The 144,179-nt window shown below is 42.0% G+C and overlaps 3 protein-coding genes and 1 pseudogene across 13 annotated transcripts in view; 2 read left to right on the top strand and 2 right to left on the bottom strand.

The window, feature by feature from the left end:
* The first annotated feature begins 6,412 nt into the window (after positions 1 to 6,412).
* On the top strand, positions 6,413 to 6,504 carry LOC114235562 (U6 spliceosomal RNA; annotated as a pseudogene).
* A 29,670-nt stretch (positions 6,505 to 36,174) lies between these two features.
* Positions 36,175 to 110,902, bottom strand: GAPVD1 (GTPase activating protein and VPS9 domains 1). 7 transcript variants are annotated; one of them, XM_007194676.2, is made up of 27 exons: positions 110,750 to 110,886; positions 84,090 to 84,116; positions 83,599 to 83,816; positions 81,960 to 82,803; positions 80,339 to 80,425; positions 77,871 to 78,005; positions 77,535 to 77,724; positions 73,725 to 73,885; positions 71,357 to 71,486; positions 70,133 to 70,258; positions 67,994 to 68,167; positions 65,987 to 66,127; positions 64,800 to 64,934; positions 64,217 to 64,336; positions 60,469 to 60,546; positions 59,969 to 60,339; positions 56,768 to 56,855; positions 55,699 to 55,779; positions 52,180 to 52,302; positions 50,815 to 50,944; positions 48,601 to 48,710; positions 47,748 to 47,907; positions 46,534 to 46,721; positions 45,825 to 46,038; positions 43,739 to 43,811; positions 41,945 to 42,142; positions 36,175 to 40,197 (listed from the first exon to the last, which is right to left on the bottom strand). In XM_007194676.2, exons 3-27 carry the CDS (start codon positions 83,781 to 83,783, stop codon positions 40,057 to 40,059), a joined length of 4,383 nt encoding a protein of 1,460 aa, XP_007194738.2. In that variant the 5' UTR covers positions 83,784 to 83,816; positions 84,090 to 84,116; positions 110,750 to 110,886; the 3' UTR covers positions 36,175 to 40,056. The 7 variants fall into 7 exon arrangements, with proteins under 7 accessions (XP_007194738.2, XP_057404053.1, XP_057404054.1 ...); XM_057548070.1 differs by lacking the exon at positions 84,090 to 84,116 and having other exon boundaries at positions 110,750 to 110,902; XM_057548071.1 differs by lacking the exon at positions 84,090 to 84,116 and having other exon boundaries at positions 50,815 to 50,941; positions 110,750 to 110,902.
* Positions 110,903 to 121,304: 10,402 nt separating this feature from the next.
* On the top strand, positions 121,305 to 126,047 carry HSPA5 (heat shock protein family A (Hsp70) member 5). Its single transcript, XM_007194678.2, has 9 exons — positions 121,305 to 121,401; positions 121,484 to 121,706; positions 121,800 to 122,031; positions 122,479 to 122,616; positions 122,925 to 123,037; positions 123,135 to 123,525; positions 123,657 to 123,894; positions 124,198 to 124,365; positions 125,131 to 126,047. Exons 2-9 carry the CDS (start codon positions 121,582 to 121,584, stop codon positions 125,691 to 125,693), a joined length of 1,968 nt encoding a protein of 655 aa, XP_007194740.1. The 5' UTR covers positions 121,305 to 121,401; positions 121,484 to 121,581; the 3' UTR covers positions 125,694 to 126,047.
* A 1,160-nt stretch (positions 126,048 to 127,207) lies between these two features.
* RABEPK (Rab9 effector protein with kelch motifs) overlaps positions 127,208 to 144,179 on the bottom strand; it is a 24,770-nt gene continuing 7,798 nt past the window's right edge. For 4 of the 5 annotated variants that reach the window (XM_007194681.3, XM_007194680.3, XM_007194682.3 and 1 more), the window contains exons 3-8: positions 142,467 to 142,624; positions 137,545 to 137,697; positions 133,206 to 133,367; positions 130,203 to 130,352; positions 127,804 to 127,953; positions 127,208 to 127,519 (exon numbers count right to left, since the gene is read on the bottom strand). In XM_007194681.3, coding sequence (XP_007194743.2) covers positions 127,227 to 127,519; positions 127,804 to 127,953; positions 130,203 to 130,352; positions 133,206 to 133,367; positions 137,545 to 137,697; positions 142,467 to 142,624 — 1,066 coding nt within the window. In that variant the 3' untranslated portion in view covers positions 127,208 to 127,226. The remainder of the gene's footprint in view (positions 127,520 to 127,803; positions 127,954 to 130,202; positions 130,353 to 133,205; positions 133,368 to 137,544; positions 137,698 to 142,466; positions 142,625 to 144,179) is intronic. The other variant, XM_007194683.3, reaches the window with a different exon arrangement.

The following is a 144,179-nucleotide window of genomic DNA, read 5'->3' as shown; positions in this document are numbered from 1 at the left end:
AAAAGGGGAATCTGTGTCGGATGCACAAAAGGGGTCAGACCTGAAAGAAGGAGCTGCCAGGTGCCAGAGCTAGAAGGTCTCCAGGGAGTCAGGAGCAGCCTCCCAACTGCCCCAGACTGGAGGCCATTCAGTAAGGGCTGCAGGGTCCCTGTGCCAGCACCCAGCAGCACTTCCCTCTGCAGCTCCGTGGCAGGGAGGGTGCCCACCCCTCACCCCAGCACCTGGCCTGGGGCATCTGGGAGGCCCTGGACTCTGGGCCTATACTCCCCTAGGCCACAAGGGACCCACTCAGTCCACAGATTGCTGGCAATAATAACAAAACAGTAACAAAATAATAACCGTAGATGGTGCCCATCCTCCAGGCCTCTGAATTAGCTGAAGGATCCCTGGCAATACCCCTGAGGTAGGGACCGAGATTATCCCACTTTACAGGTAAAAAAAACTGAGGCCAGAGAGGAGAAGTCACTTGTCCAGGGTAATTCCACTAACAGGGGGGGCACAGCTTGCCCGGTCCCTACGTCAGTGCCTGCCTGGGAGGGGCTGTTTCCCATGATCTCTCAAGAGCATTTTTCCTTTAGTAGTTACACATTTCATTTCATACGTGTCAGGAAAAAATAGAACCAACCCGTCAAGCTGAAACCGTTCACGGATATTAAAAATGAACATATTTTTTGAAGCAAGAAAAATCCTGAGTCAGTGAGGACAGGTGGAACTGGTCCTGGAACTGGAGGGACAGAGGTGGGTCAGCGCTGAGACACAACGTCCACGTCCCTCTTCTGCATCTGCACACCTGGCTGAGGCCCCAGAGCGAGGAGACACAGACGCGAGACCTGAACAGGCTTATCGGGGGTGACTCCATGCCAGGCTACAGGCAGGCACTATGACCACCAGGCAGTCACAAAACCATTGCTGCCTGAGGTGTGTTCATGCCAGCTCTGCGGGGAACCGACCTTTAAACTTGACTTCTCTCTCGTGATGGAGGAAGAACTGGGCTCAGAGAGGTTCATGCCCAGGGGCTCTGGCTACTAAGTGGAGGCCTGGGATTCCAGGACCCGCCCCTGTGCTCTCCCAGGGCTGAGAGAGGCTGGACTTGCCTGAGGGAGTTTCCCAGACCTGCAGGGCCACCCCAGACCCTCTGTATCAGTCCTGCACTTACCCAGGATTTGTTTCTTGTTGTTTGTCTTTAATAACTTTTCTTTCTAACTACAGAGGTGACTATACAAAGCAGTCTGGTACGATATAGTAATAAGAGTTCAAAGAGCTTCTGAGTGTCGTGACAAAGCTGTGTGACTTTGGGGCGCGTTACTTAGCGTCTCTGAGCAGCACCTTCCTCATTTGCGAAGTGGGGATCCTAATATCTCCCTCAGAGGGGCATTTCGAGAGTAAAATTAGATAATATATGTGACTCAGTCAGCATTAGACTGGGAAAACAGTATTTCAACAGGAGGAATTTGATCCAGGGAATTAACTACACAGGTGACATAAGAGCTGAGAAGCCAAACGGGATGAGGCAGAGACCCAGAGATTATTGAAGCAGGTAGCCACTTGCCCCCCTGTGTGGGGAGCACAGTAGGAGGAGATGGGATTCACAGGGGCCACACGGTGGAAGCTGGAACCAAGGAGGGCCCATGGGGGGCGAAGAGGGGAGCTGCAGAGGAAGCATGGTCCCTACCAGAGGCTGCCCAGGGCACAGCGACAGGGAGGAGAAATACCCTGGCTTCTCCCTTCTCCTGCTCTCCTGTCTCCCCCAGTGCCTCCCATTGGCCATTTGAGGGGCCTGGGCAGAGCGGGAGTAACCAGGCATGGATCTGAGGGCGTTTGCACAGGCCTGGGAACGCACAGCACCAGGTGCCCAGCCCAGTCAGTAAATGGCCGTGATTTCTATTCCTTTCCTTCATATTATTAAAATAATACATGCTTACTATATGAGGACTGTTTTGGTTGTAACAGAAACCCATTCAAGCCAGATTGACAAAAAAGGAGTTTAACAGAACACTACAGTGGAGTCTCCTGAAATCCAAGGACAGGACCAATGGGCCTGGGAAGGTTGCTGGGTCTCCCCCAGGGCTCTCCGGCTCTCTCCTGCTTCTCTCCTGCTTCTCTCCTGCTTCTCTCCGTGAGGGCTGCTCTGTACTCGTCGTGGCACACAGGCTCCTCAGCCCACCCGGCAGAAGACCGCTCCCGACGGCTCCCAGATTCAGACTGAATCGGGATTCCTTCGTCCCTTTTCCAAATTCCTGGGGAAGGCATTCTGATTGGCCCAGCTTGAGTACCAGGGCCTGTCCTGATCCAATCAGCTATGGCCAAGGGGGTGGAGTCACACGGCTGCCAGGCCCCTCGCCCCACGTGGGTGGGGAGCGCAGAGCCTCCCCCAAACCTGTGTAGAAATTACAGAGAGTCTTAAAATGCACTTTATTGTTTTCTCTTCAGATTCTTCTATTTCCGTTGTCCCTACTGTTAAGTTTAACATGAATAATGCCGGAGCCCTACCCCGGTATTTCCTGCGGATGAATTCCTGGGGGTGGCTCAGCTAATACTGAGAGGGCCCTTTGCTGCCTGCCCTAGCATAAATGCTCAGTAGCTGGTGGGATGTTCTTAAATGATTGTTCTTTACGAGGGAAGCCTGAATTGAGGGTTTCAGAAGCAAAAGACAACTGGGCCCCACTGCGGGCCATCCCCTCTGTGGTTTTATTTTGCTTTTTTGCATATTTGTTTAATTAATTATTATTCGATTACCTGATTAATTATTATTCCAGACTCCAGTAATCCATAATGCAAAATCATACAGACAAATGCTGGGCTTAATTAAATGGACCTTTTACCTCAATTGGGAGAAAAAGAGGAAAGTTCAAAGAATTGCACAATGAACACTTGTATACCCTCCATCTAGGTTCAACACCGATTCATATTTTGCCCATTTATCTCTTTGTCTCTCTCTCTGGGTCTCTCTCTATCTCTGTCTCTTTGTCTCTCACTCTCTCTTTTTCTCTCGCTCTCTCTCTATATATACATATATAAAATATATATACATATATTATATATAATACATATTAACATATTAAAATATGTAACATTTATATATAAATATATATACATATATAATATTTTTTCCTGGGCCATTTGGAAGTGAATGGCAGATATCATGACCCTTCACCCACAAACTTCTTTTCGTCTCCTAAGAATAAGGACATTCTTCTACATAACTACAATGCCATTATTATCCTAAGAAAATTAACAATGATTCCATAGTTCCATTAAACATTTCAGAGGAACGAATTCAAATTTCAGGGAGACTAATTGCCGTTGATAAGCAATTTCAAGGAATAAATAATATATATAAAAGTACCCAGCACAGTGCCAGGCACACAGTAGGAACCTAGTAAATGTCAGCTTTTCGCCCATCACCACCACCAATTTCCATCACCATCACTTTTAAAACCACTAAGTAACTGCAACCGGCATGGCTCGATGTGATGCCACAACAGAGCTGCACGGTCAGACCACCAGTGCCCCAGACGGGGCTCCCCCAACTCTTCCCCGCAGCCACAAGAAGGCAAGAGGAAAATTGCTGGAAACAAAAGACAGAGTCACAGGGCACTGAACTTGGCCTCACCAGCCTCCGAGTAACGGCGCCAGGGAGGGGATCGGTGCCAGCCAATGCCGCTCAGCCACTATGTGGCAGGCAGAGCTGGGCTCCTGGCCGGGGTCCCTCCATTTACCAGGGCAAGAGCGGGTTTTTTTTTTTAAATTGTTTTCAAAACAGATTTCATGTGGTCCCAAAATGAGACCATGATTGTAAATTAAAGTGTAATTAGCCTTTACGCTTTTATATTCATTAACTCTTCTCTGTTAATGATGCTAGGCTGGAGCAGAAACCCTGCATTACGCAACCACGTCCAGGAAATAAAACAGTGATTTAGATAATGGCCACAACGTATTGCTACTTACACATAATTAAACAAATGCTCCATTTAAACTTGGAAACATGACTGAATGTTGATTAACCCTCGCCCAGCAATTCTGCTCGGAACTGGGAAAGGGAAGGCACCGTGAGCTCATCTGTAACAAAGTGTCTGGACCAGTCCCGTCTGCCTGCCACGTTGCCAGCCATGCCCACCAGCCACACCTGTGCAGGGCGGGTACAGGTCTCGTGCCAGGAAGTGTGGTCACGGATGGCGGTGACCAGGAAAGTTATCCTGGGACCACTTAAGAAACCACCACACTAAATGAAACCAGCCAGCCACAAAAAGATAAATACTGTATGATTCCACTTATATGAGGTACCTAGAGAAGTCAGATTCACAGAAACAGAAAGGAGAATGGTGGCCACCAGGGGCCAGGGTACAGCGTTTCAGCTTGGGATGGTGAAAGAGTTCTGGATGGTGGTGATGGTTGTACCACAATGTGCATATACTTGATGCCACTTTAAAATGGTTAAATAGTAAATTTCATGTATATTTTACCACAATTTTTAAAGTTTATTTAAAGCATTAAAAAAAGGAAAAAGTCACCACACCCCAGCTCCACTGCCAGTGAGTACAAAAAGTGTGAAGTTCACCTGCTCGGAGATCAGCTCACTCGGTCCAGCACTGGATCTGATGAGACCTGACTCAAGGTTTTATGGAAATTTTTTATACTTTAAAAAATTATAATGAAGAATTGCTCAACATGTAAATAATTCAGACAGATGTTGAATAAAAAGTAAAGTTTCTGGTTCTCAAACTCATTCCCGAAGAGGCATCCAATAATTTTCCATTTGTCATTTTTCTACATGTATCTTTTCCAAATTATGTGTTGCCTTGCTGGGTCTCCCAGAAGCAGACCCTGAGACAGGTGGGTGCAGGTGGGTGATGTGGGAGGTGGTCCCAGGAGAAACAAGAAGGGGAGTGGGGAATAAGACAAGGAAAGGGAAGACTAAAAAGTGCATCACTCTATCAGTTATTTATTGCTGAATAACAAGCTACTCCAAAATCTCGTCTCTTCAAACAACAATCATTATTTGATTATTGATTCCTGTGGGTCAGGAAAGAAGACAGCAGGGATGAATTGTCTCTGCTCCACAATGTCTGGGGCCTCGGCTGGAAAACTCAAAGCCTGGGGCTGGAGTCATCCAAAAGTTCCTTGCTCATACATCTGACAGTTGATGCTGGCTGTCCTTTGGGGGCCTAGCTGGGGTTGTCAGCTGAAATCCCCACGCACAGCCTCTTCAGGTGGCCTAGGTTCCAAGAGCAACCATCGCATTCATGAGAAAGAGAAAGAGAGAGAGAGAGAGAGGGAATGCCAGGCAGAAACCATGTTGCCCATTAGGACCAACCTCAGGAGTCAGGCAGTATCACCTCCACCACCTGTTATGAAGGTCTGCCCAGGTTCAAGGATGGGGGAATGTCAGTGACCCACTGTAACAAGAGCACGTGGGGAAATGCAATCTGCCACAGTCAGGCAAGTTACGCCTGCGGGCAATTGGAACTCGATTCCAGAAGGGACCTCTGGGAGGTAGCCTGCCACCTGAATATTTATGGAGCACTCACTATGGGTCAAGGGCTGTGCTGAATGCACACATATTATGCCATTTACTGTGCAGCAGCTACTATTATTACCCCCATAATAAAGATAAGGAAACTGAGGCTTAGAGAGTACTGGGGCAGAGACGGCCCATCCATCCACCAAAACCTGCCTTTCCTGCTTCCCATACACACAGCTAGAGCACATCTCCCAGCCTTCTTGTGGGTAGGTGTGGCCATATGACTAATTTGTCTGCAATGGAGTGTGAGCCAAAGTAAGAGGTGCCCGTCCAGGCCAGGGCCATAAAGCCTCCCTCACGCGCCTGTGTGCTCCTTCTCCCTTCTGGCCGGAGTTAACACACAGCCTGGGGAAAAATACCCGTTGAAGATGTCAGACTCTTCCTCAGTCTGGGTCCCTGAATCACCTCATGGAAGAGAGGTCCCCTCCATCATTTATTTCATCCCCCCAACCTGGGACTGTTACTTTAGCAGCTAACAAACTTCTGTTGTGTTTGTCCATAACACTTTTGGGTCTGTTTGTCACCACAGCTCAAACTACTCTAATACAAGTGCATAGTATTAGATTGAATCCTCTGAAATTGCCATCACTACTTTGTAAATCAATAATGGCCAAATGTCAGCAATTTCAGATGATTCAACCTCATACACACAACTCACTCTTTTCAACCCCGCATGGTGTTCCATCTGGGGATGTCCAGAATTTATTTAACCACTCCCCTTTTGATGAACATCTGTGTTGTTTCCAATTTTTTGTCCTTACAAATAATGCTCCAAGAAACATTCTTAAATATTTATCATTATGGATATTATGAAGGTGTCCATCAGATAGGTTCCACAAAGTGGGATTGCTGAGTGGGTGCTGCACATTTAAAAATTTTCTATGTGCATGCTTGCTTTGGCAGCACATATACGAAAACTGGAACAATTCAGAGAAGATTAGTACAAGGATGACACGCACATTCGAGAAGAGTTCCATATTTTTATACTGTAATAAACCATGATGGAAAAGAATATGAAAAAAATATATATATGTATGTGTATGTATATATATATATATGTGTATATATATATATATATATATATATATATATATATATATAGAAAAGTGAATCACTTTGCTGTATACCAGAAACTAACACAACATTGTAAATCAACTATATTTCAATAAAAAATACATCTTAAAAAAATGTGATATGTGCTGCTCAAATTACTCTCAAACATTTTCTAACAATTGTATATATATGGGGGGTGGGTGGTAAACAAATGCTAATACAGGACTTATTACATGCCAGGCCCTGTTCTATGTTCTTTACAAATATTAATTTATTTAATCCTCACCACAACCCTGTGAGGTAGCTACTATTATTATCCCAATTTTACAGATGGGGAAACTGAGGCCAAGAGAGGTAGCTTGCCCAAGGTCATGCGGCTGGTACGCGGTGGAGCTAGAATTTGAGCCCAGACACCCTGGCTCCGGAGTCCCTCTTCAGAAGCGCCAGGTCCTGCTGCATGTGAGAGTGACGCCTGCCCCAGAGAGGCCCCTCAGACTGAAATGCGCCAGCCAGGCCAGCCGGGAGGCCTGCTCTCTTCCCGCTCAGGAAAAGTGAACAAATAACAGCAGGTCACTGCCCCTGTGAGCAATGGGCCTGCCCTGGAGTAGGCACGGCACGTACTTATTAAAAGACAATTAAGGACTTCCCTGGTGGTCCAGTGGGTAAGTCTGCATGCTCCCAATGCAGGGGGCCCGGGTTCAATCCCTGGTTGGGGAACTAGATCCCACATGCATGCCACAACTAAGACCCAGTGCAGCCTAAATAAATAATAAATAAATAAATATTAAAAAAAAAAAAAAAGACAAACATGAGTAACTCGCAGGAGTCTTCTCCCTGATTTCCTTTATTCTTACTCAGACTCCTGGATTTGTTTATTGGTCCCTGGAATCAGACCAAGCTGAGCATAGCCAGTAGCCATGTGCCCTTCTCTGAGCCTTTGTTCTTTTGTCTAAAAAGAGGGGATAATAACAGAACTTACCTCAAAGTTTGCAAGAATGACATGAGAACAAACTAAGTGAAAACACCACAATTTCAGCCATTTACTCAAGAATTTCTAGAGCCCCATCTGTGTGCCCTTCACAGCTGTGGGTCCCCCAGCTCCAGAGCCCAGCCAGGCTACAGGGTGGCCCCAGGAGGCCAGCTCAGGCTGCTGAGCAGGGTTCCGGGGTGAACAGAGATGACAGGGATGACCGGGGAGGACTCTAATCCAACAAACCTGATGAGTGGTAAGTTGGGAAGTTTAAGGGAATCCCTGGCCCAGGGCGGGGACAGGAGAGGCTGGTCTGGGAGGCAGCATTAAAGGGGTGAGGAGTGTCCTGGGCAGAGGAGGCAGCCCGTGGGAAGGCCCGGAGGTGAGAGAGGAGGACCTTGGAGTCATCTTAAGGAGGCTGGACCACATCCCAAGGGCAATGGGGAGCCATGGAGGGATTTAGAGGTATCCCTCTGGCCACCTTGTAGAGAATGGACCCGAGAGGCTGAGCCTGGAGACAGGAGTGAACTCAGGAACTAGGTTTCTGTTTGTGCCTCCTGTTTACACCATGAATACTAATCTTAATGTGAACAATACCATCCTCCATTTTTTTTTATTGTTTTATTTTTTATTTTTTTGGCCGTGCCATGCATGTGGGATGTCAGGTCCCTGACCAGGGATCGAACCTGTGTCCCCTGCAGTGGAAGCTTGGAGTCTTAACCACTGGACCGCCAGGGAATTCCCAAGACCATCCTCCTTAATAGTAGGAATTACCCTGGAAATCAAAACCTAGAAATCAGCCTGAAGTGAGGGCAAAACTAAAACCTCACTCTTTCAGGTGTGTGCCCTGGGCTTGTGCCTGCACAAGCCTTTTCCTCCATCTGGAAGGCACCCGCCCCACCTAACTCCACCTGTTTCAGTCCTCCCCCCATGGCACTCCTGCAGGAAGTCCTCCATGATTCACTGGCTGACAGTGGCCTCGTTTCCTCTGAGCTCCCCGCCAAGTCTCTTACTGGGTTCATCCAAGGGTGCTGGACACATTCACCCACACGTGTCGTGGTCACTCACGGGTCAGCTCATCTCTGCCTGCCTCCTCCACCCTCAGCCTCTCCCCAGGGCTCTGCGGAGAATAAGGACTCAGTACTGGGGGCAGCATCTAACCTCTTCTCTGTCTGACTTTTCTCCCTGTGTTCCTAGCACCCAGCGGCCATCATTCATTCATTCATTCATTCACTTATCCATTTGCCAAACACAGAGCGCCGCTCTGTTCCAAGCTTGTGCCAGGGGCTGGTCACACAGTGGTGAGTCAGGAGACTCAGCCCAGCATCTCGGAGCTCACAGTCTGCTGAGGGAGGCGGAACAGCCATCAGGCAGGCGTGGGAGGTGCTAGTACAGGAGAAGCCCAGCCTGGGAGGAGGAGGGGAGGGGAGATTCAGGTAGGGAGACGTGCGCATGCTGCCAAAGTACGTTTCCCAGTATCCTATATGGCTCCTGTATGCGAGGGTGGAAAGCGAGGGTGAAGCAGTGACCTTTACTCTCTGAAGGTCACCGTAGTCAGATGTGGACACAGGCAGACCCAGAGTGGCCGGTGGAGCCAGTTCGTCCTCACTCTCCTCACCTCTGCGTCCGGTTCTATGTCCTGCCTGCTGGCCCCCTGACCAACGGCAGCCCCCAGCCCACCTCCAGAGGCTCGGCCGAGAGTCCCCCAGAGGCCATAACTCCCATAGGCCCTGGACAAGCCTGGCTTTTCAGATTGCCAGGTGGAGGCTCTTTCTCTGGCCCTCCAGTTCCCCCTCTGGACCTTCGCCTCCCCAGCTCTGTCATGTCAAACCTAATCCCCATGACAAATCCATATCCCATAACACTCACAGGGCTCTGCCTCCTGACCCAGGGCTGCCTGATACAGTCATTGGCACTGGTGATGCTTCCAGGGGAATCTGGCATCGCTGTTCCAATCTAAGTAGATTTAGAGGCATTTTTAAGGACCCTGCTGCTGGGGTAAAGGGGACGTTGGTGGTCCATGGCATGCAGTTGTGAAGCAGTCACTTAAATGATCACCTTTCAACCCCTGGAGTCAAGGCCTATAGAAGGCTCTGGGTGACCAAGCAGCTGCTGGCAGAGAATGTGACTGGAAATAAAGAGCATCAGGGCTGTGGGGCTGCTCGGTAGCTTCTAAGTGCACCGGAAAACTTAGAAACAAAAGATGAGCTCAGGGTCTTGAATTCCCAAAGTCTGAGTGATGAGCTAGAGGTTATCCCTGTGCCTGGAGAAACCCTAGTGGCCGAGGAATAATGATCTTCCTCAAGACCATCTCCCGCCTCTCGTTGTTTCTAGATCTATAACCCAACTCAAGACAGGCAAGTTTCAGGATATTAGGTACAAGGTGTGACCCATGAGGAGGCATTGTGCACACCAAAGAATTTCAAGATGTCTCCAGCTTATATGAGCAGGGAAGCATGTATGAGAATAGACACAAAGGGTGGTGTGTCATAATGGAAGGAGTATAACGTGTTGAAGTGGGTGGATGCACTAAGCAGAGACCCTGGATTCCTTGTGTTAGCTCAGGCAACTGCGAATGGCTGTATATGGTTGCCCAGCTGGTTCATTGAAAGCTGGTCCCAAGGTAGCCTACACTGAGTGAAGCTGAGATGCCAGGATTCCTTTAGTAGAATGTAGAAGAAAGTATCCAAAAGATTCAAGGGAGTGCTCAAATGCTGAGTGGACTTTTTTTTTTTTTTTTGGCTGCGCCTCGCGGCTTGCGGGATCTCAGTTCCCAGACCAGGGATCGAACCAGGGCCCTCGGCAGTGAGAGTGCGGAGTCCTAACCGCTGGACCGCCTAACTTCGTCAGGCGGTGATTTTTTTTAAAATATTTATTTATTTATTTTATGTATTTATTTTTATTTTTGGCTGCGTCAGGTTTTCGTTGCAGCACGCAGGGCTCTTCATTGCAGCGCGTGGGCTTCTCTCTAGTTGTGGCGCGTGGGTTTTCTTCCCTAGTTGTGGCGTGTGGGCTCTGTAGTTGTGGTGTGTGGGCTCTGTAGTTTGTGGCACTCGGGCTCACTAGTTGCGGCACGTTGTCTTAGTTGCCCCGCGACATGTGGGATCTTAGTTCCCTTGCCAGGGATTGAACCCACGTCCCCTGCATTGGAAGGCGGATTCTTTACCACTGGACCACCAGGGAAGTCCCATCAGGTGGTGATTCTAATCGCGGCTATTGTTCTGATGTCGTTTCTTGGCTGGAGCTCATCAGTACATCTGGTACCTCTTCTCTTATCAGCAGCAGTTTACATCCAGTGGGCAGGGCCAGTAATATAGCTTCACCAGCCAACTTCAGGGTTACATCAGCTCTCCAGCCCTCCTGCATAGTCTAGACCACAGGAACCTGGACTCCCTTTCTCTTCCACAGGCCGTCACAATAGTCCCCTGAGCCCGCTGTGTGGCACCACTCCCCAGGGAGACCAGAGCGTCCCTGGTCGCAGACGGATTACAGAGCACACTTCCATCACAGAAGGAGCAGCACTTTGCTCTCCTTGGCATAGATGCTTCTTCTGAGTATGGATTTGCTTTCCCAGCCCCAAATGCTCTGCCAATACCACCATCCCTGGACTTACAGAATGCCTTATCCACCAACATGGTATTCCACAAAACATTGCTGCAACCAGGGCACACATTTTGCAGCAAATTAAGTCTGGCAATTGGTCCATGGAATTCCCTGGTTCACTGTGGAATTCCCTATCAATCTAAAGCAGCTGGCTTTTTTGGAGGGGGGGGGTGGGTGTATGTATAAAATATTTATTTGGAAGGAAAAAAATGGCAGCATTTAGTGTACATTTAGTGTATTAGCATTTTAAAAAAACTGCAAAGATGAACATTGATACATGTGACTTTTTCTAAATACACTTTTAATAGTGTATTATTGTTAGTTTTTAAAATAAAATTACCAGCAATTTTTCCAAAGTATTATTTTATAGTTACTGAATTTCAAATTGGCTCTTCTTTGTAGATGATGTTTGATTTTGTGTTTTTAAACAAAGTTTTCATTTATTGAGGGGTTTGACTGCTCAATATCATAGCATACTGTAGTATTTTTACAGATTCAGGATTGTTTCTGGGGAAAAATCCTGACTGAAATTCAGTGGAAACACATCTATGGTCTTGAAATAAATATACAAAATATTGGGACCTTCCGTTCAAATGAGGCAGGGATAGAGCCAGTGATAGCTGAGCCATATTGGAGCCCCAAGTGAAAGGTAAAGTTTGTGCCCTTGCATCCATGAAATGTAAAGTATGTGCCCTTGTATTCATGTTTTATTATTTTTAAAATAAATTTTATTTTTAAAAATAGTTTTAGAATTACAGGAAAATTAAAAAGATAGTCCAGGGCTTCCCTGGTGGCGCAGTGGTTGAGAATCTGCCTGCTAATGCAGGGGACACGGGTTCGAGCCCTGGTCTGGGAAGATCCCACATGCCGCGGAGCAGCTGGGCCCGTGAGCCACAATTGCTGAGCCTGCGCGTCTGGAGCCTGTGCCCCGCGACGGGAGGGGCCGCGATAGAGAAAGGCCCGCGCACCGCGATGAAGAGCGGTCCCCGCACCGCGATGAAGAGTGGCCCCCGCTTGCCGCAACTGGAGAAAGCCCTCACACGAACCGAAGACCCAACACAGCCAAAAATAAATAAATAAATAAATAAATAAGAAAATCCTTTAAAAAAAAAAAAAAAGATAGTCCAGAGAGTTCCCATGTACCTCCTTACCCAGTTTCCCCTGTTATGCATATATTAGTATGGTACATTTGTTACAATTAATAAACCTATCTTGGTACATTATTACTAACTAAAGTTCATAACTTATTCAGATCACCTTAGTTTTTTTTTTTTTTTTTGAGCAGAGAGAGATTTATTGCAGGGCCATGCAAGGAGATGGGTGGCTCATGCTCTAAAAGTCTCCGAGCTTGCCAAAGGGTTTCTTTGGCAAAGCATTTTTAATTTTTTCTTTTTTCTTTTTGAATTTTATTTTATTTATTTTTTATACGCCAGGTTCTTATTAGTTACCCATTTTACGCATATTAGTGTATATATGTCAATCCCAATCTCCCAATTCATCCCACCCCCACTTTCCCTCCTTGGTGTCCATACATTTGTTCTCTACATCTGTGTCTCTATTTCTGCCCTGCAAACCAGTTCATCTGTACCATTTTTCTAGGTTCCACATATATGCATTAATGTATGATATTTGTTTTTCTCTTTCTGACTTACTTCACTCTGTATGACAGTCTCTAAATCCATCCACGTCTCTACAAATGACCCAATTTTGTTCCTTTTTATGGCTGAGTAATATTCCATTGTATATATGTACCACAACTTCTTTATCCATTTGTCTGTCGATGGGCATTTAGGTTGCTTCCATGACCTGGCTATTGTAAACAGTGCTGCAATGAACGTTGCGGTACATGACTCTTTTTGAATTACGGTTTTCTTAGGGTATATGCCCAGTAATGGGATTGCTCAGTCATATGGTAATTCTATTTTTAGTTTTCTAAGGAACCTCCAAACTGTTCATCATAGTGGCTGTATCAATTTACATTCCCACAAACAGTGCAAGAGGGTTCCCTTTTCTCCACACCCTCTCCAGCATTTGTTGTTTGTAGATTTTCTGATGATGCCCATTCTAACTGGTGCGAGGTGATACCTCATTGTAGTTTTGATTTGCATTTCTCTAATAATTAGTGATGTTGAGCAGCTTTTCATGTGCTTCTTGGCCATCTGTATGTCTTCTTTGGAGAAATGTCTATTTAGGTCTTCAGCCCATTTTTTGATTGGGTTGTTTGTTTTTTTACTATTGAGCTGCATGAGCTGTTTATATATTATGGAGATTAATCCTTTGTCCGTTGCTTCATTTGCAAATATTTTCTCCCATTCTGAGGGTTGTCTTTTCGTCTTGTTTGTAGTTTCCTTTGCTTTGCAAAAGCTTTTAAGTTTCATTAGGTCCCATTTGTTTATTTTTGTTTTTATTTCCATTACTCTAGGAGGTGGATCAAAAAAGATCTTGCTGTGATTTATGTCAAAGAGTGTTCTTCCTATGTTTTCCTCTAAGAGTTTTATAGTGTCTGGTCTTACATTTAGATCTCTAATCCATTTTGAGTTTATTTTTGTGTGTGGTGTTAAGGAGTGTTCTAATTTCATTCTTTTACATGTAGCTGTCCAGTTTTCCCAGCACCACTTATTGAAGAGACTGTCTTTTCTCCACTGTATATCCTTGCCTCCTTTGTCATAGATTAGTTGACCATAGGTGCGTGGGTTTATCTCTGGGCTTTCTATCCTCTTGCATTGATCTATATTTCTGTTTTTGTGCTGGTACCATATTGTCTTGATTACTGTAGATTTGTAGTATAGTCTGAAGTCAGGGAGTCTGATTCCTCCAGCTCTGTTTTTTTTCCCCTCAAGACTGCTTTGGCTATTCCGGTCTGTCTCCATAAAAATTTTAAGATTTTTTGTTCTAGTTCTGTAAAAAATGTCACTGGTAATTTGATAGGAATTGTATTGAATCTGTAGACTGCTTTGGGTAGTATAGTCATTTTCACAACATTGATTCTTCCAATCGAAGAACATGTTATATCTCTCCATCTGTTTGTGTCATCTTTGATTTCTTTCATCAATGTCTTGTAGTTTTCTGAGTACAGGTCTTTTACCTCCTTAGGTAGGTTTATTCCTAGGTATTTTATTCTTTTTGTTGCAATGGTGAATGGGATTGTTTCCTTAATTTCTCTTTCTGATTTTTCATTGTTAGTGTATAGGAATGCAAGAGATTTCTGTGCATTAATTTTGTATCTTGCAACTTTACCAAATTCATTGATTAGCTCTAGTAGTTTTCTGGTGGCATCTTTAGGATTCTCTATGTATAGTATCATGTCATCTGCAGACAGTGACAGTTTTATTTTTTCTTTTCCGCTTTGGATTCCTTTTATTTCTTTTTCTTCTCTGATTGCCGTGGCTAGGACTTCCAAAACTATGTTGAATAATAGTGGCGAGAGTGGACATCCTTGTCTTGTTCCTGATCTTAGAGGAAATGCTTTCAGTTTTTCACCATTGAGAATGATGTTGGCTGTGTGTTTGTTGTATATGGCCTTTATTATGTTGCAGTAGGTTCCCTCTATGCCCACTTTCTGGAGAGATTTTATCATAAATGGTGTTGAATTTTGTCAAAAGCTTTTTCTGCATCTATTGAGATGATCATATGGTTTTTATTCTTCAATTTGTTAATATGGTGTATCACGTTGATTGATTTGCGTATACTGAAGAATCCTTGCATCCCTGGGATAAATCCCACTTGATCATGGTGTATGATCCTTTTAATGTGTTGTTGGATTCTGTTTGCTAGTATTTTGTTGAGGATTTTTGCATCTTTATTTGTCAGTGATATTGGTCTGTAATTTTCTTTTTTTGTAGTATCTTTGTCTGGTTTTGGTAACAGGGTGATGGTGGCCTCATAGAATGAGTTTGGGAGTGTTCCTTCCTCTGCAATTTTTTGGAAGAGTTTGAGAAGGATGGGTGTTAGCTCTTCTCTAAATGTTTGATAGAATTCACCTGTGAAGCCATCTGGGCCTGGACTTTTTTTTGTTGGAAGATTTTTAATCACAGTTTCAATTTCAGTGCTTGTGATTGGTCTGTTCATATTTTCTATTTCTTCCTGGTTCAGTCTTGGAAGGTTATACCTTTCTAAGAATTTGTCCATTTCTTCCAGGTTGTCCATGTTATTGGCATAGAGTTGCTTGTAGTAGTCTCTTAGGATGCTTTGTATTTCTGCGGTGTCTGTTGTAACTTCTGCTTTTTCATTTCTAATTTTATTGATTTGAGTCCTCTGCCTCTTTTTCTTGATGAGTCTGGCTAAAGGTTTGTCAATTTTGTTTATCTTCTCAAAGAACCAGCTTTTAGTTTTATTGATCTTTGCTATTGTTTTCTTAGTTTCTATTTCATTTATTTCTGCTCTGATCTTTATGATTTCTTTCCTTCTACTAACTTTGGGTTTTGTTTGTTCTTCTTTCTCTAGTTCCTTTAGGTGTAAGGTTAGATTGTTTATTTGAGATTTTTCTTGTTTCTTGAGGTAGGGTTGTATTGCTATAAAATTCCCTCTTAGAACTGCTTTTGCTGAATCCCATAGCTTTTGGATCGTCGTGTTTTCATTGTCATTTGTCTCTAGGTATTTTTTTATTTCCTCTTTGATTTCTTCAGTGATCTTTTGGTTATTTAGTAACATATTGTTTAACCTCCATGTGTTTGTGTTTTTTACATTTTTTCCATGTAACTGATTTCTAATCTCATAGCATTGTGGTCAGAAAAGATGCTTGATATGATTTCAATATTCTTAAATTTACCGAAGCTTGATTTGTGACCCAAGATGTGATCTATCCTGAAGAATGTTCCGTGTTCACTTGAGAAGAACGTGTAATCTGCTGTTTTTGGATGGAATGTCCTATAAATATCAATTAAATCTATCTGGTCTATTGTGTCATTGAAAGCTTCTGTTTCCTTATTTATTTTCATTTTGGATGATCTGTCCATTGGTGTAAGTGAGGTGTTAAAGTCCCCCACTATTATTGTGTTACTGTCAATTTCCTCTTTTATAGCTGTTAGCAGTTGCCTTATGTATTGAGGTGCTCCTATGTTGAGTGCATACATATTTATAATTGTTTTATCTTCTTCTTGGATTGATCCCTTGATCATTAGGTAGTGTCCTTCCTTGTCTCTTGTAACATTCTTTATTTTAAAATCTATTTTATCTGATATGAGTATTGCTACTCCAGCTTTCTTTTGATTTCCATTTGCATGGAATATCTTTTTCCATCCCCTCACTTTCAGTCTGTATGTGTCCCTAGGTCTGAAGTGGGTCTCTTGTAGACAGCATATATATGGGTCTTGTTTTTGTATCCATTCAGTGAGCCTGTGTTTTTTGGTTGGAGCATTTAATCCGTTCACGTTTAAGGTAATTATTGATATGTATGTTCCTAAGACCATTTTCTTAATTGTTTTGGGTTTGTTTTGGTAGGTCCTTTTCTTCTCTTGTGTTTCCCACTTAGAGAAGTTCCTTTAGCATTTGTTGTAGAGCTGGTTTGGTGGTGCTGAATTCTCTTAGCTTTTGCTTGTCTGTAAAGCCTTTTATTTCTCCGTCGAATCTGAATGAGATCCTTGCCGGGTAGAGTAATCTTGGTTGTAGGTTCTTCCCTTTCATCACTTTAAATATATCATGCCACTCCCTTCTGGCTTGTAGAGTTTCTGCTGAGAAATCAGCTGTTAACCTTATGGGAATTGCCTTGTATGTTATTTGTCGTTTTTCCCTTTCTGCTTTCAATAATTTTTCTTTGTCCTTAATTTTTGTCAGTTTGATTACTATGTGTCTCGGCGTGTTTCTCCTTGGGTTTATCCTGCCTGGGACTCTCTGCACTTCCTGGACTTGAGTGGCTATTTCCTTTCCCATGTTAGGGAAGTTTTTGACTATAATCTCTTCAAATATTTTCTCCGGTCCTTTCTCACTCTCTTCTCCTTCTGGGACCCCTATAATGCGAATGTTGTTGCGTTTAATGTTGTCCCAGAGGTCTCTTAGGCTGTCTTCATTTCTTTTCATTCTTTTCTCTTTATTGTGTTCCACGGCAGTGAATTCCACCATTGTGTCTTCCAGGTCACTTATCCGTTCTTCAGCCTCAGTTATTCTGCTATTGATACCTTCTAGTGTATTCTTCATTTCAGTTATTGTATTGTTCATCTCTGTTTGTTTGTTCTTTAATTCTAGGTGTTTGTTCTTTAATTCTTCTAGGTCTCTGTTAAACATTTCTTGCATCTTCTCGATCTTTGCCTCCATTCTTTTTCCGAGGTCCTGGATCATCTTCACTATCATTATTCTGAATTCCTTTTCTGGAAGGTTGCCTATCTCCACTTCATTTAGTTGTTTTTCTGGGGTTTTATCTTGTTCCTTCATTTGGTACATAGCCCTCTGCCTTTTCATCTTGTCTATCTTTCTGTGGATGTGGTTTTTGTTCCACAGGCTGCAGGATTGTAGTTCTTCTTGTTTCTGCTGTCTGCCCTCTGGTGGATGAAGCTATCTAAGAGGCTTGTGCAAGTTTCCTGATGGAAGGGACTGGTGGGTAGAACTGGGTGTTGCTCTGGTGGGCAGAGCTCAGTAAAACTTTAATCCACTTGTCTGCTGATGGGTGGGGCTGGGTTACCTCCCTGTTGGCTGTTTGGCTTGAGGCGACCCAACACTGGAGCCTACCCGGTTCTTTGGTGGGGCTAATGGCGGGCTCTGGGAGGGCTTACGCCAAGGAGTACTTCCCAGAACTTCTGCTGCCAGTGTCCTTGTCCTCGCGGTGAGACACAGCCACCCCTCACCTCTGCAGGAGACCCTCCAACACTAGCAGGTAGGTCTGGTTCAGTCTCCTATGGGGTCACTGCTCCTTCCCCTGGGTCCCGATGCACACACTACTTTGTGTGTGCCCTCCAAGAGTGGAGTCTCTGTTTCCCCCAGTCCTGTCGAAGTCCTGCAGTCAAATCCTGCTAGATTTCAAAGTCTGATTCTCTAGGAATTCCTTCTCCTGTTGCCAGACCCCCACGTTGGGAAGCCTGACATGGTGCTCAGAACCTTCACTCCAGTGAGTGGACTTCTGTGGTATAAGTGTTCTCCAGTTTGTGAGTCACCCACCCAGCAGTTATGGGATTTGATTTTATTGTGATTGCGCCCCTCCTACTGTCTCACTGCAGCTTCCCCTTTGTCTTTGGATGCGGGGTATCTTTTTTGGTGAGTCCCAGTGTCTTCCTGTTGATGATTGTTCAGCAGTTAGTTGTGATTCTGGTGCTCTCGCAAGAGGGAGTGAGCGCACGTCCTTCTACTCTGCCATCTTGAACCAATCTCGCAGCTGGCTTTATAGAAGGGTGGGATGGCCTTTTGGAGACCCCCTTATGGCAGCAGAGAGGGGCAACACCTCGCAGGACTGGGGCAGTATTCTCCAGGGTGCAGACTGTGATCTGCGTCAACATTCAGCATGTGGGGTTGTTTCTCCCACAGCCGGGACTCACGAGTCCAGGAGTCACAGTTGGATAGAAATGGGAGTAGCTCTTCTCACAGTTATCCCTAGTGGCCCACTAGCAAAATATTTGTTTCCCATCCCTGCAATTCTGAATTCCCAAGGGAGAGACATTCCCACCAGGGGACACAACAATACTTCCACTAAATCAGTTGTTCCTCTGGGGAACTAAGATCCCACAGGCCATGCAGTGTGCCTCATAAATGTATATGTGTGTGTATGTATATCTGGAATGGAAATTACAACAACTTAATATAGGCCGGAACGTTGACAGAGACCTTCAGGAGGGAAGGTCTGGCTCCCCCAGCAGGCATGCAACCACAACCAGCTGGGTGCCGAATGCAGGCAGAGAGAATACAGAATGGTGATGGAAGAGGAATTAATACCAGCTCTAGCCATGTGGTCTGTTGCAGAAACAAGGACTGCAGTAGTCACTAAGATTACTTCCTTGTTTACCTATGAGTATACCTATGTATATGATCAATTCTTTTCCTTTTCCTTTTTCTCCCTCTCCCATCCCTCTATTATATAACACGGAATGCACTAATAGCAGTTAAACTTGCATCACTGCTCTAGTTCTAGTGTATCAAAGGGCAAGTGTGACACATCTGGGAGAGGAGAAAACATCCCCTGAGATGGATGGAGGGACCCTTGTGTGCCCTGTGTATCCCGTGGCTGCAGAGCCACAGAGGCGGGAGCTACCTACTGGCAACACCTCGTAGACCCTGCCCCCGCCCCACCAAGCACCCCCTTCACAGTCAGCGGCTGGATGGCTAGATGGGCCTTGAGCCCCAGGTTGGCTGGTTGGTGATCCCCCAATCAGGTTCCCCTGATCCCCCAATTTCTCCTCTGGATTGTCACTATCCCAGGTCCTTCCACGACCACGTCAGGCCTAACCCTAAACAAAGCCCTTATCCCGCAGGACCCAGTGGCTCTGGATGGACTGTGGCCGGTGCAAGGGACACCTGTGCAAAGGCTTGGAGGCGACAGTGTGCAGGGGAGGCGTTCCATCTGTGTCCTGGAGTGGAGGCGGGCAGGAGGGAGCAGCTCTGGGAGAGGCCGTGGAGAGGAGGGTCTTGGTCCCCCCGGGCCTCCAGGCCCACGCCAGTCAGCACTTGCTGCAGGAGGGAACACGTGAGACACGGCCCAACACCTGTGAGGTCTGCCTGGCACCCACAGTGGGCACAGAGGCCGCCCCCTGCCCGGGTCCCGGGCCTGCCGTTGCCTCTCTGTGCGGCCTTGGGCCAGGCCCTGCCCATCTTTGCATCTGTTTTCCCACTGTACACAAGCAGGGAAGACTCATCTACAGGAGATTTTCCAGCTTCCAAACTTGCTGAGTCTCCTATGAACAGTAGCGGGTTTGGGAGACGAGAGACCCTTACAGGAAGACAACAACAAAACAGGTGTTCCCACCCAACCATGCCTGACTCAAGTCTTGTGGGCAGACACCTGGCCCTGGGCAGCCCCACAGTGGGCCGCAGGCCCTGGGCCATGTCTGAGGCCTGGAAGGTGGCTGGTGGGCAGCAGACCCAGGCTGAGCAGAAGGGGGGACCCTTCCCCTCCAAACTTCCGGGCACGTGGCCCAGTGACATCGGGGCCCGGCTCCCCAGCCCTTCCCAGTGAAGGCAGTGTGGCTTAGCGGCTCTATTTCCTAGGGCTGCCGTATCAGCCGTGATCCTTGTAACCAAGTATCACACAGTGGGTGACTTAAAACCGAAATGTACTGTCTCACAGTTCTGAGGGCCAAAAACCTGAGATCAAGGTGTCAGGAGGGTTGGTTCCCTTTGAGGGTTGTGAGGGAGAATCCGTTCCCAGCTTATGGTGGTTTGGGGACAATCTTTGTGTCCCTTGGCTTGTAGGAGCGTCACCCCAATCTCTGTCTCCATCTTCACATGCCTTTTTCCTTGTATGCTCTCTGCATCCAAATTTCTCCTTTTTATTGGACACAAGTCCCCACCACTCAGACTGGATTAGGGCCCACACTAATGACTTCCTTATTTGAAGACAAGCTCTTTATAGAGGGAATCAGGTTTTTTACCTTTACAGAGGCAATCAAGTATTTTAACTTGGGATGAGGTGCCGTCACATTGTGACTCTGGGGGGAGGCGTCCATGAGTGTTGGGGTTTGCGTGATGGGTGGTGTGAGCCAGACTCCTTATTGATGAGTCAGGGACGAGGGGTCTCCGGCACCGGGGCACCCAGGTGTTTCCCATCCCTGGACTCCCCTGTTCTGGCCCCTTAGATCATCCGAGGTCCCACAAGACCAGGCTTCCTCTGGGAAGAGTGGTCACAATTGCAGAGCCTCAGGCCTGATTCTGCCCTTCTCTGAGCCACCCCTCGTGCTCAACTCATCCCAGCCCAGCCTCTCCCCACCCCTCCACCAGGACCCACACTTACTTCTCCCACATACACACAGAATAAGTGTTTTAACTTGACTACCACTGTAAAGGCCTTGCCTCCCAAAAGGTCACATTCTGAGGTCCTGGGAGTCAGGATTTCAACATTTGAATTTTGTAGGGGATAGAATTCAACCTATAACAATGACTGAGGGACCGATTTGCTAACCTGGCCCTGCTCTGCTCCGAATCTTCCCTGGATGGTTCCCCTGTTAAATTCACAGCAGGCTGGGTTCAGTTCCTTCAGGAGGCAGAGGCCCAGGCTGCCCTGCCTGGATGGAGTCTGGTGGACAGCCATGGGCACCCCCAGGGGAGCCTGACAGACCAGCACAGCAGCTTCTGGGCAAAGCGGACTCCTCTCCACCCAGCTCTGCCCTTGCCAGGGGCCTGGCCCTGTGGGTACCTCACATATCCCCTCATTTGACCCTCACAACCACCCGCAAGGTAAGGATAAACTATTCCCATTTTACAGGTGAGAAAACTGAGACTCAGAGGAGGCAATTCACCTGCGCATGGTGTCCCAGCTGATAAGTGTCAGGGCCAGGATTCAAAGCCTGGCAACGTGGCCCCTGAGCCTGAACTCTCACACTCAGCTGCACAAAGGGACTACAGGGCCCAGTCTACGTCCTGCGGGGCTGAGAGCACAGAGTGGCGGGCAAGGCGGAGGGAAGAGAAGCCCCAGTGACTGCAGCCCCAGTCACCAGCCCCAGGCAGGGCTCAGCTCCCAGCTGCACCTGGCAAGGAGTTGGGCCAAGGCCGGAAGTGCCTCCCCAGCTCTGATGGGCTGGTCCTCTCCTCCAAGCCTCAGTTTTTTTGGGGTTTTTTTTAATAAATAAATTTATTTATTTATTTATTTAGGCTGCGTTGGGTCCTCATTGCTGCGCATGGGCTTTCTCTTGTTGCGTTGAGCAGGGGCTACTCTTCGTTGCGGTGCGTGGGCTTCCCATTGAGGTGGCTTCTCTTGTTGCGGAGCACGGGCTCCCGGCGCGTGAGCTTCAGTAGTTGTGGCTCACAGGCTCTAGAGCGCAGGCTCAGTAGTTGTGGCACACGGGCTTAGTTGCTCTGTGGCATGTGGGATCTTCCTAGACCAGGGCTCGAACCCGTGTCCCCTGCATTGGCAGGCGGATTCTTAACCACTGCGCCACCAGGGAAGTCCCAAGCCTCAGGTTTGCTACTGTACAGTAGAGATAGCAATTCCTAATGGCTCAGGCTGCTGGGAGCCTCCAGTGAGATCCACAAGGACAGCCTTGTGTCCCATGAGGGCACCTGCTCTGTGTTGTCTCCTTCTGGGCCCACGGGAGACTGGCATGCTGAAGGCACTGAAAAAAGCACAACACCAGACTTGTGGTTTCCGTAAAGCTGAATAATAAGCAAAACTCACAGCCTCCAACGAGAGATGGGATTCCATGGTACAGACACCATACAAGTTGAGAGGAAGGATTTAGCTAAAAATTTGGGCAACTTGCTAAAGGCGAAGTGTGAGCTAGTGTGAGGTATAGAATCCCCAGGAGCTGCAGACGCGGGAATTCCCACCCACTCGCAGGCTCTTCCCCAAGGATCTCACCCGGTGCACATAAGAAAGACTGAGGGCAGGGCAAGAGGCCCTAGAAGGTCCTAGAAGGCAGTCACTGTAGGAAAGGCATGAAGCCCCACCCACTATCTCCTTTTTCACTCTCTCCCCTAGAGAGCAGAGCCTTAAGCATCAGAGAGCAGGGCAGGAAAAGCCCTCAGGGTACAGGTGAAGACCCATTGCAGCTGGGGTATTCAAACAAAAACCTTCAAACTCTGGGTGAGGGGTAGAAATACATCCTGGGCTGACAACCTTAGATTGCACCTGCCACTGTGGGAGGGGCAGGATCACTGAGACCCAGCTCCTGCCTAACACTGAGGCAGAACCAAACAACGGAGAGTGCCCCTCCCCCAGCCAGGCTGAGGAGCTGCAGCTGGAGGAGGGGCAAGACCACGCAGGGCTGCAGAGCGAAGTGCAGAGGGAAGACCGAAAGCTGAGGGTGGAACAGACACTGAGAAAAACCCTCTGGCAAATCAAGCCCAACCTTAAAAACACAAAAACGCTGGAGGAATATAAAGCGACTCAATGTAAAAAATGGACAGGGACTTCCCTGGTGGCACAGTGGTTAAGACTCTGCGTTCCCAATGCAGGGGGCCGGGGTTCTATCCCTGGTCAGGGAACTAGATCCCACATGCATGCTGCAACTAAGAGTTAGCATGCTGCAACTAAGAGTTTGCATGCCACAACTAAGGAGCCCATGTGCTGCAACTAAGGAGTCCACCTGTCACAACTAAGACTGGTGCAGCCAAATAAATAAATAAACAAATTTTTTTTTCAAATGGGCAAAAGGTTTGAATAGACATTTTATCAAAGAAGATATGAGTATGGCAAATAAGCACATGCAATGCTTAGTGGAGCCAGGTAATGCTCAGGACTGTGAAGCACTGAGGGTAACCATAACAACACGATCCAAACTCAGCTCAGCTCCTGGATAGGTGGACTCAAATCCCCAGAGGAAAGGCCTAGCAAAAGAAGTGTGTTCATTTCCAGGTTTAAATACCATTTACCAGATCAACAGTGATAGTGGAAAGTAGGAGACAATGGAATAAACCTCAAAATTATCTGGGGACATGACTTCCCACCTAGAATACCATACCCAGCCAAATTGTCAATCACACATGTGCATGGAATAAAGCCATTTTCAGACCTGCAAGATTTCTATTAGATCACATGGAAAACAGACTTCAGAGGAGTTGGAAAGTTGGGGAAGAATTAACAATTGGGACATTAAAAAAACTAATCAAATGAAAACATGAGGATCCAAAGAGCTACCCATGGAAGGAAATGTGATCAAAATTTCCTACATGGCTCAGATGTGAACAACACTTACGTAGATGCTGAGTACTGATTTAACAAATATTGTTATATACCTACATTGTGAGCATGGAGAAAAGAAAGTTGAAGGCAGGTTAATAAGAGAACCAAATTTTCATGTTCCATTACAGGAAGTGAGTAGATAATGTCTAAAGTTGATGAGCTGTGAAATAGCGGTATAAACATATTATTGACAAATATGAATTATGTGCCTATAAATTGTTTAAAGTAAGTGCCTCTGGGGAAAGGGACTCAGGAAGGAGGTAGGGACAGGTCAAGGGACAGCTGGCTTTTGTTAGGAGCTGTTAGTACTATTTGACTTTTGTAAACTATGTACTTATGTAATTTGGTGGGGGGGGGATTGAAATAATTAAAATACAATGAAGAAGATGATAAGGCTGAACTGGTTGGTCTCAGGAAGGCTTTCCAGTTCCACCAATCTGTGGTTCTACAACTGCCATGGAAAATGGGATAACGAGGGCCATCAGATCTGGGCCAGACCTTGACCTCGACATCTGAGAACCCATTCAAAAATTCTGCCAATTGTACTAGTATTTGCCTAATATTAACATTTTAATTACATGGATATATTTCAGAAGGTGTTATGGGTTGAATTGTGTCCCCTAAAAAGATACCTTGAAGTCTTAACCCTCAGTACCTGTGAATGTGGCCTTATCTGGAAATAGAGCCTTTGCAGATGTAATCAAGTTAAGATGAGGTCATTAGTGTGGAACCTAATCCAATATGACTGGTGTCGTTATAAGAAAAGGAGAGAGACACACGGAGAGAAGGAGGCCATGTGACAACAGAGGCACAGACAGGATAGATACAGCTACAAGCCAAGGATTGCCTGCCACCACCAGAAGCTTAGAGGCCAGGAAGGATTCGACCCAGAGTCTCAGAGGGAGCACAGCCCCGCTGACACCTTGATTTCAGACTTGTATCTTCCAGAACTGTGAGAGAATACATTCCTGTTGTTTTAAGCCACGCAGTTTGTGGTACTTAGTTATGGCAGCCCTAGGAAACTAACGTAGAAGGAAACCGGAATACTAGCACGGGTTTGCCATTAAACCTAAGATCACTGTAGAAAGACTGCATTTTTATTGCGATGTTTATAACGTCTGGCACCACCGAGCTCGTCCCTGTCCAGCAGTCACACCGCTGCTCCTGTCTGTGGAAGCGGCTCAGCTTCCTGCCTTCCAGGCCGGGCCTGGCCTCAGGACACCTGAGGAACTGGGCTCTCAGACACACTGTTTCTCCAGCCGCGGACATTGTGCCACTGGCATCCACCATCCTTCTGGAGGGGCTTGGATGCGCTCTTTCTGCCTCAAGGTAGGGCTCCCACAGGGCTGAGAGCCTGCTCTCCAAGCAGAAAGGCAGGATAAAGTCCAAGAGAGAGGCTCTTCTGTGGCCCAAGTACCCCGGCTCTGGGGATTTCCTGGTGACCATGCAAAGCTCAACGCACTCTGAGCGGGACAGCCGTGGAGGAATGGTTCCAGGACCATTCTCAGGGGACCTCCCTCCTCAAGAGACAGAGGGAGCTGATGTGAAGCAGACGAGCACACTTGGGGGCCAGGAGATGCCCTGGGGTGAGCACCCCTCACATGGGGTCCTAGGTAGGCTCTCCCTTGAAGAGGCCTCTTCTCCCCCCTGTCTCTGTCCCTCCCTCCTCCTCCCCCAGTGTCTTCTGGCCTTGTGCTTCTGACTCTGTCAAATGAGCTCATCTGTCTGGAAGGCAGACTCACGGAAAGCTCCAGAGTAAGGGATGGTCTGGAAGGGGGGTCCAGGCCAGTAGGAAAATGGAACATGAGGTCAAGAGGCTGGGCTCTTTTGAACTTGGAGTATGGGCCTGTGTGTGTGTGTGTGTGTGTGTGTGTGTGTGTATCCTACATGCACACACGTGAGTGGTTATGTGTGTGTGAGTGCATGCACGTGTGTCTAAGCACATGTCTGTATGTGCACATGTGTCCGTGTGCATCCATGTGCATGTGTGTGAGTGTGTATTGGACTGGAGCAGAGGAGCTCTGTAAATCCAACGAGGTCCACCCCAGATGGCTTTTCCACCGCCAAACTTTTGGCCCAGGAAATTCATTTAAACACTATCCTACCTCCTTTCTTTCCCTCAATCACTATAGATCACGATGATCCCAGCCTCCGGTCCTCCATTTGGGAAGTCTTTTTCTGCCTGGTGCTCACCAGCTCGTGACCAACTTCCAGGTAGAGTAAAGGATTAAATGGAAGGCACAATAAGATGTGAAACAATTAGAATTTCTGCCTCATTATCATGGTAATCTTATCAGTCGGATAATGAGGTATTAATGGAGATTTAATGTGCATCTCATAACAGAATCCCTTGGAGAAAACACACAGGGAAATTGCTGTAAATCCACTTAATGATGGAGAAGTCCCAAAACACCATATTCCAAAGGATGAAAAATGCAGGATGCAAATGAGAAAGAATCAAGGTCAATAACACTGCGGGGACAGGCCTAATGGCAGATTTGGAGATATATGTAATAAAAATTGCATGTTGCTTTTAAACCTCACCCTCTGTTGTTTTCAAATGTGCATTCCTCGTAATGAAACACAGAAGTGCAGCCAGAATGATTTGTATGTTTTAGAAACCATAGGGGGGATGGAAACATGTCTTGCAACCCATCAGTACCCCCCGCGGGGAGCCATGGGGAAACAGGGTGCTTCACGGAGAGGCCGCAAGAGAAGGGGAGCAGAGGAAGAGCCCCTTGCTTGGCAGAGGGGGAAGCAGCCTATCTGAGTTCAAGGTCATTTGGGAAACACCAGCGGAGGGAGCTGCATTTACTTCCACTCCTTCATTCAATCAACATTTGTCGGGCGCCTGCTGCGTGGTTGACCACAGGCAACTCAGAAAGATGAACGACATGACAGATACAGTCTGAAAATAAAAGCTCTAATTCAGAGGGCACCTACTATGTGCCAGGCATTACTGAAATGCCATACATGGACGACCTTGTGTAATTCCAACAGCAACACTGGGATGTAGGAACTTATTAAGAGCCCCACTTTTCAGATGAGAAACTGAAGCTCAGAAAATTAGTAAGTTGTCTCAAGTTGCATCATGGCCTGAACTTCACCGCTACTCTCTTAGGTTGAACCATATGAAAATGCTAATATTTGACTTTTTGGGCTCCACTAAAAGGGTACTTTCATATGGTTCAGGCTAATATCTTACTTCCTGGCTAGGGATAATTTCTAGATGTGGAAGCCTCTAACGGAGGCAGGAGGGAGGGACAGAAACGTGACCTGAGCTGAGGGTCACGGAATCCAAGAAGCTGCTGGCTCCGCAGCCTCGCAGAGGACCAGTGTGCTTCTGCCTCAGCTCCTGAAGTCCTATCTCCCACATCAGCCCTGGGGGCTCAGTCCACGGACACTGAGTAAATGGAAAGGAAGCCCTGAAACCCTCATCCTGTAAATTAAAAGCAGTCTGTGGATTAGAAAACGCTAAGCAAATGTTGGCTGTTTGGTTCTTATAATTTATTGATGATAGTAAATAACTCTTGGGCCTCCCAGACGTTTGCAAGGATCGAAGGTAAAGTTAGCTCAAGTTTTTGTTTATTTTAGGGAACTTGGAAAAGGAGAGTTTCATGGGGGCTCTGAGAGCAGAGTGACTGACTGTCCCTGTTTTAGTTTAAAAACCCCACATCCCGGGAAAGCCCACAGCCCTGGGCAAACTGAGATGGTCCACAGCATTATCCCAGAGGGACACCTGGATGCCCAGGGTCATGGACAGGAGACATCAGGCCAGTCCCATCCAGCGCTGAACAAACAGTCCCTGGGTGCTGGGCTCTGTGCTGGGTCCCCAGGGTAGCAGCAGACAGATTTTCCTTGTCAAGGGCTGTCTGGGTGACCCTGGGGCCTCCTTCTTAATGACAGCCCAGGAGTGTAGGGAGCAGAGGAGGAGGGCAGGGAAGGAACCCTCACCATCCAGCTACTGGCTGGGGCCTGGAAGAGCCACTGAACACCCATCCCGACAGCCAGAAGATCACGAACCCACTTTACAGATGAGGAAACTGAGTCATGGGCTCATGCTGGGACTTGCCCGGAGTCACAAGCAGCTGGTGAGCGTCTGAAGAGCTGAGGAATGATGACAAGGCCCCACTTGAGGGTGGAAATGGCCCCCAGAGAAGAGGTCCTTCCGAACCAGGTCCGTCTGAAAAAGGCAGATATTAGGCAGCATTTCTGGAGTCTTGCAGCTGTGTTCCATTTAATCACAGACTGCAAATTGAATGAAGTAAAGACAGTGTTGCCTCTTTGAATTTCCCCCAGGCCCTGTTTAATGAATAAATAAGCATGATTTGTAATTAGCTGATCCATTGTGCGAGTGCTTCTAGAGCACCTGAAGTGAGTTAAACATGCCCCCTGCAATCTGGTCGACAATATTAATACACCAGGCAAACCTTTCTTCCTGGTCCAAGGTGCGTGTGACCGAATGATCACACATTGCTCTGCAGTGGACAAATTGAGAAAAATTGGGATTTTTCAGCACGGAAAGATGAAGACACAGTGTCCTCATCAGCCCTGCCTCCCACTGTGGAATTTGGAAGCTACAAGTTCAGTTTGTTTTCATCAGCAAATGCTAGATAACCCACAAAATCATCTCCCCGCTTCACCCCCATCCAGACTTTCAAAACCCCAAAGCTGCTCTCAGGAAAGGCTTCTGGTCGTGACGACCACCTTGTTGAGGGGTCCACGCTGGGGCCAGGGTCCTCACCAATGTGGGCTGCCTTTCTTTGTGCAAGGTGTCATCTGTTTGCAGGTGCGGCCTGACACCCGCCCGCAGCCGCTATTTGAGTCCACAAATTCCTGCCAAGCTAACAGGCGTCCTGTATCATCTATCCTGTAATTGGGGCTGCTTATCATGAGTTTTGCCGGCTTTCTGTGCTAACCACGTGGCTGGTGCTGAAATTCCAAATCCTAACATTTCCCTGCGCGGAGCTGGTGGGAGGGCCCTTCGGCACAGGTAGCCGTCTTGATTGCCTGCACATTTTCCAGCAAAGGGGTTTCCATTCATCTTCATCATGGGCTCAATCTGTGCGCAGAGAGGAGGCGGCTGCCCCGGTGGGTCCTCTCCACCCAGTCACCTGGAGGCTCTCTCTCATCTGTTCCTCTGCGTTCACAGGCACATTCATATTCCGCCTGCCCTGCTGCTTTCTCCAGGGCCGCGAGGGATCTCCGGCAACAAAGCCCTCTCCCTCTGGGCCCTGCATGGGAGTCCAGGTGCCAGCCTATTACAACAAAGGAGGAAGAGAAGGTCGCCCCTTCCTCTGAATGAAGTGAATCAGGAGGTAGAGACTATCCTTGCCTTGGCCTTGAACACTAGGAAGTGGACCTGGGCCATGTAGGGGTGGGTGGGGAAGTGGGCCTTCCCTGCTCCCGAGATTCTAATTCTGTCCAACCTGCTGGTGCCCACTGGGTGCCAGGCTCCGTGCTGGGTACCGGGATGCCACAGGCGTCCAGCCCTGCCCTCGAGGGGCTCACACACACACGGGGAAGTGCACACCAGGATCAGGATAATAATGCACCATCAGGGGCACCATCCTCTACAGTTTGCAAAGCTCCGTCCACTCCCGCTTTATATGATTCCCCCCATAGTCCTATGAGAATGCTATTTTGCAAAGAAGCATAGTAGCTAAAAATAAGGACTCGGGAATCCTCTAGACCTGGATCAGATTTTGACTCTGCCATTTATTTTCTGTGTGGCTTTGGATGAGCCACTTCACCTCTCTGAGCCTCAGATTCCTCATCTGTAACATGGGGCTCATAATGTTACCCAGCTCACAGGTGAGGGTTCTGTGAGGAGACATGTGTAAATCACACAGCTCTGTGCCTGGCACCTGAAAACGGTCCCCAAACTCAAGGCATTCCTGTGACCAATAATACGTTCCCCCTCAGCAGCACCTCCCTGGAGAGTGGGGTGCAAGGACCCCCGCAGTTCTCAGCCCTGTGTCCGGCGAGGTGCTGGACGCTGACAGAGCTGGGCTCAAGTCCTGCCTTGGTTACTCATTGACTCGGGGCTGCTGTCTCATCTGTAAAATGGGAATAATAACCTTGTCATTAGGTTGCTAAAATAATGGTTATTATTTGCCCCAACAAGGGGTGGGCCAAGACAAACCTGGTATATTTGTGTGTCTAGAGCGGGGGACACAGGTGAGTCTTGGGGTCCACCTAGAGCTGTCCTAGTAAAGAGTTCAGTGAAAGGCCCGATTAAGGGGGACTGGTTCGGGCTTCTGGGTCCAGGAGTCTGACGCCTCCTCCAGAGAGGCCTGAGAGTGGCCTTCACGCCACGGCCTTTGCCACCAATGGTTTGTACCTGTCCTTGTCCACAAGATGTCACCCAAGCAACAGCAAAGCAGGGGCTTCGAAACTGGCCTGTCCAGACGTCAACTCAGGACACAGCAAGGTCCAGCCACAGCCCTCTCTCACCACCCCCGGAACCTCTGGGCTGCCCCTGGGGAAGAACCCATGCTCCCCTGGGTTCAAATCCCAGGATTTCCTACTGAACATGGTACTGTTGCCCCCAGAGGACACCAGTTTGTAGACCCCACCTAAAGTAATAAATAAATAGGGATAACAATTAATCCTACTCCTTCACAGAGTAGGATTAACCCCTGCCTGCGGAACAAAGAGGATGGGGAGGCAGTGCAAACAGATAACCACACGCGGCCTGATTCAGGGCTGCTGCCGCCGGGCTCCGCAGGGCACCTGGGATCCTCCATCCCCGCCCTGTGCTTCATAAGGGGTGGGGAGCAGACACCTGACAGGCGACAGTGTGGCACATGCTCGGTCCCCACCTGGCACCGGGATCTGGACTGCTAAGAGGGGTAGGAAGGGCATGACCCCAGCCCCGGCTCCCCGGGGGCAGCCTGCGGCCCCGAGCGCAACACGGGACGCAGGAGGAGCCGTCGAGGCCCCGCCAAGGGTCCTGCAGTCGCCAGACCTGCGGGCCGGCTGGAGCTGGACAACCCGGGCATCCTGGGCGGCCAGCCTGACCCCCCCAAGCTCCCGCCGCCAGGGACTTGGCGCCGCTGTGCCCGCACTTCGCTGGGTGCGGCGCTCCTTATCCAGCTCGGGTCTGGGGAGGGACCACCTCGGTGACCCGGCCTCTCCCACCGGGGATGCGTGGTCCCAGCAGGGCGGCGGCCCGCGGGAGGGGGCCCGGGCTGGACACACGCGCGAGCGGCGGGGAGGGGCTGCCGCGAGCCTGCACCCACCTCCAACTCCCCGGTGGAGATGGAGGGCTTGGGACGCGGTGTCTTCTTCCCCGAGGACACGAAGAACTCCCGGCCCCGGACCACATGAAGGTAGGGGAGGGAGAGCCCCTGTCCCGGCAGGGGCCGAATTGGGGAGGAAAAGAGAGTGGAATCCCGGATCCAAGGGCTACTGTCTGGCTTCTCACACACCCCGTCTGCAGACATTTGGGGACACCTGCCATTTGGGGTTGGACGTCCCCAAAGAGAGCACAGGCTCCAGAGAGAGCACTACGTGGTAGAGAAGTGTAGAGGGATGAGCCTCCTTGGAGAGAACGGGGAGGATGGCGGCGTCTGGGGAGTCTTCCTCCCCAGGGAGCCATTGGAGGCTGGAGGAGAAGGTGGTTAGGGAGAGTGTTGAAAGCAGAGGAGTCAGCAAAGGCAGAGACTCAGAGGCAGGCGTCGACCGGGAAAAAAAAAAAAAATGCACAACGCGAGAGTTGTGAGTTAAGTTTTATTGGGGGCAAAATGAGGACCATAGCCCAGGAGACAGCATTTCAGATAGCTCTGAGAAACTGCTCCAAAGATGTAGGGGGGAAGGTCAGTATATATGTGATTTTGGTGAAGGGGGAGTACATGTACTCAAGCAGAAGGTTTCCGCTAGTCTCATGAAGGTTACTACTAGTCACGAGGAGCAGACGTCACCAGGAAGGATTTTAGTGCTTTTCTAGATATGAGGAGATACAAGAATTGGGCTCATAAAATCATCTCCTGAAAATATCTATCTGAAGACCTGTTCTGCCAGTTTTTTCCCAGAGCACAGAGTGCCTCATTCCTGACCTCCACCCTGAACTCCTTTCAGGAGGTGTTGAAGGTCAGCAGCTGCAGCGGCTCATAATTTGATCCTTGTAGAGGTAGACGGCAAGTGCCAATTTGTAGGTGATGCAGGCAAAGCATGATTTACTTTGGGGTAAAGATGAGAGGTTTGAGGGGTAAGAGTGGAGCTGGAGGGGAAGAAGGGACAGAGGCATAAAGATGAAAATCCAGATTGGAAACAAAATAGGAAGGAAAAGCTTTTGGGCAGAAGAGGAATCTGATCAGACTTGACAAACTCCAGGAGAAAGGGGTAAGGGGTGGGGGAAGGGAGGCATGGAAACCAGTCAGGGGGTCATTGTGATAATGGAGGTGAGAAAAAGCTGTGGTAGTGAGCACGTTGGAGATGCTTCCTCAGTGGACTCTCCAGGGGGGGTGTGAGCGATCCAGGGATTGGGGGCAGTGAGGAACCAGAGAAGCGGGATGGGGTAGGGCACTTAAGGATTGAAATATCCAAATCCAGAAGGGTACTGACAACTAAAAAGTCACTCGCCATCTGGTTCTATAAGGATTAGGTCACTAGCCACTGCAGTCGCTGACCTTCAGCACAGCCCTGAAAGGATTTCAGGGTGGAGATCAGGAATGAGGCACTCTGTGCTCTGGGAAAACTGCCAGAACAGGCCTTCAGGTAGTTTCCGGAGAAAAGTTTATGAACCCAACTTCTTGCATCTTCTCATACCTAGAAAAGCACTAAAATCATTGATGGAGACGTTCGCTTCTCCTGACTAGCAGCAACCTTCTACCCAGATGTGTGCTTGATTGCACGTACCCCTTCCACCAAAATCATATATATACTGACCTTGCCCTTACTCTTCAGAGCAGTTCCTCAGAGCTATTTGAGAGCTGTCTCCTTAGTAAGTCCCCAAACAAAACTGGACTCACAGCTCTCATGCTGTTTTTTTTCAGTCAACAGTATAAAGGGAAGTTTCAGAAACTGTGTCACTGTTTTTATTATTCATGATCACAGCAGCATAGACGTAAGCGCACAAGGGAACCTTTTAGTTAACAACAGGTGGAGTGGTTTCTGTGCTCACAGGTGGTTCGTGTGTTCCTGGGATATCTTGAGGCAGAGCCAGCGCTGCCCCTCTGCTCTGCTGGCTGATGTCGGAGAGGAGTGCCACTCCAGGGTTACCCGGCCCGTGTCTTGTCACCCATAATACATCAGTCCTGATTCAAGTTCATTAAACCAGATTAGAAAGAAGCTTGGTGCCTAAATGTGTGTTCACTGGCTGGAGTCTCAAGTCCCTCCCCGAGTCAGCTCACTGGGCAGCCTCTTCCATCAGGGCTTCCAAACACCCATGGTCCTTCTGGCAACTTCTGCAGTGTCACTGAAGTTTACTACGTCCCTCAGTTAAATGCTAGCATGGGAGAAATATTTCAAAACCATATATATGTGTGTGTGTATATATATACACACACATACATATACACGTGTGTGTATATATACACACACGTATACACGTACATATATGCATATACATATTCATACATCCATTTGTATAGGTACATATATACGTATATATTCACCAAGACTGGATGTCTAGGATCACATGGGTGAGGTAATAAAGCCCAACTTAGAAAAAGCCCTTCAAAGAGGTTTTCATTTGCCTTAGACCTGGTTAGCGGCAGATCTAAGATTAGAACCGTCTTCAGGTCCCTGGACCTGGTGTTACAACCACACACCACTTGAAACCTGTGGCTTTCCAGTAAGTGGCAAGAGTGATCCAGAAAGAGAAAACACTTCTTTAGTCTCATTGGTGTGGCCCAGCTTTGCTGTGGAGGAGGTGTTTCTGGGCATCACCGTGACACTGTGCTAGTAGGATGGTCTTAGCACCTCCCCTTCCTATCGCCTGGTATTTTCTTATGCACGCACCTCCTTCCAGTTTTCCTCCCCACCGGGCTGGCTCACTCCCAGCTTGCTACCCCTAAGCTGCAGCAGACTCAGCCTCAACTGTCACCATCACAGCCACAACAAGGAAAACAGGGATTGTTACTGATCAAAAAGTGAGCAGGCAAGAGGGAGGAGTTGGAACCCACATAGCGACTGAGGGGACCAGAAATAGGAGGGGAAGCTCGCTGCTTACAGGTTCTCTCACTTTCAGCAGGGGGCAGGCCAGGCTGCCCTTCGGGGGCAAAATTCCACTTGGAGGCCAGAGGCTGCTGGAACCAATGCTGTTATTTTACATGGGACACCACTTATGAATGGAAACTAAACACAACAGAAATGAAACAGCCATGTTAAAAGCTAAAACAATGAGGAAGATTAGACAAATAAGTTTTCATACAGAAATTTGAACACCAGGATTATCAGATGTTTAGTAGTTTGAGGTTTGAGAAAGAAACAGTTTTTACATAACCAGACAGATTATCAATACAGATAATATTTAGATTTAAGCAAATTAAAAAAAAAAAAACTGTCATTACAGGATATGGACTGGATGCCAGGTCCTTTATCCTTTAAAAGGGACTTCCTCCCTCAGACCTCTTGGGGACGTGGAGCTAACTAAGCCTGTAGGAATTGAACACCTTTTTCACAGATCACAAATTTTAGTGAGCATCAGAGTCAGAAGGGGAGTTTGCTAGGCATGCAGATTTTTTTCCCAGGCTTTTCTCCCAAAATTGATTCAATGGGCCTGGGGTGGGATAATGAGTTGGCAGTTTATCATCCCCAGGTGGACGGTGCAGGTGGTCCACTGGTCCATACTTTGTGAAATGCTGACTCATGGAGCTCCTTAAACTTCCGTGAGAATAAGTCACCTGGAGTACTTGTTGAAAGATTCCTGTCCCATCCCCTATGGATTCTGATTTACCAACAAGAGTACCAGGTGATTCTCAACAATGAAGTCTGGAAAACAATGGTTTCTAGAACTCCCTAGGGCACTTAATAATGGACCTGTTTTGGGTGCCACCCCCAAAGGTTATAATTCATTTGGTCAGAGTGAGTCAGATCAGATAGATCCCTTGGACTGAACTCACCAGGAATTATTGATATGAAACATGAGCAGTTATGTATATTAACCAACAGCCTTGGTAACAAAAGTTTTGTCAAAACTACAAACTAGGAGGGCTAAGGAGAGCTGAAGTGAAATGTTCTATTTTTAAAAATCACACTGGATACTCTTTTTTTCACAGGAGCATAAAATTTAATGTTTTGGGCCAGCAATATGCTGAATTCCTAGTTAACAGAGATAAGATTACCATGGTTTTCATGTTCACTGTCTACAGCAGGTTCAATGACTGGGAACTGAGAGCTTTTTCCATTTTAGCACAAAATGTGGAAGATGTTTCCTGGATCCCCACAACCAGAGATTTTCCAGACTCTTGGATCAATTTTTTTTTAAGTCTATGTACTGCATTTTGATACCCTAAGAAGATGGAGTAGGATTCTTCTGGAATGAAATGACTGAAGCAAAAGCTTTTCAATGAATACTTCCATCTCTAGGTAGAGGACATTATTACAGCCAGGAGGAGCTTCCGACCTGATTTCACTTTCCAGCATCCTGACACGTATTACAGGCAGCACCGCAGGGACGCCTAGCTAAACACCATCACTAGCTCTGCATCCTCTGGGAAAAGCTGCAGAGCCAGTTACTTAGAGAGAGCGTTGAGTGGGCACAAATAAAACAAGAGTCCAGGTGACATAGGTAATTCCAAGTTGGCAAGAAAAGTTGAATTCTATTTTCAGTTCTAGGCAAGTCACAGTATGAATTTTAATACTGAACAGACTGAATGAAAACTGAGCCCTAATCCAATTTTTAAGTGTTCCCTTCCAAATGAAGTGCAATCAATAAGGGGAAAGCGCTTTTCCACCAGCGAGTGGAGTGAGCTTGCCTCTGAGACAAGGGCTCCTCGGCTAACAGAAACTCCCCTCAGCTGAGATTAATAAAGGCTTCAGTGACTACCGTGATTAGAACTTCTGCGCTCAGAACTAAGGCTGATGAACAGCTACCAAATACAGGGGTCAGACGGGAACCGGGTTAAAGGAGTAAATGTTCACCATCTCTTTAGTAACTGCTGGATGATTCTAATTCCTTCCTGTACTGCACTTAACAAATACCCTTAGATGTTCAGATGAAAAAGACAAGTGTGAATTCATGGAGAACATTAGTAATATCTGAGAAGTCAAAGAAATTTTCAGAAACACTTCTGAGTACAAAATAGATGATGGAAACATAAAACCCAATGGATTCAACTGCTCTCCCTTTTTAATCAATTTTACACAATGATATCATACATGAGTAATCACATTAGGAGACAGGATGGGTTTCCTGTACATATACAAGATGGTGCAAGCTCATTAGCCGAGGCTTATATAAGGTTTGATCAGTTTCAAGAGGAGAGGCAGTACAAAGCTTTTTAATACAGGTGAAGCACAAGAATACAGTAGACAAGACAGAATATCAACTCAGCAGAGGTGAATTCTTAAGGCGTGTGGCCCCTGCCCACACTGTCTGCCATTAACCAAGTGTAGAGGACTTCCTCTCTCGTGAAGTTAACCTGCGCTGAGCACAGGCCTGTAGGACACGTGGCTCCGTGGTGACCCCACAGCTCAACCGCACCTACCTTGATGCTGAAGCACTGTATCTTCCTCTCTCCAAGTATTCTCAAGAGTAATAAAGCTATTCCCGGTCACCCTACTCCTTGGGTAACCTACACTCTAAAATATATTAAATGATTATTAATCTGGCAACATTCTCAAGCATTTTGGCATTCAAAGTATCTCAAATATCTCATCGCTATTCATCTACTCACAGAAAATTCTTTGAGCTTCAGGACTGTTTCTGACTCCCACCCCCACCCCCGCCCCCCAAAGTATGGCAATTACACATAGAATAAACTTACTAGAGTTAAAAGAACTAAAAAGAGGCAGACTTTTCCTTAAGAAATAAAGCAGGAATGGGGAGGGAAGAGAAAGTCTAGGACACACATAAATGGAGGAAGCTGAGTCCACTAACGTTTCTATCACTGCTACGCAATCCATTAACAATTTTGAGCAAGTGTGTTCCTACTTTCCTTTTTCACACTCAATCTCATCAGAGAGAGGAAGTGTTACAACTTCACAACATTGACCTTCACTTGGCCCATGGAATTCCCATGGTAGGCAATGGGGAAACGGTGCCGAATGGCATGCGGTCAGCTACAGCTTCTCGTGGCCAGAGTGCGGCCTCCTCACGGTCTGGCGCGGGTTTTTGTTCTCTCACTTATGCATCTCAGGAACATGTATGTTGAAAGTCTACATTAAAGGCTTCCAGGACACAACAGGGAAAGAAAAACCATGCATCACATCCACATCTATTTTCGATCCTTCACAAAGCCTAATCCTCTTACAGCGATTTCATATCTGTATAAAAAAGGCTTTCCTAAGCAGGTTTTTAAAAAGAAAAAGCAGGAGAAATCAGTAACTGTGGCTGAGACTTGACCTAAAGCAGAGAAAGAAAACAAAATGTTTACTAGATTTAAAAAATAATAATTTTACAAGGACAATCTTCAATCTGTATTTCTATTACTTGTCTCCAGAAGCAGAGTATTAATACAAAATATAAACTGATTTTTCATTAGACAATTCCACAAGATTTCAGTGAACATTTAACATTTATTACCTTTGTAAATTCCATGTAATAATCGGTGGCTACCGAATGTTTCCTATATGTGATTTTATACTTTTGCACAATCCTTCATATAAACTATGTACCGGGAGCAAGTGTGGTAAGAAACATCTAAAGAACAACTATTCCTCTTTCCTGAAAGAGCAAAATCAAATTACTCCCTATCTCACACCCCACCACTGCCATGCAGACAGTTACCAATTCCTAAACTCAGAAATCAACACTATAATAAACGCTGTCATGAAATTAAACCAGCGATGGTCAATGCTGAAGTTGTCCTTACTCCTGACAGGTTTCCAGAGGAAAACAGCTTAGAGAGCTGGGCTGTGCTTCTCTGCCACCACCTGCCTCAGGTGTAACTCTGATGCCAAATCCCTGGGGTCCTACCCTCACCACTGTCTCAAGCACTGCAGAGCCCAATCTCCTGCCTCCACAAGATACAAACCCACCACCCCAAACTCACCACCTTCTCCGTCACAGGAAAGAGCCCTGTGCAATGTCCACATCTTCGTATTTATTTCCACAGTGACAACATGGACTAGAGTTAGTAACCATCATGGGGGAGAGAAATCTCTCATTGACCTATGAGTTAAATCCCAAAACAATGAATTTCAACTATTCCAAGTCTTCTATTGACTTAACATTTATTGAATCAAATGCTAAACTCCCCCTAGGCCTTAGAAATCGTGATAGACAGTTTGTTTGTCTTGTAAAGTATTTATGATGGGATTTGACTTCTAAGACCTAGACAAGCTTGACAGTTACAGCCCATGAAGCACACGACTCTGTACACAGATTTCTTGATCCAACATTCAGAGGACATTTTTTTAGTACTACTGTAATTTTGATCTCCCCCTAAAAGGCAGAAACCACATCCCACACTCCTATGCAACCTGTTATCTTGGCATTTTAGAATAAAGGAACAAGAGGTCGAGGCATAAAGAAAACCCAGCTTCTCTAGGAACAATGGAGCACAGAGTTCCTGGAGAGAGGGAGGAGACAGCCTCTGTACTCATCTGCTCAAGGCTGTTGGTCACAGTTCCCTTAAAAATGCCTGGAAATGCTGCCAGCAACAAGAGACTCAAAGTTCCCTCAAAGGGACCAAGTTTTATAATAGAAGTTAAACATGTTTAGGAAACATAAAAAGTGAAACCAGTCAGTGATGACCTATGTATAAGACTTGTGCTTGAAGCTTTGGTGGGCTTCCTTGGCCAGTTTCTCAGACACCAAAACCCATTCCTGATTAATTATCAACATACAATCAAACCAAAATACAGAAACACATACTTTTGTTCAGAAGAGGGAAACAAAGGCACAGAAACCTGCCAAAATAGATTTTTTTCCCATAAGAATAGTATGGTTGATTAAAATAGTTTATCACTAGTAAAACTTGTATCACTAGAGCAGACAATACAAATTAGTTTTTAATAAAATGACATTCACTGAATTCCTGGTATGTGCATTCAATGTGAATCATCATCAAAAATATATTACAGTTAAAGGTTTGTAAGGAGTTCTGTTTGGGGTTTCTACACTATATTTAGCATTTCAGATGAGAAGTACCACAAGAACGTATTAGATATCTATTGTTCCTTTGTATGTAATGTATGGCAATTAAAGAGTCTATCTCCTACTGCGGGCTCAAAGACGTCCATGGTGAGAAATGTCTAAGTGATGTACTCAGTGATTTCTATACCCTTCATCAAAGGCAGCCCTGTGCATCAAATTCCACACCTAGAAAGTTCAATAAACTGTATTACACTTTAATAAATACTTCTGTGTATTTGTTCGCCTTTTGCTTTTAAGCTCAGCTTAAATTTTGTCAAGGAAACCATTTTACAAGAGGGTACATGACAACCTACTATCAGCAATATTCCTTGTTTATTAGAATCTGAAGTTGTCCATATTACATCAAATATAAATATATATTATATTTACATTTCCTTCTTAGCTTTTCAATTTAGGTGAGTATATTTATAGATAATGCCACTAATGTCACCACTATTATAATCCTCAGTGCAACTGGTATTTTCCTTCCATTAGATGCATATAAGATTAGACAGCATCTTAAAAGAGGTGTACTATTCTCTCTCTCTTTTTTTTTTTAATGAAAAGAAAGAATGGGTATCCATAAACGGAAATCTAGGAATTTTCTAGGAGATTCTGTTTTTTCAGTATTTCAAAATACCTGAAAAATGTGGTCCCTTTTTGCAGTACTAGTCTCTACTTGGGGACAAGAAATTAATGAAATATGCAACTCAGAAAGGAAAAGAGCCCAAAGAAAAGAGAACCTGCTTGTTAGCTCATTAATCTGTTTAGTAAAGATCTGTTTTAAAAGGTCTCAACACTGTACAATATTATACAAAAACAATCTTCAGCCTTCAAAGCAGCTGGTACATTTTCTAAGAGATCCGTATGCCCCCCTAACAGTCTGCTGCCTTGGTGGGCCTTGGTCTTGGTTACTTTCGGTCATCGATAGTCTTAATGAATTCAACTGCTGCTGTGAACTGCATCCACCAATAAGACTCCTCTCCAGACAGACAGCTGGCATAAAAGCTACTGATGTACTGAACAGTGGACAGCAAACAGGGTGGATTTGCCTAGAGAAGTGAAAAATAAAAAAGAGTCAATTACTCAGCTGTATAGCCCTGCAAATATCATTTACGGTAACATCTTCAAATGTTTTTCTGTGGAGAGAGATACCAGTCTTGTTTCCATGCTTCCACTGCAGGGGGCGCATGTTCGATCCCTGGTTAGGGAACTGAGATCCCACATCCCACATGCTGCACGGTGCAGCAAAAAAAAAAAAAAGAGAGAGAGAGATACCAGTCTTTTTGAAAATAATCCCCCAAATCCTTTCTGGAACTAATTTGTAAACCCTAGCTACTATGAGTAGCAACAGTATTGGAAAGGCTACTCAGGTTCTAATCCTAGCTGAACTACCTAGAGCTTTCTATCCTAACAAAGCACTTGACCTCCCTGGTCCTTAAAGAAGCTGAACTAATCCCAGTGGATTTACTCAACATCCCAGGATTTCAGAATGTTAGATAAGGAAAGAAATGCTGTAGGCAAATTGAGTTATATCTGGTTAGTTAAGTCCAGATAGAATCAGCCGTGAAAAAAAAAACTAAAAAAGAGAGTATGTCCTCTGCTGCAAGAGGTAACACAGAACATTTCCTGCTTTTTCACCTTCATGGGGAGAGAAAGGACACAGGTGTGTTAAGTTAGGAGGACAGGCTAAGCCCTGCTCCTTCAAAGGAGCTTAAACTGGCTCTGCGTAGAGACTAAACACATCACCTGTGGAAGAGAGAGGAGCAATGGGCAACAGGAAAAGTTATGAAGGCTGATCACACACTGATCCTACAGGTTCTGACTCTGAGCTAAGAGTTCAGGTTGCAGAAATACTGCAAACATTAAGAATTAGTAAGCTATATGTCAAATATACTTTAGACATCAACAGAGGGCTGAGCTGACTGGAACACAAGCGTGATGCAGTTATTTGGTGGTTGTGTGCACCCAAACCATATGGTTCCCCACCCCCCGACCAAAATGTTCAAAATAAACCGTTTAAATGATGAAACTTTAAAGTCAAAAAAGGAAAAGAAGTGTCAGTACTTTTAAAAATAATATGGTACAATTACAAAATATGAGGCTAAAAGAGGAGAACGATGATTGGTAAATGTAGTAGTTTATGTGATAAGTACTATGAAGAATTCAATGAGAAAGAAGATGGTAGAAACATGATAGGGACTTTCCGGGTGGCGCAGTGGTTAAGAATCTGCTTGCCAATGCAGGGGACATGGGCTCGAGCCCTGGTCCGGGAAGATCCCATATGCCTCGGAGCAACTAAGCCCGCACGCCTATAGCTCGTGCTCCGCAACAAGAGAAGCCACAGCAATGAGAAGCCTGCGCACCGCAACAAAGAGTAGCCCCAGCTCAACACAACTAGAGAAAGCCCACGTGCAGCAACGAAAACCCAACGCAGCCAAAAACAAATAAATAAATTTATTTAAAAAAACAAAACAAAAACCAAACATGATAAAAAGAACTTGCCCTCATTCATTCATTTATTCATTCATTCAGTAATTACCTACTGAGTTCCAACCAAGACCTTCAGGTACTGCTTTAAAAGCTGAAAATGTTCTAGGAATCTAGTCCTCCCTTCCTTTCTTTTGAAAATCCTAACTTCTGGACAGAACAAAACTTGACATTAGATACTTCCTTTCTGGGTAACACAGAGCTTGAAACTTGTAAAAGAGCCAAAGTCTCTAACATCTGGTGACATCTGCACCACCCAACTCAGGACACCAAATAAACTCTTCTCGCTAACGGTAGTGAAGGACCCACCTTTATCAACACAAAAACCAAAACAGGGACGAAGTCATCGGCTCCTGGGACGGAGTCCTCGTTGGCCAGGCTCAGGAGGTTCATGATCGTGGAGCACATTCTCAGGATGCACTGCACTTTGTCCCGGGGCGTCTTGTAAGCACTTATTGTCCTGATTTCTGACTGTGCAGATGGCCACGGTGCCTCCCGAAGATAAACCTAAGTGAGACAACACAGAGACAGTCAGACAGATCTTGGATCAAACGGCAACTACGTGCAGCGACCAGAGCAACCTCCACGTCAGGAGGCCGAAGGGTAAGGTTGTTGCCTCTCCCTTTTTCCAGTAAAACCAAATTGCGATTCCTCCCCATCCTCCCGCTTAGGATTGAAGCTTAACTTTTAAACTTTTAAATTATTTGCTTTGCATTTTAAAATAAAACCACCCAGGGGAATTCCCTGGCAGTCCATTGGTTAGGACTCTGTGCTCTCACTGCCACGGGCCTGGGTTTGATCCCTGGTTGGGGAACTAAGATCCCACAAGCCCCCGGCGTGGCCCCCCACAAAAAAACCACCCAGATATATATTAATAGAGGCATATGATAACACAGAACCTAGAACTCATAAAATTTCAAACAATTATCTTTCTTAAAGAGCTAGAATGGAACTTATCTCTGTATTGTAGCTGATTCCAAAAGCACAAACAAGCTACTTTTAAGATACTTTAAAAATTAATATGTACCTTTGTTGCAGTAGTTCTAGAAATCGAAGACAATTAAAAATGGTATGCCAGGGCTTCCCTGGTGGCGCAGTGGTTAAGAATCTGCCTGCCAATGCAGGGGACACGGGTTCGAGCCCTGGTCTGGGAAGATCCCACATGCCGCGGAGCGACTAAGCCCGTGAGCCACAACTACTGAGCCTGTGCGTCTGGAGCCTGTGCTCCGCAACGGGAGAGGCCGCGACGGTGAGAGGCCCGCGCACCGCGATGAAGAGTGGCCGCCGCTCGCCACAACTGGAGAAAGCCCTCGCACAGAAATGAAGACCCAACACAGCCATAAATAAATAAATAGATAAATAAATAAATAAATTTATAAAAAAAAAAAAAAATGGTATGCCAATTTATGTTTGGATTTTATTATTATTATTTTTTGGTCACGCCATGCGGCATGCAGGATTTTAGTTCCCCGACCAGGGATGAACCCGTGCCCCCTGCACTGGGAGCACAGAGTCTTAACCACTGGACTGCCAGGGAAGTCCCCTTAATGTTTGGATTTTAATAAAACAACCAGAAAACTCGTATACCTAAAACGTTCCTATTTTCAGATTTTGTAAGAGTTGTATGACAGATAAAAACGCTAATATCAATAACTAAAAGGTACTTTTGAGGTCACATTCAGATTCAATTCCCTCTCCTGGACAGTAGTTTTCACACTCTTCGAAGTACCACCAGATCCCTTCTTCGTATGGGACCTTCCTGCAGAAACGTGCCTATAAAAGCATCAGTGCAGAGCACTGCTGCCCCAGGAGGAGCAGAGCTCTGGACAGGAAGCCCCGCCTGCAGCGGCTGGCGTCAGGGCAGCGGCTCCTCCACGCTGGCCCTCCCTCCTCTCCACTACTAAGGTCCCTTCCCATGCCAGGGGATCTTAATCCGTGGAAGGACCTTTGAGAACTTTACAGTTAGGCCAAATTGCATCTAGTGCAAGTGGTGTTGTACAACTTATTACATTCTGCTTCTTTGAAAAACTGGTAACATGCACATGGTACACCAAGCAATTTTTAATTAAATAATACCACCCACACTATGTAAACCTGTATTACCTCTGGTATCTGAAGAGCTCTGTGATTTGCAGTCACTACTTTAGACAATCTCTGAATATGTTCATGAAGAACTCTGAAAACCCCAAAAAATACATAAGTAAATATATATTTCAGAAAATAAGGTACACAGATAGTCGTAATTGATTTTTTTCAAAACATTTAAAACGTTTTAGACTTACTTCTAGATACAGATTACAAATAGAGTTGAGACTATCTCTTAGCTGTAAGTACTCTCTGTCTTGTCAAAAAAAAAATCTCATATTTAGGATCTGCTTAGAAATGCTGAGTGAGCCAAGGGGATGCAGGGAGAAGAGTAGAGAAGCCCTCCTTTCCCGGACTAGGAAGGACAGCATTCCAAGGGAGAAAGCAGAGGAGCCCTTAGCCTAGAAGCTAACTGGACGACTAACTGGCAAATAGGCTGAGAGGAAGTAGAGGGATCAGGGGTCAGAAACCAAAGATCAGAGATGCTTAGACAAGAGAAGGGACTCTGAGGACACTCCACGTCTCATTTCAGAGATGACAATAACTAGGCTTAAAAAGGAGAAGGACGTGCCTAAGGCCACACAGTGGTTAGGAGCAGAGGCTAAACCCAGCTTTCCTGACTTCGAGTGTTCTTTCCAGAACACAGGGTTAACTCTCCACTCTACAAACCCACAGAAACACCACGGAAGAGAGGGTAGGAAGAACCTGCTTCAAAGGTGCTCTTTGCAGTAAGTACAGTTTGAATGTCCCCATTCCTCATCCCACTATGGAAGCCAAACACTGGTGCTCTGGAAAGAAAACAGGGCCCATTTGGCAAATTCCACACAGAAACCTGGGGAGGGGTAAAAAGCCTCTGAGACTATGAACAAGCGAGAGAGGCAGGTTGGAACAAGCCTAACCCACCCACAGGAAAGTGAACTTTCTCAAATATACATACAATATCGTAAAATTTCCATGAAAAAAAAAATCTTACGGAAACCACCAATGCCCCACCCCGAGGTCCTATTACATGGGCCCTTGAGAGTCGCCCACAGAGCCAATGTCACTGCTGGGGGGCACGGTGGCCATCTCAACATGCTTGGGGCAGAAACAGCATCATAAAGCAGTGGTCAAGAAAGTGCAGAAGAGGAAAAAAAAATGCTAAGTCATCCACAGCCTCACGACCCCAAAATAACCACTGTTATCATTCCAGATTTTTTTTTTCAAGATTAATTTTTTTAGGCTTACTTTTAAAAATAGGCTTTATTGAGATATAATTCATATACCATGCAATTCCAGATATTTTGATTTTCAAATATATAACTTTTCATTCCAAACACATCATAAGCATATATTGTAACAGAAGTCGCGCACTGTGCTTGACGCCCCGATGGAGTGATGAGTAAAAGCGTTACGCTCCTGCTCTCAAGGAGGCAACAATCCAGTGGGGGACACAGGCATTCATCCAACGATCACACAAACCAGTGGTCAGGAACAGGGGCGATTCTGCCCCCAGGGGACATCTGGCAATGTCTGGAGACACTCTTGGTTCTCACAGCTGGCAGGGTACTACCGGCCTGTAGCAAGTAGAGGCCAGGGATGCTGCTAAATGCCCTACAATGCCCAGGACAGCTCCCACTTCAAAGAGTTATCTGGCCCCAAGTGTCAGTAGTGCCAGCTTGAGAAACCATGCCTCCAACAAATGTAAAACTGCAACTGTGGCAAGTGCTAAAGAAAGGTATCCAGGCCTGAGGGAGCGCTGACAGGGCATTTAACCTAGTCAGAAAGGCCAGGAAACGTTTCCCCGAGGAAGTGATGTCTGAGCCAAGATCTGAAGGATAAGAGTAGACAGAAGAAAGAAGGGAAGAACAGCTGAGGCAGAGTAAACAGCAGTGCCTTCCACAAAGGCCGTACCAGTTTATACACCCTCCAGCCTGATTCCCCACACCTCTGAAAATAGAGCATTTTCATTCTTTCTGATAACTCTGATAGGTGAAAGGTAACATGTATTTTTTCCTTTACTACTCAGATACTAAGTCTCATGTATAGCTTGTCTAAAATAATGGGGTTGGCTGCTATATTCCTACTCAGTCCAACACAGGCCATTACACTTAGAAGCACTCACTGGTCACGGAGTATGTCCCCGTCCTGATTAGGGTAGAAGGCAAGTTTGAAGATCCGATTCATCACACTTCGCTCAATGGCGAGCTGAGCATCCTGAAGCTGCTCCTCACTCGCGTTCTGCCATATGACATCCTGGGCCATGGCGCCGTAAAGGAACTGCAGAAAATCTTCCACCTGAGCAGTCTTATCATCAGCTGCTGTGAGTTTCTGAAAGTCTCCAACGCAAAACAATGATTTTTAAAATACAGTATTTGAATAATTTCAAATAGGAAATTATTAGAATTCATTTTAATCCACTAGCTATGCAGATACCATGCTCTTAAAGCCAAAAGCATCTGGGCATGGTTTATTTTGGGAGAAAATGTAGCCAAATCATTAAAAACAGGAGAACGGTAAGAAATATGTAGAAGTTTAAGAACAAGAGGTTTGTCACAAAAAGGTATGCTTTGTTTTTAAAAAAAAAAAAAAAAAAAAGAAAAATTGTGTGGCTCCCAAACTTTGTAATTCTCCCAACTTTTTAATAAACTATAGATATTCAATCCAGGATAAACATGGAATTTATTGGTTTGACATCAAGGTTTAATAACTAAGAAATAATTGCTAATTTAAGGAACTGCTCTCAGACAGGTAGGTACTCAAAAAAAGCAGCAAAAGAAAAATTCCCAAATCTTCCCAATAACATACAGCTTAACCTAAAGGTCTCTAGTTACCTTGAATGAATTCCCTGATCTTCTTTTCTTTGCTCTCAAGCAGCAACCTCACACAGACAGTGGTGAAGTATCGATTGGCCACCTCTTTGTCCCGCAAAACCCTTTGTAGTAGCCTCTCCAGGTGAGCCTGCGTGGTCTGCAGTCCTTGTCGACAACGAGTGAGGTAAGCAATATAGGGGGCCCTTTTCCTAAAAGGAAATATGCTCTGCAGGACATCAGACATACATGGTGCACACTTTCTCTGGAGACTAAGAGTCCTGATTTTTCCTTAAATGAAAAAACTACTTCGAAGACTTTGGTTTTACAAATTAGCATGTCAGGCTGCAGACAACCATCCTGAGGACTAATTATGCTCCAGATCAAGAAACAGAACCAGATGCAAGGATGTAATGTACAGCACAGGGAATAGAACCAATGTTTTATAACAACTTTAAATCGAGTATAATCTGTAAAAAAAAGCGAATCACTATGTTGTACACCTGAAACTAATATAACATTGTAAATCAACTACAATTTAAAAAAAAGAGAAAGAAACAGAACTATTCTGCATGTGTGTCAAGAAAATCATCTACTGGGCTGAACACTTAGCCCCCTAATTCCCTAAACATTACTAAGTTCCTTTGCATCGTTGGTCTGTTATTTTGGAGCAGTCTCCATGCTGGTAGAACCTCATACTTAACAGGAAGTTGATTGCTACAATGACTAAAATAACCACAAAATACAGGTTAATATACTGCTAGAGCATTAAACATACCACTAATTATTTGCTTATAGTCTAAACGTAGCAATCATTAGAGCACCCATTCCCTAAGCCTCTTTACTTCCTAAGCTTCTCAACTACGTTTTAATGTCAGCAAGGGACTGGCAACAGACAAAGGGTAGTGATTCCAAGACCTACTCCTGCTTCCCTGGTCCAAGGAAGCAGTCTTTTCTATCCCTCTAAAAAAGGGAAATGATATCCTAGTTATCCTGGCGCCCCCTCCGCTAAAGATGGGGCAAAGCTGAAGTAAACTGCACTCTGTTAGGAAGAGCTGCTCATTTATAACTACATTTCCAGACTAAATATCCAAATGTATTCCTTGGAAATCTACATCCAGGTAAACATAGCCAAGCACTTTGTGGTGAGCCTCGATTCATTTCTGAAACAAGGACCGAGAAGAAAATACTTGCAGCTGAAAAGAGGTGTATAAGTGAAACATGTGGGGTGTAATTACCTATAGTCCTCGGCGATAGAAGCCAGTAGTTTCCTACAAGTCCTGTTATCAAAGCGGCACACACAACGCATTGTTTCTTGAAGTTGAGCCATTAAGTTTTTATCTTGTAAATTAATTGCTTCAGCTATTTGAACTTTTAGGAAGCAGACAATTTCATTGTCTAAATAAAAAAATAAAAATTCTGTTATTGTTGAGAATTTCCACAGGCTTTTCATAAGCTGAAGGTCATCCCTCAGCCTTTGGGATGTCAATTATGCTTGTATCAGTAGAACTAAGCAGTATCAATCAGAGAACATTTTAATGAGCCATCAGTAATCAAAGTGCCCTTAACTGATAGCTAATATAAATGTATTACATTGAACTGTACAGAACTGCTGTAGAGTTTATTTTTTTATTTTTATTTTTTAAATAAATTTATTTGTTTTATTTATTTATTTTTGGCTATGTTGGGTCTTCATTGCTGCGTGCGGGCTTTCTCTAGTTGTGGTGAGCAGGGGCTACTCTTCATTGCGGTGCTAGGGCTTCTCATTGTGGTGGCTTCTCTTGTCACGGAGCACGGGCTCTAGGTGCGCGGGCTTCAGTAGTTGTGGCTCACGGACTCAGCAGTTGTGGCTCGTGGGCTCTAGAGCGCAGGCTCGGTAGTTGTGGCACACGGGCTTAGTTGCTCCGCGGCATGGGGGATCTTCCCGGACCAGGGCTTGAACCCGCGTCCCCTGCATTGGCAGGCGGATTCTTAACCACTGCGCCACCAGGGAAGCCCTGCTGTATAGTTTAAATACAGTTGAATACTGGCAATTTCATACGGTTCAACGTATACATATAGGAAAAAATAAACTATCAGGCAGCAACTTACCTTCTGGGTCTGTATGGTCTGGTAAACCATTCCTTGTTGAATGAGTGAGCACTGGGAAAGCAACAGAATCCGCAGAACAAAGAGCAAGCCTCAGTTTCTTTTTTGCATCTCTGAAGAATGAGTTGAAGATACATTAATTTCTTTGTCCACATATGGTCATAATTTATGAACTATTATCATATTTACTATACAAATCAATAGCCTACCACGTCAGGACTCAAATGTTTCAAGTGGTCATAAATAAAAGAGAATTTTCAACTTACTGACACCTCACTTAAGGAGTGGGCTTTCTAGTTACCTGAGGAGCAAGGCTGCAAAAGTGCTCTGGGCAAGGACCATTCGGTAAAGTCACCAGAATCAAACAAATCCTTTTTGACCTTCTAACATACGCTGAGTTCTATGCTAAGCACTACGAGGAGAGTCAAAGCTGGATTACGCCCGAGCTGGGAGGGAATCAGCATAAGTCATCATATCCATCTCACCACCCACACTTAGGAAGCCTTCTACCACATCTCTTGAGAAGTGTTGATCCTGCCACAAGACAAGCTGACCCCCCGACAAGAAGCTCTTTCTGTTGCCTTGCTGCTTGAAACTTTGTGTTGAGCCAAAACCTGCTTCTTTTCAACTTCCGCCACTGAACCACCTGCCACCACCAGGCAGAGCACCCTTCAGTAACGCGTCACCCTCCACAACAGGGCAGCCCTTCATACTGGGAGGGGAATGTAGGGCGTGGACCAGAGCTTCTTCAGAGCGTCCAAGGCTGCCATCCAAAAAAAGGAGTCGAAACACCTCTGAGAACAAGCCAGAGTTAGCTCCTCCTGCAGGGTTATCACTTGTCCACCTCATCTGACTAGTTCTGAGTCCTTCCTTATTGGTTTGTTTCCTCTAAAACGAGTAACTTACAAATCAACCCAAACAAATGTAATATTTGCCTACTTTGCAGAGACTCTGAATCTATATAACAGTCAAGTCGTGGCTGGAAAATAAAAATTTAAATCTTTAAAAATCGTGAATCACTGTGTTGTACCCCTGAACCTTATATAATATTATATATCAACTATACCTCACTAAAAGTAAATAAGTAAAATCAAATGATACGCTGCTTAGAGTCTCTTTAACCTAACTCGGGGAGGAGGGAAGCATGAAACAACACGGGCCACGTATCAGTAACTGTTAAACCTGGGCAACAGGCACATCACTGCACTCTTCCAGTTTTGTACATACTTGAAAACTTCTAAAATAAAAAGTTTAAAAACACAGAGAGAAAGACAGAGGCAAAGTCAGAGATAAAAACAGAGAGAAGGATGGATGATCAGTGCTTTAAAAGTGATAATCCGTGTCTGGAAAAACACAGGTTCCCTATGAAACAAAAGCAAAATTTTCAGGCTCTTAAAGTCATTTTCTTTCTCAAGCCCTGTTAGAAATGGAGAGACCTGCCCAGGTAACGAGGAGAATGACAAACCGGGAGGGCTCCAGTAGGCTTACTGGGGACAGTGGGTCATTCAACAACTCCGCAGCGGACCCTCCTTCTACCTCAGTCCTGCCCTAGTACCTCTCACACACAGAGCTGAGAATTCTACACAGGCACAGGCACTGCCACTGTTCCATTTAAATTACTCATGTGGGGCTTCCCTGGTGGCGCAGTGGTTAAGAATCCACCTGCCAATGCAGGAGACACGGGTTTAAGCCCTGGTCTGGGAAGATCCCACATGCCGCAGAGCAACTAAGCCCATGCGCCACAACTACTGAGTCTGCACTCTAGAGCCCTCGAGCCACAACTACTGAAGCCTGCATGCCACAACTACTGAAGCCCGTGAGCCTAGAGCCTGTGCTCCGCAACAAGAGAGGCCGCCGCAATGAGAAGCCCGCGCACCGCAACGAAGAGTAGCCCCCACTCGCCGCAACTAGAGAAAGCCCACGCACAGCAACAAAGACCCAACGCAGCCATAAATAAATAAATAAAATAAATAAATTACTTATGTGGCCCCTGTGAGCATATGAGGTTTTCTTGTTTTTGTTTTCAATCCCTGAATTAAAGCCTTTGATGTATGACATCCAAAAGGGAAGCAAAGTCTTCTCAGTGAATAGTATTTCATTCTTATCTCTCTGCTTTACACACTTATTAAGTGACTCAGTGAAACACCTGACTTGAAGTGACTGCAATGGTGATGAAAAGTTCAAACCCAAAGGTCCTAAATCCTATAAAAGAAATACCTGTAAGAGAAAGCTGAATCCTGAGGGTGGGCGGCTTGGCTCGCAGAATCTGGGAGATCGTCAGCTGAGATGTTTTGCAGGGTTTCGTCACGAGGCGAATCGTGTGCACTTTCACCATCACCCATAACTTCTAAACAAAACCCAGCCCCCCCAAAAGGATAAGCAGGTTAATCTGGAACATTCTGGCACTGGTAGGTATTCAGAGCAACTCAACAATAAATTAACTTGTGCCTTCCAACAAGAGTTCTTTAAAGGAAAAAAGGAACTTCAAACACTTAAATAAATTATTGATAGCAATGATAATATATCAAGAGAACAGTTGTTGAAAACAGTTTTACTTCTTATCTGAATCCTAATCTAAAACAATGAAAGTCTTTATTAACTTAATAAAGATAATACTCTGTAATCACGATTACTGAACCACAGAGCTAAAAGGGGCCTCAAAAATCATTTCACATAACACCCTCATTTTACAGACATGGAATCCTGCCCAGTCAGGCAACAGCTGGCTGTGAACCCCTTGGCCAGGCTGCACTGAGGTCTCCGGTCCTCATTGCCAGGGCTGCTCTCACTGCCTGAGAATAAGCTGGGTACAAACTCACAAATGCAGCCAGGACACACCTGTGGTTCCCACAGTTGTTTTTATGTTTTTAATTAATCAATTTAGTTAATACATGCGTGTATAAAATCAAAAGAAATAAAAGTTCCCTAGTGTAATAAAGATACTGTGTCTATGTAGAAAAAATATCTTTATTCTTAGGAGATAGTTTCAAATGCCTCAGGAAAAAAAAATATACAGAAAATGTGGCAAAATGTTAACAACTGATAAGTCTAGGTAGATGGAATATAGACCTTCACTGTACTATTCCTTCAACTTCTTTGTTATTTTAAAACTTTTCAAAAACCAAAAAAAAAAAAAAAAACCAACAAAAAAGTGTAGGATGGGACTTCCCTGGTCGTCCAGTGGGTAAGACTCTGGGAGGCCAGATTCGATCCCCGGTTGGGGAACTAGATCCCGCATGCTGCAACTAAGAGTCCGCATGCCACAACTAAGAAGTCCACGTGCCGCAACAAAGATCCCTCGTGCCGCGACTAAGACCCGGCACAACCAAAATAAATATAAATTAAAAAAAAAAAAATGTAGGAAGTTCTCCTCTCAGGCTCCCTATGAGTCCCCCCCCGAGTCAACTCATGTTACCAGTTTATCAGAGATTCTTCCAGAGACACTCTAATTTATCTTGGGAACTGTACCATATTTTTCTGACAACTCTTCAAAAGTAGCTATTACAAGGTTACCTTTAATTCGGACCACCTTTATCACTGTGATACGAAAGTTACTATTCCATTTTTTATCATGATTATCACCTGCACTTTCGTAGTTTGCCAGTGCTCCTTCACTGGGACTGGTTCGTTTAATGGCATTCCTGTATTTGTCCAGAATATCCTCAGCAACCTGAGCTTGTGCACTGAGTCTAGGGCTCGGGTCATCTGCAGGGGAAAGGAGAGGGCGAGGATTAGCTCCCCTTGGTTTGCGCCCACTCTGATGTTAGTACGACACCAGTAGCATAATCCCCAAGGCGGATTAGGAGGTTAAGACTTAAAAGAGCACATATCTCAGTGTTATAAGAGGCACCGTGCAGCCGCCTACTCATCCCATTTCCAGGTCTGAGAGCCTCGCCAAAGCGCGAAATTGGGAGGATTACTCCACTTTCTCATCATCGCCAGAATTCTGCATGACAGTGTCAAAAAGTTCAGTGCAGACTGAATGGATGATGGGTTTCTAAAGTGTTTACACTCAAATCACTGTTATTATCAATTCATGCTACCACGACTTCCAACACTGCACTTTTATATGCAGACTTCATTTATTCATACATCTCTGTGCTGAAGGAGGAAAAAAAGTACTCAAACTTCAAATTAAACCCTTTTAAATAATATTTTTTAAATGTCTTCCTCCACTCTTCCTTCATGAATTTCTCTCGCTACACCACATTTGGAAACTTCAGATATTCATATTCCATCTTACTAAATCTCACCATGACAGTACAGCTGCTGGATTAGAGCACTTTTGTGCGTGCAATGGTGTCAGAGGCACTCCTAGAGAATCTAGACACTGTTGGGGAGTGCCGGAATTGTACCTGGGGTGCACAGAGCAAAAGCTTATCACAGTCACAGGTGCAGCACTGGTTACTGACTGGCCCACTATCCGGTCAGCAAAATCAGCACATCAAAATGTTTTCTTGGAGTCAGATGGCAGAGTCACTAATTAACAGTTAACAAAGCAAAGAAGTGCTACAGATCTATGGGACAAAATATAGTTCCATAGTGAAATGCAAACTCCTGAGACAGATCTAGGCCAAGCAAGTAATGTCTACATTCTGGTAGTATCCCATTTTTTAAAAAGTCTTAAAACAGATAAAAATCACTAGAATTTATATATGTGTACGTGTTAATAGCAGCTAATATTAACAGCAGCTAACATTTATTGAGCATGTACCACGTGCCAGGAACTGTGCTAAACACCTTATATGAATGATCTCAATTAATCATCGCAACAACCCTACATAGAGGTACTTCTATCACCCCCATTTTTAAGAAGAAGAAATCAAGGTAGAAAGAGGTTAAGTAGTATGCTCATAGGCTCTTCTTTTGTTTCCATGAAAAAAATATTTAGTGTTTGTGTCTCCGTAAAATTGTGGTAAACTGTAGGGAGCAACGATTTCCAAAATAATATAATCTTTCTGCTAAAATGATGTTTGAATGCCTGATAATAGAGTCCTAATAAAATCTGATCTTCTTCAAAATGTAAACTGATAAAACCTTTATCATTACAAAATCTTTTTTTTGCTATTGGTTTTGAGTGCTGTTGAGGGCTCTAAAAAAGGGTTAAACGTAGTGAAAGCAATAACGTTGCTTATAACTTTTATTTCTGTAACACCGTTCTTAAAAATTTTATCTGAGGACAATAATTAAAATATACAAAAAATGCTATATATACAAAGCTGTGAGCAGTATTTTCATAGTAAAAAAAGAATGGATACAATTTAAATATCAAAAAGCAAGAGAATGTTCACACTGCAATAAAATAACGATAGATGATCTCAGAGCCAATAAAAATTATTAAAAAACCAACTACGTCAAGCAGAAATTGGGACAGGGTCTATGAAATAACATGCGGTAAAAGAATACAAAGTTACATACACACTCTGATTTCATCATGAAAAGCCATGTATAGATAAGGAAAGATTGGGAGAGAACATGAAAAAAAGAAAATTAAGGCGGCGAGATTATGGACAGACTGTTAAGAAATTCCCTCTCATAACATTTAAAAAAACTGATTTAATGATACTTTTCTTTGGGTCATTAATTAGGAGTGGGTAGAAATTTCTGCACCAGTAGGGAAGCTAAACTGCTTGAATCAAACACAAACAAAATGAAATATTTTATGGAAAAAAACTTATTCTACTTAGCTTACAGTTTAGGCACCAAGGACTAAGAAAAATATATTGCCTAAAGACACAAGTAAAAAAATAATTTATAACTTCTCCAAAGTTATTAATTCAACATTTTGAAAACCCGAGATTTTATTAAGAGCATTCTACTCTGTGAATGGTGGTGGTGTTCTAAAGCCAGGAGCATGGTAAGAAAACATAAAAATCTTGCCGAAAGGATGCCTTTCCACTGCTTTTCAATCAGGCTGTTAAGTCCCTAAAGAACAAGAGTCATGTGTGATTTGACTGAACACCTACCACACTTAGCACAGTGCCTGGCATGAGTCAGATGTTCAACAAGCATTTGTTGACGGAATGAGATAGGTTTGACTGCTCTCAGCAGGAAACCTGGCCTGAAAGCACAGCTCCTGCTGTTTAAAACCCTTTATTCCAGGAAACTCACGTCATCAAATAAACAGGGATGCACACTAGGACATGGAAACGTCTACATTTATTTTAGAACTAGACATGACAATAACTGTGTACTGAGATGGGGTTCTACCTGTACTACACTGGGCTCTCGGAGGAGGATGTTCTTTTGAAACCTATCCCCTTTTTAAATGAAAGTCTTCATTTTACCTTAGCAGGATAACATAATTTAAAATCAAGATAAGAAAAAGAGAGGTGAGAAATTAATTTCCCTCTAGACGTCCTTCAGTCACTGGAGACAGTATACAGCTATCAAACTCAAGGTTGGGTCATCAACACTACCTCTCATACCTTTTCCTTTTAGGGTGTTCATTCATAATATGCCAAAAAGAAGCTGCAAAAATACAAATGCTGAATGAGGTAAGAACCCAACCCCTAGTTGCATTTTCCTTGGGTCAGATAGCAACGTTAAAATGATTCAAGCTGTAAAAAATTGGTAAAGTTTATAAATTTACGATATTGTTTGAACACTTATCACGAAAAAAGGAAATGATTAGGTAAAATAGAATTTCACAATGATCCTGACTAATCAAGAACTATAGATGGAAATAAATTTAGAATTCTACGATCAACATTAAAGAAAACTATTCAATCAATGATCCAAAGATATGGCATGCATAGCACTAAAACCATCACCACGCTTTCCTAAAAGGCACTGTGTGTCATCACCCCACTAAGATGTCGGGTTCGAGGGTTGGCCTAGAGGCTCAGGGTCAGGCGCCTCATCGTACACGGACGTTATGATAATGAGGATGATGATGGTGGTGGCGGTCTGCAGGAAGAGCGCACTGAGACTCACTGTGGCCGCCAACTGGAGACCACAGAGCCACGAAGAACACGCTCCCCACTGTACACACACAGACACGCTCTTCTAAGAAGGCAACGCTTACGGCACCCAAGAAAAAGTGTCATGAAATATGTGCTCTGGGAATGAAGGAGCCAGGAAGTCCATGGGTCTACAAACCTGTGAGTGTTGAGAATCTGTCAGGCCCCAGATCATCTTTGTCTTTTTCTTGTTTTTCTTTCTTTCTAAATGGTATAGGAGCTGGAAATTAAATAAAGTCAGTAGTGTGACATATAACATACTGCACTACTCGGAAGACAGCAGTCATTCTGGAGTTAACTGGTGTGCCAACATTTCTAAGTGGAAGGAAGGTGAAAAGTTTAAAAGCTAAGAAATCCCGAGTGTCAACTGATAATCATTCTTAAAATAGCATTGAAGGTTCTTAAAGAAGCTTCCAGAATCTGCTTTGGGGTCATCTGCCACAGGAAGAATGATTTAACAGGAATCTATTGGGACTGAATCAAAACCACTGCCTCTTAACCTCTGCTCAAAACACAACACGTTCAAAGCTCTGAGCCTCAGTCTCTCCTCCTGAAGTGGGCTTGAGTCTGGCGTGAAAGCAGCACTCCTCAGCTCCTGAGCACCACAGTGCCGAGAAGAGGCCTTTGGAAGAAGCCCTTCCCTCTAATCCCGCATAATCTCTCCTTCCTGGAAGAGATGCTTTTGCCAACTCAGATTTCAATACCTACTGGTATGATGTCAGGCTATTCACACGAAAAGCAAACAATTCTACACAACTGCATTCCAGAATAAACACTAATATTCAGAGTATTATCATTCTCAATGAACATAAACATAAGAAGCTTAAGTTTATTCCAGGAATGTAAAGGATAAATTTTCAATGTTTGTTTACTAATAGCATCCCTTTTTCCTGAAATAATTATTAGCAATACATATGTCAAAAGTCCTATATATTTAACTTCAATGGTATATGATATTTAAACAACCGTGACCCGCCTGACTTTCATTTATGAAACCACTGCCACTTCCTGCAAAGAACAGGAACTGTCACTTCCAAAGCTGTACCTTAGCATTCACCTGAGTGAAATCATTTTCCATACCCTCAAAACAGCAAGAAACTGAGGCCCCACAGGCCTCACGGAGGAGGTCAGATTTTGGCTCTCTGAAAGAGATTTTGGGGCTTTACTTCTTGTTGCTGATATCACATTCCGATATTTTATAAAATTACCTTTGGGCATGGCAGAAACAAAACGTTTTCTCCACCAAGGTCTGTTCCTGTCTGATTTCTCATCATCGCTATCTTTGCGTTCTTCAGTCTGTAGAAAAAGTTTGATGCTTTATTTGGAGTTGGACAGCAGGATAAATTACTATGAAAAGGATTTTAGTTAGTCTGCGAAATACAAAAACCACTAGTTTTTCTTCAAAGCAAAACTGTTCTTATTGTTGTACAGGCAACTTCTGGAACAGGGATGTATACCTTTCAAGCACCAGACTATGATGGATCACTTGAGGGTAGGCACTATCTCATTACTGTCAGTAAACCAAAAGCTTAATACAGAGTCTAGCATAGAGTAGGCACTCAATAAATACTCATATGGGATGAGTAAATGCAATGCACATAAAATCTAGAGGGGTAGTAGAGATGGTAGCAGTAACATTAATAATAAAACTACATATGTACTGTGTGCCAAACACTGAACGTAAGGACATATATTATCTCATTTAAACTTCACAGTAGCCTTAAGAGATAAATACTATTATTAAGCCCTTTTTATAGATGAGAAATATGAGGCTAAAGAAGGGTATCTCCTCATCTTCCCAAAGTTATACAGACTGTATGGGGCACAGCTGGGACTCAAACCTAGATCTGACCAACTTCAAAGTTCATGTTTTGATCACCAATTATAATGAGTTATTATTAAGACCACATGTCAAAAGGCAGGGACTGTAATTCCTTTACTAACCTATCATGTGACTTTAGACACATCATTTTATTTCTGTTTTTTCATCTACAAAATTGGAACTAAAAATACCTTCTCTAAGGGCATCCATGTGAATGGGATATCAGAACCTAAGCAGAGGAATGGCATCCAGGGAGGGTTTAGCGGTGGGGAAGGGATATTGATTACATACAGGGGGACTGATCAAATAAGTACATACATGAAGAATAATGAAAGCAGTTTTCTCACTGCTGGAGAAGGGAACTGCAAATATGGAATGGAAGGAAGATGAAATGAATTCTGTTGTTTTTAGACTGGAAATGGTTCTATACATATAAAGAGAAAGATATAGAAATAAATACACATGTAAATGTGCATGTACACACACACACATACACACACACACACTTCCTCTCCCTAGCTCTGTCAACTGAGAGGCCCTGGGAGCAGCTACACCCCTACAGCAAAGAGCACACCTAATAGCCAGATCCTGATTTCTAAAAACCATTTTCTACTAAAAGGAACAAGGGCTCCTTGGAGAAATGGCTGATTCCAGGACTAAAGCAGACACAATACAATATAAGCTTATAACATTTTGTTCCAGAAAGCAGAGAGATACTCAAAGAAAGATACCCAAATGTCAAAAGAACACAGGAGCCAGCTTGAAGGGGTGACCACTGGCCAAATCAGGGACAACTGGGCTTCAAAATAAATGGCTGTAACAAACCCATTGACTAAAAACAGAAAATCATGAGACCACAGATATGATTAATAAGTGGATAAATTTAAAATTTGAGAAAGAACAGGATATTTACATATTTTCAACGTCCTCTCTCCTCCCGGAAATACTTATTAATTACAAAGGGGAAAAGAATAATTTACAGTAGTGAAATCTGGCAGACAACACCTTCATCAAACGATCCAAGTGAACACCAGAGTAGTGGGACAAATTTAAATTGTGTGCTACCTGGTAGCATGCAGTGAAATGAACACAGTGTCACTGTAGTGATATTCCTGCCTAAGATGAATAACCTGAATCTAATCATGAGAAAATATCAAGCAGACCCAAATTGAGGGACATTCTAGAAAATAACGCCTGTAACTTTCAAGAGTATAGGGACTTCCTTGGTGGCGCAGTGGTTAAGAATCCGCCTACCAATGCAGGGGACACGGGTTCGAGCCCTGGTCCGGGAAGATCCCACATGCCGCAGAGCAACTAAGCCCGTGCACCACAACTACTGAGCCCGCATGCTGCAACTACTGAAGCCTGCGCGCCTAGAGCCTGTGCTCTGCGACAAGAGAAGCCACCACAATGAGAAGCCCATGCACCGCAACGAAGAGTAGCCCCCACTCACTGCAACTAGAGAAAGCCCGCGCACAACAACGAAGACCCAATGCAGCCAAAAATAAATAAATAAATAAATAAATTTTTAAAGAAGAGTATAAAGGTCATGAAAGTCAAGGAGAAACTGAGGAAATGTCCTAGATTGAAAGAGACTAAAGGGACTTCCTTGGTGGTGCAGTGGTTAAGAATCTGCCTGCCAATGCAGGGGACACAGGTTCGAGCCCTGGTCCGGGAAGATCCCACATGCCACGGAGCAACTAAGCCCATGCGCCACAACTACCGAGTCTGCGCTCTAGGGCCCGCGAGCCACAACTACTGAGGCCGCATGCCACAACTACTGAAGCCCGCGCGCCTAGAGCCCGTGCTCCACAACAAAGAGACGCTCCGGCTTGCTTCAACTAGAGAAAGCCCACGTGCAACAATGAAGACCCAACGCAGCCAAAAAGAAAGAAAAAAAAGACTAAAAAGACATGACAACTAAATACAAGATGTGATTTTGAATGGGATCCTTTCACTATAAAGTATGTTACTGGGACAACAGGGGACACATGAACGCGGTATGAAAATTATCATTAATGTATTGATACATTATTATTAATGTATGAATTTTAATTTCCTGATGTTGATGGTTGTACTATGACGTGTAGGGGAAGGTGCCTGCTTGTAGGAAACTTACACTAAAGTGTTCATAGGTGATGGAGCATTGGCGCATCAGGTTGGCAACTTACTCTCACATGGTTGCAGGGGAGGTTCTTTGTATCTACTTCCAACTTTTTAGTAACTCTGTGATTGTTTCAAAATTAAAAGTAATAACGCATTGGAAAAAAAAGAAAAAAAGTACTTCCTCTAACCATTTCTGAAGGAAACTGTGAGGTTTAAATGAGATACGAAATTGCTTGGAGGAAAGTTAAAAGTATTATAAAAATGCAAGATACATTATTACAAAACCAAAGTAAAGGCTTTTTATGGGTTACGGTCATGGACATATAGGATTGACAAATCACCTTTAATCATGACTACTGTCCACCTTTCATCGTAGATTTTTATATTCCGCATTAATTTCAGGTATCAAGAGAACTAGGCAGATGGAACACTAAAGCTGACCATAATTAGCAAGTTCTCCTACAAGGCCTGCGTCCCATACCTCTCCTCTTGAGGAGTCCTTACTCGGGGATGAAGATGATGAATGAGGTGCAGCCACCAAAGAAGTAGCACCAATGGCTGCGGCTTGGGGGAGTTCTCGCTCTTCATTCCCTGGACGTCGGTTCCAGCTGGGGTCACTCATAGGTCGCCGGACAGAAGACACTATATCAGAGCTCCTACTGCGAACTAATCTCTCAGGGTAAGAATGCCTTTGCTTAAATGCCTCCATCTCAGCTGGAGTTAAGACATGGGAACCGAAGTTTGGCAACCTGGCCTCGTTTCCTCCTGCAGCTCCTTCCAGGATTGGGGGATCTGGTGGTGGATGCGATGGCCTGGCATAGTGAACCTTTGGCCTTACTACAGCAGAAGCCCCTGGAACACAGAAAAGAAGTCTGCAGCTGAGACACAACAAAGTCCAACAAAGGCATGAACAAAGGGTTTTGGTTTTGTTCTTCTGTCCATGATAAAACAAGAGTCAAAAAGTTCATTTGACTACTTTACCTTCATGTGAAGACAGTGGATCAAACATGGCAAGGAGAGACTCTGACTGAGAAGGAGGAGAGGTCAGCTGGTGGGCACCTAAAAGAGATGGGCAAACTGTGTGACCAAGTCAGAACTCATGACTCAGTAGGAGTTTCAACATTGTGAAAAAGGTTCTCTTCCACAGTCTTCCATTTTGACCAATTACAACTTGAGGGGCATATCAGAAAAAACATGATCTAATAAATAGCATATTCTGCTTACCTCAAATTCATTTTATGTTTTTATCTACATATTTACATGGATTTTAATTACATTTAAGTAGTCTAGCATCCACTGCCTATTACTTCTAATGGCCAAACTGTACTATGGTTAATGCAAAGAGCAGAGCCAGAAGATGTAAATCATCAAAATTTTCAGAATGTCACAAGTTCCCTGAATCTCACCTTCCCCCCACCTATAAAAATAGGGGCAATACTACCTATAGAAGGAGTATAAATAAAAAGTTGTAAAATTTGAAATTCTAATATTGCTCTCAGCAAAAGACAATTTATAAGAGAACTCATAACAAAAATGAGTAATACGGGACTTCCCTGGTGGTGCAGTGGTTAAGAATCCGCCTACCAATGCAGGGGACATGGGTTCGAGCCCTGGTCCGGGAAGATCCCACATGCTGTGGAGCAACTAAGCCCATGCGCCACAACTACTGAGCCTGCGTGCCGCAACTACTGAAGCCTGCGCGCCTAGAGCCACAACAAGAGAAGCCACTGCAACGAGAAGCCTGCACACCGCATCGAAGAGTAGGCCCTGCTCGCCGCAACTAGAGAAAGCCCTCGTGCAGCAATGAAGACCCAATGCAGTCAATAAATAAATTAATAAATAAATTTAAAAATGAGTAATACTACATTATACTACAAAACAAACTTGAACTTCTAAAGTACAATATTTTAAAACTACACAGTAAAAGATGACTCCTCTAAGCATATGTCTAAACAACCAAAATCAGAGATATTAAAATATGCAGAGACTAAAACTTAAGAATATATAAAAGAAACCATTCCTCTAAACTTTTTGAGTCTGAGCTCTTTTTTTTTTTTTTAATAAATTTATTTATTTATTTTTGGCTGTGTTGGGTCTTCGTTTCTGTGGAAGGGCTTTCTCCAGTTGCGGCGAGCGGGGGCCACTCTTCATCGCGGTGCACGGGCCTCTCACTGTCACGGCCTCTCCCGTTGCGGAGCACAGGCTCCAGACGCGCAGGCTCAGCAGTTGCGGCTCACGGGCCTAGCCGCTCCACGCCATGTGGGATCTTCCCAGACCGGGGCACGAACCCGTGTCCCCTGCACTGGCAGGCGGATTCCCAACCACTGTACCACCAGGGAAGCCTGAGCTCTTTTTTGATAATGAATAATAGTACTATTTTGCCATTTGATTTTCCTTTTGTTCTGTGTCTTATAATTACCTTCATTTTTAAAAATTAGAAATAGTGTATCATTATGAAAGCTTAGAATATCAGTTCTCAAAATTTTGGTCTTAGGACACGTCTACATTCTTAAAATTTTTTGACCCTAAAAGCTTACTTATGTTGGTTAAATCTAATGATATTTACCATATTAGAAATTAAAACTGAAAAGAATATATAAATAAAAATTTTTAACTTTTAATAAATTTTATATTAAAATTTTATGTTAATTCATTTACATATACTTATTAAATGGTAACACAAATAACCCTTTTAAATGAAAAATAATTATATTTTCCAAAATAATAAACCAGAAGAGTGACACTTCTACATTTTTGCAAGTTCCTTCAATGTATAACTTTATAGAACACAGCTAGATTCTCATATCTGCTTCTGCTTTCAATCTGTTGCACATGTTGTTTTGGTTAAAGTATATATAAAGAAAAGCTGATCTCACAAAGATATGCAGGTAGAAAAGAGACAACATTTTAACAGCCTTTTCAGAAAACTGTGGATATTATTCTTTGATACTCTACCAAATCTTGCTAAGTAGTAGTTTTTTAAACCATTTGGAATCTGAAACCAAATCAGTGAACTTTTTGTACTCTGTTACATTAAAATTTAATTGGTCTGTCTTGCACTTTGAATGGATCTTTTACCCAAGCATGATTTTGTAACATCCTACATTGATCATCTGGAAAATACTGGTTCAATTAGATATGCAGATCTTCCAAATATTGACACATTTCATCACATAACATCAAAAAAATGACATTCTTGATATCACCACCAATCTCACCAGAAAAGTTTTTAAATAGCAGGAAGCTGTCAAGCTCGTGGAGGTAGACACGAGTTTTCCAAAATTCTAATTTTTATCTGAAAGCTTGGATTTTATCATTGGTAACAAACTCTGTCCTGTCAGTTGTTTTCCTTGAAATGACAGGCTCATTTTGTTAATTTTCAAGAAATGCCTGCCAAATATCCAAGCATGAATAACTACAGTTTGTCATTCTTTCAAGTAAAAATGGTGTTTCATGAAAAACAAACAAGAAAAAAAAACAGCTACTTAGTTAGCTCTCAACTCAATCACATAAGTGCTTTTCCTTGAGACACTTCATCGTATCTCAGAATGCAGCAGAAATGCGTTAGGGGTACTTCCTATTCCTTCACAATATTAGATAGATGTGTACTCAAGGGTTGAGATATAGCATTAAATAATTTCTACCGCTTCATCAAAGACATTCATAAGTAAAAATTTTTTTTTTTTTTAAACTGTGAGAGAAGAATACAGTGACCGCCAGTCTTGTCTGGTGCCACTGCCTTGCCTCATGCTAAGGCCTCAGCAAATTTACCCACCTTTGCAACGTCAGTATGGTAGAAGGGACAATTACCTTTTATTATTGTGAAAACAGTTTTGCCCTCATACCTCCCCAGCCCCCAGAAATGTCTTAAGGGCCCTCAGTGGTCCATGGACACTACACTTGAAAACTGCTGGTTTAGAACAGTGGTTCTCAGCTGGGGCTATTTTGCCCCCTAAGGGATAATTTGGCAATGTCTGGGGACATTTTTAGTTTTCATCACTGCACGAGAGGGAGGGGGATGGTGTGCTTCTGACAGAGGCCAGAGATGCTGCTCGACAGCCTACAATGCACAGGACAGGCCCCCACAACAAAGAGTTACCTGGCCCAAAATGTCCATAGTGTTGAGGATAAAAAACTTTGGTTTAGAATAAACAAAAATGTAAAAAACAAAACAAAAAAAGTACTTCAAACCCAGTACCCAATATATAAAACCACTACTTACTAGCACTCTGGTACTTCTTCTCAGTGCTTTCTTTAGGATAGGTTTTTTAACATTTTATTATCTTATATATAAAATTCTTTAAAAATAAAATTTCCAAGTGGTATTATGTTCTAGGTATTTCTCCAAGTTATTTCATATTCTTTAAAGCATTTAAAAAATAGCTGTATAAGTTCTAATAAGTGGTTACATCAAAATTCACTTAGCCATTCTATTTTTCAGTTCTTAGGTTGGTTCTAATTTTCTGCCAATCTAAATATTATGAAGAACATCTTTGTGCATAAGATTTTCTCCATACATGAACTGTTTGCTTATGACTGATTCCTAAAGTGGGCTAACTGAACCAAATTTAGCATGTGAACCTTATTTTAAGGCCTTACACACATATTGCCAAACTACACCCTGAAGTGCTGCAACAGTTGATACCATCACCAGCAATGTGTTAAAGGCTGCCAGTTTCAGCCATGGATGTGATCATTTCTAAAAGTCATTCTCACTTCCCCTTCTTACCATGAGTTGCTTCATCCATGTCTGGACTAGTGACAGAATCTTTACCCCCAAAATCAGAGCTGCACTCAGATCTCAGGTCTTCAATCTTATTGGGAATATCCTCAGAGGTTGCACTTATGCCTTTAAAAAAAATGGTAAAAAATAAACAGCAAGAACAAAATAACCACATAAAAAGTATATGAATTTTGGAGAAATGTATATATTCTCACATTTTTTGTGTCTCAGTTCTTTACTCGTGAGTTGTTTGGTATTATATCCTTTATTGTACAATTGCTTAAATATATTTACCTTGATTTGTACAACATAATCAGAATTATCATGCGATGTCTAAATACAGTAGCAGAGGCTACCAAGAACAGATAGAGTTATAGAGGGAACACACACAGACCATTTGTCAACTACTTTGACAGGCTCTATAACGGCACACATTAACTTCTCATAGATGTCAGGTCCCACAGAAATAACTGTTTCCTGGAAATTACTCATATCTTAAATAAAATACATCTCTTTGCTATCAACTTTATAAATGGGGAGGTGGGAACACACCTTCAAATCCTTATTCCTTAAAACAAGCCAGACATACCCGACACAACACTGAGGCCTGGTGTGCTGGGGCGGGAACTGACCTCCCTGACATCCGTATCATCAGATGTGCTACCCAGTCCTGAACAGCTCTCCAGTTCTTGTAGTCGCTCCTCCTGCTTTAGATCTGGGGCCTCTAAACAGAAAAAGTGAGGTATCACATTAGTGATTCTACTAGCACATCACAGTTTCAGTTTTTGCAACCCAGAAGAAAAAAGCTACCAGGGCATGAATGAAATCAGTGTAAACAGACTTTTAAGTCTAGGCCAGTTAGCAACGTTAGTTAGATCAAGTGTTAAAGAGGTCTAGGTTGTGATTTTCATCCTACATGTGCCAGTCCACTGTGCACAGATGAAAACTCTGCTTCCAGATCACTAATCTCATAGAGTATTCTATTGGTTAACAAGTAAACTAAACAAGAGAATACAGAACAGCTTAGCATTAAATCAACCACCTTCTAAAAAATAACTCCTATGGATGTTCAATACTGAGCTAATCCTACTGTCTCCTTATGTAAAGGTTAGCATGTCTGAATGTGGTAACATTAAAAAACACATATCAAGATTGTTTCATTATTCTTGAGCCAAGTGATCAAAAAGAAGGTAATTCAGATATATAGTTACTTATATTTGCATTCTGGTAGTTGACATTTAGCTGAAGACAAGGATTTATATTCATAATCAGAAAAAAAGCAGAAATGCAATACATAAGAGAAAGTACAAAATACTTTATATATGTTTATAATAATCCTGCACAAAATAATTCTCAGGATTCCAGAGCCTCAATGTCAATGCATTTCAAAAATACATTAGGTATCTTTGGGTCAAGTTCTCCAAATCTAAACATGCTTACCAGGCATCCAACCACTCAGAGTGGTTGTGTTAAGTTAGTGGGAGATACTGAACTCAATGTCCCACATGGAATCCTGATGAGTTACTAACGATTGCTTCCAAGATAAGTGAACAGAGTCAGAAAGCACCTGCCATCTTAGCCTATGCCATCCAACACTGCATTTTTTTCTTGATGGACAGAAAATACCCTAATTTTCCAATTGAAATTCTTAGCAATGTGATGGCCTCATACTTGTCAAATGTATATCTGACAAAATGTACATAATATAGAAATTAGGATACCTTACATTTAAAATTTCTGTGCAAATCAAAAAGCAAACAATGACAGCATACTAACCTGAGTCACTTGGCAATACCTCTACACTCCAAGCTTCGCTTGTTGTCTCTGATATGGTAGAACCAGTGCAGGGGTCAAGAAGCACTGACCCTGAACCTGGCAGGCACAATAAACTGCCTAACATGTTCTCTGCTGCTGCACCTGTATAACCAGTGGGGAGTAAAGGGTTAACAAACGTCCTCAGGGAAAGAGCAGTGATGATGGAAAAAAGCCAAACACTAAGCTAACAAAATCTCTCTACTCTACTCACAAGAAAGAAGACAAGGGAAGAGTAATTTCAATCAATAACACCACTAAAAACATAAATTTCCCACTTTGGTCACAATAACACAAGCTCCTTTTCATCAGTTTCCTACTCTTCACCTTAGTCTCCATCGAGAAAACACAGATCATTAGGACAAGTCATTTCAACTAGCTTTCACCTTGGTTTTTTAGCAAATTCTACATGTCCCTAACATCTCTCTAATATTTATAGTCCTTTAGGGATTAAAAACACTGAAACAGAGGCATTTAACCATAGAAAGTTATCCCGGCCACATATGTGTTCTTCTGGCACATCAGCCACATATTCAGAGCAACAAAATATATTTGCAGGAAAACACACATCTCCTCTGCAGCACTCATTCAACTGCAAATACAGCTTATTGCCCAAATAGAGCTCACTGCCAGGAAAAATGCTATTGTACTTTGACATCTGGAACAAAATAATGCAAAACCAATTGAGAAATCTATTTACACTACTTAAAAATACAAATAGAAAGATTAAACATTATTGTACACCTGTGTTAAAAATACTCAAGTTCAGAATGCTCCACTGCTTCTGATTAAACCTAATAAAAGAACAATTTTATTTCAGTAGATGAAGAACCTTTGGAAAAACTGGTAAAAGGTACCTTTTAAAGATACGTCATGGTTACCAAGGGGGAAAGATGGGGGGAGGGAGAAATTAGGAGTTTGGGATTGGCATATGCACACTGCCATATATGGAATAGATGGTGAACAGGGACCTACTGTACAGCAGAGGAAACTCTGCTCAGTGCTCTGTAATAACCTATATGGGGAACAAATCTGAAAAAGAATGGATATATGTATAACTGAATCGCTTTGCTATACACCTGAAACTAAGACAACACTGTACTGATAAATCAACTATACTCCAATATAAAATAAAAATTAAATTTAAAAATTTAGAAAATAAAGATGCATCATGAAATAATTACAAATAAAATAATGTCTGGAACCTGCCTGATTAACCTGTGATTACATAATTGGGGGAGGGGATAACAAGGTGGGAGAAGAGATGAAACAAAACTGGCCATGTATGTATGTGTAATTGTTGAAGCTGAGTGATGGGTACATGGTGTTCATTATACTGTTCTCTCTTATATTTGTTTGAAATGTTCCATGATTTAAAAAGAAAATAAAGATGGTGATTACAAGACTGTATGAATCTTTCAGAACAGACAGAACAATATCCTAGAAAGGGTAACTTTTAACATATGTAAATTGTATCTCGATAAACTTGATATACAAAAAAAAAAGAAAAAACTGGTCATTCTTTGGAACTGAATTAAACCTTCCAGAAGTAAATTCGGTTTTTAGAGAATCTCAGTATCATATTATTCTGAAAGATTTTATGGCTATAACCTGTAAGAATTTTCATGTTAAGGCAAGGTGTTTAGTCTCAAAAGAAGAATATGCTAATCATAGACTAAGAACGCATATACTATGCCCTGCAAACAAGAATTGACAAGAAGTTGATTCGAAAGACTGTTTTTTCTTTTTTGCAGGGGGAGGGGCACTTAAATGTAGACAGGGGAAAATAGTACCTATATTTAAATAAAGAAAAAAGAAATACACAAATGCCTTGTCACATACAATTACCTCAGTTTCCCAGTTACTGCTAACATACACACCATGTTTGTCAGAGCACTGAAGTTCCCTCCCATGAGGGGTGGGTGGATACGAATAAAGAGCAATCTTCCAGGGACATTAAATAGCAGTTACCTGCGATTTCTTGCAAGCGATCTTCATCAATGTTAGGGTCAAAATCACTTCCCAAGACATCTGTACTCCACGTCTCACTCACTGTTTCTGATATATCCCTATCATCTGTCAGTCCCATCATGTCACGAATTTCAAACTTCCTTAGCTTATCATCGAGATTATCCTGGGTTGTAGCTATCAAAAACAAAATTAAGCACTTAAAAAATGGTAGCACAGCTATCATTTTTTATATCAACTTTAAAGACCTTTTTGTCTTTGAACTTCAAGTTACATATTTTAACATTAACACTCAGCACATAGTACTAAAACACTGAATTATTCCCTCACGGATGTACTCTTTCCCTCTCTGAATTGAGCTCTGCATATGTCCTCCCCCTTCCAGTAAATTAACTGGGGCCATCCATGCAATCAGTTGTCTCCCTGTCCTCTAGAGTGTGACTTTGGTCAAGAATTGGGATATATTCCCCTTTCTCTGAATTTGCACAGGCCTGGCTCCTTGCTTTGTCCAAAAGGTAAGGAGGAAGTGTGCCAGGTGTGAGGTTAGGCCTCAAGAGAGACCTTAGAAACCTCTGCTCTCTCTCATCCTTGGTTCTCTCATGAGGACAAGATGAAACCAGTCTGCTGGAGGATGAGGAACCACATGGAACAAAGCAAAGGTCATCCTAGATGAGCCAGCTCCCCAGTGACCAACGGACCCCCAGCTAAGATTAGCAGAGCTCCCTACTCAACCACTGATGATGAGAGATGCATGAATGAGCCCGGTCCAAATCAGAACCACCACCTGGCTGACCCACAGACTTGAGAGCAAAAATAAATGTTTACTGTTTTAAGGCACCAAGTTTTGGGGTGGTTTGTTACGTAGCATTATTGTGGCAATAATTAACAGATAAACCCATACCAAAAAAACAAAAACAAAAAACGCGAAGCCTTAACCATTGGACCACCAGGGAAGTCCCCACTCACTTCTTAACCTAGTATTTCACGAGTGTAGACTGCCAAGCACCCATATCAGAATCACCTAGAGGGCTTGTTAAAGAGGCGATATTCTTTCTACCTTAAGCTAATACAATTTTAGGTTTTTGTTATCTGCAGAAATTTTAATCCTAAATAATACAGTGACAAACTGATCCAGTAAAAACACAGCATTACTTTTATTCACCCCACACATAACCCAACTGGCAATACTCTTTTCCTTTCCAAAAATAGACTGATCCAGGATTTCTAGAAATGAGACATGGGAAATGCCTTTTTTTTCCCTCTAACTCCCCAGGTGATTTTTACACACACTAAAGTCACTGCCTCAAATCCAGTTGAGGGCATCTGCCCCCAACATTCCTGTGAAAGCCACCACTGATCTTTAAATGAACAAATCCAAAGGACTTTTTCATATTAATCTTCCTAAAGCACAAAAGGGATCCACCTACTTTTCGTCCTTACCTCACCCTATTACCCTACTTGACAGTTCCTGAGTAAGTACTATGGTTTCGCACCTCCCTGACTTGCTTATACTACTATTCCCTCACCTAGAATATCTCTAGTTTCAGCCAATGCAATGCCAGCCAGGCTTTGAGGTTATTATTTTCTCCCAATAAGCTTTCCCCTACACTTTCAACCACATGTATTTCTCACTCAGAACTGCCAAAGCACTTTTATGATAATTTTAATCATTTGTGTACCATTCTCTCCCTATTCTAAGTTCCTTGAGCTCTGAGTATTTATCTTAGTATCCCTTAAAAATTTAATATTACAGAATTGAAACACCAAATATTACAGAATTCAAGCAATTCATTTTAATTATTCTATGTAATTTTAGCCTGAATAATCCACTTAGCAACTAAACACATTTTTTTTTTTTTTTTTTTTTTTTGGCCGAGCCGCGAGGCTTGCAGGATCTTAGTTCCCCAACCAGGGACTGAATCTGGGCCACCGCAGTAAAACTGCTGAGTCCTAACCACTGGACCGCCAGGGAATTGCCAACTAAACACATTTTTAAGAACTGAAGGAACTATGAGTAAATGCAAGTTTAATGGTCATTATATAATCAACTGAACACAGCCAACTTACATGGAAACAGATTGTTTATTCTGCAACCAGGTAAATTCTTTGCTGCTTGAACAGCTGAATTCAACCTCACTTTACCTTGCTCATGCTCTAACAGCTGTAGAGCTTCAACTCCATTACTCCCAGAAGGTCCTGCTCCAAGTTCTGAAACAGATTCCCCTTCCAGGTCTAGTGAGGATACTGAATTAGAACGATTTGAAGGACCTAGAGAAACATTTATACTGTGAGTGAGCTTTTTTTGACAGTCATGAGCCACCATGTAATTTTTCATGCCTTGATAAGAGACTAAAAAGACTGATTAAAGTGCTTTTAATGCTGTTACACCCTATAAATAAACACGCCCTTTAAGCCAGAAATTCTGCTTTTAGAAACTTATCCTAAGGAACTAATCAAAAATTCACCTAAGGTCGCTTGTTGCAGTGCTTCTTACAATGTCTGAAAAGTGAAAGCAATCTACATGTGTAATCACAGAAGAATGTTTAAATAAATTATGATGAATGTCCATTTGAAGTTAAAGAAAATAGCCATTAAAAACCATGTTATTTAAGAATGCTAAATTACAAAGGGAAATGTTACTGTTATATTGTTAAACAAAAAAAGGTTACAAAACAGCGTAAGACTAATTTTGCCATAAAAAAGCCAAAATGTTAACTGTTATTAATAGAATGGTAAGGTCACAGATGGTTCAATTTTTCCTTCATTTTCTAGAATGAATGTACACTACTTATGTTTTCAAAAGTGAGAAATAAAGGAAAAGTTATTACCATTTACGTTTATTTTAAAATGTTAGTCAAATTGAAACTTTTTCATTAAAAAAGCTTGTCCTAGCACATGGAGTAACATATTCTCACTTTACAATCTTGCCTTTTAATTTTCTTTTTTATTCCTATCCTACTTCCATTGTATCTTTCTGCTTCATGAAAACATTAGCAGTATACACAACACCCTGAAATACTAGTGAGTCCATTTTTTTCCATTTAGACATGCATTATATCCCTCTAAAGGAGCTCTACAAGCTTTGGTATATGTTAATACTAGTGAAATAAAACTTGGTATTATTCAAGTCTCAATGCAGACTTAGATCGTCTCCATTTTATATGACCAAAGGTCTCGTGCAATCTCAATTTTATTCAAAGAAACAGTCTTTACAGCCAACTGTTCAAGATCATTAGAGGAAAACTTCATTACTCTCCTCAGTGAGAGGCACAGGTGGCATAATTGTAATTTTTAAGGCTCCTTTAAAGAACACAAAACAAAATATTACTTGAATCACACAACTCCTTGAATGAAGTAACCCTTCACCTTCAGATATTCCTTCCAGATTATCACTGCAGAGGGAAAAGCGCAAGGTTTTATCAGGTTTACCGTGGAGTTTGTTTTCATCGACAGGGACATCTCCTTGTCCTCCATCCGAAAGCTGCATGTTTAGGACCTGAAAAATAAAATGCCATTAGTTTATCACAACTGAGAGATTACTGATAAGGAAACAAACCATGGCAAATGCATATTTAAGTTCATCTTAATATTAAATTATCATTTTTAACTGAAAACCCATTTATAGGGCTCCAATCAAGTTTTTAAGTATCCCTGGGATAAAAGTGTACCATTTAGAAGAACTGAACCTGTGTCTTTCCATCACCCTACCAGTTTCAGCAACTGAACAGGCAATTGGACATCGATGAGCAATGATTAGGATTGCAGGAGTCGGAGGCTTCAGACTCAGCAGTCCGGTCCTCCCAGTTCTGCCATGGGCCAACTATGTAAACTTGGATAAGTTTTTTAAGCTCTCTGAGCCTCATCTTCTTCATCTATAAAATGGTGATAGTAACAGTATATATGCCATGGAGTTGTTGAGGATTAAATAAAAAATGCACATAAAGCATTTGGCACAGTAAAGTGACCTATTAATTTGTGTGCATTTTTTAAAAGTTAATAAACTAACTAATAGGAAAAAAACGTGTAAACAAATTATTTTGTAGGCACCAGAATTAATCAGCCTAGTTAGAACCTCCACTTGATCACCATACACACAGCCACAAAGTCCATACCAGAAGCCGAAGTATGACTTCTATGCCACATCTAGCTTAGAGCGGATTGCCTTTTTACAGAGCTTTCTATCTGTTAGATGATTTCCAAATAACAATTACTTCTCACTCCCCACAAACCTCATAACTCAGCTCTGTATGTGTATCTCCAACTTAATGAAGAACTGAGTGCTTTGCTGGATGTCACAGCATGTATTAAGCACACCTGGAACTTGAACTCACAGCCACTGGGTTCCTAGGCTGCTGCTGGAATGTGAAGAACAGTGTCCTCAATTAAAAGGAAAAAACAACACAAAGCCAAAAAAAAAAAAAACAAACCCTTAAGGTGCTGTTTTGACTCCGCATTTAAGTAAGTAAATTAAAGGTTTTCTAATGGCTCTATATATTTACTCATGTGATGCTTTTAAAAGGTCATTTTAAAATAGAATCTTTTCCCTATTTGCTTGAAATTAAATGCAGACATAAAGATTTTACATTTTGTATTTTTAAGATAACTTGAACCTTCACACTCATCAGAGTGAGCAATGTGCAATGAATCTTCAGGAAAAATCCATCTAAAGGCCTCAAGAGTGGTATGAATTAACGAAAACAAAAAGGATCATACCACAGTCTAGATATTTCCCTGCACAGGAATGCTGGCGGCTGTCTTCAAGGCTGCCACTGGGGTGGGGGTCGGGGGACGGTAACAGGGGGAGTAAAATGCCACAGACTCTCTTACTGAAACGCAGCAGTTCTTTTCCTCATTAAGCATTCTCCTGGTTGCCACAAGTTTATTACATTCTAGAGTTCCTAAAAAGCTGATTCTGACAGTTTTTGCCAGCTTATTCACTTTGAATGTGTGTGGGGGGACAGGGTTGTGGATCTTGATGGTCCTCTTTCCTACAAGTCACGCCGCTTAATCAATCACCATCATCACTGTATCAACCACTATAACTGGTCCCTTCTTCCCAGGCCAGGAATAGGCTTTGTTGAATAATAAGCAGGTACTGCTGAAGGTAAGAAAATGCTTCTTTCTCAAGAGGTCACAATCTATGAGAAGAGGCTCCTATGTTTAGAGTCAAAACTTCTTTCCTCTTGCTTCTGTCCCAAGCTCTTCTGTTTACAAATATCTTAAAACTGATTCTCATATCCCCAACCCCATTTCCTTAAAATATTTTACTTAGTTTTCCTTTCAATTATCTCTTCCATTTCTTCCCAACCAGCCAAAGAACAGAAATTATTTCTAAATACTGTTTGGCTCTTTAAAGCAGGAATACCACTACTATATCATTAAAAAGAAAAGAAACATAAAATATTTCCTACAGGTCACTGTAGAAGTCTCCTCAATTTCCATAACACAATTTCCTGGCTTCCTGCCTCTTCTACTACTATTAGGAAAATTCCTTTTGGTATGGATCTGGTTACCAACTACAGTGCCACAGGTTTATTAATGTGAAGGACGTCCAGAACTGTTCATAGGGAGTTGAGCATTTGATGGGGTATCATGGCAGACCCACTGAAGATAATGAAAAATATTTGTTAAATGTATACTGATTTATAGAAGCAAGTGACCTTTACTGAGAAGAAAAGAATCTGAAGTTCTTAACAGTAATAGCTACAAGTTAAGTGTAACAATACAGTCATACCTCATTTTCTGACATCATCCCTGGAGTAAGCTGGGGACCTGTTCCTAAGGAAATGACCAACACCTCTTCTGGCTGCACTTCCTGGATGGTTTCTTGAGCTGATCCTTCATGGTCCATATGTAAGTCCATTAGAACATTGGTGCGGCTTCTGCTCCGAGTTGCTAATAAAAAAATTTCAAGTAAGATAATTTAGAGAAAAAGACAAAATGAAGAAAATGGCACATTAATACAAAAATATATTTTCTATTAATGTAGAACATTTGCACATGCACAAAAAAAGAGTGGTGAGAATATGAATTAAAAAAGAAAAAACAACCCATATTTCCCAGCTACTCTACTAATGACGAATACAAATTCTCCTTCAAAATTGATCAACAGAAACAATGATCCATGTTCACCTGGCAGGGAGTGACACACAGTTTACACCTGCAGAACAGCAAACACGTCCCAATCAATTTAAGACTTGGGAGTGACAAGAAAAGCATTACTTTATTCCTTATCTTTTCAAGGTATAATATCTTCAACTATTTCTCCTACAAAATGATTTAACTGCCACAGGTCTCCCATACTAATAACTAAACTTAAAAGCATTAGAAAATTTCATATAGAAATCTGATAGCCATAAAAAGTTATACACGTTGGCAACTGCTGACAAAACCAGAATCAGTTTTTGAAAACACAGTTTTTCCTGAAATGTATTAACCTCTTCCTAAAGATGCAGAAGAGTTCTCTTTGTTTGAATATGTTTCCTTTCTGCTTTATGGGAACATTCTAAATTAATGAAGGATCTAATTACTTGGGGGTGTTTTTCCCCTACTTATAAGTAAATAAGTAATACCTTTTTCTAAAGTAATCCATCCTATAGATCTTACAAGAACGTTTGTTTTTGGTGGGTTTTTGTGTTTGTTTGTTTGTTTTGTTTTTTGGCTGCACTGAGCGGCCTGTGGGATCTTAGTTCCCCAACAAGGATCGAACCCGGGCCCTCGGTAGTGAAAGCACGGAGTCCCAACCACTGGACGGCCAGGGAATTCCCTTACAAGAACTTTTGGAAACTGAAAGATTTAGATAGGTTGTGACAATTTCTCTATGAACTTTAGTCCTCTGTGATAAGTGTCAGGTTTTTTTCAGAGGACAATAAGATTCAATACATCCAGAATACTAAATAGATACTCTTTCAGGGCAAATAAAAGTGCAGACATGAAGCACAAACACTCAATTATAATAAAAGTCTTTCAACTTCAGTTTCGGTGAAAGCTGACCTACTTGAAGACAGAACTATAAACAATCATGTTCTCTCCACAATGCTGTAGATCAGTTCATCAATCACTCTTACTTTCAAAACTCAAAGCACACATCAACTTCCAAAAGTCTAAAACAGGTTCACTTACACCTTTCTTTGCTGACTCTCACTGTCTTCTCTTGAATTGTAAAGTTAACTTCAACTTTATGAACAACTACGTGAATCTTAAGGAACAAACTTTATAATTTATAAAAATGCAAGTAATCAAAATTCATGTACCAATTTACATAAAGCAAAAGCAACATGCACATGGAGCAAAATTTCATAAACTATTTCTTAAATAAAAGTTACATAAGAAAAGGAACAGCCTATTACCCACCAAAAGGGGTTACTAGAGTAATATGAGCAGTAAGATTGGTGGCTAAGGAACCCCAGGCAGTTATGGCTGCGAACTGTTGTCCTGGGTTGCGAAAGCATTAAACAGAAAGAAAATCAACCCTCTGAATAATGGACACATTTTTTAAAATATGAAATAAGTTCAATGACCAGGTCACATGACTATACAAAATAATACTGGGCAAACATCTGAAATTTACTTTCCATTATACTCTTATTTAATGAATGACACTCTGGGTGAAAAGAAACGAAAGAACACGAGTGAATCATGGAAAAAAAAATCTCTGGTTTTTCCAAAAGTCATTTATTTCTTCATGTTAAAAAAGTGCTAATAGCCTATAATATTAAAAATCATTGAATGTCAAGTTTCTTTTTTTTTCTATTTTTAATTCTGAAAATTGACGTTTTGAGATGATGAAAGCCAAAGACTTGAAGAATATGATGCCACATTCCTGTTGATAATATTATTCCATATTATGTTAAAAGTAAGGTAGATTAATTTTAAGAAACTGACAATTCTTAACAAATCAGCTCCTGGGAGTTTAAAAATGAAATCCCATTCTTCAGAATGTATAAAATATAATAACTATTCATGCCCACTAACTGCTGCTGAGCTCCTCATGACCGTTAAAAAGTTGGCCCTAAAATACTCTGCTCCCTTGGTCTAAACACTCTCTCTGTGTCTTGTTTACTTTGTCTAACTTCCATTCATCCTCCAAGAGAAAGTGCAGCCTTCACCTGCTCCCGGATCTTCTCCTGACAGCATCACCACACCGCTGAGTTAGGTGTTCCCATAACCCTCTATGCTTATCTCCATCAGACACTCAGTACACTGAAGGGTACTGGTCTCTTCTCATTCTCCCCAACTGGACTATCAGCAACTAACCTAAGTGTAAGGGCATGACTTAAGGGTCTTTGTATCACCAGTGTTGAACACAGTGCCCCGCCTGCAGGACAGTGATCAGACCACTTTCTGTGTCGATTTTCTGCATGAATTAAATGTGAAAGAACATTTAGAAAATGCTTACCCTGTGCCTGGTACATAGTATACATATGCTTAATTTGTTTGTGGATTTATATAGATATTATTACAGATTATACAGATTTATTATGGATAAATGTTTACTAAGGAAATAAGGCTTAATTAAACCTATTTCTTAAAATTGACAAAACAGAAGTTTTGCCTTATTTTATAAAATAACAAAGATCTTAACTCAGTCAATAGAAGACTGGCTATTAATAATGAAAAGGGGCTTCCGTGGTGGCACAGTGGTTGAGAATCTGCCTGCCAATGCAGGGGACACGGGTTCGAGCCCTGGTCTGGGAAGATCCCACATGCCATAGAGCAACTGGGCCCGTGAGCCACAATTACTGAGCCTGCGCGTCTGGAGCCTGTGCTCCGCAAACAAGAGAGGCCGTGACAGTGAGAGGCCCGCGCACCGCGATGAAGAGTGGCCCCCACTTGCCACAACTGGAGAAAGCCCTCGCACAGAAACGAAGACCCAACACAGCCATAAATAAATAAATAAATAATAATAATAATAATAATGAAAAAATAATAACTATATATTTTCATCTTTACTGATAGAAATTTCTAAAATAATATTATTTTATTATATTATTTAGAACTCTGTGGAAAGAACAGGGCTACATAATTCAAATGAGGACTTACAGTAACCAAAGTATATTGTAAGTGGCATGATTCCAATTAATTATGACAAGTATGTCTAGATAAAGCTAAAGCCTGGGCTTCCCTGGTGGCGCAGTGGTTAAGAATCCGCCTGCCAATGCAGGGGACACAGGTTCGAGACCTAGTCCAGGAAGATCCCACATGCCGCAGAGCAACTACGCCCGTGCGCCACAACTACTGAGCCTGCGCTCTAGAGCCTGTGAGCCACAACTACTGAAGCTCACGCACCTAGAGCCCGTGCTCCACAACAAGAGAAGCCACCGCATTGAAGAGTAGCCCCCACTCGCCACAACTAGAGAAAGCCCTCACGCAGCAACAAAGACCCAAGGCAGCCAAAAAAAAATTGAATTACCACCAGTAAAAATGAAGAGAAGAACTTCTCCAAATTATTTAAAACTATATTCCCAAATGCTAAGCAATAACAAAGGCTAAGAAAGAAATATTAAATTTAAAGGAAAGCCTCAATATGAGAAATTCTCTTTACCTATAGGCAATCGATTCTTTTTATTTGCTGGAGTGGTTGCTGGAGACAGCTGAGGAGTACTATAGGGAGTCATTTCCAAACTGCTGCTTTTTCCTGGCTTTGCCTGGGGTAGGTTTGCCAATAAATTGTCAAGAGCCATTCTATCTTCTCTCAGTTGATCTCCAGACATCACACTCTTCATAAAATTCACCTGGCAAAAGTAAAAGGACATTTAGCTTATGAAATCAATTTTTCAAACACAATATATATTTCTCACACAATGTACTCATCTATGACTCTGCCCATGTTCAGATAAATGACTTTTGAGAAAGTCCTATTAAAGAATGAAGCCATTACCAGAGTAATAAGCTGACTGTAGGTTATATAAACTACAGTTCTGCTCAACCCTTCCAGAAGATTAACGGAGGACATTGGCGGGGTCTCCACTGCACGGCCTCCAATCACCACATCAAGGAAAGCAGCAACACAGCTCTGTTCAAACAGGAGAAAAAAATCACAGTGAAATACTTCCCCTTTAAAGTAAGGGAACAGGGACTTCTCTGGTGGCGCAGTGGTTAAGAATCCACCTGCCCTGGTGGCACAGTGGTTAAGAATCCACCTGCCAGTGCAGGGGACATGGGTTCGAGCCCTGGACTGGGAAGATCCCACATGCCGTGGAGCAACTAAGCCCATGCACCACAACTACCGAGCCTGCGCTCTAGAGCCCGCAAGCCACAACTACTGAGCCCACGCACCACAACTACTGAAGCCCGTGTGCCTAGAGCCCATGCTCCGCAACAAGAGAAGTCACCACAATGAGAAGCCCGTGCACCGCAATGAAGAGTAGCCCCCGCTCGCCACAACTAGAGAAAGCCTGCGTGCAGCAACCAAGACCCAATGCAGCCAAAAATAAATAAATAAATAAATAAATAAATTTATTAAAAATAAATAAAGGGAACAAAATTTCTGATTGAGGTGGACAAGCATGTAGAAAGTTTTTCTTCTTGAAAATTATATTAAACCTAACATTTAAAAAAATTAAACTCTCGGGCTTCCCTGGTGGCGCAGTGGTTGAGAATCTGCCTGCTAATGCAGGGGACACGGGTTCGAGCCCTGGTCTGGGAAGATCCCACATGCCACGGAGCAGCTGGGCCCGTGAGCCACAATTGCTGAGCCTGCGCGTCTGGAGCCTGTGCCCCGCGACGGGAGGGGCCGCGATAGAGAAAGGCCCGCGCACCGCGATGAAGAGCGGTCCCCGCACCGCGATGAAGAGTGGCCCCCGCTTGCCGCAACTGGAGAAAGCCCTCGCACGAACCGAAGACCCAACACAGCCAAAAATAAATAAATAAATAAATAAATAAATAAATAAATAAATAAGAAAATCCTTAAAAAAAAAAAAAAAATTAAACTCTCTATGAACTGATATAAAATAATCTCCAAAATATTCTGGTATATGAAACAAACATGAGGCAGACAGTGCACGCAGTCCTACCATTCGCAATTAGGAAAATATATTAGGAATTTGCTTGTATACATACAGACTTCTTGAAGGACACACAAAAGATTGATAACATGAAGAATATTTAGGGAGGAAATGAAGGTTAGAGATCAGAGGTGGAAGGGAAACTTCAGTACCTAACCTTTGAATTTTAGGTTGAATGTACAGCCTACTCAAAGTATGATAAATTAAATTTTTTTTATTTTTTTAAATATTTATTTATTTATTTGGCTGCGCCGGGTCTTTAGTTGCAGCACGCGGAATCTTCACTGTGGCGTGTGGGATCTTTTAGTTGCAGCACGTGAGATCTTTAGTTGCGGCATGCAGCATCTAGTTCCCCCACTAGGGATCGAACCCAGGCCCTCTGCATTGGGAGCGTGGAGTCTTAACCACCGACCACCAGGGAAGTTCCTTAAATTTTTATTTAGTTATACCAACTGAACAATGCTATGTTAACTTATGAAATACACTTAAAATTATACATTTATTGCTGATTCATATATTCACAGACTTGATTTAGTGACAATTTTTTTAAATCAAACGTTTTTTTTTTTTTTTTAATTTTATTTATTTTTTGGCTACGTTGGGTGTTCATTGCTGCACGCAGGCTTTCTCTAGTTGTGGTGAGCGGGGGCTACTCTTCATTGCAGTGCGCGGGCTTCTCATTGCGGTGGCTCCCCCTGTTGTGGAGCATAGGCTCCAGGCGCGCGGGCTTCAGTAGTTGTGGCACACGGGCTCTAGAGCGCAGGCTCAGTAGTTGTGGTGCATGGGCTTAGTTGCTCCACAGCATGTGGGATCTTCTCAGACCAGGGCTCGAACCCATGTCCCCTGCATTGGCAGGTGGATTCTTAACCACTGCACCACCAGGGAAGGCCCTAAATCAAACTTTTAAAAATAATCTTAATAGCTCTTTGGCTCTCATTACAATGGCATCTCCTCAACATTTCTATAAGTGAGAATTAGTAATCTTTTTTTTTAATTGAAGTATAATTGGTGTTTATATATATATTTTTTGAGAATTAGTAATCTTTGATGACACCTTCCTTTATTTTCTTAATTAATTTTTATTGGACTATAGTTGCTTTACAATGCTTTGTTAGCTTCTGCTGTACAGCAAAGTGAATCTGCTATACAGATGACATCTTCCTTTAAATGCTGCTGATCCAACACTGTATCCTCTATAGCCAAACCAAGGGTAATTGAAAAGAGTATTTAATTTACACATCACCTAGGGACAAGATTTAATAAGGAGAATAGTTAGGTTCACTAATACTTTAGCAGAACTTTCTATCAACAGTACTTCACACGACATAGTATTCACTCTTACTTTGTCAAATTTTCCAAGGCTGCTCTTTGTCCGGGGATCTCCCTCTTCGGAGCCAGTCATTGCTAATTGCTGCAAAAGGCGGCCAACCTGCAACCCAGAGCAGAGGTGGGAAGACAAAGGCTGTAGACACTTACACAGTCCTCACTGTGAAAGCACTTCCATTCCATTCTATAAATCTATTTCATAGGAATATTAACACACTAAAGGGATAACTAATAAGAACCTGCTATATAAAAAAAATAAATAAAATAAAATTCAAAAAAAAAAAAAAAGAATATTCACACCACCTGACCAGGCATACAAAATAGGATACCAAATAAAATGTGCATCTTGTCTATGTCAGCTTTTACTATATTTTATTACATTTAAATTGAGTTATAAAGAATAAGTAGGAAATTTTGCTTTGTCTTTAATGCACATTACTACAACATTAGGAAATGAAGGTACACACCTTTGTTTCTGCTGCTGTACTTTTCATGTGTTTAGAAATTTAATTAATTTGTAAAAGCTGACTCAAACTATCTCAAGTTATTATTAAGTACTTTTCCCTATAGTTCATAAAGTACTCAAGGTAAATTTTTTTTCTAGACTTAAAAGCAAAGAATTCCTTCAGAACATAAGCTGTTTTGAAAGTAAATATTAATTCACAGAGCCAGTTCTTTACTGCCAAAAGTGAACTGTTACTCCACTCTCTCTAAAGACACTTTGCTGAAAGTTATTATCATATAGCATCATCTTCATACCTAGGACAATCCCCCTTTTTACTCATTTTGAAAAGATGTGATTCAACCTCCAATGGAATGACAAAAATAAAACTATAACAACATTATCATAAGAATAAATTTAGTGTTTCAGAGATGATAAAAAATTTTTATTTCAGGGATGCCTATATAGTTAATTTCTAAACACCCCAATATGATAGAACTGATCATGAAAAAAAAGCTTATCATTAAAAAAATAATCATCCAAAGACAAGACATATTCTATTCCAAATAAATTCTGTCTCTTCCTCACAGTATTTCTGGGGATAAGATATAATTAAAAGAATCCCTTAAGAAATAATAACACGATTTCAGTAGTTCAGATGATTAGGGAAAAAAGCACTAACATAGATCCAAAAATCCTCTTTCTGAAACTTTTAGGTCCAGAGGAGTTTCAGATTTCAAAATTTGGAGATTTTAGAAAGGTTGGTTACTGCATACATGTAACATGTCCAGTATTTAGGCTGGCTTCCTATAATCAGATACATTAACATTCCTGCAGCAAAACATGAATATTCATGAACATGAAATGGAATAACTAACAATTATAAATAGCCTCATGTTAGTTCAGGTTAGGTTTTGTTACCAAATGAAGTATAAAAGACACTCAATTTTCAGTCATTCTGGATTTTGAAATCATGGGAAAGGGGTAAGGGCTTGTTCTAGAAAATCAAATTCAACTATACATTCAAGTGTTTGAGGACTCCATTTAAAAACCAACACAATGTAAGAAGCAAATATTTAGGACAGTTTGGGGAAAAGGAATGGTAAGAATATATGAATAATGTCATCATATTTTCTGTTCCCACTCCCACTGCCCCATCAACTGACTCTAAGCTGAATGCCTAGCAAAAGCATACCTGCATCAGATTAAATCTTGCCACCTCATTAATAGGAGCATCAGAAATTATTCCATACTGTTCTGGATTGACAACCGCAGGACAAATGAAGCAGGCCAACAGGAGGTCAGTACACATTGCTCTGACCTCCCCAACTTCCAGTCTATCTACACAGGAGAGAGTTTTGTACATCTGTGACACAATCCATCTCAAACTATGTGGAAAGCAGTATGTGTTCTGTTTGAGATAACCAATAAATTTGTTCACCAAAGCCACTAGTTTGGCCTCGTTGGAATCCACCATCTCTTGAACCTTCTGCCTGAATCTATCTGAGCCTTTCTCTCCAAAGAGTTTTTCCTGTTGAGATGGGGAGAACCTCTCAATTAGCTTGTTTGGATCTGTTTCCAGGTGATCCTCATCTTCAACAAGCAGCTGCATGATTGGCTCATGTAAAGTTGCTGTGAGGAAAAGTTTGGCAGAAAACAGTCCTTCAGAAAAAAGTTTAAATAAGATGCTGAAGGCACAAGTTCCTCTCCTCAAAAGTCGCCTGGGGTTGTCACTTTCTTTAAGTTCAAATTCAATCAAGTATCTCAACACCTGAAGGAGGTAGCTTTCATCTTCTTGCATAATGCAGTTGCCATAGAGAGAGGTAAAAACTGTGTAAATAACACTTTGTGTGTTCTCCTGATTAAGTTTCTCTCCGGCAACCAAAGAGGAGGCAATAAGACGAGGATTTTCCCTTAATCGACTTAAGAATTCTCCGTAAGCAGTCTCCTGAAATCCCAACTGCTTATACCCATCAACAAACTGTGTATCTTCCAAAATCTTGGCATGTTGGCAACATTCAGCAGGGGAAGCTTCAGCACTAAAAAACAAGCAAACAAGCAAAATAATAAAATTAACAACAATAATAATATACCATACTAAAACATGGAAATGTGAGTTGATGATAGTCATGGCAATGAGATCACTCAGAATTGCTAAAATCTTTTAGACCACCAGCATGTAAATGTGTAAAGAAAGTCAAAACCAAAAAGTAGGACAAATTCTTCATATTAAGACAGTTTCAATGAAAAGTACTGAGAAATAACCATTATTCTGACTTCTATCATTGAAGATCAGTCCTGCCTCTTTTTGAACTTCATATACATGGACTCATACAGTATGTACTCTTCTATGTCTGGCTTCTTTTCTCGACAGTATACCACAGCACCACTATTTCTAGACTTGAAAACTGCTTCTTGGAACAACAGAACAATAAGGTATTAACACAGTGAAAAATGAGGTTTCTAAAACTGAAAAGTAGATATACAATAGCAAAACATGAAAATGTATATATTAAATAATATTAGGAGAAAAGCAGAACACAAGATAATTCACTCTCTACAATAATAAAATGTTACATAATGCCAAGATACAAAATTAACTGGTATGGTATAAAATATTAATGCTTAAGTTATAATTCTCTACAACTGTGCTTAGGTTAATAGGTTAATTAAGCAAAATAAGCAAAGACACCATTGAGATGCTGATTTAAAATATCTTAAACCATGCACTTTGTTGGAAATAGATTTGTTTATTTGCAGTTAGCAGTTATTAACTGCTATAAGCAGAATTATAGTGGTTCATAACATTTAAGACCTCAAAACCTTTTCTTTACCTGGTTATAATAAGCCGATCCAAATTAATTCTCTGTTGCTTAGCGATCCATGCTGTACGATACAACTTTTCAGCTGTCTTAAGTACATCTGCATTGAGCCTCTGAATGAGCTGTTTCTCAGAGTTTACATATAAGCGTTCCTGCTTGAGGTGATGGGCCAAAGTATGAATATCTAGCTTCACCATCTTCAAATGTGGAGAAGGTACAAAGGCTGATCACTAGAGTAAAAAGAAAAAATTTTTATGTCACTTAAATTGTTTTCCAAAAATCAAAGGGAGTAGGAGAACACATTAAATATTAGGCTACATTTAGTATCATGGTTAGCTCTAGTTTTAAAATAATCTATCTATATATATATTTTACAACAGAAGCATTACAGGTTCAGTACAGAAAAACGGATAAACACAGATAAGCAAAAAAAAAAAAAAAGAAGAAGAAAAAGAGAAAAGCTCTTAATAAGGCCAGTGCTCAGAGGCAGCCACTGTAAATACCTTGCATGTATCCTTCAAGTCCGGTGTCTACAAAAACAGAAACATAGATCAATGGAACAAGATAGAAAGCCCGAAGATAAACCCACGTACCTGTGGTCAACTAATCTACGACAAAGGAGGCAAAGATATATAATGGAGAAAAGACAGTCTCTTCAATAAGTGGTGCTGGGAAAACTGGACAGCTACATGTAAAAGAATGAAATTATAACACTCCCTAACACCATACACAAAAATAAACTCAAAATGGATTACAGACCTAAATGTAAGACCGGACATTATAAAACTCTTAGAGGAAAACATAGGAAGAACACTCTTTGACATAAATCACAGCAAGACCTTTTTTGATCCACCTGCTACAGTAATGGAAATAAAAACAAAAATAAACAAATGGGACTTAATGAAACTTCAAAGCTTTTGCACAGCAAAGGAAACCATAAACAAGACAGAAAAGACAACCCTCAGAATGGGAGAAAATATTTGCAAACGAATCAACGGACAAAGGATTAATCTCCAAAGTATATAAAAGGCTCATGCAGCTCAACATTAAAGAAACAAACAACCCAATCAAAAAATGGGCAGAAGACGTAAATAGACATTTCTCCAAAGAAGACATACAGATAGCCAAGAAGCACATGAAAAGCTGCTCAACATCACTAATTATTAGAGAAATGCAAATCAAAACTACAATGAGGGGACTTCCCTGGCAGTCCAGTGGTTAAGATTTCGCCTTCCAATGCAGGGGGTGCAGGTTCGATCCCTGGTCGGGGAGCTAAGATCCCACATGCCTCAGGGCCAAAAAACCAAAAACACAGAATAGAAGCAATACTGTAACAAATTCAATAAAGACTTCAAAAATGGTCCACATTAAAATAAAAAAAAAAATCTTAAAAAAAAAAATCTACAATGAGGTATCACCTCACACCAGTTAGAATGGGCATCATCAGAAAATCTACAAACAACAAATGCTGGAGTGGGTGTGGAGAAAAGGGAACCCTCTTGCACTGTTGGTGGGAATGTAAATTGATACTGCCACTGTGGAGAACAATATGGAGGTTCCTTAAACAACTACAAATAGAATTACCATATGACCCAGCAATCCCACTACTGGGCATATACCCAGAGAAAACCATAATTCAAAAAGACACATGCACCACAATGTTCACTGCAGCACTATTTACAATAGCCAGGTCATGGAAGCAACCTAAATGCCCATCGACAGACGAATGGATAAAGAAGATGTGGTACATATATACAATGGAATATTACTCAGCCATAAAAAGGAACGAAATTGAGTCATTTGTTGAGACGTGGACGGATCTAAAGACTGTCATACAGAGTGAAGTAAGTCAGAAAGAGAAAAACAAATATCGTTTATTAACGCATGTATGTGGAACCTAGAAAAATGGTACAGATGAACCGGTTTGCAGGGCAGTAGTTGAGACACAGATGTAGACAACAAACGTGTGGACACCAAGGGGGGAAAACCGTGGTGGGGTGGGGATGGTGGTGTGCTGAATTGGGCAATTGGGATTGACATGTATACACTGATGTGTATGAAATTGATGACTAATAAGAACCTACAGTATAAAAAAAAATCAAACAAACAAACAAAAAAACAACTAATACTAAACTTGCTTTGGGTTATTTGTATGGAAATATGTTAATATAAATGTTTCAGACATTACATGAAATTTCTAAAAATCTTATATGTTCTGGTATAATGTTATAAGTCATAATTCTAGTTATTACTTTAAAATGTATATCTCAGAAATAACTAAATTTCCTTGTCAATTACCAAAAAAAAAAAAAAAAAAGGGCTTCCCTGGTGGCGCAGTGGTTAAGAATCCGCCTGCCAATGCGGGAGACACGGGTTCGAGCCCTGGTCCGGGAAGATCCCACATGCCGCGGAGCAACTAAGCCCGTGCGCCACAACTACTGAGCCTGCGCTCTAGAGCCCGTGAGCCACAACTACTGAGCCCGCGAGCCACAACTACTGAAGCCCGCACGCCTAGAGCCCGTGCTCCGCAACAAGAGAAACTGCCGCAATGAGAAACCCGTGCACTGCAACAAAGAGTAGCCCCCGCTCAACGCAACTAGAGAAAGCCCGTGCGCAGCAATGAAGACCCAACGCAGCCAAAAATAAATAAATAAATAAATTAAAAAAAAAAAAAAAAAGTCCCGTGTCTATTTATCAACACTGGACTTTCCTTGCCTGCTCTCTTTCACACTGCAATCAATCAACATAGCCTGTTGACTCTTTCTTCAAAACACATCTCACCACCTCCATCATCATCTCTCACCCAAAGGTCTCTAACCACTACTTCCTAACTGAACTCCTGCTTCATTTCTTGTACTACTGGAGTCTCTACATAGCATAGAACATCCTTTAAATTTAAGTCAGACCACTTTATTCCCCCACTAGAAGCTGTCCAAAGGCTTATTTTACACTTAGAATGAAATCTGAAAGTCCCACATGATCTAACCCTGCTATTCCTCCAACCTCATCTCCTGCCATTCTAACTCCTGCTCACACAGCTCCAGACACGCTGGCCTCCTCTTGAACAGATCAAGCATGCCCCTTCCTCAAAGCCTCTGCATTTGCTGAACCCTCTCTCTGGAAGGCTATTCCTCCAGATTCCTATGCAAGGCTGGTGCCTTTAGTTCATTCAGGTCTCTGCTCAAATGTCTATTCAGAAAGGCCTTCTGAGACAAATCATTCTAAAACAGAAAATATCACTTCCTATTCCCTCTTCTGGCCTTTTTTTTTTTTTTTTTTTTTAAAGCACTTGCCCCAACCCAGCATGCGTTGTTGTTACATGCATGTTCATCATGCTTAGAGTATGGCTCCCCCACTGAAAGGCAAGGGCTGCCAAGGCCAAGATTTGTCTGTTTTGTCGACTTACTGCTTTAATTTCAGGGCTGAGGAGAGGGCTTGGTTCACAGCAGGAGTTGAATAAGTATTTGCCAAAGGAATGAATGAAATCACACAATTCTTGTTTATCTAGTAGCTAAACAAACTGATAAAAATAGCACACATATTTTAAAGCATTATTATTTAAGCTACACCCTTGAAGCTAGAATGCCTGCCAGACCCACGAACATTTTATCTCAGCAACAGAAGCTCTTGTGGGCCAAATAGCAGAATACAACATTGTGTCGAGGCAGCAGTCATTAAGTTAGAAAAATGCTTCTCATTAAGAATTAAACATTAGGGGTGGGGAAGGAAAGGACTGGGAGTTTGGGATTAGCAGATGCAAACTATTACATATAGGATGGATAAACAAGGTCCTACTGTATAGCACAGGGAACTATATTCAATATCCTGTGATAAACCATAATGGAAAAGAATATGAAAAAGGATACATATATGTATAACTGAGTCACTTTGCTGTACAGCAGAAATTAAACACAACATTGTAAATCAACTATACTTCAATAAAAATTTTTTAAAAAGAATTAAACATGATTATATACTTAAAAGCTGCTATGAGAGTAAAGCTTTAAATGTTCTCACCATAGTAACAAGAAAATGGTAATTACATGAGGTGAAGGATGTGTTAACTAACCTTACTGTGGTAAACATTTTGCAATGTATGTGTACCAAATCATCATTATATGACAAACTTACACAATGTTATATGTCAATTATAGTTCAATAAAGCTAGAAAAAAAAAAAGTTGTCCCAGCCAATCAGATTCATAATGGATTTATTTGGAATTGATAAAATACAATTTGTAGTGAATTCAGATTCTGAAAGAGGTGACAACCTAGCTCACAGAACTCTCAATATGTTTACAGATCCAATGAAAATATGTTCATATATATGAAATAAATATTTTTGGTGCTAAGACTAAAAAAAAGAGTTGAACATTATGGTAGCAGATGGAAATATATTTAAAGCCACCTTATTTAAAGAAATAGATTCAACAATTTTTAATTAAGTTTGATTTCAGAAATTAAAATTTTTTCTTTTATTTTAATGAACTACTGATGACTAGAAAAGTCTCAGATATTATCATCTAACTTGAATTTAACTGCTTTAAAAACTTTCTTGTACCTTATCAATTCCCTAGCGAACTATACAAAGCTATTATTCCAAGTCTCCTGTATTAAAACCCTCAGAGTGCTTTCCTCTCAAAAGGTTTAAATATGTCTACTTCACCAAGATGATTCACTATTAACTCACAAAAGCATCTGGGTACATTCAAAGAAATTGGTGCCATACACACATACATAATCGTATTAACTCAGCCCGAAGAAAACACGTATGACTTTGCAGACTTCCCTGAGGGAATTCTAACATCCTCTAGGGGGCTCTAGATCCACAGACTAAGAACAGAATCACTGAACAAATGGCTGTAACTATGAGAAACATTACAGTTAATGAAAATAGTACTGAAATGGGCTCTTAAAGATCTGTATGCTTTGGGGACTTCCCTGGTGGTCCAGGGCAGGGGGTGCAGGTTCGATCCCTGGTCAGGGAGCTAAGATCCCACATGCCTCACAGCCAAAACCCCAAAACATAAAACAGAAGTAATACTGTAACAAATTCAATAAAGACTTTAAAAATGGTCCACGTCAAAAAATCTTTTAAAAAAAGATCTGTATGCTTCATTAATTAGTTCTGTTACCTTGGGTATATAATGCATATTCTCTGAACCTCAGGGGTTTTTTCATCCATAAAATGTGGACACAGTATCTACATTTATTTTGTGCCTGGCATGAGAAACATATTAGGTACTAGGGATACAAAAAAAGGATAAAATCTAGTATGTGCCCTCAAGGACTTCCTAATCTAATAGAACAAGGCAGACACGCAAGCAGATGGCTGCCCCAAAATGTTATGGGTACAATACTACGGCTGAATGAAGGCTGTACAACGTAGAGTACAGACAAAAGAGAAGGAATGACTAAGGAGTTAGGTACCTGTGCCTAGTCTTAAAAGACAAGTATGGGGGGTGGGGGATAAGTATTTGCCAGACATAAAGAGGATAATGGGTAGGGGTAGACTTCCAGATACAGGCAGCCAATCAAGCAAAGGCACAGAAGTGTGTGACACAGTACATTCAGAGAACTACACATGGCTTGCTACAGTCTGGGGGCATGTGTTGTGTGTGTTAAGAGTGAGGCTGGGGGTAGGGGAGGAAATGTATAATGAGATAAGGCCACAGAGACCGAAGGTACACAGAAGCCAGTGTTAAGAAACTGGGACTGGACTTTCCTAATGGCACAGCAGTTAAGAATCCGCCTGCCAATGCAGGGGTCACGGGTTCGATCCCTGGTCCGGGAAGATCCCACGTGCCGTGGAGCAACTAAGCCCGTGCTCCACAACTACTGAGCCTGCGCTCTAGAGCCCGCCCATGAACCACAACTACTGAAGCCCGCACGCCTAGAGCCCATGCTCTGCAACAAGCCACTGCAATGAGAAACCTGCGCACCACAACGAAGAGTAGCCCCCGCTCGCTGCAACTAGAGAAAGCCCACGCGCAGCAACGAAGACACAACACAGCCAAAAATAAATAAATCAATTAATTTAAAAAAAATAAATGACACTGGGACTTTGCACTGTAGGAGATGGGAAAAGAGTTTAAACGGATTAACACAAATTTACATTTGAGAACATAAACTTTGGCAGGAAGGAAAAAGATGAGGTGGTTTGGATGGAACTAGATTTAGAAAGACTAAGAAATTGTTGATAGGCAAGACCACTGGCATTTTTCACAGAACTAGAACAAAAAATTCACAATTTGTATGGAAACACAAAAGACCCTGAATAGCCAAAGCAATCTTGAGAAAGAAAAATGGAGCAGGAGGAAACAGGCTCTCTGACTTCAGACTATACTACAAAGCTACAGTAATCAAGACAGTATGGTACTGGCAGAAAAACAGAAATATAGATCAATGGAACAGGATAGAAAGCCCAGAGATAAACCCACGCACATATGGTCACCTTACCTTTGATAAAGGAGGCAAGAATATACAATGGAGAAAAGACAGCCTTTTCAATAAGTGGTGCTGGGAAAACTGAACAGCTACATGTAAAAGAATGAAATTAGAACAGTCCCTAACACCATACACAAAAATAAACTCAAAATGGATTAAAGACCTACATGTAAGGCCAGACACTATCAAACTCTTAGAGGAAAACATAGGCAGAACACTCTATGACATAAATCACAGCAAGATCCTTTTTGACCCACCTCCTAGAGAAATGGAAATAAAAACAAAAATAAACAAATGGGACCTAATGAAACTTCAAAGCTCTTGCACAGCAAAGGAAACCATAAACAAGATGAAAAGACAACCCTCAGAATGGGAGAAAATATTTGCAAATGAAGCAACTGACAAAGGATTAATCTCCAAAATTTACAAGCAGCTCATGCAGCTCAATATCAAAAAAACAAACAACCCAATCCAAAAATGGGCAGAAGACCTAAATAGACATTTCTCCAAAGAAGATATACAGATTGCCAACAAACACATGAAAAATTGCTCAACATCATTAATCATTGAGAAATGCAAATCAAAACTACAATGAGATATCATCTCACACTGGTCAGAATGGCCATCCTCAAAAAATCTACAAACAATAAATGCTGGAGAGGGTGTGGAGAAAAGGGAACCCTCTTGCACTGTTGGTGGGAATGTAAACTGATACAGCCACTATGGAGAACAGTATGGAGGTTCCTTAAGAAACTGAAAATAGAACTACCATATGACCCAGCAATCCCACTACTGGGCATATACCCTGAGAAAACCATAATTCAAAAAGAATCATGCAAAAAAAAAAAAAAAGAGTCATGCACCACAATGTTCATTGCAGCTCTATTTACAATAGCCAGTACATGGAAGTAACCTAAGTGTCCATCGACAGACGAATGGATAAAGAAGATGTGGCACATATATACAATGGAATATTTACTCAGCTATAAAAAGAAACGAAATTGAGTTATTTGTAGTGAGGTGGATGGACCTAGAATCTGTCATACAGAGTGAAGTAAGTCAGAAAGAGAAAAACAAATACCGTATGCTAACATATATATATGGAATCTTAAAAAAAAATATATATATATGGTCATGAAGAACCTAGGGGCAAGATGGGAATAAAGACACAGATCTACTAGAGAATGGACCTGAAGACACGGGGAGGGGGAAGGGTAAGCTGGGACAAAGTGAGAGAGTGGCATGGACATATATACACTACCAAATGTAAAATAGATAGCTAGTGGGAAGCAGCCGCATAGCACAGGGAGATCAGCTTGGTGCTTTGTGACCACCTAGAGGGGTGGGATAGGGAGGGTGGGAGGGAGGGAGACGCAAGAGGGAAGAGATATGGGAATATATGTATATGTATAACTGATTCACTTTGTTATAAAGCAGAAACTAACACACCATTGTAAAGCAATTATACTCCAATAAAGATGTTAAAAACAAACAAACAAAAAAAGAAATGTTGCAGTGGCAATGGAAAAAACAGGACAAATTTGAGAGATACTGGAGATAGAAAATACAAGATTTGCTTACACCTACACATGGGGAAGGCGAGGTAGAAGTTTCCAACTCTGGTGACAAGGGTTGGTGGTGGTGTTATTCACCACAATTTCGTATCGTATGAGAAAACACTTTATAAACTGAAAATTGTGCCTGGTATGGTTCTAAGAACTTTACACACTTAATCTTCGTAACATCCCTCTGAGACAGGTACTTTGCCACAAAAGAAACTGAGGCTCAGGGATATTATGTAACTTACATAAGGCCACAGGGGTGAGAGGTGATAGAGCCAGTACACTATTATTATAGTCCTGATCTCTACAAGAATGACTCAGAAATCGTGTGGTTACACAGGTGAATTATTTTTAAGAGATGCACACTAAAGTACGTAGAAGTAAATTGTTAGGATGTCTGGAACTCACTTGTACATGGCTCAAAAAAACTAAAAGATTTTTTAAAGGCAGCAAAATGTAAACCACTGTTGAATCTGGTTGGTGGGTATATGGTGATCACTGTACTACCCTTCAACAGTTTCTGTATGTTAGAATTTTTTAATTATAAAATGATAGAGGAAAATACTTTAGAAATTCTCAAACCGTATCCTTCTTGCTGCCTTAATACAATTTAACAAATACATTATTGACTTTTGCTGGAACGTAGCCAGGTCCCTTAATCTCAAGGAGTTCACAGTCTTATTACAACCAAAATACTGTTCAAGATAGGATGCATAAAATGTTTCCAATGACATAGCAAAATATGAACCAATTTATGCAATTCAGAAATTAAAACCTTCAAATATAGCTTCACTTAAAAAAATTAACACATGAAAGTAATGCTCCACCTGATCTACGTAAGAACTCACCTTCTAAACCCTTCAGTGGTCCCAAATGTCTTCAAAGACATTCTCGTAAAGATATTTTACGTAAGGGGACTTCCCTGGTGGTCCAGTGGGTAAGACTCTGCACTCTCAATGCAGGGAGCCTGGGTTTGATCCCTGGTGGGGGAACTAGATCCTGCATGCATGCCACAACTAAGAAGTCCACATGCCGCAATGAAGATCCCATGTGCTACAACTGAGGCCTGGCACAGCCAAAATAAATAAATAAATAAATAAATTTTTTTTTTAAAGATATTTTAAATAAACCCAGAACACTAGATAACTTGCTAAATTTTCTTTCTTTAATCAAGTTCATCAGACTTTATGACCTACTACCCACCCCTGTTGCCATCATATACTATAGTCTCTCTCCTTCCTTCAACACCCCCAAACTCCAATGATCATTTGACCCTACCAAGACTTTCAAGCCATTAATCCTACCACCTTTTTTGCTAACCTTCACTCTCCTCCTGTCTCTGCTTCCCTCCTTACACAGCTAGCATAAACCCCTTGGTTAATCATTATGATCACTGGCTGAATGTACTCTCAATTTGCCCCCCTCACTCGACTAAACCTCAGTCCCAGTTAAATCCAATGCGGGACTTCCCTGGCGATCCAGTGGTTAAGACTTCGCCTTCCAATGCAGGGGGTGTGGGTTTGATCCCTGGTCGGGGAGCTTAAATCCCACAGGCCTCAGGGCCAAAGAACCAAAACAAAACAGAAGCAATATTGTAACAAATTCAATAAAGACTTAAAAAAAAAATGGTCCACATCCAAAAATCTTAAAGAAAAAAAAAACGTTCTGCCTACTCCTAATTTATACCTGTGTATGAGAAAACCAACACACACAACCATGCTAAATATCACGTTAAACTCACGATCACAAACCCTATACGAGCCCTTACTGATGCATGATACGCACACTATTACTTCCCCAGTCCATCCATGACTCCCCCCCTCTCCCAGGCAACTAATTCATACCACCATCTCTCCTCAAATCTCCAGCCTCTTCCCCTCTCCTTATTCTCAGCTCCTTGCTTCCTACTTCACTGAGGAAACTGAAGCATCAGAAGAGATGTTCCTCAGGCTCCCTGCTTCAGTTTTTGCTCTCAGCCTACTCTCAACACAGCAGCCAGAGTGAGCCTGTGAAATCCGAAGTCAAATCACATCACTCCTGTGCTCAAAATCCTCCAAAAGCTTCTTTTCTTGGCTTTCCATGGTCTGCCTCCATCCCCCCTACCTCTCTGACCTCACCTCCTATTACCAGAAGACCATACAATTTACCATCCAAACTAGGACACTACTGGGAGTGAAAGCGGACACTATTAATAATTTCATCGAGACAAGAGACATAAACAAGGACATACGACCACTCTCTTACCGGATCCCTCATTCACTCTGCTCCAGCCATATTCTCCAACATGCCAGGTATACTTGCACCCTAGTACCCTTGTACTTGCTCACCACCCAGGTCTCTCACTTCCTTTGGGTCTTATCAAGAGTCATCTTCGGGGCTTCCCTGGTGGCGCAGTGGTTGAGAATCTGCCTGCCAATGCAGGGCACACGGGTTCGAGCCTTGGTCTGGGAAGATCCCACATGCCGCGGAGCAACTAGGCCCGTGAGCCACAATTACTGAGCCTGCGCGTCTGGAGCCTGAGCTCTGCAACAAGAGAGCCCGCGATAATGAGAGGCCCGCGCACCGCGATGAAGAGTGGCACCCACTTGCCGCAACTAGAGAAAGCCCTCGCACAGAAACGAAGACCCAACACAGCCATAAATAAAATAAAAATAAATAAATAAATAAACCCAAAAGTTAAAAAAAAAAAAAAAAAAGAGTCATCTTCTTCAATGAGGTCTTTCTTGGTCACCCTACGTAAAATTCCAACCCCTGCCCTGCCACACACACATACTACCTCTCCCTGCTTTAGTTTTTCTTGTTAGCACTAGTCACATTATACATTTCACTTATTTATCTTATGTACTGTCCATCTCCCCAAGAAAATGTAAACTCCCTAAGAGGAGGGATTTTTGCCTAATTTCTTCCCTGCCCTATTCACACTGACTAGAATAGAACCCGTCACATCACGGGCATTCAGTAGTACACATTTGCTGAATGAATATATGAATGAAAAAGAGGTATTTCAATAACCTATTCACGTTAGAAACATCATAAGCAGAGGTAGAAATAACACAGGAGGAACAGAGGTGTAGTCTTTGATGGACAGGAAAAGAAGAGGTAAACACTATGAAATTATCAATAGATGCTAATTAAAATAAGCACACCGTACTGAAAACATTAAATATATTATGTGGAAGTTTCATGAAGACTTAAAGGAAAAACAAAAGTGCTCAAAATTTACATTTATTCCTTACTTCTTAGCGGATAATTTCCAAACTCCTTAACCTAATGTTTAAGGGCCAACCTTGCCTTAACCCTCACCTCCAGTCCTATCTCACACTATTTCCCTATATGAACCCTCCTGTTCCAGCAAATCTGCCTTTTCATTTTTATTTTCAATTCACCTTCATGTTTATATTTATATCACCTTATTTGCTCCTTCTAATTTCCAAGGCCTGGCTCAATAAAACCTTCCTTCCCAACCATATAGTCTGCCCCCAGTGATAAATCCCAACTCTGAACTCTTAAAGCAGTGCTTATCCATACCATTAAATTGGAACTGTTAATTTCTGTTTTCACCTTTTTTTTTTTTTTTTTTTTTTGTCCGAGGTGTTCAGCTTGCAGGATCTTAGTTCCCCGACCAGAGACTGAACCCAGGCCCTCAGCAGTGAAAGCGCCAAGTCCTAACCACTGGACCGCCAGGGAATTCCCTATTTTCATCTTTAGTGTCTATATCTTGTCCTTCCAGCAAGAATGAAGGGTCCCGGGCTTCCCTGGTGGCGCAGTGGTTGAGACTCCGCCTGCCAATGCAGGGGACACGGGTTCGAGCCCTGGTCTGGGAAGATCCCACATGCCGCGGAGCAACTAGGCTTGTGAGCCACAACTACTGAGCCTGCGCATCTGGAGCCTGTGCTCCGCAACAAGAGAGGCCACGATAGTGAGAGGCCCGCGCACCGCGATGAAGAGTGGCCCCCGCTTGCCACAACTAGAGAAAGCCCTCGCACAGAAACGAAGACCCAACACAGACAAAAATAAATAAAAAAAATAATAATAATTTAAAAAATTAAAAAAAAAAAAAAAAAGAATGAAGGGTCCCCTCAAAGGATGAGAACATCTCTTAGACCTATGTATCCCCAACCCCCAATACCACAGCCAAACACAAGAAGTTCTCACATATCTTTGCTAACTGCATTGTCACAAGGTGCTCTGAGAAAAAGAACATAAGTAAAATCAAAGGATTTTTAAATTAACATTAGGCACATTTCACAATAATAAATTTTTTTTTCCCTGAAATTTGCCAGCATTTTCCAAGTTAGATAATTTCTTTTTGGAGTGGTCAAAAATTGGACTTTGAAATTCTATAAAATTCTTAAAAGCTCACTTGCACTTGCCACATTTTCTACAAAAATAAAAGCAATTATACCCATACATGTCAAGTCAGATTTTAAGCTTTTCAACTCATGTTATGAAGACTTATCACTGAGAGCCCAGCAGGGAGATTTTAGTTGAAGGAGTGAAGCACATGGGGTTTTTGTATCCTTCCAACAACAGTATAGAGGCTGGCAAACTACAGCCTGTGGGCCAAACTCGACCAGTTGCCTACGTGTATAAATAAAGTTTTACTGGAACACAGTCATGCCCCTTTGTTTATGTATTATCTGTGGCTGTTCTCATGCTGCATAGCTAGATAGTTGCCAGAGTCCATATGGCCCACAAAGCCTAAAATATTTACTAGCTGGCCTTTTACAGAAAAAGCCTGTCAACTGCTGATAAGCAAGCATACCTACTGTAATACAGAGCATGGAGAGGAAGCACAACCTGATAAGGTGAAATGTGTGAATTAGAAAATACATTAAAAGTTTCAAGGAGGATACACATATTATAAATGTTAGCAACTATGCCTGAACAAACCCCTGTGACTCAAAAGAAGGACTCTAAAGTAGGGGGAAATTATTTCAAATGTTTTATGGAATGAGAATCATGTTTCATATTTTCTTTGATGAAAATTTCTAATTAAAAGCATCCCAAGGGACTTCCCTGGTGGCACAGTGGTTAAGAATCCGCCTGCCAATGCTGGGGACATGGGTTTGATCCCTGGTCCGGGAAGATCCCACATGCTGTGGAGCAACTAACCCCATGCACCACAACTACTGAGCCTGCGCTCTACAGCCTGCGAGCCACAACTACTGAAGCCCTCGTGCCTAGAGCCCGAGCTCCACAACACAAGAAGCCACCGCAATGAGAAGCCCGTGCACTGCAACGAAGAGTAGACCCTGCTCGCCGCAACTAGAGAAAGCCCGCACGCAGCAATGAAGACCCAAAGCAGCCAAAAATAAATTAATTAATTTAAAAAAAAAGATCCCATGTGTCGCAACTAAGACCCGACGCAGCCAAAGATAAAATAAAAATAAATTTTTTTTTTTTAAAAAGAGGTAAGGTAGGGAATTCCCTGGCAGGCCAGTGGTTAGGACTCGGTGCTTTCACTGCAGAGGGCCCAGCTTCAATCCCTGGTCGGGGAACTAAGATCCCACAAGCCGTGCGGCGCAGGCACCACACACCCAAAAAAAGAGGTAGGGTAATTTTCATCATTTCACTAGGACACAATGAGACATACTCCATGTCATCACATGACAGAAGTGACCAAAACGAACCTTTCCATGAAAATAAGTGGGAAATATCAGAGTCATAATTAAAGAGGTGAGACAGACAACTTGCTAACATGATGAAACCTACACTTGTAAAAGGCTTATTAAAAGTGAAATTAAAGACCAACTATCTTCAGTCAAAGAGCATTTTTAGTAACATAATATGCCACACACAGGTATGGCTTTGAAATTTGAGAATAAAGCATGCTTTGCAAATAAATTAATGTGTCTAAGATGATCCGGTTAAAAATTACAGAGATGATGACAACTAAATGTAACGTGGTATCCTGAATGAGATCCTGGAACAGAAAAAGGACATCAGGTAAAAACTAAGGAAATCTGAGGGCTTCCCTGGTGGCGCAGTGGTTAAGAACCCGCCTGCCAATGCAGGGGACACGGGTTCAAGCCCTGGTCCGGGAAGATCCCACATGCCGCAGAGCAACTAGGCCTGTGAGCCAAAACTACTGAGCCTGCACACCACAACTACTGAAGCCTGCGCGCCTAGAGCCCATGCTCCGCAACAAGAGAAGCCACTGCAATGAGTAAGCCCACGCAACGCAATGAAGAGCAGCCCCCACTCGCGGTAACTAGAAGAAAGCCCGCGCGCAGCAACAAAGACCCAACACAGACAAAAATAAATTTAAAAATAAAATATAATAAAAACATTTTTTTAAAAAACTAAGGAAACCTGAATAAAGTATGAGCTTTAGCTAATAATAATTATCAATACTGGCTCACTAATTGTAGCAAATGCGCCATCAATATGAGATGTTAATAATAACAGACACTTGATTCTGGGTATATGGTAACTCCCTGTTCTATCATCTCAGTTTTTCTGTAAATTAAACTGTTCTAAAAAGTAAAGTCAGGGCTTCCCTGGTGGCGCAGTGGTTGGGAGTCTGCCTGCTAATGCAGGGGACGCGGGTTCGAGCCCTGGTCTGGGAAGATCCCACATGCCGCAGAGCGGCTGGGCCCGTGAGCCACAATTACTGAGCCTGCGCGTCTGGAGCTGTGCTCCGCAACAGGAGGGGCCGCGATGGTGAGAGGCCCGCGCACCGTGATGAGGAGTGGCCCCCGCTTGCCACAACTAGAGAAGGCCCTAGCACAGAAACGAAGACCCAACATAGCAATCAATCAATCAATCAATTAATCAATAAAAAAATAAATCTTAAAAAAAAAAAAAGTAAAGTCAAAAAAAAAAAAAAAGAAAAAAAAAAAAGTAAAGTCTATTTAAATTTTTAAAATTACATAAACAGGGACTTCCCTGGTGGTGCAGTGGTTAAGAATCCGCCTGCCAATGCAGGGGACACAGGTTTGATCCCTAGTCCGGGAAGATCCCACATGCCGTGGAGCAACTAAGCTCGTGCACCACAACTCTAGAGCCCACGAGCCACAACTACTGAGCCCATATGCCACAACTACTGAAGCCCGCACATCTAGAGCCTGTGCTCCACAACAAGAGAAGCCACTGCAATGAAAAGCTCGTGCACCGCAAAAAAGAGTAGCCCCCGCTCGCGCAGCTATGAAGACCCAACAAAGCCAAAAAATAAATAAATTATATAAATAACATAATTCTAAAACCAAGCATCCAATTTAGCAACTTTTTTCAGTATGAAAAAAATATACAAATTTGAGAAATGCATGTGAACACTGTAATTTATCAGTCTCCAACAACCACCATCTAGAAGAAGGATTAGCAGCTATCCCATGATGTCCCAGAACCCATTTATATCTGGTAACACATTGCGATGTTTAAACTATCACACTAAGACTATTTTATCTTTCAGTTCACTGTGATCAGAAATGAAATACAGAAACTTCCTGACACAAAATTTCCACAACTATGTTACATTTTGCACTAAATCCTGGTCAATTGAAGCAGGCCAATATATTTCCTAGCCAGAATTGTTTAAGAAAAGCCAGTTTTTATATTAATTTCCATTTAATATCAAACTTTAAAAAAAAGCCATTATAAGTAGTAATGGTTGAGCCTGAAGAGGAGAGTTTTGACTGGTGGTAGTAAAGCATATGGGTGCTTAGGAAACAAAAACAATAATAACTACCATGCATTTCAGGCTCGTCATGTACTAGGCACCAACCAGGTGCTTTACATGGACATTCTCATTTAACCTGTGTAACACTCGTGAAAGGTAAGTATTCTTAGCCACTTTTTACAGATGAGGAAACTGAGGAAATTAAATTATTTTCCCAAGGTCAAGTTAATAACTAGCAAAGCTGAGACTAGAATCCAGGTGTATCTGGTTCACCCAGCTTTTACCCACCAAGCCATTTGCCTCCCAAGAGTGAGTGCTTTAATTTACAGTCAAGGTTACTTCTTCTAATCACCCCACTCTTTCAACAACTATTAATGTCAGTCAGTAGCTGGACAACTCCCTCTTTCTTGGAAAGTTTCAAACTGCCTGACGAAGTCAGGTTTAGTTGGACTTCAGGACTAAATGACCTAAATTCTACTAAAGAAAGGGTATATGAAAGTTTAGAAAAAGTTACTAGGGACTAATCTAGATTATTACCCTGATAATTAAACACACACACACAGCAGGTGCTATCTAAAGTATCTTTTTTTTAAAATATTTTTTAGTATTCATTTATTTATTTTGGCTGCACTGGGTCTTTCTTGCGGCATGCGTGCGGAATCTAGTTCCCCGACCAGGAGGGAAGTCCCTATGTAAAATATCTTTTAAGACTTAAATGTGGGATTTCCCTGGTGGTGCACTGGTTAAGAATCCCCCTGACAATGCAGGGGACACGGGTTCCAGCCCTGGTCTGGGAAGATCCCACATGCCGCGGAGCAACTAAGCCCGCAAGCCACAACTACCGAAGCCTGTGCACCTAGAGCCCGTGCTCCACAACAACACAGAAGCCACCGCAACGAGAAGCCTGTGCACTGTGATGAAGAGTAGCCCCTGCTCGCCACAACTAGAGAAAGCCCGCACACAGCAACGAAGACCCAACGCAACGCAGCCAAAAAAAAAATACATATATATATATAAATAAATAAACATTTTAAAAAAGATGTAAATGTACTAACAGAGTTCTGGGTATAGCACTATAAAGTAAAATACAATGAGCTCAAAACTAGCTATGTAATCTCTAGTGATTAATATAATCTTTCTGGAATTCAGTTTTTCAATGGAAAAACAAGGAATTATGGGTACCATTCCCTTCCCATAATTTACACTCTACGAATCTCCAAATAGATCCAAGTTCCCTAACTGGTTCCAGAACATCTTGGTCACCTCACTCTCTTTCTCTATGAGCTAACTGGGATTTTCTGTGGGCAGGTAACCTCAGATAGTAACCAATATTGTCAAAGTGATCTATACTCTTAGCATATCATCTGCCTTCTTCCAATGTGGGAGCGCATAAGATTAAAATGGCCCTTTATTGGAGAAGGTTCGGAAAATTCAAGATTATCATCTTCCTCCCAATCCTTCAAACTATTTAGAGTCTCATCATCTCAATAGTCTGCTTCCTGGTCTCTCCTTCCTACTGTTGAAGCAATCTTCCTAAAGCACAAACCTTGTCATGCTACTCTCCACTGCTTACAGGATAATGTCAACAATATGCTACAGGGTATCAAGCTCTCAACCATAAATCCCTCTTTTTATAACTCCTATCTCATCTCCCACCATCTCTCCACTTCCCCAAAATCAGATGTTGCTGCCATACTATATCCTAAAGTCTCCAACATTTGCAGATGCTATTATCTATGCTTAAGAGGCTCGGATCTTCCTTACCTTCAAGTGAACTCGGATTTCTCCTTTAAGGCCCGGCCCCCAAATCTCTTCCCTCTGTGAAGCTCTGGGGGAACTGCTCCTGACAACAAACAGGGTGCATCCTTCCTCCCTTATGACACTGAGTGGGAAAGTTACCCCATTTTAAAGTCTCTTTCAGTTCTTCTATTTACATCATGCAGAAAATCTAAGCAAGGTGCCAATTTGTCTTCAACACTTCCCTAACACTTGCTAATCTCTCCTTTTAATTAAAGACAGAGGCCTCAAACTCAGCACCTTCTGCAAACAGTAGCAAGCTAGGTTTTATAACATTGCTTTGTTTTTATTATATTCAAGTTGCCTTCTATTTAGGGCAAGAGATGGTAGCCTTTCATTATGGTAATAACATAAAGCTTCTTTAAAAAAAATTTTAAAGGTGTCCAAATTAAAAAAAAAAAGACATTTAAAATAAACAATAGTATAAGCAGTTTGCAGATTTGGGAAAAATCATGATGTTACTCAAGGATTAAGCATGGTTAACTTTGTTATATACTGATGCCTACACCCTGACAGAACTGTCAGTTACTTTTTTTGTTCATTAAACAGGTACATTTCATCATAGTATTTATGTACTATTTATACTAATGTGATAGGGCAAAAAAGGACATAACTGCCATTTTTTAATGACCTACTACAATGTTAGCTGTATTTTATCAATCAAATAATTTTAATTTGAAGATTTATTTTAATTACCCACCACTTTTAAGGGACCTAACCAATTCATACCAGAGATGGGTGTCCTTTGCAAATATTTTTTTATAAATATAATCATGTTGAATTACAATGATTTGCCTAAATGTGTTTCCCCTTACAAGACTTACCTCCTCCAATGCAAGAATAGTTTCTTATTCATTTTATGTTTTGCTAAATTACATACTCTAAAAATCATTAGGTATTAAAAACAATGAGCTCATCTTTTTCCAAAAAATGGACAGACAAGCACAGTAAGCTTCATTTAACATACATCCTTCACTCATGCATTCAAAAAATGTTTATTAAACACCTACGAAGTGTTAGGCACTGAGGAACCGGACAGGTTAAGGTCTGCTCCTGAGGGACCCACATTCTCATAGGGATACATGACATTCTAATGACACTTTTGAGTCGTTGTCACAGACTGGATTTCCACATACCCTCTATTTAGAATCCTTTGCTTACTCCTTTTAGTGGTCAGTTGAGTCCCACATAGGCAGCAGGGCCCAGCTCAAACTGAGGAGCCTTTACCAATCTCTTGACTCAGATACTTTCTCATAGACTATTTGCAACAAAATGTTGTTTTCTCAACAAAACTCCAAGTTCCCTAAAGTAGGGACATAGTCATCTTGGTATCCCCATTACTTGGCAGAGGAACTGGCATTTAGCAGGTGCTGAATCAATGTCTGAATTTATTAAAAAATTAGTAAATAAGTGACGAATGATGACAAGCAATGCTCCAGTTAGGAATCAGCCAACCTGCTGCTAACTCAGTTCCAAAATGACTGAAGAACAGTAACTAAATTTAAATTGAAAACATCTACTAACTTCCCAAGGAGCATGTTTGAAATAATTATTAATGTACCAAAAAAGATATTTCCTCACAACTAAGAAACGTATATCATGAGAGGGGAAAAAATGGAAACAACTGATACTTTAATATCTTTAGTTGGTATTTTTGAAACAAACGTAAACATTGTAGAAAAAAAGAATGGACTTAGTACCAACTATTCCTGGCACAAGTACAGGGAACTGAAAGGCACACTACTTTGAAGATGTAAGTATATAATATAACGCCAGATAGTACCCAAAGTTCAAATTAACAGTACAAGACTTCTTGTTATGACAGCAAAACTCCAGACCCTACCAAAAGTGAATAAATAAAATACAGATGTCAATTTTACCCCCAATACATTAATTAATTTTCCAGAACTAAAAAAGACAAACCACAAAAATAATGAAATTCATCCATAATAAATGGCTTGTGGATTAAGCTCAGATTTTATTAGACCACACAACTGACAGAATATCAAAACATTTGGACAGCTAATATGCATTACTTAGTAAATACTAATGTATCCTCACTATTCCATTCAAAAACCTTGGCTTTTTAAAGTATTACTTGAAATCATTACTAATGGGACTGTTAAACAAGATTAAGTTTGAAAGACACTAAGTAAGTTATGGTACACCCCTACCATGGAATACTACGTAATTATTAAGAAGGAGGTAGAGGTACATGGAAAGGTATCTACCACGTACCACTAAGTGAAGAAAGCAAACTGCAGAACGATATGCATGGTAAGATCCCAGAGGCAGTACAGGTGTTAAAACACAAACCCCAGAGCAAGACAACTTGAGCTCAAATCTAGGTTTTGCTGCTCACTAGCTAAGCAACCTTTAGCTAATTACTTCTCCTTGCCTCGGTTTCTTCATCTGCAAATGGATGTAAAATTGAAGCTTACTTCGTAGGGTATGTTCATAAGTTTGTGAGGGTTTAACAGGTTAACATATGTAAAGCACTTAGCAAGAACAAGTGTTAACTATAATTTGGGGGGGGGGGGGGAAGAAAAAGTCCAAATCATATAGCATATGCATATACATGCAGGGGAAAAAAGCTTTCATTTTTGCATTGTTTTTAGTTGTTCTTTTTTTTTTTAACAAAGAACACTTATTACTTTAGTAATTTAAATTTTTTTAAAAAGGAAAACATAATAAAAATTTGGCACTAAGAGCTCCCTGCTGAAAGATATACTAGTACAATTACTTAAACACTCAAGACCAGACAAATTCTGTGAATAATAAAAAATGTGAAATTTTCAAGTCCAACAAAAAGGACACAGTACTTAATTTCTAGGTATAATTCAACAATAACATGCTACACACCAACAAGGAGAACTGCAATGGTATTAAAATTATATCCTTTTTCTTTCCCCAAAGGCAATAAATAACACAAAAATGTCCACCTAATCTGGAAATGCATATCAGGAACTTTCATAATTATTTAAACCTTCATTAATTTTATTAGTCTGAAGTTATATACCACCAAATCTAATTTCCTCTTATTCAACAATCTCTAATGACATCTCACTAAGACATATATAAATCTGGAGATCAAGATAAACCAAATAGTTAAAAAAAACCTAATACCCTTAGAACTCTTGAGAGGAAGATTTCACCACCCACATGCTTTGAGGAAGCTTTGGTCCCCAGCGTAAACTTAGCTTCTTCCATAAATACAGTGGGTATACAAAACTACCAAACAGAAGAGCAGAAAGAGAACTTGGAGCTTCAGCTGCATTTTTGCTGAGCTGTAATACTGGTAAAGCCTGTTTCAAGATCCAAGGGTACACCCTCAAATTTAAGGAAAGCATGTAAACAGCAGATTGACATGTCTATGTCATCACATTTACCAGAATGGTACTTCATAAAATTACAAACATTTATGGTGTGTTAGTTTCTTCTTTATGGTGTGTTAGTTTCTGCTTTATAACAAGGTGAATCAGCTATACATATACATATATCCCCACATCTCCTCCCTCTTACATCTCCCTCCCACCCTTCCTATCCCACACCTCTAGGTGGTCACAAAGCATGGAGCTGATCTCCCTGTGCTCTGCGGCTGCTTCCCACTAGCTATCTATTTTACATTTGGTAGTGTATATATGTCCATGCCACTCTCTCACTTTGTCCCAGCTTACCCTTCCCACTCCCCGTGTCCTCAAGTCCATTCTCTACATCTGTGCTACTCCTAGGTTCCTTCATAACCATTTTTTTTTTTTTAGATCAGGTTATCGTTAATGTCGTTTTATGTGTCCAGTTTTTATCCTCTATATTATGATTGTGCAAAGATGTTCATAGATATTTTGCATCATTCCTTTTATCAATCTTTTGATACTGATCTATGTGTCTATCCAACTGTTTATTTGATACCTCCTTTTGGATGTTTGTGGGTTTTTAAAAATAAATTTATTTATTTATTTAAAAAAGAATTTATTATCAAACTTCAGACAGCATTATTATCACTGTGTTCTACCTAAAAGGAACCTTCCAGAAGAAAAAAAAGAAAATCTTGTTAGTTAAATAGCTTTTCAAAAATAAATAGAAGTCAATAAATGTTAGCAATTACTGTCATTACTGTTATTATGATGTTTTGGAATGATGGAATAGAAACTTACTCAGAGGGAGATTTACTTAATAAGTTACGTTCCATCAGAATCCAAGTTGGCCCACCACACCCTTGAATAATTAGATATTAAAAGGCACTTTATTTTAGAGAAATCGAAGTTAGATTCCTTGGTTCTAAAGGAGGTAAAGATGAAATAAAGTCTGCAAAAAGAATTAATCTATTCTTTCCTAAGCTTTTCTGACATAGAAATCCATATTTGTAAACATTTTGCAATTGTGCCTTAAGTGCTATGACTTTTAGACCTAATGTATTTTTGTCAGGTAGTCAGGATTTATAAACAGTGAAAGTAAAATCAAGAAATGGGTCAGAGTTCTGCATTAGAAAATGAAAGGAGACAGTTCAAAGTGGGTTGAAAATAGATGACTTTAGCCTAAGTCCTAAAAACTTTTAAAATAGATGTATTTGGATAAAATTTAGATTGCTTGGGAAGATAATTTGGTTCTGATCCTGAAAAAAAGGAAATAGGTTAATATCCCAGCTAAATTTGTCCTTTAAATTTTCCAATATTAATCCTTTCAAAAATTCATGGAAAATACACTGAAAACATAAATTAGGTAAGGGAAAAAAAAAGAAGAACTGAACATGTTTGACGACACGCTTCCCACTAGTCTCCTGCGTGGGTGTACAGGCATTACATGGGAGCAAGACCAAGCAAGCACCTTTTCAGACAGACATCTTAGATTAATGAACAGACATCTTGCCTGTTTTTACAGTTACAGTATGCTTAAAGCCTTATATATTTTTTTCTTTTTATTGAAGTATAGTTGATTTACAATATTGTGTTAGTTTCAGGTATACAGCAAAGTGATTTAGATAAATAAATCTTTTTTTCAGATTATTTTCCATTATAGGTTATTACAAGATATTGACTATAATTCCCTGTGCTATACAGTAAATCCTTGTTGCTTATCTATTTTATGTATAGTAGTTTGAATCTGTTAACCCCATACTCCTAATTTATCCCCCCATCCCCTTTCCCCTTTGGTAAGCATAGGTTTGTTTTCTATATTTGTAAGTGTGCTTCTGTTTTGAAAATAGAGTCATTTGCATTATTTTGAGATTCCACATATAAGTGATATCATATATTTGTCTTTCTCTGACTTACTTCACTAAGTACAATATTCTCTATGTCCACTCATGTTGCTGCAAATGGCAATATTTCATTTGTTTTATGTAGAGGTTTATCTTCTTAAAATGGCTGACAAAAAAGGTGAATATGAAGATAATTTTGGCTTAATATACATAATTTAATTACAGTGTTAGTATTAAGTTATATTTTCCTTTCAGGTATAAATACTTAACAATTATCTGGTTCATCTTCAAACTTAAAAAAAAAGAAAAAATACATTATAGAGACCCTTCAGAAGTCTGTATTTTTTTATAAACATTTGCTCAACTGTTCATTTATATATATTAAATATGAGAAGTTGAAGTATCAACAGAGATTCACCACTTCTTTTGACCTTTGCATTGCAGAGTTCAAAACTGGGTTTCAGCTTAGAAACAATGAAGAACTACCCTTCTGAAAATATTTTTACAAAATCATATTACATATTGAAACATACTTAAAAAAATCAGAAAATATAGGTAAACATAAAGAAGGAAATGTTAATTATCTATAGTTTTAAAAACCAGAAATCAAACAATTTAGTGTCTAAAGCTTCATCTATAATGTGTACACAATACAGAAAGTATTGATCCTAGTTCCTTTACAAATGAAAATATCTTGATTAGGATTAAAGAGTTAAGGTCACAAATAATTCTATGCAAACACAAGTTTAGGTAGTTCAAATGTAAAAAAATACATAACTGAAATCCTTCTTACCTAAGAGAAAATTAATTCCAGAGAAGGAAATGTGTGGGTGAAAAAACCATAAAGTTGAAGGGGAAAATTTAATCATTTAAGAAAAAAATTTTTTCAATTTTTTTGGTCTTTCCAAAGCAAGTAAGAAGAATTCCACTTATATCAGACTTTTACCCGCCCCCCCCCAAAAAAAATCATACTTTATCTTGGAGAATCATAATGTATAACCAACTCCCCAATACACTCACTCCTAAAAAAATAATAACAATAAATAAAAGTGAAACATCTTACACTTGGGAATATTTCTTTTTGCTTCAATTTTCTGCAAATATCAGGGGTACTTTTTCCAAATAAACCAATTTAAACTAAAGCACATCATGTTTAAAGAGTGACAAATTTTGTACTGTTAGTTTCACCAAATAAAAGTTCATACATATTGTTGCCGTTTCCAGAATGCCATTATCAGGCAGCATCACCTGGTAAATTGCTAAGTGCCATCACTGGAAAGCTGCTCACAAACTCACAGTGGAGCCAACTGGGTGACGTGGGAAGTGACAACGCTGTGACAGTGGCCAGGAAGGCACCAGAAGAGTAGCACTTGTTTTAAAGTCAGGGATGTGGTATGAAGGTGGAAAAGGATGAAACCAAGTTGAAAGCTGGAACACCAAAAGATAACTACCAACTACTGAGTGAAAGCCATGTTACTGAGGTTTTACATATATTATTATTTTTGGAGTTAATCCTGTGTGATAGCTATTTATCACCTCCATTTTACAACTGAGGAAGCAGGTTTAGAAAAGTCAAATAACTTACTGCATAATCATTCAGCTATCATGCAGCAAACAAGGAATTCAAAACTAGATTTATTTGACTCCAGAGCCCAGACTCTTTTCATTTCCCCAGGCTGCCTCTCTGGTTCTTCAGTATATAGAATTCAGGTTCCCTGTGAGCAATTTCACTGTTGTGGGCTCTAGGAGGGAGAGATCCACCTGGAGGCAAACGGTCACATACTATCACCTGGGGAGCCTAGAGTTTTCAGCCTTTGTTCGTCCCAAGCCACCTTTATACATAATCTTTTCTCCCGTTTTCCCTTTTACAGACCTAACACACTGGATGGATGGATGGATGGATGGAAGGAGAGAGGGAGGGAGGGAGGGAGGGAGGGAGGGAGGGAGGCAAGCTGACTGACTTAGATGTTTATTTGATTTACAAACTCCTCCATCCTTGTCTTTGTTCAAGTTGTTCCCTGCACCTGAAGCCTTTCTCCAATATCCCTACAGCTAATCACATCTATGACTGAAGGTCCAGTTCAAATGACATCTCCACACAGCACTCCCCAGTCTCCCACTCTCTCATTCAGTAGTAGTATCTCCAATCTAAATTTTCCTGACCCTTTATGTATAAAATAAATATACAAATAATATGCCAGATAGATATGTGCTATAAAATAAAGGGGCAGGGGAGAAAGAATGACCAAGGGGGCAGTGTAAGGACCCAGAAAGTATCAGGCAAGACCTCACCAAGGCAGTGATTTGTAATACGGTGTGTTTAATTCAACACAAACTACTTCGGCACCAATATCTGTTTCACAAAATACTCTTCTTCAATTCTCCATACCCTCCCCTTAATCTTTTCCAGAAATAGTCTGCCGTAGTGGTTTTTCATTACTGCTATTATTTTAGAGGAAAAAAAAAATCTCACACAAGATGTTGACAGGTGCTTTACAAACAGGTGCAAATTTCAAATCACGAATATTCTGAAAAAATGTTAAAAGTGATTTGTCAGTGAGAAGTCTGATGCCAAAATGAAGCTGAACTACAAGAATTTAAAATGGAATTTCAAGAAAATGACTTAGCAACTCTTCAACTCTATAATCTGCACATTTACTTTCTATCATATATGAAAAGAAGAATGGCAATAGGAAAATATACTAGAAGAGAGATCCTGCAGTTTTTCACTTAAGGATAAATGGGGACTTCCCTGACAGTCCAGCACTTTCACTGCCAAGGCCGGGGTTCGATCCCTAGTTGGGGAACTAAGATTCCACAATCCGCACACGGCACAGCCAAAAAAAAAAAAAGAAAAATTAGACTATCCTCACCCCTTTAAAAGCCACACTATCTACATGACTTAAAGAAAACCAGCACATGCTAAAATTTTCTTTCACAGGCTTATACAAGAGCTTGGAGGGCTCAACCCCTTCAATCACTTGGAACTAGGAGATGCCTTAACACAAAAATCTAAGGGCCAAAGTACTCACTTCCCTTTCTTCCTCAGATTATTTTGCCGATGCCCCAGTACCCTGAAAGAAATATCTGTGGTCTATTCTATCTTTCAAAACTATTACTCTGATCCCAGTCAAATCTTTTCTCTTACTTCCCTGATTACAAAATTCCCTCTTTCATCTACACTATCATCCTATCTGCCTTGACTTTTTTCTTATCTAATGAGAAAAATATTCTTCCAGGCAGACTTACAGATCCCCAAAACTTATTTCTACTTCAGGAATTCTTAATCTTTTTGTGCCATGGGTCTCTTTGGTAGTCTGGTAAAGCCTATGGACCCCTTCTCAGATTGCTTTTAAATGCATAATTAAATATATGCGATTACAAAAAAACTAATTATACTGAATATTAGCAAAACAATGAAAAAACCCTGATATTGCAATATATGTACACCTTTATTATCACATTAAGTAACAAGATCTAACAGTGGATCCAGTAATACCATAATTCAAAAAAATTATAAGCATAAATGATATTTTTAAAATGTTTCTTGGAGTATATCACAAATGATATTTTGAGATATCTGCAACAACTGTAAACATGACACAAAAATATCTGTAATTTTTATTGGTGACAAAGTCACAGGCATTGCTAATTCTACTGCGGTTTGTTGCTTATATTCATAATTGAAGGAAATGATAATACAGTTATCAGGTAATAAAAATAAAGACATGATTTTATCCCCATTCTAGTTCAAGGAGCCCCTGATTTCTATCCACCAACTGGTGAATCCCAGGTTAAAAATCCTTTCTAGTTCAAAACCTTGCTCTAACTGATTTTTGCCACAAATTTTAAAATAAAAACACTGATTTCTCCTTTGATCTAGCTCTCATCTGAACATACCACCATGCCTCCCTGTTTTTACGCATATGTATACACAAAACCCTGTTTATTTCTATGATTTGCCTATCCAGCACCCATTCAAATTTTGCCAGTCAATAAAAGGCGAAATTGAAGGAAAGGAGATGGAAGCAACCAACGGCTCCTCACTTACAGACCTCCAACAGGAAGTGGAAAAATGCCAAGTATGGTGTGTACGTTTTTGGTAGGTGGGCTGCCCGACCCGTGAGTCCAGCTTGTCAAGAGTCTCCGAAGCAAGACATCTTCATCAGCGGCACTCCGAAGACATTCCACCTCCTCCTCGCCTTCCATACTCAGTTCCCTGGCTGCCAGGTCGCTCGCCTCTGCCTCTCACCCGAAGCCACCCCGCGGTCCTCCTGTCCCTTCCCACCCCATCCCCCACGCGTCCCTCCCTCCAGTCCGCCCCAGGCTGCCCTGGCCCCTGAGCGCCGTCACATCTCTCCCCTGGACCTAACCGTGTGCCCCCACCCCCACTTCTCCCCTCACTGCAGGGAAGGGCCCAGGGGTCAGCTGGACCCGGCGGCCCACCGTCAGCGCAGGCTGCGGCCCTAGGCCGAAGCAGCACGGCCGCCAGGCAAGGAGCCGCGCACTCCGCGAGGCTGGATCGGGGACGTGCACTCACCAAGAAGATCATGCGGAGGAGGGCACCGAGGTCTGCGCAGGACCGCCACTCGGCCTCGGAGCCGTTGCTCTCGCGGCGAACTGCCACCGCCACCGCCGCCGCCGCCGCCGCCGCCGCCACTCGCTAGTTGGCTTCCCTGCGTCCTGCGGCGGCGCTGCCGCCACGCCATGGCGCGTGCGCGGCGCCGCGGGGGCCCCTGGGACTAGTAGTTCAGGCCGGCAGCCAGCGGTGTTTCTTCCGCTTTTACCACCCAAGTCCGCTGCAGGCTGGAGCCGTCTTGAGCTGCTGGGGTACCGCGAAACGGCTTCCGGAAAATTGTTCACCAAACACTCGCCCTTGCTTCCGCGTACGGTACTGCTGGATGTGAATAATCCGTCTGAGCAAGTATGTGTGAAGTAAAACAATTTAGAGCATTTATGTTTTAGATAACAAGTGTCACTTGGCCAGAACACATCATTTGAAACACACACACCCACACACCCCTCTTCTTCCTTTCTGTCAAAAGGGTCATTAATTGCCTTTGTGTTACCTGGATTGTCAGTCTTAAACCTGATTTCCCACTCCTTTTATCAAATTTTACTTGACCATAAAGTTTTTTAGGTCGATTGACAATTTATCTAATACAAAATTTTTTATAAAAACAATTCAGATATATTGAAATATAAAGTTAACTGAGCTGAACAGTCCTAGAAACCTTAGAATTGGAAGACAGCTTAAAGATCATTAGTCCACCTCCGGCCCAGGCAGGAATTCCCTCTTGTACACTCCAGCCAGACAGTCATCTAACTTCTATTTCAACCAGTTCAAATTTCAGGGTGCTCACTTCCTTAAGTAAGGAGGCCTGGTCAACTGTTGGGCAGCGTTAAATGTTAGAAAGTTCTTCTGCTGAACCAAAATCTACTTCCCTTTTACTTCCATTGCTAGTTGTTATGCTGCCTGCAGCGATATAGAATGTTTTCCACTTGATAGTCTTTCAAAAAATTGAACACAATGATTATATCCTCCAACACTAGGAGTCTCCAGACCAAAAAAAAAAAAAAAAAAAGGCGTCAGTTTTGCAACAATTTCAGATCTGATTCAGCTCCCAAACTGCTTTCCATTCAGTCATCCTCCTTGATGTATTATCTTTAAAAATTGTCAAAATTTGCCTCAGATTTATAGCCTTGTTTTATTACCACAAGAGCATTCTATGGTAAACTGGTCAGGTATTATTGCTATCATATTGCCATTCAACTGAATCAAGAATTCCATCAGATCAAAGATTATTCCTCAGCTCTGTTATAAAACATTGTCCAAAGCAACAAGGGAATGAAAAAAGCAACAGGATATGGTTTACAATTTAGGGTAAAAGGATAATTCACACAGATTAAGGATCATAATAATAAGCTAAGGCACAAAGTGCTCCAGATTCCTGGCGAAAGTCTTCATCAAATTGAGGGGCCATGCCTTTAAGAAGGAAGTAACACTTGGGAGTTACTGAATGGTTGGATTTGAAGAAAGAAATGGCATGTGAGGATTGCTAAGGAAGAACCCAGCCTGAGCAAAATGAATGCATTCACAATTTGCTCTCACTTAACACTGAGTACAGTACTATAAGTGGGCTGGAGCACACAGGCCAGGTTAAGGGGAAAGAAAAGGGCCCCAAAAGTTGCAAAAAGCTCTTGAGGGTTGTGAAGAAACCACACTGTGTGTAGTAAGTAAAAAGGGCACTGGGATGGTCAATTAGTTGTTCTGAGCCCTTCTCTGTCAACCTACAAATGAAGAGCTTGAACTAGGTAAGTTGTTCTCAATCTTTTTTTCCAGCCAGCACATCCAAGGAACACAACCTGCACATTAGAACAATGGATCACAACAACAGTTAATTCTTGTGGAATATGAAGTATTTTTCTCAATGCCTTTTACACAGGGGAAAGTGAACTCAAGAGGTGAAAAGACACTCAATAAATAGTACTCCTTGAGGGCAGAGAACCCCATCTTATTCACCACTGTCTCTCTGGAACCTGCCATACTACCTAGGATGTAATACATATCTTCTTTAAAAAAAAAAAATGAATGGGATGAATAAACAGTAAACCATGGCCAAAGCCTTTTTCTTTCCACTACATCACTCAGCCTTCCTTGACATACAGGGATATGAAATTGCTTGTCCATAGTCACAGAATTCGTACCAGATCTTGATCAGAGCTCAGTTCTTCACACGCTCAACCTCATACTCTGCAGACCACTCTGCCACAGAAGCAGAGAGGAGTGACACACTCAGAATTTTTTTTAATGTTCTTTCCTTCATTTGTGCACAGCCAGTCTTGGAGGTAAGACAAGAAAGCAGGTGCTATGCCAAGTGATTTGGGGGTCTTTGGCAAGTATTTCTGGACAAAAATATTTTTTCCTCACATCCATGAAAGCCCCCTGAAATGTCATCTTTAGTGTTAGAAACATTGAATCCTGGATATTAGAGCTGAGTATCAGAGATCATCTAGTCCAATACCTGCATTCGTTTGAATTTGGAGGCTGTTCCTCAAGAGATCCTAATTAAAAAACACATGCCCCTGGGAAAAGTAACATTTAAGTTATTATGCATCTATACTTAGGAAAGAAATACGACAGTTAATTGAGAGCAAACCATACCAGAAAGAAAAGCAGGGCCATATCCAGGAAGAAATAAAAATTAGGAAGAGAGAGAGCAAGATGAAAGGGAGAAAAACAAGGACTTCATCTATGTGCAATTTTTTTAATCTATCTGGCACACAGTTTGGGAAATGAATTAATTTGAAGAAGTACATACTTGGGTGTAGATAGCTACAGCTTGTGCAAAGATTAATCTTAGTGTCTCATCTGAGTCAATTAAATTATAAACTAGGTGATACGTAAATATAGCAATAACATGGATAGAAACCAGTACAGCATAGAATGAACTCTGAGACTGTATTTTCTTTTTTTATTTATTTTTAAAAATTTAAAAAATATTTGTTTGTTTTGGCTGCGCTGGGTGTTAGCTGCGGCACACAGGGTGTCTGGCTCTTTAGTTGTGGCATGCATGTGGGATCTAGTTCCCCAGCCAGGGATGGAACCTGGGCCCCCTGCACTGGGAGCTCGGAGTCTTACCTACTGGACCACCAGGGAAGTCTCTGAGACTGTATTTTCAACTGTAAAACAGAAACGTCACCAACCCTATCTATCCCGTCTGGTTGTTATGAGGATAAAGCCAAAGGATGTAGGTCAAAGCTTTTTACCATAAAGCAAAACACAAATGTTATGCTTTGACATAGTTCAAACTCAAACAGCAGGCAAACATTCAATGCTAAAGGCTAACTTAGTCGTTTTTTGTTTCTTACATTTCTTTTATAAAATTTATTTTCAATCTGACAAGTAATATATTAATTCTTGTTCTTAAAAATGTATACAATACATAACATGGATGGACCCAGAGATATCATACTAAGTGAAGTAAGTCATACAGAGAAAGACAAATATCATGATATCACTTAATGTGGAATCTAAAAAGTGATAAAAATGAACTTATTTACAAAACGGAAACAGACTCACAGACTTAGAAAACAAACTTACAGTTACCAAAGGGGAAACGTGGGGGGGAGGGATAAACTAGGAGTTTGGGATTAACATATACACACTACTATATATAAAATAGATAATCAACAAGGACCTACTGTATAGCACAGGGAACTCTACTCAATACTCTGTAATAACCTATATGGGAAAAGAATCTGAAAAAAAATAGATGTATGTATACGTATAACTAAATCACTTTGCTGTACATCTGAGTCTAACACAATATTATAAATCAACTATACTCCAATATAAAAATTTTAAGAATAAATAAATAAATAATAAAATTTTTAAAAATGTATACAATACAAATAAGTCAAAAGTTCCTCTTGATTCCCACCCAATTCCATCCAGGAGCCACTCTTGTCAATTTGATAGGTATCTGCCCAGATTTGGTGGCGGGTTGTTTAACACAAATAGAATCACACTGTACATACTTCTCCATGTTCTATAACGCTTTTTTCATGTAATAGTAAATCCTGGCATCTTTCCATATAGATACATAAAAATCTACCTCATTGTTTTGAACCTTGCACAATATTTCCATAGTACAATCTACCCTAGTTAATTTAGCATCCCCTGTTGATGGACATTTAGGTTGACTCATCACATTTTGAATAACAAAAAATACATGTGAATTAACTATATGTTATTTCTTAATGGGAAAATTTTTCTAAACCTCTGGAAAATCCAGAGAGACAGACATGGAAGCTGTCCTATACACAGGTGGCACAAAATATCCTTCATAAAGTCCTTTTTGCACTTAAACAGTCCAATTGAAAGTAAAGGACAAGATTCCAGTCACAGCCCTACGCCATGCTCTGGGCCCTTGGTTGTCCTGCACTGGCCCCCACTGGCAGGTTCAGAAATAGTGATACTCAGAGGTCGATTTACTATGAAGCTGATGGAGCTTATGATTTAAGGCAGTGTATTCACATAGTCGTATGGTTTTGTAACATTTGCCAAGGAATTTTAAATTATTGGCTAAATCGAGGACAACAGATAAAAGCCTAAAACTTGAGAATACTGGAAATGAGGATCACTTCCTTTAGAACAGGATCATAAATCATGCAACTCACACTTCAGCCCAATGAAATCTACTATAAAACTTATTTTTCTACCAGTGCAAGGGATGTCCAGACTGATAGGAGCTGTAATGTTAATGGAGCATAAAGCTTTCGTGCATTATCTGTATTTGAATTTAGCCCATGACTAATTATAATGTATGAAATATCTTTAACGTAATCATATTTTACATCTTTCACTGACAACTTTTTTCATTGTCTTGTATTACTTAGTTTTAAGTTCTCAAAGTTTTTCAAGCTTGTTAAGCTCCTGATAGATAAACAGAGATTTTTTTAATAACAAAAGGTATAGACAAAAAAAGTAACATGCTTACAATTTATATACTCTTTGAAAATCAGATATCAACAATTTTAATGGCTACATAATATTTCATCATACTGATAAATCATAAATTATCATTTCAAAATGGAAATTGTTTACTCCTGATAACAAATTTTTAAATGCCAAATTCATGCAAATTAAAGAAATTCTAGAATACAGAAATAAGTTAAATAGAAACTTAATACTTTACAAAGCTTATTTTAAAAATAAATGGTATAGTACTCTCATACTATTGAGTAACCTGCTTTTTTCACTTAATAAATTTTGTTTTGCTAACTTTATAAGCTAATTCTAAAATTTATATGGAAATACAAAGCGCCAAGATTAGCCAACAACACTCCTGAAGAAGAGTAATGTGGAAGGAAGGACTTGTCCTACCAGATATCAAAATTTATTACAGTTGACCCTTGACCAATGTGTGGGGTTAGGGGCAATAACCAACCCTCTGCATAGCAGAAAATCTGAATGTAACTTACAGTTGTTCGTCTGTATCCACAGTTCTGCATCCACAGATTCAACCAACCTCAGATTGTGTAGTACTGTAGTATTTCCTATTGAAAACACGTGTGGACCCATGCAGTTCAAACCTGTGTTGTTCAAGGGCCAGCTCTATATAGCTATAGAAATTAAGACAGAGGCTAACAAAATACTACTATGAAGAATGGTGCTGGGACAATTGCGTATCCATGTGGAAAAAAATTAATTTTACTCACACTATATACAACTCACATATATTAAAAAATAAATTCCAATTGAATTATATAGATATAAAAGAGACAGGTTTAAAAAAATAAGTTTTTAGCAGATAATTAAGAACAACGTCTTCTTGGAGTTCCCTGGTGGTGCAGTGGTTAAGAATCCACCTGCCAATGCAGGGGACACGGGTTCGAGCCCTGGTCCGGGAAGATCCCACATGCCGCGGAGCAACTAAGCCCGTGTGCCACAACTACTGAGCCTGTGCCCTAGAGCCCGCGAGCCACAGCTACTGAAGCCCACGGGCCTAGAGCCCGTGCTCTGCAACAAGAGAAGCCACCACAATGAGAAGCCTGCGCACCGCAATGAAGAGTAGCTCCCGCTCACCTCAACTAGAGAAAGCCCGTGCACAGCAATGAAGACTCAACGCAGCCAAAAATATATTAATTAATTATAAAAAAAAAAAGAAGCAGGGAGGCTATAAAAAAATTAAAAAAACAAAACAGGGATACACACATACACATTGCATATGAAGAAAACATCTCTAGAAGGCAACATAAGAAAGTAGTGACAGTGGTAACCTTCATTAGTGTAGGGTAACAGGGCTGGGGGCTGGGTGGCAGGCCAACTTATTTTCACTGTATATTGTATATTGCACCCATTGAATTTTACACCATGCATATATATTTCCTATTTTAAAAATTTAGAAATTTAAGACATATATCAAATATTATCACTCAGAAGCTATAGAGGTAGCTCTTTATCCTCAGTAGCTTATTTTACTTCAAAGGAAAACTTAAGACAGAAGAAAAATTAAAACTAACATTTTATGTATAAAATTAAAATGCTTTACAATTAATCAAGTACCTTAATCATAGTTTTGTGAGGAGGCAGAATTATATCCATTTTACATACTAGTAAACAGAGCCTCAGAGAGATCAAGTGACTTGCCCTAAGTCACAGCTAGTTAGTGCCAGAACTGGAACTCACAGTTTTTAATGCTTGCAAACCCCATGATCTTTCCCATCACACTCACACAACATGCCCTCCTAAATACCTTTCTCCAAAAAAACACGTGAAGAACAGAAAATGCATTGTTACTTTTTTAAAATTTTATTTATTTTATTTATTTATTTTTGGCTGCATTGGGTCTTCGTTGCTGTGCGCAGGCTTTCTCTAGTTGCAGCGAGCGGGGGGCTACTCTTCGTTGCGGTGCGCGGGTTCTCATTGTGGTGGCTTCTCTTGTTGTGGAGCACGGGCTCTAGGCGCATGGGCTTCAGTAGTTGCGGCACGTGGGCTCAGTAGTTGTTGCTCGCGGGCTCTAGAGCTCAGGCTCAGTAGTTGTGGCGCATGGGCTTAGTTGCTCCGCGGCACGTGGGATCTTCCTGGACTAGGGCTCGAACCCATGTCCCCTGCATTAGCAGGCGGATTCTTAACCATTGCGCCACCACGGAAGCCCTGTTTGTTACTTTTGTGTGGGGGGAAGGGTGGGGAAGTTTCTCTATTAATGATTAAATTCATTTTCTAAAAGTGAAGACAAAAACTTATTGAATAGCACATTGCACTTTCAGAAGTACTAAAAAGTCTTACATGATTCATACCTCCTATTACTCCCAGCTCAGGTATTAGGGAGATACTTTTCTTTCACTCCCTTATTTAATGAAGGCTAAGGAATTATTCCCAGCCTCTTAATAAAAAAGACATCTTTGTGGCCAATATAAGAGAGATTTTTTTTTTTTTTAATTTTGGCTGCCCTGGGTCTTAGCTGCGGCATTCAGGATCTTCACCATGGGATATTCGCCGTGGGATCTTTAGTTGAGACGTGCATGTGGGATCTAGTTCTCTGACCAGGAATGGAACCCAGGCCCCTCGCATTGGGAGCGCAAAGTCTCACCCACTGGACCACCAGGGAAGTCCCCAAGAGAGTAATTAGATGTAGCACTTTTCAAAGCATTTCCAAAAATCTTTGTCAAATTCAGTGTAATCACCAAACTTATTATTTCCCATTGAAAGTAATCTTGAAAATTCACTCTCAAGAGGTGGTTTTCTTGAAGAGCTTCTAAAATTTATTTTCATAGTATATTTACATGATAAATAATAGCATTACCACTATTCTACAACTTTCCCATACAGTATCTCATTTGATCCTTGAAACAAGCCACTAAGACAGGCAGGGACTGAAATCCCCGACATTCAATAGATGAAGAAACTGAAGCTCTGGGAGGTTGTTTTTGCCTATGGTCATGGGCCCTATCTCTTAGTTGAATATTCTCTCCAACAAAGCATGTGAAAAGTTCTTAATTATCAGAACTTCAACTTGTCAATCAACATTCAACTTATCAATTACATAGGACTTTTCCTTCTTGCTCTATGCCTTTAATTCCCTTTCAGAAAGGAAGATTTGGGGACTAAATAACATTCAATCCTAATCAGTCCTAACTCTGCTTAGCTTTCTGAGATCAGATGGGAAATAGAAATCTATTTTCTTACCCATAAGAGCACAAGTGAAATGAGCTGGTTTAAATTACTGGATAAACTCTACATTTGTCTATCGCCCAATATCAAAATACTTGTAAACTGTGTAACTACTCTATATGCTAAAAACGATATGTAAGTCTTCTAAACCTGAAGCTCAGGATGACAACCTAGACTATAGAAATTAAAAATTAAACTGCCAAAGCTCAAATCCTGGCTCCATATCTTCTCAGCTGTGTGATCTCCTGGGCAAGTTTCTTTGCCTCTTGGAGCTTCGGATTCCTTAGCCCTAAAATTAGAGATTTAAAAAAATGTTTTCATAAGGATTAAAAGAGACAATGCACTTAAAACATTTAGCATAATGTCTAGCACTTATTTAAATATTGATAACTTGGCACTGACACTATTATTGGCATTTACGATTCAGCAAACTAGATTTATCTATGCACTTTCCTATTCAATCCATAAATGACTGCACTTTGCAATATATTATAATATATAACATACCTAATATACTTTACGCTTAAAAGATACTACAACCACCAATATACTCAATTCCCTTTAGCAGTTAGCCAGATATTACTTTTCTAAATCTCAGAAAAAGTAGAGTTGCAAAAGTTACTCCATCAATCAAGAGTGAGGCTGAAACTAAGAGCTCTGTTTTTAATGGATATGGACTATGATACATACAGAAAATTTGCTTGAAATTATACGTAGCTGTAATGTGGTGGAATGGTGATTTCTATCTTGATAATGGACTAATGTAACCTAAAGAAGGGTCAGTGTTACAGCAGTATACAAATCCTGTTGAAAGAGATGGATGATGCAACTTCTGTAGTAAGAATGGAGTCAACTCTGAGTCACCATTATAACCCTGAGGAGCACTAAAGGAGATAGGAAAATTCTTGAGTACTGACTCCTAGGCTCAGCATCTTAGTCAACTGTGTGTAAGATGTTTCAGTGCTATTCGAACACAGTATTGCTCATACTAGTGAATCTCAAGAAAACATTAAGTGCAAAAAATACTAGAGTCATTAGCTCCTGACTATGATTAAGTCCCATGAATTTTCTGTAATCATCTCAAAAATATTTTGTGTCAGGCCTCTGGCCCTTCTCTAGTAGGTCCTCCAAAAAGATTTGTTGAACAAATGAACTTCATTTTTAAAAATTGTTAAGAGCATTGGCTACGGAGTCAAGCTGACTTGGATATCCTAACTCCATCACTTATCAGCTCTATGACTTTAAGCTAGTTAATTAATCTCTTTTGGTTTCAATTTTCTCATCTGTAAAATGGGAAATGCCAAGTATTGAACAGTAAGGACCAAAAGGCACAGGAGACCGACTAATGCTTGGCACATAGTAAGCCTGAAGTAAATAGCAGCTTTTATACTTTTTGCTACAAGAGTAAGGCATTATCAAGACGTCTTTGTCCATCAAATGCGTTTAAGCACAGATCAGACCTTTTCCAGAAGGAGTGAAGGTAAAAACATATCCAAAAAGGATGAGGAAGGCCTTGTAAATGATAATCTGATCCACAATGGGAAATGATGGGCAGGGAGAGGAAAGACAGGGGGTGACAAGCTAGAAAAATGATACATCCCAGGGTGGGAGTGATGGCATTAGTAAGCTCTTCAGGGGAGAGCTGCCACATGGGGAGGGGACTCCGGAGTCAATTACTTAGGAGTCAATTACTTTGGCCAGGCCTGCCCTGGGACTTACCATGGGGCAAGGCAATGTGGAGAGGCCTGGTATAGACAAAGATAGCGGGGCAGGGGGTGCCGGGGAGACATAACTGGCTAGTAGGAGCCATGACTCGCGGCCGGGCAGTGCCCAGACCAGGCCCCAGTCGGGGGCTGCGGCCCGGTGAGCAACAGAAGGCCCTGGGGCTTGGACACTCTAGTACCCGTAGTGGCTGTGAAGGGCAGAGAAATTTGTTCTGAGGTGACACACCATCTACGCTGATACCTGCCTGCCTGGGACGGGATGGAGGCGAGGAGGAGGAAGAGCCGCTTCCCTCGGGAGGAAGGGGAGGCGGGCGGGTAGGGGAGAAGCAAGGGACTTAGGTCCCACTGCCTCGGGGGAATCAAGCACGCCGGACTGGCTCCCGCCTCCCTTAGGGCCCAGTGTGGAGGCGGGACCTCAGCGGTTACCGACGGAAACCGCCTCGGAGTGGGAAGTCGCGTCACGGACAGGCAGCTGCTAAACCAATGGAGCCGGAGCATGGGGCGGATGTTGCCTCCCATTGGTGGCTGTTGGGCGCGCCCAGCAGCCAATGAGTCAGCCCAGGGGGCGTCGCAGTGACGTTAGCTGCGGAGGAGGCCGCTTCGAATCCGCAGCGGCCAGCTTGGTGGCATGGACCAATCAGCGGCCTCCAACGAGCAGGGCCTTCGCCAATCGGCAGCCTCCACGACGGGGCTGGAGGGAGGTTATATAAGCGGAGTAGGCAACAGCGCGATTGACGCTGACTGAGCTCTCACAGGCGCATCGATTTGGGGTTTTGGTGCGTGTGAGAGGTAGGTACCGCGGCCTGCAGTTCCGGACCTGCCCTTCGCCTTGTACGCTGCTCCTCCTGACCCCGGGCTGTGTCGTCCTCAGCTCGGGCACCTCGGTGCGCTCTCGTGTTGCGGCCTGTGGCTGGTTTGCCTGCGAAGCCCTGCCTGCCTGTTGAGTGAGTGGACGACGGTGCCGGCAAGATGAAGCTCTCCCTGGTGGCTGCGGTGCTGCTGCTGATGCTCGGCGCGGCGCGGCCAGAGGAGGAGGACAAGAAGGAGGACGTGGGCACGGTGGTCGGTATCGACCTGGGCACCACGTACTCCTGGTAAGTAGGGTTTGTGGAAAAGGGGAGAATGGGGAGTGGCCTCCTGGGCTGCCGTGAGTATCGCTGATTTCTTCTGTTCGGTTTTTCCGTCAGCGTCGGGGTGTTCAAGAACGGCCGCGTGGAGATCATCGCCAACGATCAGGGCAACCGCATCACGCCGTCTTATGTGGCCTTCACTCCTGAAGGGGAGCGTCTGATCGGCGATGCAGCCAAGAACCAGCTCACCTCCAATCCTGAGAACACGGTCTTCGACGCCAAGCGGCTCATCGGCCGTACGTGGAACGACCCGTCTGTGCAGCAGGACATCAAGTTCTTGCCTTTCAAGGTTCGACCTGGTTTTTCTCTTCTAAATAGAAAGTGCGAAAAAAAAGAAAAGAAAAAAGAAAGTTGGGGGTGGGTGGGAGTACTTAGGATTAAGAAGTTACTGAAAAACAGTGCAGAGACAAGCGAAAAGGATACAGACATGGTGTATCTATAATTTGTATTTAATAGTTTCAGTGTGTTACAGAACTTAAGAAAGTGAGGTTGGCAAAGAAATTTCATGCGTAACTACTCTGTCCACAGTAGTTTAGCATTAAGAGACTGGTTAGAACTGAAGAGACTTGTAATTGTCAGGCATCTATACTCCTTAAAGTATTTCCGTTGAATATTCAGCTCCAAAGGACCAAAGTAAACCAAACTGTGGGTGAAGAAGTGGGTCTCAGACATTCCTCTTTTTAAAGTTTAAAATGTCATTGCTTCTACGTCTGAAAATAATTATTCTTTAAAATAGGTGGTTGAAAAGAAAACTAAACCGTACATTCAAGTTGATGTTGGAGGTGGGCAAACAAAGACATTTGCTCCTGAAGAAATTTCTGCCATGGTTCTCACTAAAATGAAGGAAACTGCTGAGGCTTATTTGGGAAAGAAGGTAAGTATTTCTAGAACAATGTCAAGCAGTTTTATTATTACTATTCTTGATTGATTGTGTTGTGTTGATGCTTTCATCGTTTTAAAAATCTGAATGACATCCATGCATCAGTTTTAATTACTTGCGTGCTTTACTGTAGGCCAAACAATACTAGCACCTTTCATGTGTTATAACTTAATGCTTGCAAATCCATGGGTATAAAATTATATATTATACCCATTTTAATAAAGCGATGGCTTGGCTCTAACTTAAATAAAGGTTAAGCCGTGTGATAAAATATGTTTAATTATCTTTTGTTATCATTTTAGGTTACTCATGCAGTTGTTACTGTACCAGCCTATTTCAATGATGCCCAACGCCAGGCAACCAAAGATGCTGGAACTATTGCTGGGTTGAATGTTATGAGAATCATCAATGAGCCGTAAGTGTTAAATTAAAAAATATGGCATATTTGCCAAATGGGGAAAGGTAAACTTAACTAAGTTATTTATTTTTTTTCTTTCTCATTCTCCTAACAGTACAGCAGCTGCTATTGCTTATGGCCTGGATAAGAGGGAAGGGGAGAAGAACATCCTGGTGTTTGACTTGGGTGGTGGAACCTTTGACGTGTCTCTTCTCACCATTGATAATGGTGTCTTTGAAGTCGTGGCCACTAATGGAGATACTCATTTGGGTGGAGAAGACTTTGACCAGCGTGTCATGGAACACTTCATCAAGCTCTACAAAAAGAAAACTGGCAAAGATGTTCGGAAAGACAACAGAGCTGTGCAGAAACTACGGCGTGAGGTAGAAAAGGCCAAACGGGCCCTGTCTTCTCAACATCAAGCAAGAATTGAAATTGAGTCCTTCTATGAAGGAGAAGACTTCTCTGAGACCCTGACTCGGGCCAAATTTGAAGAGCTAAACATGGTATGTTCATTGTTTTTTGCTTTGCTAATGAGATCTAGTTAGACTGTATGAGTTTGGGACAATGCATTTAGGTATTTGGATTATACCTGGGTGTGACAGGCATCATCACAGTAATTTGTCACTTATTCTAGGACCTGTTCCGTTCTACCATGAAGCCTGTCCAGAAAGTGCTGGAAGATTCTGATTTAAAGAAGTCTGATATTGATGAAATTGTTCTTGTTGGTGGCTCTACTCGAATCCCAAAGATTCAACAACTGGTTAAAGAGTTTTTCAATGGCAAGGAGCCATCCCGTGGCATAAACCCAGATGAGGCTGTAGCGTATGGTGCTGCTGTCCAGGCTGGTGTACTCTCTGGTGATCAAGATACAGGTAAGTCAGTGTCACAGCATCTTCCATAGTGCTTCAGAGTATAATTAGCTGTTGCTTTAGAAAGCAATAGCTTATGAGCAGCAAGCTCACACAGCTAGTAAAGGGTACAGTGAGGTCAAGACCTGGCACAGGCTCAAGATCCTTAGCAACTATATTTAATTCATTGCTTCTGAAATGATTTTGCATAGAACCTAATCAAGTGGCAAGATGGAGAAGATGAAGTTGTATTGTTTGTGGGGTCTGCTTGGAATTGCTCCTGTGACTCCTGAATTAGAACTTAGCTCTATTAACTTAACTTTGCAGGTGATCTGGTATTGCTTGATGTATGTCCCCTTACACTTGGTATTGAAACCGTGGGAGGTGTCATGACCAAACTGATTCCAAGGAACACTGTGGTGCCCACCAAGAAGTCTCAGATCTTCTCTACAGCCTCTGATAATCAGCCAACTGTTACCATCAAGGTCTATGAAGGTAATTGCTTACATTTGTTAATACCATGGTATGTTTATGAAGAGCTTGACTTCTTTTAACATACTCTATTGAAATGTCTAGGGAAAGAAATATCTGCTATTTTCAGGTGGGAGGGCCCTAATTTAACTAGTGTTGAGTTTGGTAGAGCCAGTACTAAAATGTATTTCTTATCTAGCTATCTAGCACTCTTTCCCATTAAAAATACCTTCTGGGGGAATTCCCTGGCTGTCCAGTGGTTAGGACTCCACGCTTCCACTGCAGGGGGCACAGGTTCGATCCCTGGTCGGGGAACTAAGATCCCACATGCTGCGCGGTATGGCCAAAATAAGTAAATTCAAAAATACAAGAAGAAGGACTTCCCTGGTTGTCCAGTGGCTAAGACTCTGCACTCCCAATGCAGGGGTCCCAGTTTCAATCCCTGGTCGGGGAACTAGATCCCACGTGCTGAAACTAAGAGTTCGCATTGCCACAGCTAAAAGATCCCTCGTGCCGCAGCTAAGACCTGGCGCAGCCAAATAAATAAATTAAAAAAATAAATATTGAAATACAAGAACAAGTAAAGGGTTCATACTGCTATAAAATAGATGAAATTCAATTAAGAGTTACTAGTAACTTAACTCACTGTTCCTTTCCCAACACTGGCCCACTTCTAGGTTGATAGAGTGCTCTTGACACTACAGGCTCTAACAGACTGAAACATAGGGATCCAGATGTACTAATGTTTGTCGGTAACAGCTAACAAATTTTTTTGTGTGTGACTTCTAGGTGAACGACCCTTGACAAAAGACAATCACCTTCTGGGAACTTTTGATCTGACTGGAATTCCTCCTGCTCCCCGTGGGGTTCCACAGATTGAAGTCACCTTTGAGATAGATGTGAATGGCATTCTTCGAGTGACAGCTGAAGACAAAGGTACAGGCAACAAAAATAAAATCACAATTACCAATGACCAAAATCGCCTGACACCTGAAGAAATTGAAAGGATGGTCAATGATGCTGAGAAGTTTGCGGAGGAAGACAAAAAGCTCAAGGAGCGCATTGACACCAGAAATGAGTTGGAAAGCTATGCCTACTCTCTAAAGAATCAGATTGGAGATAAAGAAAAGCTGGGAGGTAAACTTTCCTCTGAAGATAAGGAGACCATGGAAAAAGCCGTAGAAGAAAAGATTGAGTGGCTGGAAAGTCACCAAGATGCTGACATTGAAGATTTCAAAGCTAAAAAGAAGGAGCTAGAAGAAATTGTTCAGCCAATTATCAGCAAACTCTATGGAAGTGCAGGCCCTCCCCCAACTGGTGATGAGGAACCAGCAGACAAAGATGAGTTGTAGACACTGCTCTGCTAGTGCTGTAATATTGTAAATAACTGGACTCAGGAACTTTCGTTAGGAGAAAATTGAGAGAACTTAAGTCTCGAATGTAATTGGAATCTTCACCTTGGAGTGGAGTTGAAAATGCTATATAGCCCAAGTGGCTGTTTACTGCTTTTCATTAGCAGTTGCTCACATGTCTCGGGGTGGGGGGCGAGGAAGAATTGTTTATCATCAAAAGTGGGTAAAAAAGCTGGGTTAGGATTTGTGTTCACCTTGAAAATGTTCTATTTAACAATTGGGTCATGTGCATCTGGTGTAGGAACTTTTTTCTACCATAAGTGACACCAATAAATGTTTGTTATTTACACTGGTCTAAGTTTTGTGATAAGCTTCTAATTAGGTTAGTCATTTATTTTAAGGTTAGAGTCTCGGGTTGAGGGGAGTGTTTGGTGTTTTGAGGTAAGGAAAACACTTGTTTTTATTCAGTCATTTCTGGAAATCTGCCTAACCTAATCTAAGAAAAGGGGTGGGCGGTTCATCCATATCCTTAACTAGGCAAGGGCCATTTTACAGTGCCCAAGAGTGGACTTTTCCTGAGCATAATTGTAATTTCCTATTTCCCCTTACCTTTCAAAAACTTCTGGTGGCTTTTTATTACTAATGATGCTTTATACGTGCTTGGATTCCTTTGAGATTTGATAGAGTGATGGATCACTGATGATAGCGTTACACACCTGGATTCAGTTCATAATTTTAGAATGTGAAGGTGTATTTTTGAACCTCAGCTATGTCAGCCTCCCATCTCAGTGGTACAGGAGTGGGATCTAGAATGGTGACCTACATTTAGCCCTACTAAAGTTTAATAAGTATGGTCAATAAAGGGCAGGCTATCATGCTAACATGAAATCCAGTTCAGCCCAAGGATAGGTATTCTATAGATGGGCAACCAGCTGAAAGGTTAACTTGTGGAACTAGGACCTGACAGTGTGATAGTTTTACTCTGAGGCCTGGACCTCTGCTGCGTTGCCCAAAAGCATTTGGACAGAGGGTCTTCAGGCCAACGTCCATACAAATGTTAAAAATGACCTGCAGTGCTATGTGCAGTGGGATAGGGCGTAGTGGGGACAGATAAGGGCCAGTCTTTGTCCCTGTCCCCAGTGGCTTTCAATACCAAAAGCCAACAGTCTGCACCTCTTTCTGAGGAGCAGCTAATGAATATTAAAAACACTTCAACCTGTGAATGTCCACTCCCTAATTTCTACAGCTGCTTGTTGTATCTAGCAATTAGGATTTCTGCAACATTTTTGTGATTAGTATTCTTAACAATCAGCCAATCTATTACTCGGTTACCTGGGTTGTATTGCTGGTAAAACCCTTTATATAATAGAGGTTTTTGCCCTGGGCTATCCAGTTCATCTCTTTACCTACCAAAGTAGGTAAAAGCCAAAGGGATATATAGTGCAGAAGATATTGGAGGTATGAAACAACTAAGGTTTCATTTAACTTTCCTGAAAGTAATTGACATTTAAAAGTAGTAAAAATGTAGTTTTATTAATCAACTACAGTCACAATACAATCATTGTAGATTTCCCCTTCCGTATTCATCCCACCAAACACAAAACAGAGTAGTGTGTCAGTCTGACTTTCTTCACGAGAGTCACCACTTTCGGTTACTCCTTTCTCAGTGGAATCCCCTTTCTCAGCAGCACAGTTTAGAGTGGCAGAATTTGAATCTTCTTTCTCAGAAGTACATGTCACTGGCCATGGAATGATACACATGGAATGGTCCAATCGTCCAGGGGGTAGAAAAGTATCAAATTTAAGCAAGGTCCAATGCTGCTTTTCTATTTTGGAAAAAAAAAAAAAAAAAAAGGGTCTGTGTTAAGAAATTTCCAGAAATGCTCTGTGATGTGCTGTGTCACCTGAGCCCTAACAGAAACAGGAAATAAAAGGGAAAAACCCCTAATGGCACTGTTACTGCTTTGATGATGTCATTCCCTAAAAGTCTGGTTGTCATTCTTTTGGATTTAGATGTGGAGGGACCAAAATGAAAGACCAAAGCATTGTGATACTTTTCAAAGAATGGTCACATTTGCTTAAGGACCCACAGCGAACAACACCTGCTCACCTATGTGATACTGGTACATTGTGCCCAGGGCTCCAGTGGGAGTCATCCCTCCAAAGATATACAGGTGCTTTCCTACAGCCACAGCTGAGTGGGCAGCACAGCCTGTGGGAGCTGCCCCAGTGGGACTTAGCTTCTGCCACTTCATGTCACCTGCCAAGAGATAGAAAGTGTTTAGGTACAACATGGCCTAGACTGTGGTTTCAAACTTAACCTGTCAGACTCCTGCAGTTTGCAAACCAATCAATCACTGAACTTCATTCACTGAGAGCTCTGAGAGATCCTATAGCAAGGTTTGGTGTGCACAAAAATCACTTGGGGGAGCTGAAATTCTGTTTGGCTAGTCCAGGGAGGGAGGGAGGGGCTCAGTAATCTATAATTTTAACAAGCATCCCAGGTGATTCTGATGTGGGTGGTCTTTGGAGCACACTGAGGAATGTGATCCGGTCTTTGGTGACCATCACCATTAAGTATTTTGGAGCCCAGAAGTAGGTGAGGTTCCAAGTGTGTGTGTGTGTGTGTGTGTGTTTTGTGTGTGCAAGCATGCCTGTATGTCCACACACGTGCATGTTTGAAATACAGTTCCTTAGAAAGCAACTTTGTGAGTACTGGCTAGACACTTAAGTATCTTGCTTACTTCATTCTCTTAATAGCGGTATGCAATTGCTATTACTTCTGCCTACCTTCTTTCTTCTTAAAGATGAAGAAATAGGATTAGAGAGGGAAAGAGACTTGTCAGAGATTCCACAGCTAGCAGGTGGCAGAGCTAGAATTGTACTCAGGTCTGACTCCAAAACCTGTGTTCTCTATGCTGTAACGTGCTGCCTCAGCACCTATTTCCAACCTATTTCTGCAGGTAGTTGCAACTTTTCAGACAAGAATTTAAATGAGGCAGGATATCACTGGATTTTAGGTTTTAGAGAACTACCTGGGTTGGAAAGGAGGAAAAATAGTTAGGAAGTAGTTCCTTGCACAAGAGAAAAGGACTTTCTTTTTTAAAATAAGCATTAAGGGACTTCCCTTGTGGTCCAGTGGTAAAGAATCCACCTTCCAATGCAGGGGATGCAGGTTTGATCCCTAGTCAGGGAACTAAGATCCCATGTGCCGTGATGCAACTAAGCCCATGCGCCGCAACTACTGAGCTCCCGCGCCTCAACTAGAGAGCCCCTGTGCCGCAAACTACAGAGCCCACGCTCTCTGGAGCCCGTGCATCACAACTAGAGAAGAGAAAACCCACACGCCACAACTAGAGAGAAGCCCGTGCGCTACAAAGAAAGATCCCACATGCTGCAATGAAGATCCCATGTGCCGCAACTAAAACTCAATGCAGCCAAAAAAAATTTTTTTTAATTAAAAAAAAAATTTTTAAAGAAAAAACTAAATAAAATAAGCATTAAAACTCTGTTTGCTTGCAAGGAATGCTTCTGTGAAGATATTTTCCATCTGTCAGTTCAAGGCAGGGGTCCAGCAGCTCAGAGTTGGAAGGTAGAATCACCCAGTCCAGCCAAATATCCTAGGCAATGCAGGAATCCAAGCCAGTGTCAGCTGGCCTCAGATGTCACCAAACCAGAGAACCTATTGTTTGGCAAGGTAGCCCGATACACTGCACAGCAGTTCTCATGCATTCTGCCCATAGTTCCAATTCCTGTCGTCTGGAGCAACGCAGAACATATTCATTTGTTCATCTGTCCACTTTTTTTTTTAATATTTTAAATTTTTTTGGCCGCACTGTGCAGCATACAGGATCTTAGTTCCCCGACCAGGGATCGAACCCATGCCCCCTGCAGTGGAAGCGCGGAGTCTTAACCACTGGACCACCAGAGAAGTCCCTATCTGTCCACTCTTAACAGATACGCACTCATCACTCGCGACCTGCCAGACACTGTGCTCAATGCTGGAAATACACTGGCGGAAAAAAAGACAAAGTCCCTGCCCTAAAGGAGCTCATAGTCTGCAAGAATGATCCAGAAAGAGTCCAGGCTCTCTAGGGCACATCAGCCCTTCAGACACTTAAAGACAATTCTCATGTTATCCCTAACTTTCCTTTTCTCAGTGTTTTTTAACAATTTAGCGTGACAGTTCTGGTTGTCCACCTCCAGACACACTCTAGAAGTTATCCATGGGGTTAACGGGTACTGCTTGAAAGAAATCCAGTCGGGAAACACAAAGCATAATGAATTTTAATGAAAGAGCAGGGTTGTTGGAAGGATAAGAAATAATGGGTAGGTACATGGCAAACAGAAATACGTGCTTTTATTGTTATTTCTTATTATTATTCAGGCCACATTTCACAGAATCTAGTAAAGATTCTGCTGGCTGGTCAAGAGCAAGGCTCTAGTCAATCAAAGCATATTTTATTTAATCCTAAGCAGACAAGCCCCCATGCTCTCCACCCTACTTACTGATATCAATGCAATGGAGATCATCATAGAAATTGTCCGCTGCCAAGCCTCCATGGATGAAGAGCTTTGTCCCTGCTGCCACCATCACATGACCATGCCGGGGGGATGGAGGTTTTCCAAGTGTCTCTGGTTGTGACCAGGTCAGGGTATCTAGAAAAATAAATTCAGTGACATTAGATGACAAAGCTATGAAGAAGGAACACGAGAAATATAACTAAGCCTCACCTCCCAGCAAGCAGAGGTGCTCCAAGCAGAGAGGGACCTGGGGGGTCATTCACTGCAACTTGCCAACCCAACCCAGGCCTCCCTCCGTCCACAGCCTTTACAGCCTCTGCTGGTACACATCCAGGGCTGGAGAATTCACTGCCTAATATGCCTGCCCCTTCTACTGGGCATTAAGAAACCACTTCTTGCTTTGAATCAAAAAAAGACCTCCCTTAAGTTTCTTCAACCTAGAACGGCCCCAGAATTAAAAAGAATGAGTCTACTTCTTCTGGGACAGGCCTTCAGAGTTTTCTCTTTTTTAAGACAATATTCTTAATTGATTTGCTGGAAGGGTGGGGGAAAAAATAGACTACTTTTAAAGTTAGCAGGGCTTCCTGAAGTGGTTGTATAGGATAATGGTTAGAGGATGGGATTTGGAGTTAAAACCAGGTTATTTCACTGAATAACTATGTGGCCTTGCACCAGTTAATTCTATAAGCTTCAGTTTCTGTAGTTGTAAAATGAGGAGAAACTACCTGATAATACCTACCTCTCAGGGTTGAAGTGTGGATTAAATGAGATAATGTATGGAAAGCACAGGCACAGAGAAAGTACTCAATACATGAGAGTTATTAATATGGGTATGATCCAAATAGTGCAGATGTATTTTACCTGTTGAAAACCCTTCATATCTTCAAAATTGTACATATATAGAATTCAGGAAAATCAATCATTTCAACATACCAGATAAGTCTTAAAGGAGTGCTACAAAAATTATCTGAGGGCTTCCGTGGTGGCGCAGTGGTTGAGAATCTGCCTGCTAATGCAGGGGACACGGGTTCGAGCCCTGGTCTGGGAAGATCCCACATGTCGCAGAGCAACTGGGCCCGTGAGCCACAATTACTGAGCCTGTGCGTCTGGAGCCTGTGCTCCGCAACAAGAGAGGCCACGATAGTGAGAGGCCCGCACACCGCGATGAAGAGTGGCCCCCGCTTGCCACAACTAGAGAAAGCCCTAGCACAGAAATGAAGACCCAACATAGCAATCAATCAATCAATAAATAAATCTTTTAAAAAAAAAATTATCTGAGACAAAAGCCTGCCAAACAAGTTATCTCTGAATTACCATTTGTGACATGCCTGAAGGTTGTTCAAGGAGCCCCCAGAGTTCCAAAGAATACAATTTGAAATAATCAGAAAAAGTTTATGCCTAAATAATGTTTACCACAGCGTTGTTTGTAATAGAGAAGAACTGGAAATAGCCTAAGTCCATCAACAGGTGAATGGGTGAGTTATTGCTACAGTCATGATAGAAAACTATGTATTCATTAAAAACATTGAAAAAACTTTGTGATTACAGGGGAAATGCTTAAGTGAAAAATACAGGATACAAATAGTACACCTAGAATTATCTCTGCTATTTAAAAAAAAAACACCGTAGTTGTACTGAAATGTTAACAATTTTGGGGTGATAGTATTTTTTATATATATACATATATATATATACATATATTTTTTTTCTCTTGCAGTTTTATATATTCAAAACCAATATTATTTAAAATTTTAAAAGCTCTTTAAAAGAATCACACAGTCCATTCTTTCTGGATAAAGTCATACTGTGACGTGTCTTAATTCTTAATTTAAACTTTGTAAGTTCGAAATTTTGCTTATTGCCTTTTCTCAAAAAAGGCTGCAAAAACACTCATGAAAATTATTTTTGTCACATGCTATTTGTAAAGTATTATTCATAAATGCCCACTAGTAAGAGGAAGAAATGTAAATAAATACTACTTAGACAAAAATTTGGCAAGAGGTCTCACAATTTTAAATGTTCATACCATTTTGACCCTACGTAATTCCACTCCTTAGCATCTAGTCCATATTAAATTGTTGTAACATGTGCAGAAATTAATGTATATATTCACTGTAACACTGTCAGCAAAAAGGTCAGTCAATAGGAAAATGACTGAATGAATAGGGATTCCCACACAAAGATATGCTTTGCAAGGAAATTTCTGACTTAGGAAAGATCCATGATGTGTGATTAAATGAAGGAATAATAATGATAATACAATGATTATTCATTAGGTGCTTCCTATGTGTCAGGCACTGTGCTATGCACTGTATCACATTATCTCATTTAATCTTTCCAACTCTTTGTGGTAGGCACTATTACTATCTCTATTTTACACATCAGCAAACTAAGGCCTAGAGAGATTAAGAAATTAGTCTAAAGTAATACAGAAACTAGATATCAGATCTGGTCCTGAGTCCCTGTCCTATGGCTTCAAAGTTTATACTTTCGACTAGTACTAAGATCTGCCCTTAGACCTGCAAAAGTAAGAGGCAGACCAACATTTATAATTTAATAATTCTATGTGTGTGTTTTAAAGTTTTTATATAATTTCAAAATCCATAGAAAATTCATAGATGTTCATAAACACATGTGCATATGATTTATAATTGCACAGGAAAATCTGGAGGTAGACATTAGGAATGGCTAACAGTGTTTACCTCTGTCTGGGGAGTGGGAAGGAAAGGTGTAAGGGATAACATTTTACTTTTTTGCTTTATAAACTATACTGTTTAAATTTTTAAAATTGACCAATTATTCCTTTTTAAATGCAAATTTTGCTATGGGTAGAAGATATCAGCTAAGAGATATACTGAAGAAGTCTAGAAGTGAGACACACAGCCAGGTTGTCATTTTCTAACCTCTGCTTCCTTCATCAGGTAAGCTGCAGGCCGGGGTAACCCTGACCAGGTAAGTGGCAGCCCCAGGGTTCCCCCGAGTCCATACTTGCATCAAACACATGCAGCTTCACATCCTGCACGGGCTGGGCGCCTCTCTCTCCGCCCCCAAAGACATACAGCTGGTTTCCGATGGTTGCCGATGACGTGTGGAATGTTCTTGGGGATGGGGGTGGGCTGGTCACCTTTGGCGTGGTCCAAGTCCTCGTTTCTGGTCCACAGAGAAGGTAGGTATCTAAAATACCCAGGCTGAGGGGCCTCTGACATCAGCTCTGGGGCTGGGCAAGGTTATTTTGCAAACCCCAATCTCTAAGGCGGACAGTGTAGGTCTAGGCGGGGATCTCATGCCACCAAATTCAAGGAGGGGTAGGGGGCAATACTTAGAGTTTGTCCAGATAGACCCAAATTCCCAAGATTGAAAAGCCACAAGTACAATTAAGAATGAGGCCAGTTTGTTTTTGGAGGCCTTCAAACATCCTCTCTGAACCCTACTCCCCTTTGATGACTGACTACCCTGCCCTGTACCCATTCAGAGGAGCCCAACAGCTGCTAAAATTCATTCCCACTAGATGCAAGAAACTAAATGTGCCAAGTTTCTCAGGATATGTGGCCATTAAAAGAAAGTAGACAATATTATTACAGCTTCAGTAGTAGCAGTAATTGTCCCTACTACACAGTAAGTGCTAAATAAATACTAGTTTCCCCATTTTACAGATAAGGAATTGAAGCAGAGACAGATTAAGTCACTCATTTAAGGTTACATGGCTAGTAAATGGCTGAGTTGGGATTCAAATTCTGTTTCAACACCACCAAGATCTATGTATTTTCCACTCTTCTGACTTGAAAATAAAATTTCACCACGTGGGTAGGTGTACAGAAGCTTATTTCTTTTCAGAATGAAGCATGAATTTTATAGAAACACAAGCAGTAACTGAGCACCTCCCTTGTGCAGAATCATTGCCCTGAGCACTCTGCCATCCCCACTATCCTCAGTCAACCCTGGGAGGCGGGTGGAAAGTATCTCCACTTTGCAGATGAGGGAACTGAAGCTCAGAAAGTCTAAATCCTTTCTCCCAGGTCACAGTGTTGGTGAGTAGTAGAGCAGGGCTCTGAACACAGATCTGTCAAAACTCTCGTACTTATTCCACTACAACACACTAGGAATTCTTCCTCCCTCCCTTCCTCCCTCCCTCCCGTGCCACATGGCTTGTGGGATGTTAGTTCCTCAACCACGGATTGAACCTGACCCCACGGCAGTGAAAGTGCCAGGGAATTCCCAGGAATTATTTCTTGACTGGGAAATTCTGTGCCTTTTGTAAAGGTCTTCATTCAGTATACAAAGTGGCGCACGAAGCATGTGTAATATGTGTGGGACTCAAAACATGAGCCTGGAGACCAAACAAGTCTCAGCCTATATCCAAAACATAATGGGGACTTCCCTGGTGGTCCAGTGGTTAAGATTCCACGCTTCCACTGCAGGGGGCACGGGTTCGATCCTTGATTGGGGTACTAAGACCCGCAAGCTGCATGGCCAAAAAAAAAAAAAAAACCCAAAACAAAGCATAACGTAATTGTCTCTATAGCTACAGATCTTGGATAGCTTTTGGATTTTAGGGGGAGTTAGAAGGGGCACAACCTCCAGGGTCAGAAGATCCTGGGATGGTGTGGCTGCCAAGCCAAACGTTAGCACAAATAATACGAAAGGAGTCCTAAGCCAGCTGAGGGACTCGCCTTAGTAACAAACGCAACTAATGATTCACTTACATCTTTCATATTTCCTGGGCATGGTGTCAAACTATACTTTCTAGGAGAGAAAAAGGATCTGGTGGAAAATCAATTCCTTTGACAAAAGCTTTCCAAATTCTCACTGTATTTTATTTAAATAGATGCCATCACTGAAAATCAAAGGAACTGATCTCCATCCAATCTAGAACTGATTTCCATCTGTCGAACCATAGCTACATCAACCACAACAACAATTATTGAGCATTAAGTATGTGCCAGATTTGAGTTAAATTCTTGCCAAACTTAACAAGGTAGGAACTGTTACTATCCCAAAATGACAAAGACCAGCTGTTGTAAAAATAAATCTGTTATCGATAGAGGGAACTGGGCAAGAGTTGACTGTTCTGTGAAAAATGTCCAGATTACTAGTAATTAACAAAATGCATATTTAAACAATTAGATACAAGGGTTTTTTTGCCTATCAAATTAGCAGTGCTTAAAAATGATAAATTCGATACTGGTCAGGAGTGAAACAAGAACTATTAAACACAGTTGGAGAGAGGATAAGTTGAAAAAAATCTTTCTGGATAGGGAATTCCCTGGTGGTCTAGTGGTTAGGATTCTGGGCTTTTACTGCCATGGCCTGTGTTCAATCCCTGGTTGGGGAACTGAGATCCCGCGAGCCACGCAGTGCAGCCAAAAAGAAAAAAAGTTAAAAAAAAAATCCTGGAGAGCAATTTGATAGCATGTACTAAAAGCCTTAAAGTTCAGTGTTTTATCTAGTTCTTTTATTTCTGGGCATGAGTTCTAAGACAATAATTTTTTTTTTTTTTAAACATGGAAGAACTTTTTTTTTCTTTTTATTTATTTATTTTTGGCTGTTTTGGGTCTTTGTTGCTGCGTGTGGGCTTTCTCTACTTGCAGCGAGTGGGGTCTACTCTTCGTTGCGGTGCCCAGGCTCCTCACTGAGGTGGCTTCTCTTGTTGCGGAGCATGGGCTGTAGGTGTGCGGGCTTCAGTAGTTGTGGTGAGTGGGCCCAGTAGTTGTGGCTCGCGGGCTCTAGAGCACAGGCTCAGTAGTTGTGGCACACGGGCTTAGCTGCTCCACAGCATGTGGGATCTTCCCGGACCAGGGCTCGAACCCGTGTACCTTGCACTGGCAGGCGGATTCTTAACCACTGCGCCACCAGGGAAGCCCCTAAGGCAATAATCTGAAATACAGTCAATGATTTCTGAACAAAGATGTTCACTGCTTTGTTATTTATAATGATAAAAATCTGAAGACAACCTATATGTTAAAAAAAAAAAAACCAGGGGAATTATGGTATTGTCACAAAAATTGAGGGACTTCCCTGGTGGTCCAGTGGTAAAGAATCCACCTTACAAAGCAGGTGACGCGGGTTCGATCCCTGGTCAGGGAACTAAGATCCCACATGCCACGGGGCAACTAAGCCCTTGCACCTCAACTAGAGAGTCCGCATGCCGCAAACTACAGAGCCCATGCGCCCTGGAGCCTGCGTGCCACAACTAGAGAGAGAAAGCCCACAAGCCACAACTAGAGAGAAGCCCATGCGCCACAAGGAAAGATCCCATGTGCCGCAACTAAGACCCAATGCAGCCAAAAATAAATTAAATAAATAAATAAATCTTAAAAAAGTGTGATGCAGCCATTAAAAATGATTTCAACAAAGTCTTATTAATAGGGAATTATTTCTGTGCTAATTATGAAATTAAAAAGAAAAAGATACAAGAGCATAGTGGTGAAATAGGATGATCTCAGGTTTATAAAAATGCAGAGAAAAGACAGAAAGGAAGTACACAGAACTGTTATTAATAGCCTTAGGTCACAGGATTGTGGATGGCTTTTGTCCACTTATTTACACTTTTCAAATATTTTACAATGAATATAAATTATATTTATAAAGAGAAAAACAACAACAAAAAATGTTTTTAACTGACAAAAAGTCAGGTCCACCTCCCATGGGTGGTTCAGCAACATCCTCGCAGTAGTGATGTCCCCAAACTGCTTCCTCTGTGATAAAACTGCCAGTGAGACTAGTCAGGAGCTTTGCACTTTTTTTTTTTTTTTTTTTGCACTTTTTGACTAAAAGAAACATACCAGGAGGATCTAGATCAGGGTTTCTTAACTTTGGCACTACTGACATTTTAGACTATATAATTCTTTATTGTGAGGGGCCTTCCTGTGCATTACAGGATGTATGGCAGCGTCTCTGGCCTCTACCCACTTGATTCCCTGCCCCGAGGTGTGACATGGCCAACTGTCCCCTGGGGGGCACCATCGCCCCCATTTGAGACCTCCGCTGTAGGTGACTTGGGTTCTAGCCTGCCCCAGTCCCTGGCTCCCTGGTGACTTTAGGAAAGTCACTTCCCCTTGTGAGACCTGGGTTGCCCACTTGGCATAGCTTTTCTCTGAAGTCTCTTCCAGCTTTGGCTTTTAAGAAATGGATAATTTGTACACGTTATGAGGAAAACAAAATGTAATTCTATTATTTTCAGATTCTGCCAGAAGTTAAAATTTCTATTTTCTATGAGGTCAGCAAAGTTAAATGGATTAGTCAGTACAATCCACATGGGCTTTGGTACAGGAATTGGAATTGGATTTATTTATTCATTTTGGTAAATAAATAACCTTTGGCTACTTACCAGGATTCAGAACTTGTAGGCAATTTCGATTTCCTGACTGGTCGGCACCTCCAAACACCCAGATGCTGTGAGGTGTGCAGGAGGGAACAAAGCTGGCATGCTCGTACCGGGGCAAGAGGCCCTCCGAGGTGGCTAAATCCCAATGGTGTGTTCCTAGAAAACATTTCACCCAGTTCCTAGATTGGGGCTGCCAATGGCTTATACTGGTTAACAAACTTGGGGGAGGGTACTGAGGAGAAAAGGGTCAAAAACATAAGCGAACAACCATCAGATCACTTAAAGGGAATGTGGTCAACCTCCAAAAATTTTTATATCAGACACTTGGGGGGGGGGACGTCTGACTCGTCCATAAACCCTCTTCTACGGGAACTGTCCCCACTCTCCCAACCCCAGGGATAGATCCCAGGAGACTTGGTTGTACTACACCTTGACTTTCTAGCCTTAGCTGATAGGGTCAAAGGTAGTCACTGGACCCAAAATGGGCCAATCAGATCCTCTCTCCCAAGAATCAGGAATTCAAATAGATTTCTGGGTTTGGGTGGCCATCTTCTACCATGTGTGGAGAAGGAGAGAAAGCCAAAGTATGGGGAAGAGAAGAATGAAACATCTACATAAAGAAGCAGATCTCTCCACAGAGAGTGAGGGAGGAAGTAGATGGTTTTTGACAGCTTTCTAATTCTTGCTTCCACTCTCTCCTGAGGCTAGGCCAAATCTCCTGCCTTTGGATTCTCTTTCTTTCTTTTTTTTTTGCTGGTTTAAGAGAGTTTCTATTACCTGCAAGTAAATGACTTCTGGCTAAAACAATTTCACAGACTATTAATACCTAACTTATTAGTTATTTTAATTAGTAAACCACTTACATATGACCTTTACAGGCATTATCTTGTTAGATCATTACAAGTGCCAAGTGAATCAAGTTATTATCCCTATTTTATGGGACACTGAAGCCCAGATGGTTTAGGTGGTTTAGCCAGAGTCACAAAGCTAGTAATAGGTTACGACAGAATTGTAACTGTACTAGACAGCAAGCTTCTTGAGAGCTGAAAGAGATTTAATTTACCTTTGATTTCCTAGTACAGGGTGTAGAAATTCAAATGCCTACAGAGGATTGGAGGAAATTGGAGAATGAGAGCCCCACTGATAGGTGGCAGCTCAGTTGCAAAAAACTGTCACCATGTAGACATACAGGCGTACTGATATCAGATCTTCCAAGATTATCAAGAGAGGCCAAACCACTTCAAGTGTTACATGCAGACTCTCCTGCACATTTGGTTAGTAAACAACTGAGATCAAAACAATACACAGGGGCATCTCTGGTGGCGCAGTGGTTAAGAATCTGCCTGCCAATGCAGGGGACACGGGTTCGAGCCCTGGTCCAGGAAGATCCCACATGCCGCAGAGCAACTAAGCCCGTGCACCACAACTACTGAAGCCTGTGTGCCTAGAGCCCATGCTCCACAACAAGAGAAGCCACCTCAATGAGAAGCCCACGCACTGCAACGAAGAGTAGCCCCCGCTCACCACAACTAGACAAAGCCCACGCGCAGCAACGAAGACCCAACACACCCAAAAATAAATAAAATAAAATAAATAAATTTATTAAAAAAAAAAACAACAGTAGACAGCAACGTTACACACGGACCTAACAAAACATGTAACAGGGCTTCCCTGGTGGTGCAGTGGTTGAGAATCTGCCTGCCAATGCAGGGGACACGGGTTCGAGCCCTGGTCTGGGAAGATCCCACATGCCGCGGAACAACTAAGCCCGTGTGCCACAATTACTGAGCCTGCGCGTCTGGAGCCTGTGCTCCGCAACAAGAGAGGCCGCGATAGTGAGAGGCCCGCGCACCGCGATGAAGAGTGGCCCCCACTTGCCGCAACTAGAGGAAGCCCTTGCACAGAAACAAAGACCCAACACAGCCCAATAAATAAATAATAATTAAAGGTGCTAATAATTAAAAAAAAAAAAAGCTTTAAAAAAAAACAAAAAAAAATGTAACAAAACACCAATTTTCTTCTGCCATTGTGTGGTACATAGTAGTCGCTCATTTATTCATCCAAATACTTATAAAGCACCTACTCTGCGCTAGGCACTGTGGTAATGGCTGGGGATACAATGAGAAGCAATATAACCATGCCATTATAACCATGTTCCCTGTTTCCAACGCGCTTATACTCTGGTGGGGAAGACAGACAACAAACAATCACATGTGAAAAGGGCTGTGAAGGGGGATAAAGATGGGAAAGTACAGGATACTATGGAAACACAGAGAGTGGTTGTGTCATTGTGATTTACATTAAGAAATACATACTTGGTCTTCATCTCTTCCAGGCACAGAGCCCTGAAAATCCTTGTGATGACCTAAGTGATAAGACTGATAAAGGTGTCTTTTATTATTGATAACAAACCCCCTGTCAACCACACCTGAGTTTATGTTAATGAGGTGACTTTTGGAAAGCCCCTAAGGATGGGAGCTGGTTGCCAGGGGAACTAACCATGACATTACAGGGTTAGAACTTTTCAGCCCCAGACAGTGCCCCCTACCCCCAACTCCGGGGAGAGGAGAGGGCCGGAGGGTTGACAATCACCAATGGTCATAACTTAATCAATTATCCCTCCATAAAAAAAGGAGGGGTTGCAAGAGCTTCCAGGTTGGTGAACTCATGGAGGTATTGCAAAGGTGGGGCACCTGGACAGGGCACAAAGTGCCTCTTCCCACATACTTTGCCCTATGCATCTCTTCTATCTGGCTATTTTCTGAACTCTGTGAGCCTCTCTAGCAAATTAATGGAACCTGAGGCAGGTGACATGGGAACCTCCCATTTATAGTTGGTCAGTCAGAAGCACAGGTGGGCTTGTGATTGGCATCTGAAGGGGAGCAGGGAGAGTCTTGTGGACTGAGCCCTTCACCTGTGGAATCGGATGCTAATTCCAGGTAGAACTGAACTGAGTTGTAGGACGTCCAGCTGGTGTTGCAGAATTATTTGGTGTGGGGGAAAATCCCCACACATCTGTCAGTCAGAAGGGAAGTACGGAAGACTAGTGTTGAGAGGAGGCATGGGAATAGAGAAGGAAAACAGAAGAGTCTCTCCTTTACAGTGGCAGTGCCTAAACTAGTCCTAAACTAGTGGCAGATGTATCAGGGCAACGTTCCTGATGAAAGTGTCATTTAACTGGGATCCGACAGATGAATAGTAGCCAGATGATAAGGAAAAGGAAGAGCCTTCCAAGCAGAGGGAACAATACAGTAAGTCCCCTACATACGGACCTTTGAGTTGCAAACTTTCATGTCCAAATCACTTAAGTTTGTTCACATGTCTGGTGTTATCTGTAAAAGTTGGGTACCTAGGCTAACTTTGTCGGACTTAAGAACAAATTGGATTGGCTTCCTTGGTGGTGGAGTGGTTAGGAATCCGCCTGCCAATTCAGGGGACATGGGTTCGAGCCCTGGCCCAGGAGGATCCCACATGCCGTTGAGCAACTGAACCCGTGCGCCACAACTACTGAGCCTGCGCTCTAGAGTCCACGAGCCACAACTGCTGAAGCCCGTGCACCTAGAGCCCGCGCTCCACAACAAGAGAAGCCACCGCAGTGAGAAGCCCGTGCACCGCAATGAAGAGCAGCCCCCACTCGCCGCCACTAGAGAAAGCCCACGTGCAGCCCACACGCAGCAATGAAAAAACCCAACTCAGCCAAAAATAAAAAATTAAGGAAAAAAAAGAACAAATTGGACTTACGAATGCGCTCTTGGAACAGAACTCATTCTTATGTAGGGGATTTACTGTATATGCAAAGGGTTGGAGACCAAAAGAGTTCAAGGAACTGAAGGATATTCAGTAGAGCAAGTGTGGGTTTGGGGGAGCTAAGAAATGAAGTTGGGGATAGCCTGAAATTGGGGAGTGACATGATCAGATTTATATTTTAGAAAATACTCAGCTAAGTAAGGAAAACGCAGTGTACAGGAGGTAAACTTGGAAGCAGGCAGACCAGTGAGGAGGCTGTTGTAACAGTCTAGCTGAAAGATAATGATGCTTGGACTACAGTAGTAGCAGTGCAAGTGGACAGACATGGATGAAAATAAGAGATATTGGGCTTCCCCGGGGGTGCAGTGGTTGCAAATCCACCTGCCAACGCAGGGGACACGGGTTCGAGCCCTGGTCCGGGAAGATCCCACATGCCACGGAGCAGCTAAGCCCGTGCGCCACAACTACTGAGCCTGCGCTCTAGAGCCCGCGAGCCACAACTACTGAAGCCCATGCGCCACAACTACTGAAGCCCATGCGCCTAGAGCCCGTGCTCCGCAACAAGAGAAGCCACCGCAGTGAGAAGCCCGCACACCGCAACGAAGAGTAGCCCCCACTCGCCGCAACCAGAGAAAAGCCCGCACGCAGCAGCGAAGACCCAACACAGCCAAAAATAAATAATAAATAAAATAAATTTAAAAAAAAATAAAAAAATTAAAAAAAAAGAGATATTTAGGATTTGGTGATTAATTGGCTACGTGGATAGAAGAGGTGGAGGCATCAATGCCTCCCAGAGAAATAGTTGATGAATGAATGGCTGGTTATCCAGGGCTCCATATGGACTCTTTCCCCCAAATCAAGGAGGTCTTGGTTGGGTGGATATATTCCTGGAGTCTGTTGAGACCTTAGGGACCTCTCAGTGATGTTCATTTTCTCAGAGGAAAACCCTGCTGTCTGGTCTGAACTGATAGTCTTAGGAATGGTCATGGCCGGCAGCACAAAGCCCTGCTCTCTGGCCATATAGGGCGTGTGCTCCGCAGCTGCTGGTCTTTTTTTTTTCTGGCCACGCCGAGTGGCATGCAGGATCCCAATTCCTCGACCAGGGATCAAACTGCAGTGGAGATGCAGAGTCCCAGCCATTGGACCGCCAGGGAATTCCCCACAGCTGTTGGTCTTACCCAGATCTATGGTGTGCACATCTGAGAAGCTCCTGTTTGGATCTGCTCCCCCAACAATGAAGACCTTCCCTCTCTCGGCATCACCAACAGGGGGCAAATATGAGCAGCTATGGCCAACCCGAGCACAGGGGCTGTCTCCAACCGGGGTCAAGGTGTACCTGCCAAAGGGAGGGTATATTCAGGAGGCCTGAGCAGAGAATAAATGCAGCGGTATGTTCTTTGCATTCCTCATGGAACAGTCTCACCAGAATGAAGGGTCTTATACATACACAGTCATTTTAAATCATGTCCAGCAAAGCAGCATTTTCCTAATTAATGAACAGTACCTTCCCTTTGCACATAACCTTTGACTTTTCAATTTTGTCACTACTTTCATCTCACATTAACTTAGTGGGGATGCCCTGGGCTAGTAATTGTCCCCATTTGGTAGAGGGGGAAACTGATACCCAGAAATGTCCAATGGTGTGTCCTGGCACAGGATGGTAGTTATGAACACGATTTGCAGATTCAGACAGACCTAGTTCAAGTCCCAGTTCAAGTGCTTTCTTGATGTGTGCCCTTTTGGAAGTCACTTTACCTTTCTGAACCTTAGTTTTCCTCATTTGTAAAATGAAGACAGCAATAGTTCTCAGCTGTGAAGAATGAGATGCAATCTTGTAACATGGCAGGAAGGACTCAGTTAATGATGGCTAGAGCTTTATGTGTAATCACATGAGAACAGCCCCAAAGCTCTTGTCACTAGTCAGTGATGTTTCCCTCTGCCATGTAATATTCTCCATCATTCACTGATTCTTTTTTTTTTCTTTAATTTAATTTGTTTATTTTTAGCTGCACTGGGTCTTCGTTGCTGTGCGTGGGCTTTCTCTGGTTGCAGTGAGTGGGGGCTACTCTTTGTTGCGGTGCGCGGGCTTCTCATTGCGGTGGCTTCTCCTGTTGCAGAGCACGGGCTCTAGGAGTCCAGGCTTCAGGAGTAGTGGCTCGCGGGCTCCGGAGCGCAGGCTCAATAGTTGTGGCGCATGGGCCTAGTTGCTCCGCGGCATGTGGGATCTTCCTGGACGAGGGCTCAAACCCATGTCCCCTGCATTGGCAGGCGGATTCTTAACCACTGCACCACCAGGGAAGCCCCATTCACTGATTCTTAAGAGCTTTTCCAGATTACTCATAAAGCTCGACCTGATGGAAGCCAAAACCAGGACTTTGAAAAATCAAATACAGGGGCTTCCCTGATGGCGCAGCGGTTGAGAATCTGCCTGCCAATGCAGGGGACACGGGTTCGAGCCCTGGTCTGGGAGGATCCCACATGCCACGGAGCAACTGGGCCCGTGAGCCACAACTACTGAGCCTGCGCGTCTGGAGCCTGTGCTCCGCAACAAGAGAGGCCACGACAGTGAGAGGCCCGCGCACCGCGATGAAGAGTGGCCCCCAATTGCCGCAACTAGAGAAAGCCCTCGCACAGAAATGAAGACCCAACATAGCCAAAAATAAATAAATAAATTAATTAATTAAAAAAAAATCAAATACAGGATCCATTCATTCTGCTCTGGAAAGTTATTCTGAATGCTGACTGAGAAAGCACACTTCTTCAAGCTTTCTGGTTGGAAAAGGAAACTCTGTAGCTGTTTTTCAGGCCCAGTCTTATCTGACCTCTCTGACATGTGGTACTCTTGGCTCTTCCCTCCTTCTCATACCTTTCTCCTGCCCTGGCTTCCGCAC

The sequence above is a fragment of the Balaenoptera acutorostrata genome, chromosome 6, assembly GCF_949987535.1.
Source record: "Balaenoptera acutorostrata chromosome 6, mBalAcu1.1, whole genome shotgun sequence".
Classification (NCBI taxonomy): Eukaryota; Metazoa; Chordata; class Mammalia; order Artiodactyla; family Balaenopteridae; genus Balaenoptera; species Balaenoptera acutorostrata.
This window is presented reverse-complemented; position numbering and strand designations above follow the sequence as displayed.

Bases quoted from the DNA above. Each gene is read 5' to 3' on its own strand.
- GAPVD1 (XM_057548070.1), bottom strand. From the start codon at position 83,783: ATGGTGAAGCTAGATATTCATACTTTGGCCCATCACCTCAAGCAGGAA. The intron at 77,725-77,870 runs GTAATGGCTTCA...TACTTTTGCCAG, and splicing joins ACAGTCAGCTTATTACTCTG to GTGAATTTTATGAAGAGTGT. The intron at 47,908-48,600 runs GTAAGTTGCTGC...TTTTTTATTTAG, and splicing joins AGACCATACAGACCCAGAAG to ACAATGAAATTGTCTGCTTC.
- HSPA5 (XM_007194678.2), top strand. From the start codon at position 121,582: ATGAAGCTCTCCCTGGTGGCTGCGGTGCTGCTGCTGATGCTCGGCGCG. The intron at 123,038-123,134 runs GTAAGTGTTAAA...TTCTCCTAACAG, and splicing joins ATGAGAATCATCAATGAGCC to TACAGCAGCTGCTATTGCTT. The intron at 123,895-124,197 runs GTAAGTCAGTGT...TTAACTTTGCAG, and splicing joins CTCTGGTGATCAAGATACAG to GTGATCTGGTATTGCTTGAT.